Below are 141,054 nucleotides of genomic sequence, written 5' to 3' on the forward strand. Positions count from 1 at the left end.
TGAGAGCCCTGTGGGACCAGCTAAGCTGCCTTCTTAGCCCCCAGCCCATGACCTCAGGGAGGCTGCTGGCCTTCTCTGTGCCAGAGAAAACTTGGGTTTCTAGTCTGTGAAATGAGGAAGGAGGTACCTCAGACAAACCATGAGGTCTCTCCTCATGTCCCACTGCATGGCTCTATGACAGCTGGTTTCTTTGAGTGACAGACTTTAGGGACTGTAACCTATCCAGTCAGGTCCTGACCAGACCACCCACTTCAAAGGCCACCTAAACTTCTTCCAGCCTAGTATTTCTCAGCGCTGTCACATACGTTCTGGAAGCCTCTTCTGTCTGCTCCTGTCAGTGTCTTGACCCCTCAGAACTGGTTTTTACTGGGTCTTGGATCCTGCATGCCTATCATGGGGCCAGGCAAATGGTATCAGCTCAGGTTCCCTGTGTGAGAAGACTGAACCCCAGAAAGCATCACCCTGTCACCTCACTTCCTTCCCCCACATTCTGACCAGATAGTGACACCCCAATCTGGGGGTACTAAACCTCTGAGCTCCTTTCCCTGGGAAGAGTTGAGGATTTGATTTCTTGACGGAAGTGCTGCATCCTTCCAGTTCCTATGTGCTCCTGAAGCTGGCAGCCTAAGGCGCAGGTCAGATCCTTCATTTCAGGGCAGGAGTGAAGACTTGTCTGTCTCTGGCCTTGAGGTGTTTGTTTAAGTCACTGGGCCACTCTGCCCAAAACATGATCCTGCCCACACCCTTGGCACAGGCTCTGTACAACGCACTCATGCAAGAAGCCACAATGCCAGAGGCCCAAGGATGGACAGTCAGTTCGGAGAGATCTAGTGTCTGACTTACAGGTTCAACCTCAGCTTACTCATCTGAAAAATAGTTGTTCCTTAGCAGGAACAGCCCAAAGATGAGGTTTGGCAAGAGGGTACCTGATGAACACTATGGCTTTCTCTGCATAACTCAGAAACTCCCAGACCTGTTTAATGTGAGTATGGCATGTGGGCAAGCCGTGTGAGCGTGTGTGTGTGTGTGTGTGTGTGTGTGTGTGTGGTATGTGCAATGAAAACCAAGGACAGGCTTAATACAGAGGCCCTCGGATTGATTCAGACATCATAGAGGACTAGAAAGAATCTGGAAAAGCCCTCTAGGGGAACATCACACATCCAGCCTCCTGGAAGGGACCTCCTAGGGATTACGGTTCAGCTTTCTTCTCAATAGACTGGATATTTTTATGACAGGAATTCTGTCCTAATTATCTGTCCTAATTATTGGTATTCAAAAGACAAGTTCCTAGCTCTAGAGAAGCAGTATTGAAGGGAGGGAGGGAGGGAAGGAGGGAGGGAGGGAGGGGAGGGAAGGAGGGAAGGAGGGAAGGAGGAAAGGAGAGAGGCACCAATACAACTTCCAGCCCTAAGATGAGCGTAAAACAGAGACTTCCAAAGAAGAATCTGCCCTGCTCCTGAGGGAGATGAGGGGCTGCCGTTGGCGTCATGAAAACAGACGGTGAGCTAATGAAACCCAAGGATGAGATGCTACGGGTGTGAATGTTTTCACTGCTTTCTATTTCAGAGAATTTGTCTCTGTTTCTTTGTCTCTGTGCTTTTAGCTCAGCTCCATGGCTGCTTCTCTATATTTTCATGTCTCTACTCAACGCTAAACTGTTCCATAATTTATTCTGTCCACTGTGCTCCCAAGATGCCTTTCAGTCTTCAGGGCCGCATGCCCGCTGGTACCACCTCTGACTCTTCAGTTTTGGTTCAGGTTCCTCCATCTTAGCCTCCCACCTATGATTTAGCTTCAAAGGAGACTATGAGCTCACTTGTCCTGTCCAGTTAGGTAAAGCCTCCCTGTCTGGAATTTTTCTGAAACTGTGAAGAAGTTGGAGAGAAGAGGCCAAGAGCGTTCAAGCTGTTCTGAAGGCCCCAGCTATCTGCATCCAGATCCCCTTTGGGGCTTGTTCAAAAGCCTGGCTGAGAGTATCAAAAAGGTGGGTGTGGCTTAGCAACCCACCCTTGCTTCTACAGGTTCAAAGGCAAAGAGATATAACAAGCATACACTTAACCAAATTCACTCCCCATCTCTTCCATGAAGATCTTTGTGATCTTGGGGCAGCTTATTTCCCTTTTGTTTACCCGTTCAAACACGCGAGTAGCATGTAGATACCACATAGTTGGTTCTAGAATTAAATCAGATAGCCTGTGTGGAAGTTGAAAGGTACTACAGCAAGCCAGACAGGGCTCAGAGGGAACAGCTAAGGAAGCTCACACTAGACTGGTTGGTAACCCAGCATATCTATGGCTCATTTAGGAGAGGAGGGATATCTGCAGATAACCCTGGTTATCCAGTCAACTGGGCAGTTACCCTCCCTGCCCAAGAGTATAGCCCAAAATTCTCTGATAGACATGGTGCCTCAGCAGAGAGACCCACAGTTTGATCCTGATGTCCACTGTCACTTGGCTACAGCAGGAGTCTGATGACTCATCGGCTTTCTAGGAATTTCCTGGCCAAAATGCAGAACAGGCCAGACTGCCCACTGCACTGGACAGTGCTGGATGCCAACCGGAAGAGTTTTGTTTTCAGGTTTTGCTTTGTTCAAAGGCTCCGACATATTCGCCCAATTCACAGACTCATAGTGAAGTCTCACTTGGGTTAGGCGATCAAAACGACAAAGTAAACAAGCTCGGAGCTGCCCACCGACATCTTCACAGGGTAAGTGTATCTGAAAGACTAACAACTGGGCACATCACGCCCAGCGTGGCAATGCTCCATATTATGACACCATGGCAAGAAATGCTGCAGGAATAAGAAACGCTGTCTATGCAGGAGCATGGGGAAGGGCTCGTAGACACAGTGCCCACCCACATGTCCTCCCCTCCCCCAAGGGGCGCCCACATGCGTGGGTCCTTTGCATTCTGGATTTCTTCAGCGAGTTGTCTGGCTACACCTTGACAACTCTGAGTGGCCTTGGGAGTTTCCCCAGTCCCCACAAGCAATGCATCTACAAACTATCCCTTGGGTTGGGCTTGCAGACAATTCAGACGTTCATTCATTCAACAAATATTTGTCGAGTCCCTATTATATACTGAAGCAAATTCGTTTCGCCTTCCCCGGGACACTTCCAGCCACGCGCATCGCAGAAGCCCCCCTCTATCGACTCCATTACACTTCCGAGCTTCTGTTTTATCTTAGAGGAATGGAAGGACAACTCAGGGCTAGGACAGTCTAGTACAAGATGTCTTGGAAAAAAGCCACCTGGCATCAGGCAGGAGTCCCACATGGTGGATTTCCACACCTCTTTCAGAGGTCTCTGGCTGCATCTTTGGCCATGGAACCAGCAACTCTTCCCGCAAAGGCCGCTGGGATCCTAAGCGTTGCCATTGGCTCTGTTACATCCGCTCCTGGAAGGGGTGGAGCCTGTGGAGCTTCCAGAACACTTGCCTAAATTTGCTCTAGTTCCGCTTTCTCTCCTTTACCGTGGTGATCCTGAGTCTCGTGCCCCCGACGGTTCAGAGCACACTGCATCCACTGCACGGAGACAAATTTTACAATGATTTAAGGTCAGGGACAAAACTGGAAACCAAATCTCCACCCCAGCTCCAAGTATTCCAAGGTCCTCAGGGCCTCCAGACACCGTTCGTGCCCTATCCCAGGATGCTCAGAGGTCCACCGTCCCCAACCTCCAGCTCCCCAACCTTCAAAGCAAGAGTCTCAGAGTCCCACCCCTCAGGTGCCTTCAATAGTGCCCATTGTCCAAGAGGCTGTGTGGCTTGACCCCCCAGCCCCATAAGTAGCAGGACAGCAGGCTCAAAGAGGAATCTGCCTGGTGCCCCTCCTCTGCTGACTGCCTTGGGGGAGTCTTGTGGGGTAGTGGCCCCGGTGAATGTGACCTATTGTCTTCAGGGTGGATTTAGGAAGTGCCAAGCTCCCATCAAACGGCCCTGCTCCCTGGGTAAAACAAAAAAAGGGCTGTTCATTTGGGACCTTTTCCCCCTTATCTCCTTTTCCTATCTCCTTAGGCTTAGCTCTGGTGTAGTGTTCAAAACCACTTCCCCTCCGAGCCAATCAGAAGCCGGGGCTCACCTGTGGCCCTGAGGTGAAGTTATTTATAAACGCCTCCCTGGATTATTTGAGCAGAGCCCTTTCACACACCTCAGGAACACCTCTCTGCTGCCTGCTGCCCGCTGCCCGGACACACCTGCAGCCCTGCCCAGCCAGCTCTGCTCACTCAGAGGTAAGCCCCACCCAACCCAACCCACCCTAAGGGCTGGGGGTTATCCAGAAAAGAGGACTGGCCCCAGGGGTACCTCCAAAAGAGAGATGAAGATGACAGGGTGAGGGGTTTGCCAATTTGAGCACAAGTTAGAAGGACGCTGTGGACCAGAGTCTCTGAGCAGCCCTCCAGCCCTGCCCTGTGTGGAGCCCACCGTAAAGACCTCGGCTACTAGGCTGCGTTTAGCTGGAGGAGAAAACAGAATAGACCCTGCATTGGAGGAAGGAGGTCAGTGACACTCAACTAGAGCGGAGCAAAACAAGGCTCTCCAGGAAAAGGAATGGAGCCTGGGCCCTCCCGGGCCTCCTGGGTCTCTTAAGCAGCTACCTGCGCTCTCTACTTCTTTCCAAGTCCTGGGAGCAGAGAGCTCTCCGTACGTCTGTACGTCTGTCCGTGTGGCTCTGTTCCTGTCCTTTCCGCCTCTAGACACCCTCCCTCCCTCACTTATTTTCTTACGAGCTCAGGGTGCTTAGCTGTATGGGCTTCTATTTAGTTGTTGTTTCTTCTATGGAGCCGAAAGAGGTAGACATGGAGGAACCTAAGCAGTAGAAGGCAAGCAAGGGGCAGGCTCCATCAGGCGGGTGGAGCACCAGAGGGGCAACACGGAAGGGTCTGGGTCAGTGTAGAGTGAGGTGAAGAGCTAGGCCCACAAGCATCTAGCTCTGAACCTCCTGCCTTATAGTTCTTAGGGGTCCCAAGGCGTCTTTGCACAGTGTCTCTCACCAAACTAAGCTAAGCCAGTCTTTTCTCACCACAGCGCTGACTACTCAGTTGAACTTGGGGAAGACCAGATTTAACGATGTGTCCCTTGGACTGTCAAAACCTTTCCCACCCTGAAGTAGGGCAGACTGAGAGAGAAATTTCTCCCTATGGGTTTTTACTGGAAGATGATCCTCTCCCAGAGCCCCTGCAGCAACCCCCCCCCCCCCGCCCCCGACACACACACAAGCTCTCAGAACCTGGCCAGAGCCTGCTTGGGCAGTGTGAAGACCAGCACATACCAGAACCAGATCCACCACTATGTCAGCCTTCCCGGCACATCCCGGGGTCTGTCCTGACCTGGGGCTCGCTGTACAGAATCCTGAAGTAAAGTTGACAGCTTTATCTCTTAGTACTCAGAGGCTTCCAGCAGAGTGACATAAAATCTATACTTAGTGAGAGTGTGTCAACCTATACGAAATAGCCCGAGGAGGCTTGTTAAAGGGATGGGGACCAGCCGGACATGAGCCAAATGGAGGGCGATGTGGTCAGGCCTTGCAAGATAAAAATCCTCCAGTCTTTTACCAATGCCACCTGGAATTTTGACCCGGATTCTTGGATTCGCTGGTCTCTTTAGGGATTTCTAAGATTCTAACCCCACGTATGCTTACAGGGATCTTGTGGCCTGGTGCAAATCTTGTTATTCAGCATCCCACTTAGTCCCTCTGCTGGGACCTGGTCCCAGTTCCTCCCTTCTCAACCGGGCAAGCAGGTGCCGAGTGGACTTAGAGATAAGGAATGGGGACCTGAGTGCCACAGCAATGAGTCCCCTCACAGGCTGCAGACCCAGAACAGCTGAGTCAACATTCTTAGGTCCATCCTCTCTTCCATCACAAAGGAGGACCTGGGGCTAGAAGGGGACTTCAAATTGTGCAAGAAACAGGGCAGCGACAATAGAAAAAGTATTTCAAAATGCCTTAGGGGTGACAGGCTTCTAGGGCCCCTCCTCTGGTCAGGGACACAGTCTCCAGTCAGGACCCCAACCTTCTGTCCTGTCAACCAGCTTACCTCCCTATTTTGGCCAAGCGAGAGACTACCCTTTCTTGGGATACCTGCCCTAGATGAGGAAGGCAAGGGGTAATTGAAGCTAAAGGGACTTCAAGGTGACCTTTCCACTCCCCAGAATGCAGCCAGCAGACAGGTAAAGAGCTGTGATAAGGATACCTGTGATCTGCCAGGCCAGGCTGCTCCAGTGTCTGGCACAGGTCTTTCTGGGCTACAGGGACAGGGTCACCTCCAGACATTCCAGAAATCCATGCGCCAGCCCTCACCTTTCTGCTTCCCAATGTCCCCCCTCCTCAGAAAAGACTCTGTCTCCCTCCACTAGTCCAGAAAACATGGGGAGTGTGAGGGAGGGCCTGTGACGAAAGGGTAGGATCAGGTAGGAAAAGGAAGGCCAAGTGGCAGAGCTAGACAGGGAATCTTCCAAAGTGACAGCAATAATAATAACGTCCAGAAATGACTATGATTCCCAGGGCCAGTCTCCCCGGTGTTCATTTCCCTGGGCACCACCCCCCTAAACAAGCATCCTAAGGGATCCACAGACCCAGTCGAACACAAGCTAGGGAGGAGGTCCAGTGGGCTTTCTTTTGTGTGAGCTCATTGGTGGAGTCCTCACAGGGTCCGTCTACCTGCCGCTCTCTCCTGGGCTGTAAAAGAGCCCAAGATTCCTCCAACCTCAGGATGACCCTACTCCTTCCCTGGCCCAGATTTAGGGATTGCTTACCCCCCCCCTCTCTCTCTCTCTCTCCTGCTCTGAGTCCTAAAGAGCCCACCTCTAGCTCTTCAGAATGCCCTCCTTGCTCTCTCCACTGTTCCACTGTAAGGGTCACCTTTCTGTTCCTCAACACTGTCACATGGCACCTGCAATCTATTGACATGGAGAGTTACACACTGTGTGCGGGGTGGGGCTCATTGACACAGCCATGGCCACGTAACATTTGGCCCACCAAGACTATGTTTAACTAGGGGTCAAATCATCTCATTCCTGATATCTCTCTGTGTATGTCTTATTTCTTTTTATTGTTGCTCTTTTAGAGGTTTAAATTTTATGTATATGAGTGCTCTGCCTGTATGTATGTATGTAGTATGCATGTATGTGTGTAACCACGTGTGTGCCTGGTGCCTGCAGGGGCAGAAGAGGCTGTCAGATTCCCTGGAATTGGAGTTAGGGGTTGTAAGCCACCACATGGATGCTGAGAACTAAACCCCAGGCCTCTGCAAGAGCAACAAGTGCTCTTAACCCCCGAAGCCATCTCTTCAGCCTCTTGTTCTCTTTTGCCTTCCCACCCAACCCAACGCATAAGGCTCTCTTAGCTGAGAACCCCAAAGGCCCATCTACAAGAGGCACTGCAGTAGCTCACCCCTTCTCCCTCCTCACACTCCCCTTTACCCCACAGCACCAAGGTCTGAAGGACTCAGAGGGGATGAAGGGACGGTCTCCGCTATGCCCACCCCACCTATCCCAGCCTTCCCTTCCTGGAAACAGGAAGTGCAAGGAAGGCGCCTAGTCTTCAGCAGTCAGGGCTACCCCTGAGCAAACTCTTGCAACTCCGTCATCGTGCTAGACAAACTGAGGCCATCAGAGCCCGCACGTCAGTGTTGTCCCCTGGAGTCCTGGAGCCCCTTCCACAGGAGCATTTGAGTTGCTGTCAAGGCCTAGTTCACACACATCTGCTGTTCTCCGTGACTCAGTTTCCTCACGCACAAAATAAGAGAATTGGGCCAGCACAGCCCTCAAATCCCCTTCTAGACACACCTTCCTGACTTCCACCCACTGCTGGCTTCCGCTTTTTATAAACAGGTTTGTGGAAAACCTGGTCCCCTGCGACACTCTCGTCAGGAAGTAAGGAAAGGGGCAAACTGGGGTTACCGAAAGCAAAGGGACTTTTTTTTCTGCTAGCCTGTGTCACCGGGGACTCCCGGAGCTCAGGTTGCAGGCAAGCCTCGCCCAGAGGGGCAGAGACGGCCTGAGTCACATCCATTTCTCCCCAAAGGATTCCCACCCCTGCCCCCTTTCTTCCTCTCGTTCCTGGACAGGCAGCCAGGAATGGCCAGAGCCCACCAGACCAGCCAGAAGGAGAACTGAGGGGAAAGAGCAGTCTCTCTAGGCCAGGGTGGTGGAAAAGGCTTCCGGATGGGGGTGGGGAGAGGAATTCAAGTAGGTCTTGAGGACAGGCGGGTCTTGAAAGGCAGCGATGAGTCAGAGCACCTAGGCTAAGGAGGAACTTTGGAGACCCAAGCCTGTTTGGGGTGAACAACCTGCCTGCATGGGACAGAGGTACCAGTCACCCGGATCATCTAAGATGAGGCCTAAAAGAGGAGCCTGGGCTTGGTCCTCCTGGAAATGACACCTGGCTTTTCCCAGCAGGACATCTGTGCCCAGTGGAAGAGCTGGTGGCCAAACATTCAGTTAAGAAAGGTGTTTGAGTGAAGTCGGATGGGAGGATGGGGGCGGGGTGAAGGCCATACACAGGAGAAAAGGGGAGAAAAAAAGAAGCAATAGGATTAACTGGGGGTGCGGGGACAAGTGTCAGTAACAAAGTGACTGGGTGGCAGGGAGAAAGAAACCACTGAGGAAATGGAAGAGCTGAAGGCAGACTCTGGGATGATAGCCTGGGATATCCCACCCCACAAACAATACTAGCCGAAAACAGAGTCTTTAAAAATAACCTGGGGTGATCCTTCAGCCCACCCTCCACCCCGACCCTACCGGCTAGCACGGAAGCCAGATTCCTTCCCTAAGTGGCTCTGCTTTCGTCAGTCAGCTCACCTTTCAATATTTGGCCAGTTCTTTTGGTCAGTTCAGTAGCCCAGGACAACCGCCCCCCCCCCCCAAACAGCAAGCAATTCTGAAGCCTGGCACTATGGGTTTCTCTAAGGAGTCTTTCTGGTCACTCACTGCTCCCAGAGAGCCTGCCAAGCAAACCAGCTAGAAAGCCAGACCCTAGCAGACTCCAGGGATGTTGGGAGGAAGAATGAAGCCACACCGCTCCATGGAGCATGAAGACTGGCTGCTGGAGAATCATCTCCCATAAGGAAGCATCCTCCCATCTTAATAATAATAATCAGTGTCGTTAGCATTCGCTGGGAACCTAGAAAACTGGCACCTCACGCAAAGCTCACTTAATCCCCACCGCAGCTGCCTGGGACTGTTATTATCCCCACTTCCAGATGAAGAAACTGCATCTTTGAACCCAGGTCATTCTGCCTCGAAAACTCGGGCTGTTCTCTTGAGGCCTCTTTGGTTTCTCCCACTCATGTCTCACATACCATGGCCCTTACTCACTTCTGCCCATGTCTCCTCCAAAACCCCACGGGTTGGTTCACTCAACAGGCACTTGCTAGGGACTAAGTAGCAGGTGAGTAGCTGGGCAGGGGCTCTGCGGGTAGGCTCGTCCTCCTACTTTTACCCTCTGGTGGGCATCATCGTGGGATTTCACTAACAGGCCAACCCTTAGCTGCCATTCTGGAAGGCTGTCTCAGCCCCCAGGCCAAAGGAATGGATACACCAATCAACTCAAGCACAACTTCGTTAGCCAAGACCCTCACGTCACCGTCCTTTCCACTGTACTTAATTCCTTCTGGGCCATCACGCACACATCCCCGTGAAGTAAGCAGCCTAACCCACATTGCTGGTGAGGGCTTGGAGGTTCAGGGAGGTGGTATCATCCTTCCCTTCTCTCCCAAGAAGCCAGAACAGTCTCTGGTCTCTGGATTCCCAGTTCTTTCCTGTGTTCTATTCCAAAAGCGCATATGCTAACCCACTCCCTGAGGCCTTCACCTGGGAAGTCTGGTGGGGTGGGTCCCTCTGTGATTGCACATCTTCAACCCTATCGCAAACTTATTTTGGTAACAGCCACCCCAGATTCCCCAGGACCTCTCAAATGTAAGTCTTCTCTCCGGCCACCCTCTCTCTCTCCTCGCCTGGGGGCCTCTACATAGCTCTTGCCAGCTGGGCTTAAGGAACAGGAGAGGGGTTCAGAGTTAGAGGAGGGTAAAGGAAGGATTCTCACAGGGAACTCCTCTGGGCCCCAAGGGCCCTGGCACCAAGCTCTGCCCAGCTCAGCTCCTGGAATATCAGGTTGCACAAAGCGTGAGGCGGAGAGAGAGAGACACCAGTACACAAGGGTGGAGGATAGGCTAGGCACAGGAAGCTGTGGGAGAGAACCAAAGCCGGCCATCCAGACTTCCCCGAGCACACTATTGTCCTTCCTGGGGAAACCTGTTGGTGAAGTCGTGGGCAGGAGGAGTCTTATCCAACAAAGGTCCTCCTGAGGTCACGCTGGCTAGCCCCCTGCCTCTAGGCGAGCTGTTTTCCCGATCGTTCCAAGCTAACCAGCTGACTGGCGTGAGCCTTTCTGCCAGGGAAACAGAGGCCTAGGGCAGGAAACAGTCTGCGGAGCCACCCCAGCCTTGGGGGAGTAGGATTCCTGTGTGGAAACCAGCTGTGACTTTTGTCCTTATGCTCCCACCTCCTCTTTGCCTGGTGTTCAGCAGGAGTGACAGTGATGTCACAGGTGTGGAGTGCCAGCCACGTGCTGGGTGCCAAGCAAAACAGCCAGGGCGAGTGTGTGTATCATCAGTGCCTGAGAAGGAAGGCCACCAAAAGCAGTGAGTCTGGTGGAAAGGCCTGACTGAGGAAGGGAGGCACCTTGCTGGATGGGGGCGGGAAGACTGGGATAAATCTCTGCTGCAGAGAGGACCAGAGAGAGAAGGGCCTAGCTGGCACTGAGAAGGGATGCCCCTCACTTGCCCATACTCTGCTTCTCCTAAAGCTTGTCAATGCCCCAGACATGAGCCAGCCCAGGCCCCGCTACGTGGTAGACAGAGCTGCGTACTCCCTCACCCTCTTCGATGATGAGTTTGAGAAAAAGGACCGCACCTACCCGGTGGGAGAGAAACTTCGCAACACCTTCAGGTAATGTGGCCCAGAGCCCAGACTCCTCTTTCCTCTGTTCCTCGCCAAAATCCATCCTGCTCCAGTCAGGGCTCCTGGACCAGTAACCAAGGGGTTAGGGAAGCCCTAGGGGAGGGCAGGTTCTGAAATCCGAATACAAGAGCCTGCAAGCTCATATACCCCGAGATCCTTGGGAAGGATGGAGAAGAGGAATGAGGACCACACAGCCATTCAGAAGGTTGTAGGGTGGTGTTTCCATCCCCTACGTAGCATCTCCTGAAATCTCAGTCCTCTTAGTCATCTCTCGGGTCTTCAAGGACCGCTGGATGGATGTGCTACACCATGGAGCGGTGGGGAGCACCTGAGCCCCTCCTCCATGCCCCATCCTTGGGTATCAAAAGGCACCGTCTCTCCATGCCTCATCCTCATGGGTAGTCCTTCTTCCATCCAGTTCAAAGGATTCCTAGAGGAGGAATTCTAAGTTCCTAGGTTGTACTAAGAGACCCTACCAGCCTTGGGGTTCCTCCTACTCTCGGGTCCCTGAACTGTGGTAGTGGTCTGTGCAATCTTGCCTCGAAGGAAAGTGCCCCACACCTATACCCCAGAAGCCTGAAGCCATAGGCTCCCTGCCCCCTTCCCAGACTTCTGGCAGACCTCACCCTCCCTTGCGCTCCTGCGGAAACAGCTGATTCAGTTACCTGGATTGAGGTCACTGGCAGTAGCTAAAGCGGAGCCGCAGGTGGAACTGGTTGAAGCCAGGGAATCACCCACTAGAGTCTTTACTAAAGCCCTAGACCAACCCTGCTTCTCCTGGGAGGTTCCATCTCTGCTCAGCAACACTCAGTGTCTGGGCCCTGGCCTTGCTGCTGCGCTCCTCAGGCAGAGGGGCAGGTGCAGTCAGTCTTTGTGTTCAAGTGAGTTTACGTTTAGGTTGTTTGTGTGCCGGCAGGATGGAGGATCTGATGTTTCGTGGAGGTTAGGGCTGATGAGAACTGTACAGAGAAGGAGCAAATTCACAGTTCCCATGACGTTGGCACAAGAGCCTTGAACAGTGCCTCGCACACATGCGGTGCTCCAAAGAACGTTGGTTGAATGAATGAATGAGTGAATGAATGAGTGTCTACAGAGCTAATCCCTCCCCCAATCCCGTCCTGGACTCTGAGGCTTCTACATAAGTTGTCTGGCATCTCTTTCCAGCGCTTCTTTCAGACTTCAGGTTGCTTTCCCTGACATATGGCAGAGGTGCAAGAAGGCTGGGTGTGTGAGCCGTGTTCCTCCCCTCCCCTCCCCTCCCCCCCACCAGCTCTCTACCGGCGAGTCCAGTTTTCTCTGCCATAAGCAAACCTGTCAGAGCTCCTGCAGAGCTGTTGCCTCCTAGCACAAGGCTTTTAGGTATGCATGAAGCCGTTCACCATTTCCCGGGTGCAAGAAGCACCCCAGGTCCCAGAAGAGGCTGGACTGACAGGCTGGTGGAGATGCCGTTCTGCAGAGTATTTAATTGGGACCAAAAGAAAAAAGAAAAAATCTGCCTGGACTTTCCAGGATACAAAGCATTGTCTGTGTTGGTTTCAGTCTTGGGTGACATCCAGAGGCCCCAGTGTCAGGGAAACTATTGTTGAGCAACAGCAAAGAGTAAAGATTGGTGCGGGGCAAGAAAGGAAGCCTAATCAGTCTAGGCCCGTGAGTCACCAGAGGAACCCAGGGCATTTGACTTCAACCCCCACCCCAAGTCATCAATTCACTGGCTGTCACCCTCAGGTTTGTAAGCCCTTGTTCCTGCTACCCGAGTCTCCATGAAAGGATCTTGGGGTGTTCCACAAACAGTAACAATCAATACTCCTCACACTGTTGGCCAAGGAATGGCTCTCCCATCTTCCTTTTCGCTCTGATGCTTTGCCAGTGGTGAACACCCACACTAGACTCACCGAATGTCGGGGACAGCAAGTTGGCAGAGTGCGCCTCACAGGGACAACAGAGATTGCCTTTTTGTGATGGTCTAAAAGAAAGGGACTTGACACCCTAAGAAGGCTGAGCTACCATTAAATCAACACCTTGAAGCCCAGCCTTGTGGATTCCCAAGTGGAGGGTCAGCGACGCCGCCCAGGGTGTGTTGCTGGGCTCTGCCATTTAAAGCACAGCTTTCCCTCCGCAACATCCCGCGGCACAGGCTGTGCCCTGAGATTGAGTGAGCCAAAGGATGGCAGTGCCAGCGTCTCCCTGCAACCTGCCCTCTTTCACAGGTGCTCCTCAACCAAGTTCAAAGCCATTGTGTTGGGGCTGCTGCCTGTGCTCTCCTGGCTCCCCAAGTACAAGATCAAAGACTACATCATCCCAGACATGCTGGGTGGACTCAGTGGGGGTTGTATACAGGTGCCACAAGGTGAGAGTAGCCCCAGCCAGGCCTAGCTGGCCAACCCCTCCTGTTCTTTCCCCACCTCTACCCTATGACCTCTGTGAACCAGATGCTTTCCTGAGCGAAGACTCCCTCTGTCTCCTGCAGGCATGGCATTTGCATTGCTGGCGAACCTTCCTGCAGTCAATGGTCTCTACTCCTCCTTCTTTCCCCTCCTGACCTACTTCTTCCTAGGGGGTATACACCAGATGGTCCCAGGTAAGGGCTCTTCCCTCACCCTTCCTCTACTCCCTCATCCCCACCCCTCCCCCACTAAACATGATGCCTTAGACTCCAAAGACACAGGGCATGATGAAGGAGGTTCCGTTTCCACCTTTATTCTCCTGGAGTTGATGTTGATCCAACCTGAAAGGGTGGTCGCTGCATCAGTCCTAGGTCCTTGATGACCTTGGAGAAATCCTTCCACCTCTGTGAGCTCAGTCAGCACAGCCTATTGCATCTTTTTCCTGGGAAGGAGAACAAAGTGTGACAGAGCATAATATACCATATGTTATGCAGACCAAACAGATTGAGACACGACAGCTCTCAGCGGGCCACTGCAGGGAGATTTGGAGTTGCCTAGCACCAGTGAGGCGGAGGAAGAGAACCTAGACACAGTTTCTGGGCCAGGCTGTGCTGGCACTTCTGAGCTGATGTCCAAGGAGCCAAGGAGATGATGTTAACAAGGATGTACCTGATCTGGGGAAGTGTCCTTGGCAGCTTAGATGTGGCAGCTGATGATGTGTCATTGGCAGAGACCAGCGTAGGGAACCATTCCTCGGGGGCTGGTGCACGTTCCAGGGCTGGACCCCTTGGTCATTTCCAAGGGCACGCTGCAAACTTCTGACTCTTGCTGGCTGGGTGGGGCACCGCAGGTACCTTTGCCGTTATCAGCATCCTGGTGGGTAACATCTGTCTGCAGCTGGCCCCAGAGTCAAAATTCCAGATCTTCAACAATGCCACCAACGAGAGCTACGTGGACACAGCAGCCATGGAGGCAGAAAGACTGCATGTGTCGGCGACTCTTGCCTGTCTGACCGCCGTCATCCAGGTGAGGGGTCATCTCCCACCCTTACCAGCGATTCCGCACAGAAGGTGGCAGACCACCTTAGCGCTACCTCCGAACCCCCAGTACGGTCAAAGCTACCCTTTCCATCCTAGGGACCAGAAGGGTTTTAAAATAGTTTAGACTCTCCACTTCCTGTGTGTGGCAGTGCCGCCAATGGAACTCTCTTGAACATAAAGTCTGCCCAGAGACTTTCAGATGCCCCTTGGAGAAACCCTGATCTCTGCCAGTATCCCTGCTGCCCCTCCAGCCTCCTCTGTCCCAGCTCTGGCCCTAGCCACAGTACACTGCATAAGCCGACCGTCTAACCAGGGGTGCAAAGATTTCTTTCCTCCAGTGTTGATGAAAGAGGCACAGCGCGGCAGATTGCAAGGGCACCGGCCACTTTAGAGAGTACCTATCATTCAGTCATCACTCACCTAATGTTTTCTGATTGCTTTGCTCTGCCAGGAATTAAGCTAGGCCTGAGGATACAAAGATAAGTGAAAGAAAGAGGCCCGATTCACAAGTTGCTCCAAGCAGGACAGAGGAAGTGGCCTTGTCAACAGATAAATTTGTGTGCCACAGTGAGATAAGAGGCACAGTAGAACCCTGAACGGGTGACTGTAGGAACCCAGGAAAGTCCTCAGAGAGGAGGGGACATTTGACCTGAGAAGGCAAAGTCAAATGGAAGCTCACTGAGACTGAGTAAACCCGGGTGCCGACTGCTGCGGGCAGAGGAAACTGCACCCGAGAGCACAGAGGCCTAAGCGAAGTCTGCCTAGGGAGGGTTTTAGTGTGCCTCAAGGGCAGAGGGTCAGAGGAAGCCAGGAAGGTAGGTAGGAGCCCAATCCTAAAGTCTGCAGTCTGTCCTCTTGGCAGCAGTTTGGGTCCTATTTGCTCAGAAAGATGGTTGGCAGGTGGAACCGAGGCAGGGATTGTGCAGAGGCCCAGGCAGGAGGGACAGAACGGTGGCCGTGGCGAAGGAGATGCGGGTGGGAGGAAGAAACATTTTGCCAAGAGCATTACCAGCTCTTCGTGGTTAGCAGCCTGTAGGAGGAAAGGCGGTGTGACTCTCGGGATTTCAGTCGAGCAACAGGTGGCACCGGGGGAGGACCACGTTTATATTAAGATAAAGGAACTGAAGCTAGTGTAGTGAAGTGGCAGAGAGGCTGTGTGCTGAGGGAACCAAGGTTTGGTGGCAGGCGCCCAGGTCACAGAGAATGTTGGGGAAAGGTTGCAGGGATCTCTTCACCCTGAGTCCCTGCTGTCACGGAGTTACATGAGGCTTCCGGCCAGGCTGTGTGTCCGGCAGTCGGTGCAGACGACCCATTGTGGACTCTCCGGCAGTCTTGGGGTCCCGCAGTTGGAGCAGACGCCCCACTGCGGACTCTCAGCCAGGCTATGTGTCGGGCAGTCGGAGCAGAGGACCCAACTGCAGACTCTCGGTCAGGCTATGTGCCTGGCAACTGGAGCAGACAACCCACTGCGGACTCTTCACCTTCTTCCTTCTAGATGGGCTTGGGCTTCATGCAGTTTGGCTTTGTTGCCATTTACCTCTCTGAATCCTTCATCCGGGGCTTCATGACAGCCGCTGGCCTGCAGATCCTGATCTCCGTGCTCAAGTACATCTTTGGTCTGACCATCCCCTCCTACGCTGGCCCAGGCTCCATCGTTTTTGTGAGTCCAGAAACACCCTTCGGGGAGGGGCAGGATAGGAACTGTTCCCACCCTTAGGAGGTGGTGAACTAATTTGTTCTGATAGCTGGCTGGGCTATTGGGCAGAGGGTTTCCCAATGTGTTCTCCTTGTGGGAAAGAGGTCTAACACAGACCCTCATGCACTCACCCGGGCTCTCTGTGGTCAATCCCAGCACAACAGGAGACCCCATTCCTCAAAGGCCTGCACTCCTTTATCCAGGAGCCCCTTCTCTTTTAAGTTTAAACTCTCAACAAGAGAAAGAAAATATATCATCTTGAAGTCCCCAGCCCCCACATCAGGTGGATCACAAGCCCCTGTAACTGTAGCTCTAGAGGATCTGACCCTCTCTCTCGCCTCCACAGGCACCTGCACACATGTGGCGCACACTGACACATGCGCACACACACACACACAAGAATAATATGAGAAAGTGTAACTCCTTCGCCTTCACTCCTGACACCCCGCTTTGGGAGAGGGTAGTTGGAGAGAGGATGGTATCCACACCCAGGGCTGTGTTCTGCCTTTGTGTGTCTCCCGCGGCATGTCTCCCCTGGGCCGGGCACCCAAGGGCAGGGCAGTATGGGAAGAAAGGATGGGAGCCTGTGATGCTCTCTCCCTTAGACCTTCATTGACATTTGCAAAAACCTCCCCCACACCAACATCGCGTCGCTCGTCTTCGCCCTGGTCAGCGCTGTCTTCCTGGTGCTGGTGAAGGAACTCAACGCTCGGTACATGCACAAGATCCACTTCCCCATCCCTACGGAGATGATCGTGGTGAGGATCCTTCCTGCCTGGAGATGGGGTTCTGAAGGTCAGGATGGGGGCAGTGAGTAGAGGCGTCCCCGTCCATCCCTCTACCCACTCCGCAGGCAGCCAGCGGGACAGGAAGTCACATGTGAATACGTTGCATGGCCCTCCGTGTGAATCCCCAGGCTGCCTCATGCACATACTGCCTTAAGGTGGCAAGACTAGGATCTGGGAGTCCCAGAGAAAGGATTTAGAAAAGACCCCCGATTTAGCCCCAACTAAGAGTCCATATCCATTCTCCACTTTGGGGTTTGCAGGTGGTAGTGGCGACAGCTATCTCTGGGAGCTACAAGATGCCAAAAAAATATCACATGCAGATTGTGGGAGAGATCCAACATGGGTGAGTCCAGATGGCTCAGAGGCCAACCCCGGCCCGTTCTCCACCAGAGCCGTGGCCCTCATGGAGATGAGAGGCCCAAGTGAAACCGAATTGAAAACTGACTCAGAAAAGCCACATAACCAGCCCTTGGTGGCCACTTCATGGAAAAGGAGTCCCAAATGCTACCCTCCCAGCCCCTAAGTTTCATGCACTGAACGCAGTCAAACCTCTCTCAGGCCCACTCATAGCTGGCTTTCTGTTGCGGGATTAGGTGATAGGCTGGAGGAGTGGGAGGACCTCCCGCAACAGCTTTCAGCTTTGCTCTTGTGCATAATCTTTTACCCACGCAGAAAGGGAGCCACTAAGGTCCATCAGATTCTTTAAGCATCTGTTCTATGTCAGGCACCATACTGGATCCAGGACGGCTGGGACAAGGCTTGCCCTACGGGCTAGAAACAGGGGAGGGGGAACAAGCCCTCACAGAACCACAGGCCTGTGGGTCTAAAAACTAGTGGACAAAGAATCAGGATCTGGACACCAACAAATGAAGCCCTCCAGTTGACTGACTTGTTGACCTGTACAAGTTAATTCCTCCTTTCAGAGATAGGACCTGCCTTTGGACTAGAGTGTGTGAGATCACGTGGGACAAGCCATCCAAATAAGACCCTGGCATACATGGTGGGGGTTCAGCTCCCCTCCTCTCACACCCCTGGGCCCTGCCTCTCTTTGGGTCCTTTGCAGGTTTCCCACTCCAGTGGTCCCAGTGGTTTCGCAGTGGAAGGACATGGTGGGTACAGCCTTCTCCCTGGCAATCGTGGGCTACGTCATCAATCTGGCTATGGGCCGGACCCTTGCCAGCAAGCATGGTTATGACGTGGATTCTAATCAGGTATCTCCAACTGCCCCTGGCAGGGCTCAGGGGTACTGGGCCCACAGAAGCCTACCAGCAACAGCTTAGAGGGGTTGGTGATGTAACTCCGTGGTAGCACACAAGAGGCCCTGGGTTACACCCAGCTCCTCAAATAGGGGAGATAAAGATGTCAGCTCTGTGCTGAGTTGAGACAGTAAGGTTTGGGAGGGGCTAGACCTAAGGGTTGGTGGACTAAACCTATGGTTTTAGCTTTCTTTTTTCTTTTCTTTCTTTCTGTGAGGAGTCTTGGGGGGAGCAAGTTTACATGTTTGTGTGTGTGCACATGTATATGCAAGTTCATACACATGTATGTGTGTGCTACATATGGAGGCCAGAGGTTAACATCTGATGTCTCTCACTGGAACTACAGCTCATTGCCTGGTTATGTTGCCTAGACAGTAAGCTCTGAGGAATCCTCCTGCCTCTGGCTCCTCAGCGCTGGGATTATGTGTTCATATTTTTTACAGGGGTGCTAGGGATCTGAACCCAGGCCCTCACGCCCATGCAGTAGTGTTTACTGGCTGAACCCCGAGGCTGACCTTTTGAGCGGTAGTGTGTGTGGTCAGGTAGCATCACGGTCTACACCAGGCCTCAGAATCCCCCTCACACAGATGACTGCCCACATCAGAGCCCTACTCCCCACCAACCCTGCCCTCTCTCCACAGGAGATGATTGCCCTGGGCTGTAGCAACTTCTTTGGCTCCTTTTTCAAGATTCATGTCATCTGCTGTGCGCTCTCTGTCACCCTGGCTGTGGACGGGGCTGGAGGAAAATCCCAGGTGAGCCTTGCCTCAGGGGACCAGGGTAGGAGTGGAAACGGAGCAATGCCAGAGAATTCCAGATGCCATATGCGTGCCATCCTCACCCAGCTAGTTTTCACTCCCTGGGAAACGGTCGAGTCACGAGACGTCCGTAGCCACTCACTCCCAGCTCTTTCTCTGACTAGGTGGCAAGCTTGTGTGTGTCTCTGGTGGTGATGATCACCATGCTGGTCCTGGGGTCCTATCTGTACCCTCTCCCCAAGGTAAGAGCCCAACCCAGAGCAGGGGATGATGACAGCCTCCAGGAAGAATAACCCCTACAAGTGGAAGGAGCACATGATGGATGGGGAAGTGGGAGGAGCACGTGATGGATTGGAAAGTGGGAGGAGCACGTGATGGATTGGGAAGTGGGAGGAGCACGTGATGGATTGGGAAGTGGGAGGAGTACTTGATGGGTTGGGAAGTGGGAGGAGCACATGATGGGTTGGGAAGAGGGAGGGGCACGTGATGGATGGGGAAGTGGGAGGAGCACTTGATGGATGGGGAAGTGGGAGGAGCACGTGATGGATGGGGAAGTGGGAGGAGCTAGTGATGGATTGGGAAATGGGAGGAGCACGTCATGGATTGTACACTACCACTGTCACCCTCGCTGCTAGTTGCCCTATGAAGTAAACAACAGAGCGTTTTTCCTCCCTTGTACTGGTGGGGGAGACTGAGGTTGACAGCCTGACTTGTCTGGTGAGGCAGCTCACCATGTAGGATTGGTTTCTGGGATCTGGATCCCTAGGCTGGAGGATAAAGGGCAAGGTGTCTGGGAGTGCAGTGTACCCGCACCCGCACCGCCTCTTACGAGGATGTAAGGTGTGAGCTGCTCAGGGATGCAGGAGAGGGAAATACAAAGGCAGCCCCCAGAATAAGCGGTGTGGCTTAACAGGCTTCACTTCGCAATCCTAGGACTGAGGGGGCGCTTAGGAAAGGAGCCCCGGAACTCTAGCTTTGTCTTGTGGGGCTCCAGGGTCAGCCGTGTGTGGGAAGGACAAGATGAAGGGGACGCCTCAAATGACACAATGTTCTCCTCCTCTTCTTCTGCTTCTCCAGGCTGTGCTAGGAGCCCTGATAGCTGTCAACCTCAAGAACTCCCTCAAGCAACTCAGCGACCCCTACTACCTGTGGAAGAAGAGCAAGCTGGACTGTGTAAGTGTGGGGTGGTCTCCGGTTACCCACAAATGCCCCTGCCCTCCTCTCAGCCTGCAGCTCTGGCCTGATGCAGATGCTCTGGTGTTCCCTAGTCCCCAGGGGCTGAGAAGCAGGCTTTGGAGAGAGCCTAACTCGGCCACTCCCTGGCTCTGTCGCCAATAGCAAATTCCTTTACCTCTCCAAGCCTCAGCTTCCGTGCCTGTGAAGTGGGCACATTCGACTTCGGGATGGCTTTTGAAGAAGATGGGATTAGGGAACTGTGTGCGGTCTGAGTTGCCTGTGTAATCATCGAAATGTAGTAGCTACTCTTTTTATAATTTACTACCCACATCTCCTTGTTCAGTAAGAAAACTTAGAATATAAAGCCAGAAGTTCAGGATCCTGAGAAAGTTTATAGTCTTCTCCTGGGTTCTACTTCCTCATCTGTCTGTGGGATGGAGCTGTGTACTGCGGCATGCGCTGGCCCTGAAGACGAGATAAATCCCCATGGGAAAGTGCCATGCTACACAGGCCTCCTGCGGCTTCGGCTTCATGCTTCAGCTGTACCAATGAGGGCTCCAGTGTGTTGACAGGGCTCCTCAGGTCCACGTGAGCCCACCCACAGGTGCCCAGAGATGAGACTGACTAAACACTGCGGAGGACCACAAAAATCAGAGGCAATGCAGGAAGCAAGAGTCTGGCTGGAAACTCCCTGTTGGGCTCCAGGCTTCTGGACTGTCCTGCCACTCACAGGCTTTTCCATACCACGTATGGAAGGAAATCTTTTATGTCAGGAACTGTGTGGTCTTCTGAGGACTCCCAGTGAGCGGTGGAGACAGGAAGAAATGAAATGCTCCCCCCCCCCAGCACATGTTCTGATTTTACCACATGGTGCCCACCTCCCGGCTATGGCCGCAGACCCTCGTAGCCAGATGGTGCCCTGTGACTTGATCTTCACTGTGTCTCTATAGAAATCCCAACAGAGGCTGATTCCTCCAGACCCATTTAGAGGCTCCTGAGGACCCTTGGGGGACAACCAGCACCCCTGGCCCAAATTTTCTCTGTTCAGGGGTTGAGTCCCCATCCAAGCACACACAATCCACTGCTAGACAGGAAGAGGGCTCCATTCACTCGGGAGCACCCTGCAAGGCTAGGACCCATGACTCTCTGACCTTTCAGTCTTCTTGCAGAATGGACCTCATCACCCCTCTGCCCGCATAAACTAAGAAACTGGCTCACCCAGCCACACAGTCCAGAACCCAGCTTTGAGCCTGGGTGCCTCTTACCCAAGGGCATGCTCTTCTTTCTCGGCTCACGCCGTCTCTCAGTACATGCTTCCATCATCTCTTAAAATAGAAGGCTAGAATTCTATTTTTAAAACTAGGCTGAAGACTGGGGTGGGGGTGGAGCTCGATGGTAGAGAGCTTGTCTGGAACGTGAAACCCTGCATTCAATCCCCAGATCTGGGAGAGGGGGGGAATTCAAAAGCTGCACTCAATGTAAGAGAAATGGGCAAGGAAACCAAAGTCCCGGCATGTGACTCGCTGCAAACATGAAGTAAGAAGGGAAGGAGAGATCTGAGTTAGGCAGGCCGACTAGGGTCTTGGCTAATCCCAGGAGACTTCCTGCAAAGGGTGGTTTTACTCCCTCCAGATTGCCTTTTGACATCTCTCTCTCTCTCTCTCTCTCTCTCTCTCTCTCTCTTCACAGTGCGTCTGGGTGGTCAGCTTCCTCTCCTCCTTCTTCCTGAGTCTCCCCTATGGTGTAGCAGTGGGTGTGGCTTTCTCCATCCTGGTTGTGATCTTCCAGACCCAATTGTAAGTGACAACCTCATCCCTCCCTGGCCCAGCATGGGTTTACTGGACCAGTCTGCAAAGATCTCCCATAGTGCACTGTAGCTTCTGCCTTCCGGACCCAGAGAAGGGACATGCTGCCAGACCACAGCAGTACTTAACCTAGCCAGGACAGTGGGCATAGACTAAGATATCTGACTTTGGCACCCTAAAACCCCAGAGCAAACCAACATGGGTTCAGAGGGCTGGGGATGAGGAGGAGCACACAAGGAAGCTCTGTGAGAACCTCAACTCAAATGGGACCCTCCTCCGGAGAACACTAGGTCAGAGCACGGACTCTGTGCCCTTCCTCCAAAGGATGCCATTAGCGCAGGCTGAGGGTGCCTCAGAGGAGATCAGGGTGCGACAAGGACAATGCTGGGTGTAAGAGAAATCAGGAAATCCCGGCCTTGTCACCTCTGTGCCCTTCTCCCTCCTCTCCCCCAACCCCCAGTCTGGGGGCTACACCAGCACATGCCTGGTTATAGACCAGTCACAAACCACCAAGCCCACGACCCCAGGGCAGAAAGACTAACAAACAAGCCTGCATAAGAACAGGAGTCCTGGCTGGTTTTTCTCATCCCCCACCCCAGCATCACTCCAAGCTACTAGCATCCTTACTCTCCATCCTCCTTTTCTTCATCTAGTCGAAATGGTTCCACACTAGCCCAGATCATGGACACGGACATCTATGTGAACCCCAAGACCTACAACAGGGTACGTGATCCAAGCTTAGGACCTCCCTGCTCCACCCTGTCCCCTCTCCAAGACCTATCTGCGACCTGAGCTCAGTCTCCCTGTCACAGGTCCAGGAAATTGAGGGGGTTAAGATTGTCACTTACTGCTCCCCTCTCTACTTTGCCAACTCAGAGATCTTCAGGCAAAAAGTCATTGCCAAGGTAAGGCTCCATCCTTGCTGACCAGAGGGCTGAAGAGAGAGTAGCCAGAAGATGGAAGCAGGAAGGGGCTAGGCTCCCAGGGCAGGCCACCCCACAAAGGTAGAGGTCAAGGTTGCTATTGGCCCTCTTCCCACAGACAGGTATGGACCCCCAGAAGATATTACTCGCCAAGCAGAAATATCTCCGGAAGCAGGAGAAGAGGACGGCGAAGCCCACACAACAGAGGAAGTCCCTCTTCATGAAAACCAAGGTGAACTGAGGCTGGAACCACCTCCATGCCCATTCTGGCCTTGCCCCTGGCTCCCAGCCTGCAACAGCACATTGAAAGACAGGCAGGAAGACTCCGAGAGCACTGCTGGACACTCTCCTAGGGAAAGGCTGCCAGCTCCCAGAGGACCCACTGGCCCCCATCTCCAGTGGGAATTTCCTAGGTGCTCAGGCTGTGTGAGGGTGAGAAGGTGGGAGAAGCAGGCTTAGGCAAATGCACAGGGAGTTCTACTGTCCCTAGAGGGCCTTCCTCTCAAGCCGAGCCGGGGAGGCTACCCCCCCCGCCCCCCCACCCGCCTCCATGCCACTTGGATTGGGAGAGAGAAGCTAGCAGGCCTCCTATGGGAAGGGGCTTTAGGGGAAGCCTGCTTGGGGTTCATTGTCACAGTCCCTGACTGTCCCCTTCCCACCCGCAGACGGTCTCTCTGCAGGAACTCCAACAAGACTTCGAAAGCGCTCCCTCAACTGACCCCAACAACAACCAAGCTCCTGCAGGTGACGCCAACATATCCTACATCACCTTCAGCCCAGAATCCTCCACGGCTGCCTCGGCTGCCTCGTGTGAGCCGCCCACCTCCGCTCAGTCTCCCAGGGAGCCTAGTGATGCTCTAGCCAGTGTCCCGCCCTTTGTCACCTTCCACACCCTCATTCTCGACTTGAGCGGAGTCAGCTTTGTGGACTTGATGGGCATCAAAGCCCTAGCCAAGGTGAGGCATCATGGGGCAGGAAGGAGGGCATGCACCCTACCCCCGTTCACGTCCCTCGTTTGAACTAGTTGAGGGAGCGTCCAGACCCTAGGGACCCCTTGCCCCAGATGTGAGCAGTTCAGGACAATGAGGTGCTGGAGCAAGCTCCCTGAGCCTCAGCCCACCAAGGCCATTCTGGGTTCTTTCTCAAGCCATCAGTCTCCAGAACCCACTTTGGGCCCTCTGAGTGACTCCAGCTTGGCCCTTGGCTCTGCTGCCCCTTCCTACACTCACCAGAGAAGAAGATGCAACATTGCTTTGTCTCAGACTTAAGCCAAACAGAAGGACCCATCTGATCACTTTTCGGTGACCCTGTAACAGTCAGTTTGACAGCGTTTCTCAAAAAGACTCAGACAGAGGCAACCTAGGAGATCAGGGAGCAGAGACTATGTCAGGCCATTCTCGGGTGTTGAGCTCAGCTGGCTTCTCTAGGCTGGACCTGAATTCCCAGACTTCACTGACCTGCCTAACTGAGCCTTGGTCCTGAGCATTGAAAAAAGGCCATGTGACTTTAAGTGCCCGCCACACTGTCAAAGCCCCATTTCCGCCCCACTTTTCAGAGAGGCCTTGGGCCAGCACTCCAGGGGGTGCTCTCTGCCACTCATGCCTGTGGCTGCCAGAGCCCTCGGGGTTGCTTGTTTGTTTTCCCTCGCCTCTGAAGTGTGTGTGTCGTGAGTCACTTTTAAGATCCACTCAGAGCATTCCTTTCCTTTCTTTCCTCCCCGTTTCCTTCCGCTCCCCTCCTCTCCTCAACCCCTCTAGCTAAGCTCCACCTATGAGAAGATTGGAGTCCAGATCTTTCTGGTGAACATCCATGGTAAGAAGAGTGGGGGTTGGGTGGGCTGGAGAGGGGATGCAGTGGGGACCGGTTGGTGAGCATCCTGGGGTGGGGGATGCTCACGTGGCTGAGAGCAGACAGGATTCTAATCTGCTCACCACTAATTTGTGTGCGCCCTGACTCTAGTTAGCCGAGTCTCTGGACTGCCTGGGGTTCGTCTCCAGCCGTGTAAATTGGAGGGTTGGCTGGTTGAACCTGAAATCCTTTCCATGGAAAGCCCAGAGACCCCAATTCCCAGGGACTTGTCTCCAAAGGGAGCTTTAAGCAGCCCTGAGGACACTCGCTGAATTCGCTATGCCAAGCACAGACTGCACACAAGGGCACAAAAGAAACACCGAGGGGGTGCACACGTATCCAGACCCACCCAGCAGGACTCTTCCAGAGCCCCGTGATGAGTGTGCTCATTCCTCTTACCCTCGGTGAACACTCCCAGAAAACCACCTCCAGAATGTGCTGTATTATTAACCTTTCCTTGACAAGCAACAACTTCTCAAATCCGAAAGCTTCCTTCAGCGCTAGGTTGAGGGCTCAGCATTTTCAAGATCATACTGCCCTCTGCTGTCCAGAACCGATATTGCAGGGTCAGTTGTCATCTTCGCCAGCACCTCCCTCCAGCTAACCTCACCTGCCTCCTTCCAGCCCAGGTGTACAATGACATCAGCCATGGAGGTGTCTTTGAAGATGGGTGTGTCCAGCGCAATCATGTTTTCCCCAGCGTTCATGATGCAGTCCTCTTTGCCCAGGCAAACACTAGAGAAGACCCAGCACGCAGCTTCCAAGGGGTAAGGTCTCCACACCTGAAGAACCCTAGGCTCCAGCTCCTACAAACAGGAGGAACAATGCATGTTAGGAAGAACGAGAGATGGCTTAAGTTCCATCACCAATTCTGCCACCTCACGCTCTTGAACCTCAGTTTCCCTATCTGTAGAATGGGCACCATCAACCATTGCCCTTGACTGTTTTGTAGTAGTGGTGGGTGCCCCAGCTTGGAGACTTCAGGCTAAGATGGATGGAGGGGCTGCAGCTGAGTTTTGTCTCTGCATCTTGGCATTTAATTTACTAGCTCAGTGGATGGTATGAGAAAAAGATATAAACAACTGTCTAAAACGTCAGAAGCCAGACCCAGCCTCCCCTCACTTGCAGGTCCTGGGAGACTAGCAGAACGCTCTGACTCATGAGCCTTGCCCACACGGACTCTCGGACAATCCTTGTTCTTTGTCATTACACCAATAATACCCAGTTATGTGGGTCCTGGGGATTAAACTTGGATTCTTTAGCTTGGTGACACATGCCTCTACCCACTGAGCCATCTCTTCCAGCCTAGTTTTAATATTTATAAATAATTTAAATTACACAAACAATGCATGCACACTCCTTAGCAGTGCAGCAAGAAAGCCAGGAAAAAGAGTCTGAGGATCCTGCCTTTGCAGAATCCCGGGGAAAGGAAAGGAATTCCAAGTTCAGGCAGCCTGTGCCTCCCGGCCTGTAACACCCACAAGAGACGCCAGGCCCTATGGGCATCTGCCTGTTGCTATGCTGTCTCATGAGGCCGGCAGAGGAGGACCAGGGAAAGGGGTGAGGGAAACAGTCTTCCCACCACCATGCACCCACCTCTGACACCTGGACTCACCCTGCACCCACTTCCTTCCCTTCAGGCTCCAGGAGACACTGAGTTCTTCCTGTATGATTCTGAAGAGGACAGTCCCAGCTATTGGGACTTAGAGCAGGTGAGTAGAGGGGCAAAAGGTGGGGAGGAGAGGGAAGAGGACCTGTTTCTACAGAAGGTGCTTGTTGGCTGTCTCTCCCAGTTCAGAGCAGTAACCTTGAGGGTGGCAAGGTTTCACCTTTCTTTTAATAATAGATCTTGATTCTTCTCGGCATCAGCACCCCACCTTCCCCCACCCCATGCATATACAAACACTCATACACACATGCACACATACATACACACACACACACACACACACACACACACACACACACACACAAACAGCCCGTGGAATGAGAGAGCCTCAGGACCAAGTCCTAGAGAATTGCTACCTATTCTTAACTCTCCAGTGTGCCAACCCTGTGATCGTGGCTAAGCCGTGTGACATCACTGGGTCTGTCGATATTATCAGTAAAGTAAGAGACATTTAGTTAATCTGTCCCCCTGCCCCCAGGACTGGCATCTTTAATCAACTCATGAGGTGTTTGTGGAACACCTACCGCCTGCCTGACACTGTTGCAGGTGGGCAAACAGCCGTGAACAAAGGCCCCTGTTCTTTGGAAGCTGCATTCTGGGAGAACTGATGTTTGGGGGCATAAATGAATTATTACAGCAACTGGTTAAACATTTAGAACTGACAGCTATGCGATACAAGCTGTTACTGCCTTCTTGGGGCCTGTGAAATTTATCACCATTCCAGTCCCTTGAGTTAAAAGAAAGCAAGTGACTAAGTTTAGAGAAATCTGGATCTGGGTCTGTTAAAAATAGCATCTGTCTTCCCATTCTTTTCTGGTTTGAGTACCATGATCCTCCGAGTGTGTCACTCAGAGTGTTGATGACAAGTGAGGGATACCTGAGAGCTACCAGGCTGATTTCTGAGCTCCATTGGAATCTCCAGCACAAATAATACAGCTTCTGTAATCTTGACCTTGGTGTTGCCTCACAAAAAAAAAAAAAAAAATGGAGGCGACACTCAGAAAGGAAAGTGTAAAAAAGAAAAGCCACGTAGCACAGGCCAATGGGACACAATTCACAGTTAGATTCTACCAACACTGTCTCCATTGCTCAGTACCAGTTCACACCTATACTAGCCTGCCCCTCCTCTGCTCCATCACCCAGTACCAGTTCACACCTATGCTAGCCTGCCCCTCCTCTGCTCCATCACCTGGTACCAGTTCACACCTATGTTAGGCTGCCCCTCCTCTGCTTAGCTGCATACACTGTCTCGCTCGCTATGCTTTATTCTGGCCTGCGGTACATAGTCCCCCCTCGGTTGCAGCCTCTCTGACTCCAGCAGGTCTATCACTCCCTCGCTCTCACCCTTCCTCCCTGTGGTCTCTGCAGGAGATGTTTGGGAGCATGTTTCACACAGAGACTCTGACTGCACTGTGAGGGCCCGTTTGGTTCCCATACTGCCTCCTGAGCACGTGGCACCTGGGATTTCCACGGACAATAAGCCCAGGACCACAGGGAGGGGCAGAAAGAAGAGTATGTCCATCGGCCAAGGCTCTCGATACTCTCTCAACTCCAGTCCTCTCTCCTGACTTTTCCTCCCTCCCCATCTCCCTGGGAGAGAGCCGTCTCAGCCTCTGCAGCCAGAAGAGCCCGTCCTGACAAGAACTGGCAGGGACGAGAGTCTGATGAACCCACCCATCACCTCCCCTTCTCATTCAAGCCCAGCCCGGCAGTAAGCTTATTCTGCCCATCTACCCGTGCCCTGCCATGGCAGCTGGTGGACACCTTGCCTTCCAGTCTTAAGAGCGAGCCAAGCAGAGAAAGATAGGGGCAGCTGTGCTGAGCTGGAGCACAGTCCAAACGGGGCTGTGGCCTGGGTGGTTTGGCCTTGGAGGGTTTCAGGCTGTCGTGGGACTCAGGGATGCACTGGGTTAGAATGTGGAAGCTTGTCCCTCCAGTTGCCTTATAGTTGTCAGCTTTGTGCTTCAAAGACACGGTACTGTCCCCAATCCAGGCGTCTCTGTCTCTGTGCCCACTTCTCTCATTGTCCTAAGACTGCTGAGGCCTTCATTGCTGTCCAGCACTTCAGCCCCAGTGTGGGCAGTGGGCAGGACCCGCAAGACTGTCAGCACTACCTCTCCGGGGACAACCCACCGAGGGGCAGACTTGGCCTCTTGGATCATACCCGCCTGGATGCTGCTCCATTCTGGGGAACAGGTGACCAGCAGAATCCTCCAGCGATATGGCAACAGCCGTTCTGCACAAAATCTTTCAGAATCCCTCTTTGTACTAGAGACACGGAGAGGGGAACAGGCTGCTACTGCAGACTCAGCACAAACTGGTGGTCCCTGGACCTGACAGTCCACCTGACCTCGGAGCCCGCGTTGCCCCTCCTTGGGAAATCTGCCATGGTGGCCATGTTCATTTGGAAAGAGCCAGGCATTTGAACTCTCCCTCATCAGCCTGTAGCCCGGAGTGATGCGGGGAGGTCCCAACATGGATGAGGGAGTCCTGAGGTACTACTAGCTGCAGCACCCAACTGGGTACAGAAGTAAAGGACCAGTTCAGATTGGATCTCCCTCTACAGGGAGCTCTCAACTATCTCAGGACCTTTTTAACCCCAGGAAAGAAGTTAAATTCTCAGGAAAACAGGGAGGTAACTAGAGACATCCCACCAGTGACTTGAAAAGAAATAGGTTCTCGTTCTCTCTCTCTCTCTCTCTCTCTTTCTCTCTCTCTCTCTCTCTCTCTCTCTCACACACACACACACACACACACACACACACACACACACGGTCTTGTAAAACTACCATTTTTACAAGTACACCGAAAATCTGGCCTCTCCTCATTGTTCTCCAAGTTCCTTCAGTAGTGACCCCTGTGCCAACAGGCTGGGTTCAGGCTGGGCCGGCCCAACCTGGGAAAGCATCCCACTTACTAACTTGAGCCTGACCTTTGTTATGTGCCCATGTGTTAAGTAAGCTAGTGAGCAAGCGAGTCTCCTCCGTAGTTAAAGCACAGGGCCCTGGCGAACAGCCAGCACATTCTTGGCCGCAGCTGTTGCTTCTCAGTGGATCCATTATGCCATCTGGCTGCCAATGGAGCCCAGAACTTGGAAGGCTGAAAGACAACGTTATCTGGGATTCACTGTACCCAGCACTCGAAGTGCCAAATTCCAGGAGGAAGAGAACCCCAGCCAATGACAGTTTACCCTCCCCTACTCCGCCTCCTCCAAAGTCCAAGAAGTATTGGAAGGTCACAGAGCCGCAGGACATTTTATAAGTCCCCTTTGGACCAAGTGTCTTGATCCCATTAACCTGCAGGTCAGGTCTGGGACTGAGAGGGATTACTGATTCACGATGGCCTGGTTGGGGCTTGTTTGGGAGGGGAGCAAGGATCTGCCACATGCTATATTCTCTCACAGACCACAAGGCGAAGGTGTAATTAGAAACACAGGGGGCAGGGGGACCAAAAAGGTGCTGAAGAGAACTCCACAGCTACCGCTCTTGGGGAAGGTTGTGAGCGTCACACAGACTGCGGCTCTGGACACGACTGAGGCAGGAAGGGAGGGGGCGAGGGAACAGAAGAACCCAGATTTCCAACAGCTGTGGATGTTCTTACAGACACTGACCTGTGACATAGGCTCCCAGGAGGGCTGCAAACCTTACCTCTTGAGATATTTGTATAACTTATTTAAATGCCAGTCTCCTTTGTGTGTTTTGGTAATAAACTGGTCTTGAAACGTGGCTGTGCATACGTAGTGACATGGGTTTTAAAGGGTGGCGAAAAGAGCCCTCCAAACGGCCGATTTTGCTCCGTGCCAGTCTGAGAAGAGGTTGAAGGATTCTGAGGTGTCTCCTAGACAGCCTCCAGGCCTGCTTGCCCACTCCTCGCCATGAATGCATTCGCATGAGCCAGTCAGAAAGCAGACTGGAGGGAGGAGACAGAGCAGAGGGGCCACTTATTCGGGCGGGCGTCAGCCCTGCCAACCAGCTCTGTGCTTCTGGAACCACAAAAGGAGGCTGAGCAGTTTAGTGTAATCCACACACCTGTAATCCCAGTATTTGGGAGGAAGAGGCAAGGGGAGCGAGAGTTCTAGGCCATCCTTGGCTACACAATGAACTTGAGGCCAGCCTTGGCTACATGACACACACAGCCAAACTCTCCTCATACCTTCTGCCGACCCTCCCTTCATCAACGCTTCTCCATTGTGAATGACTACCAGAGATCAGCACCACCACCACCTAGCAAAGCCTCATGAGGGACACGATCTAACCCTGATTTCCCTCCCAAATGTGAAATACAACACAGAAAACAGGGCTTGGGTCTAACAAGCTAGACCAGTTCCCAACTTTGTTTTCTAACAGTGGGAGAAAGGAGATAAGAGGAACAGAAGGACAGAGTGATGATGGAGAGGAGACAGTGGGAAAAGCCAAAGGGACCAGAGAGATGGCAAAGCAAAGAGAGCACAGACACACGATGCGCAGAGTAGAGAGACGGAGACGAGGGAAGAGCTGGAGAGTGAACGTAAGGAGACAGGTGAGGGAGGGCTCATGTTGCGGAAGCAGGAGGCGGGTGCGTTCTTAACTGATGTCTATAAACTTTACCCTGCCACTCCTGACTGTGGGATTTCAGCGAATTACCAATCAGCATCCTCCCTGCTTGAGTTTTAGATTTTCTTCTAGCCTCGATCTGAGCCTAATTCTCCCACGAAGAAGAAAACCCAAGTACATTTTTCTCTCCTAATTTCCCACCATTCTGCCAGAGGCCAAAGGTGGTGCACAGGCTGTTTCTGTGATCCAGGAAACAGTCGGGAGTGAGACAGCAATGGAGAGAAATACAACTTAAGAAGGAAGAGTCACTGGGGCAGCTGGGGACCGCCGCCTTCCCCACTGCCTTCCAGAGGTTCTGGAGCTACCGCTACAAACTGTCAGGCAGATGGTGTGGCTCCCACAGGAAATGACCCTCATAGGCTCATATTTGAACATGTGGTCTCCAGATAGTGGGGTGTTTATGAAGCCTTTAGGAGGTAGAGTCTCGATAGAAGATGCACATCCCTGGGGGTGACTTTGGGAGGTATAGCGTCACCCCACCTCCTGCTTTCTCGGTTTTCTGTGTGGGGTTGAAACTGCCACCAGCAAGCTTCCTGTTCCTACTGTCGGGCCATGCCTTTCCCACCACGATGGACTCTACTCCTCAGGAACCATAAGCCGAAATAAACTCTTTCTCCTAGAAGCCCCTTCAGTTGTGGTGTTTTCTCACAGCAACAGAAAAGCAAGCAATGCAGTGCCTCGGGGGAATGAACTCTGCAACGACGGCAGGGGACATGGCTTCTGAGGGTGTCCCCTGAAAAGACATCCACCAGGAAGGGGCTGGCAGGTTAGAAAGCACATTCCACAGAGGGAGCATGCAGCGGCCGTAAAACCGAACGTACTCTTTTATCTTTCCATCTTTAAAACCTGTATCTTCTAGGTGTTACAGCTGAACCCTCTAGAAGATGCCCAGCTACTATGCTAAACTGAATGAATCCCTTTGAAGACCATGACTCCCCTCTCAGATACAATCTCTCTAGGCATGCTGCCAGAGGAGGCCAGCTATAGAAACTGGCTCATACGCACTGACAGGAAGATCTCCAGACTCTAAGGTTGAATGGCATAACAAAATCACGATTTCCTCCCACTTCTCAGACTTCCTTGAACAATTTTTAAAGGCAGCTTTGTTTTTAATTTTCTAATAGGAAAAAAAACGAAAAAAGTTGCAAAACCAAAAACAAAACAAGAGACACCACACCCTCTTCATCCTTGTTCAATTGTTAATATTTTGCTCGTTTTATTATTTCATTCTCATTTCTCTCTCACTCTATAGATACCCGTAACATTTTTTATGAAGCATCTTAGGGGAAAGTCCTTGCAACAAGTAATCTTGGTAGAGGCATCCTCAAGTGAAGAATTGCCTCCATCAGACTGGCCTCTGGCCGTTGTCAGGGGGGCATTGTCTTGATTGGTGATTGATGTAGGAGGTCCTGGCCCACATCACAGTGGTGCTGCCCCTGGGCAAGATGAATACTAACCAAACACACAGAATAGCTGTATTCATATATGACAAATTAGCTTTGAAGGAATGGGGCTATTCTTTGAAACTATGGTGGCATGGTGATACACACTTATAATCCCAGCATTCTGGAGACCAACGCAGGAGGATCTTGAATTTGATGCCAATCCTAGGCTACATAGTGATAACTTTTAAAAGGCAGGGGGAGAATTACTAAAAAATAATCACATTATGATAAGAATTTAATTTCCAAGGGAGATGGAGGAGAGGAGTATGGGGAAGGATCAACAAAGCAAAGTGTATATGAGAACAGTATAACAACATGTGTTACTTGCATGATGATTGTATGTAGATGCTGGGAACAGTACCTAGGGTCACATGCTAAACAAGTGCTCTACCACCAAACTATATGCCCAGCTGATGTGTGCTTGCATAAGACTGACTGAGGGTGTGTGTATGCGTGTGTGTGGTGTGAATTGCCAGCATCACTATCCTTGCCTTTTGGGGCCATTATTAAGTAAAGTAAGTTCTCTCTTGTTCTGTAACCGCCCAGCAGGTCAGTTATTCCAGGGTCCCGAAGAGGCGCTATCTGAAAAGACGCAGGCAGGAAAGAGGAAGGAGGCCAAGCAAGATCTGTTGTCAAAGTCTCCGTTTATTAGCGTCACAGTTGTGGCTTATATAGCCCCTGGATGAGGAATTTGGGTTGGGATGGGGGCAGGGGCATGTCCAGGGCAGGAAGGGATCTTGCAGCGAAGGTCACGAGGTCAGGATCGCTCAGCTTAAGAGATCTATAAAACAAAAGCACCTCTACCCTGTAAGCCCCATTTACCCAAGGACAGATAACTCTTGGAATGCTGGGAGCTGTTAACGTAAGATAACAAGTCCTATGTCTTCACTTCTATAACAAGCTTGGTTGCAACAATTGCACCAAGTATATGTGCTTTATCAGAATAGGCAGGAGGCACATCAGGGTGTACACTTGCCCCTGGCTGGACAAAAGCCTTGTGGGTTTTGCCTTTATAAGTTCCTGAGTCCCATACTTTGGTAATCTCAGGTATGAACTTGGCCGGTGTCCACCATCCTGGCCAATATTTGATAAAGCTTGCTTCAAATTTGGCTCAAAAATTGTGGCAGTGGTCTTATTCTTGCCCAGTGGTAGTAGCATTTTCTGGAGGCCCCCAGCAAGATCAGACGACCCACCCAAATTCTAAAGCTAGATCTTCACTCCAGGACTCTGAGCTCAAGGGCCACCTCAGGAGGTGCGCACCTTGAGACATACCAAGGCTCCAGGCCGTGTTTTTGGTTTCTCAGACTATCAGAGTGAACTGCCAAGCTGAGAAAAGCAGCAGGTGCCTATGGAGGCCTCCCCTGGTCATCATAGTAACTTTCTTCTTCTGCTGAGATCCAGATCTGGGATGAGGAGGGCTCTAACGAGACCTAACACTCTCCCATCCAGAGCAAAATACTGAGACATCGCACCGCCAGCCTGGCTCTGGTTGCTTGAATATGAGGAGATGAGTTGGAAATCGGTCAGGCCCAGTTCAATGTATGAGTTTTGTCTCTGGCTGGCCTCCTTAGGGTGCATGAGCTTTCTGTGTTCTGTGTTTATTGGTATTTGTTTTGCTACCTTTGCCACCTCTGAAGCCACTTGCCATGGCTGCTTCAGTGGTCCTGACCATTCAGAATGTCTTATCTCTGGGCTTTTCTGGTCACTGGACTCAGTCTGGCAGAAGGTCAAATATCTCTTGGGTGTGGAGAATATTAAAGTTATTTTATGCTGTTGTACTTTATTGGAAAGCTGGCTCTGGAGGTGGGTTACGGCTCTCTCTTCTCTAGACCCAAGCATGCATATCTAAAGTTTCCTCTCTGTCCTATGTCAGGAGGATCACCTGATCTTGTGACAGAGAAAAGAGAGCAAAGCAGAACAGCCCAAAACTTCAGATTATTGGTTCCATTGAACTGCCTAAAGATAGAAAACTCCTCCTAATTCCCCCATCTCCTCTCCCCCAGCTCCGCTCCTCCTCCATTTCCCTTCAGGAAAGAGCAGGCCTCTGAGGGATATCAACTGAACACGGCATAACAAAAGACTAGGCACAAACCCTAATATGAAGACTGGACAAGTCAACCCAGCAGGAGGAAGAGGGTCCTGAGAGCAGGCAACAGAGTCAGAGGCACACCCCCTCCCACTGTTAGGAGTTCCACAGGAATGCCAGACTACACTGTACAACATATTTGCAGAGAACCTAGCTGTCAATCAGTCTCATGAGTCTCTATGAGACCTGCTTAGTTGATCCTTTTGGGCCCTGTTCTCATGCTGTCCTTGATCCCTCTGGTTCCTACAATCCTTCCTCCCCCTCTTCTGCTTGGTTCCCTGAGCTCTGTCTAGTGTTGGCTGTGGGTCTCTGTTTCTGCTCCCATGGGTTCCTGAATAAAGCCTCTCAGATGACGATGATGCTAGGCTCCAATCTATGAGTATAACAGAATATTATTAAGAATCATTTTATTGACTTTTTTTTTACTAGTCATGTTTGGTTCTATTCTAGGTTTCTAGCTATCCAGCCTCTGATTCCTGACTCTCCAGGCAGTGTCAGGCATGGGCTCCCACTCATGATGTAGGCCAAGTTACACCAGTCATTGGCTGAACACTCCCACCAGATCTGCACTACCATTATCCCAGCACATCTTGCAGGCAGGACAAATTATACATCAAAGTTTTTGTGGCTGGGTTGATGTCCAGGCCCACCATGGAAGCCTTGCCTGGTGACAGAAGATGGCCAGTTTGGGCTCCGCATCTCCCATTCCTTGGAGTCTTTGCTAGGGTCACCCTTATAGATTCCAAGGAGTTTCTACTGCTGTGAGTTTCCATACCACCCCTTTCCCCCAAAAGATCTAGGCATGGTGGCACACATCTTTAAACCCCAGCACTCAGGAGATAGAGGTCGGTAGATGTCTGTGAGTTCAAGGCCAGTCAGGGATATGAAGAGACACCCTGTCCCCAAACAAAAACAAAAAATCCCACAAAAATGAAAATCGAAAGAAGCAAACAAAAAAAACATTCAAACAAAGAAATGCCCCCCCAAATAAACACCACATACACACACAGAGAAGCATCAAGTTTACTTTATGTTGGCTAACTTTCTGGGCCTGGGGCCTATCCTGGATCACTCCACAGGAAAAAAACAAAACAAAACAAAAAAAACCTAGCTTTCCCTTTGCCAGCAGGGATCAGTTGCAAAGAGCTTCTAGATTAGGGATGGGACCCTGTGTCTGCTTCCCCCCCTCAGGCTGGGACCCTCCAGGCTTGATAATAAACAAACAATTAGAAATAAACTCCTCCATCACCTAGCTATAGCATCCTGAGTACTGTCACCTGGAAGACAGCAAATCAACAGAGGACATGGACACCTGCTCAGCGGTGCCCATCGCAGCCACATTCACAAGTGACGGACCCTAGATCTCCTACAGCATAGGAATGGGTGAAAAGTGTGACGTATACACACAATGGGAAAATGGATGCACCTGGTGTGAGAGCCAAAGCTACATTTTAAGTTTGAGTTGCTATCTATGCCTTAGAGATCCGCGAAACTTGCCTCTGCTCTGCAAGCCCCTTGCCCAAGGAAGGGCAGTACCTGAAAGGCTGGAGGCTATTGTTTATGGGAGATAACAAGCCACAAGGTTTTCACTCCCTCAAAAACAAATTTGTTCGAATCCTCTGTGTCAAATGTGCTTGATCATGTGCGAGCAGGAGGTTCACAGGCAGGAAGTACGTCAGGATATACGTTTGCCCCTGATTGGATGTAGGCTAGATGTCCATCAGGATGTGTGCTTGCCTCTGATTGGACGTAGACTAGATGTCCATTGGATGTTTGCTTGCCCCTGATTGGATATAGGCTAGATGTCCACCAGGATGTATGTTTGCCCTTGATTGGGCCTGAGGGGAAATGCAATGAATATAGGTTTTCCTTTTTAAACCCTTGCCATACTTGATTCTGGGCCATTTCCTGGCAACTTTGGTATGGACTTGACCAGAGTGCATCTGCCTGGCCAGGATTTAATTAAAACTTGCTTCAAATTTGGCTTTGAATTGTGGTGGTAGTGAGATTAACACCGGAGGTAACTATATTGAGCAAATTAAGCCAAGCTCAGAAATATAAATATATTTCTCATTTGTGGTTCCTACATTTCATATGGTCTCATAAAATCATGTATGTATAGACTAAATGAAAGAACTGAGAACTAAGGAAATTATGGGGATCAATGGAACAGAGAAACAAGAAAATAGAGGGTAGAGAGTAACGGAGAGAAGATATTTATGTTCAAAATACAATACGCACCTGTAAGAATTGTGTTTATGGAGATGAACATAAGAGCTGGGGGAAGGGAGGTGTGCTATGGAATGTTGTCTTCCCGGCAACACACGGCCTTTGCACTCTGGACCAGACTGCCTGCACAGAACTGGGTGACACGCATTCTGTCATGGAGGGGGAAGGGATTCATGCAGGATCCCCACTTCTTGGGAAGTTATAAGCTGTCAATATTGCTAGGAAAGGAACAGAAATTTTATTTAGGTGGTATTCACTGGTAATTTGCCCGTGCTCCTTGAGTAGCTTTAATTAAACTCATTGGATCACACACACACACACACACACACACACACCAGACGCAAACTAGTTGGGACAACAAGGTGATCAGTGGGGGCTGAGAGGGAGACAGAGGTCGGGAATACATTTGATCAGGATCCATTATACACATGTATAAAGTGTCATGATGACGCCTATATGCTGCTATCTAGGGGCACAGGATGGGGTTTCATTTTTTTCTGTCAATTAAGAATTATTTTTTGGTTTTGGTTTTTGTTTTTCGAGACAGGGTTTCTCTGTAGCTTTGGAGCCTGCCCTGGAACTTGTAGACCAGGGTGGCCTCGAACTCAGAGATCCTCCTGTCTCTGCCTCTGGAGTGCTGGGATTAAAGGCATGCACCACCACCACCACCCGGTTTCAATTAAGAATTAAAAAGAAGGAAAGAGTTGTTACCAAAAAAATTTCAGAGTGCCAGCAGAGACATCAAACCCGGGAAATTCGGATCTCCTCTGGGGTTCTTGGTGTCACTAAAAAGAGAATTTAAGAACCATCACACATACACAGGAGCTGGAGAGGTTTAAAGGAAGACCCCAGGGCAGGAAAGCTTAAATTCAAAGCTGTGGGGAAGGGGCTTGTTGCGGGGATTAACCCTTGAGGAGTGTAGGACCCAGCCACCACAAGCTCAAAAGTGTCTCAGTAGTTTGCCCTGAGGCAACACCTGGTTCCGATAAAAACCACAAACTGAGACTACCCAGGCACCACCCAGGAACAGACCATCCAAAGGAAATTCCTAATGATCTAACCTTTGTAGATAAGATCACCTGCCAGCACACACCTTCCCTTTTCACCAGGACACCCCTAGACAAACGTCAGCCAATTAGGGGTCCTGAACCTTAGCAATCCCTCACCCCCACCTTTGCTACTATAAAAGCCCAACTCTGAGCTCAGGGATCTCACTCCTATCACGTTGGGCGCACGGAGAGACCGAGTTTGCAAACTTGTGCATGAATAAAGGCTCTTTGCTTTTACTTACAGGGCTCGGTCTCCTAGTTGGGGCGGGGGGGGGGGGGGTGCTCCGTGATCTGGGCAGAACAGGGAGAAACAAGGTCACATCTCCAACTACAGGTAGGTTCCATTGTTAGCACATTATTGTATTCAGCTATGCTAAGAAAACGGTTCAAAACAGTTCCAGCAAGGTTCCTAAACAGGAGCAAACTGTCCCAAACAGGTATGTCAAAACACTATCCGTTAATAGCCATCCTGGGGCAGTTTTTGATGAAATTAAAGCCGGAAACCACCAAGTTCCTCCACAGAACCTAGGAACTAGGAGTCAAAATCTAAATCTAAACATACTCCAGAAAGAGAGACTGAGGTCTAATAAACCTGGTTTACACACTCACTGAACTGGTTTGCTCTCACACACAGAAGATTCACAGTATCTCCAAGCTAGATCAAGCACAGATCAAGAGCCGTGAAGACCTAACCTTTGCCTAGAGCGCAGTATTGCTTCAGTTTGCTTCCTGACTCTACTCCCGCCTTCCGTGGGAAATCACACACCCCTAAAGGCCTTGCGGAGCAGGGGCGGAGCCCTTCTATTGATTGGTTGGCTGCCGTCAAGACCAAGCGGTGATTGGTCAGCGGCGAGTCAGGTTGGACTTTTAGGTCCAAACTCTGGCCAGACAGGCGAGGCCTCGGGAGAAACATGGCTGGGCAGTGTGTGGGCGTGCGGGCCCTGGTTGCCGCACTCCTGATTTTTCTCGCCACCGTCTCTGGATCCACCGGCCCTAGCAGCAGGGAAATTTGGGGAGCCTCGCGGATCCCTTCCCAGTTCAGCGAGGAGGAGCGCGTCGCTATAAAAGAGGCGCTGAAAGGTGAACCTCCGCCCCCTTGGGCTCAGACGTGGGTCCCTCAGTTCCCAGTCATCCCGGGACTGTCTCCCTTGGCAGAGGGACCGACCGCTGCTTAGGCTAGAGTTCCACTCGCCACACCGCGGACTGGCCCGGTCAGCGTTCCCGCACACGTCCAGGCACACGCTGCACGGGTCTGGCACGCCCCTCGCGTCAGTGTCCCCTTACCTAGCCTGGAGGCTCCAGCTTCACTCCCCTGGGCATAGCCCGCACCCACCTCAGACCTGCCTCACCCTGCCTGCCTCTGACAAGTGGTTTGTAGCACTTTCGACCTCTGAAAGGTATCATGTTTGTTAAATCTCCGAGGTATTTTAAAAGTAATTTGCTTTGTTAAATGATCTTCCCCAGGGCTCCTGCAAGGACTGGGCTCTCGGTAGCAATATTTAAGAATCCGTGGGACTCGCTGACTCTGAGGGGAATGCATTGTTCCCGGCGTGTAATATGTATCTAGTTTGGCCCCTAATATGAGGAACCTAACAAGGCAACCAACTCATTGGCCTGTGCCTTTCAGGAGGAAAGAGGAGCATTTATGTGGGCTCACGTAATGCTTTGTGACTACTGGGCTCAACTCCTCTTTTCCTTTCATTAAATACTGGTTTAATAAAAACTGCACACGCAAACATGTGCAGGCCGACACAGAGACCAAATGCTAGCCCCCACGTGGCAGATGAATTGTGCTTATCCTGGAGTGACCTGGAGTGGCCTGGGAAGAGCTTTCCCATCGTGCCAATAGCCCTTTGCAAACTGGTGGACTGTGACAGAGTCCCTGTGCACAGAAGAAAACAAAAGCTTACCAAGACCTCATAGCATCATGGCATAGAACTCCTCAACAAGATGCAAAGCATCGAAGTTCAGATGTTGGATCTGCTCTCAGTGGGGCAATTTAATCTTTTTGGACTTAAGCTTCCCCATCTGGGTAGTAAGCTGTGGTGTGATAGAGTTCTTCCTTAGTTAGAGGTGACTGTGTCTTTCAGACAAAACTTAAGTGACTTAAAATTCAAAATTTTCCTTTTATATATACTTTTTTAAAAAATTTATTTATTATGTATGTAGTGTTCTGGGCACCAGATCTCATTATAGATGGGTGTGAGCCATCATGTGGTTGCTGGGGATAGAACTCAGGACCTCTGGAACAGTAGTCAGTTCTCTTAACCTCTGAGCCATCTCTCCAGCCCCCTTATATATACTTTTTTATTGATATTTATTGAGCTCTACATTTTTCTCTGCTCCCCTCCTTGCTTCTCCCCTCCCCTTTCAATCCTCCCCCAAGGTCCCCATGCTCCCAATTTACTCAGGAGATCTTGTCTTTTTCTACTTTCTACTTCCGATGTATATTACATCTATGTAAGTCTCTCTTAGTGTCTGCACTGTTGTCTAAGTTCTCTGGGATTGTGGTTTGTAGGCTGGCTTTCTTTACTTTATGTTTAAAAACCACCTATGAGTGAGTACATGTGATAATTGTCTTTCTGTGTCTGGGTTACCTCACTCAAAATAGTGTTTTCTAGCTCCATCCATTTTCCTGCAAAATTCAAGCTGTCATTATTTTTTCTGCTATGTAGTACTCCATTATGTAAATGTACCACATTTTCCTTATCTATTCTTCGATCAAGGGGCATTTAGGTTGTTTCCAGGTTCTGGCTATGACAAACAAAGCTGCTATGAACATAGTTGAGCACATGTCCTTGTGGCACGATTGAGCATCCTTTGGAAATATACCCAAAAGTGGTATTGCTGGGTCTTGAGGAAGGTTGTTTCCTAATTTTCTAAGAAATAGCCACACTGACATCCAAAGGAGTTGTACCAGCTTGCATTCCTACCAGCAATGCAGGAGTGTTTCCTTTTCCCCACAACCTCTCCAGCATAAGTTGTCATCAGTGTTTTTGATCTTGGCCATTCTTACAGGTGTAAGATGGAATCTCAGAGTGGTTTTGATTTGCATTTCTCTGATGACTAAGGATGTTGAGCATTTCCTTGAGTGTCTTTCAGCCATTTTAGATTCCTCTTTTGAGAGTTCTCTGTTTAGGTCTGTACTCCATTTTTTTTATTTGATTATGTGATCTTTTAGTGTCCAATTTCTTGAGTTCTTTGTATATTTTGGAGATCAGACCTCTGTCTGATGTGGGGTTAGTGAAGATCTTTTCCCATTCTGTAGGCTGTCATTTTGTCTTGTTAACCATGTCCTTTGCTTTACGGAAGCTTTTCAGTTTCAGGAGGTCCCATTTATTAATTGTTTCTCTCAGTGTCTGTGCTACTGGGGTTCTATTTAGGAAGTGGTTCCCTATGCCAATTCATTCAAGTGTACTTCCCACTTTCTCTTCTATAAGGTTCAGTGTGGTTGGCTTTATATTAAGTAAGGTCTTTGATCCATTTGGACTTGAGTTTTGTGCATGGTGATAGATATGGATCTGTTTTCATTCTTCTACATGTTTATATTCAGTTATGCCAACACCACTTGTTAAATATGCTTTCTTTTTTCCATTTGATATTTTTTAAAGATTTGTTTATTTTGTTTACAGTGTTCTGTCTGCATGTGTGCCTACAAGCCAGAAGAGGGCACCAGATTTCTTTACAGATGGTTGTGAGCCACTATGTGGTTGCTGGGAATTGAACTCAGAACCTCTGGAAGAACAATCAGTGTTCTTACCCTCGGAGCCATCTCTCCAGCCCTCCATTTGCTATTTTTTTGCTTCTTTATCGAAAATCAGGTGTTTGAAGATGTGTGGATTGATATCCTGGTCTTCTATTCGGTTCCATTGGTCCTTCTATCTGTTCTTATGCCAATACCAGGCTGTTTTCAGTACTGTAGCTCTGTAGTAGAGTTTGAAGTCAGGGATTGTGATGCCTCCGGCAGTTCTTTTATTGTACAGGACAGTTTTGGCTATCCTGGATTTTTTCTTTTTTCATATGAAGTTGAATACCGTTCTTTCAAGGTCTTTGAAGAATTTTGCTGGAATTTTGATGGGCATTGTGTTGAATCTGTCAAAATTTTCTTGATGGCATGTTGACCCTCAAAATTTTGAATTTCGTGTGTGTGTGTGTGTGTGTGTGTGTGTGTGTGTGTAATCTATAGAGACATGTTCTGCTGTCCCAGCCTACTGGGATTACAGGTGTGCACCACTACATTCGGCTATGGTTTCAGGTTTTGTTTGTTTTCAAGACAGAGTTTCCACATGTAGTCCTGGCTACCCTAGAACTAGTTCTGTAGACCAGGCTGGCCTTGAATTTAGAGATCACCTGCCTCTGCCTCCCAAGTGCTGGCTTTAAAGGCGTGTGCTACCACACCTGGTGATTTCAGATTTTTACTAGAAACATCCAACCTCTATCAACTTGAATCCTCCATCTCTGTTGACAGGTGCCATCCAGATTCCCACGGTGTCTTTCAGCCATGAGGAATCCAACACCACAGCCCTCGCTGAGTTTGGAGAATACATGCGCAAAGGTCAGTTGCAAACTGAGGGAAAGAGTGACAGAGACGCACTAGAGACTGTGTCCTTGACAACGTGATAGGAAAATACATTTTGTCACTAATAGAAGACAGTCACATTGGGGGGGGGGTGCTTTTTACTTTGTACATAGAATGTATAAAAGGGAGACTGAAAGTTACACAGTGGAGGATGAAGTGAGGGCTGTAGATTCGCCTTTGAAGAACTGAGAACTAGCTGTAGTTCTCTAAATAGTATCTGTCTGATCTAGACGTTAGTAGGTAAAACAAGGGATTCCTTCTCATGTGCAGATGTCTAGAGCTCTGTCCCAGCACCTCCCACTCCTACTCCCACGTACCCATTCACCCAGCTTTCAAGACACTCCACTTAGTGGGCTCATTTACACTGATTACTAACACACTCTTAAGACTCTGGGCAGCCAACATCCTTGACCTATCCTAGCACCTCCCCCTTCCTTCATCCCTATGACCACGGAGCCCAGAGCTGGGAAGAATGGATTGGGAGGATGTTAGAATCTTAAAGTGAAAAAATAAAAAAATCTAATGGAAAATAGGGAAGCCCCCCCCCTTTCAAGATGTCAGAGGTGGGAAAAGCCAGCTTAGGAGCATCAAGTAGTTCCCTCTCTAACATGCTGGGACAAATGGATCTGGGACTAAAACATTGTCACCAAACCAGAGATCAGGCAAGAAGTCATTATCAAAGAAGGGAGGGGATGAGAGGGAGAATAAGCTAGGGGCCTGGTGATGGAGCTCCATGGTAGAGTGTTTGCCTAGGATTTTCAAGACCCTGGATGCGATCCCAAGTCTGTCTCTCTCTTTGTGTCTCTCTATATGTCTCTCTCTCTCTCTCTCTCCCCCCCCCCCCCAAATTAAAACAATTTAGAGAACTAAACATATACAGTGAAAGTAAACTAAATAATCTGGTGACAGACTGAAACACACTCTTCTTCAGGTTTTTTTTTTGCTGTGGGGTGTGTGTGTGTGTGTGTGTGTGTGTGTGTGTGTGTGTGTGTGTTTAGATTGCACAAAGAAGTGCATTCTTCCCAGACAGTCCAGGGGGGATTAGCTAGACCACCTGTGTTGAGGTCTGCCAGTAATGAGAGTAATTCGTCCTGAGAACATCCACTCCCACATACAGAAGTATGGCAGGACACAGAGACTTATCTCCACAAAATACAAATAGTGAAAACACTGTTTTCTTTATTCATGGCAGCATTATGTATTTATATATATTTTATAAATATATAATAGCCTCGAATGGAAAATCCCAAATATTCATCACTTCACGAATGGTCAATTAAAACAAAGTACAGGAGCTGGAAAGATGTCTCAGTAATTCGAGAATACTTGCTGAGTTCAATTCCCGGCATCCACATGGTGACTCGCAACCATCTGTACTTCCAGTTTCAGAGGATCCAACACCCTCTTCCTCTCTCCATGAGCTCCAGGCTCAGGTTTACACATGTGGCAGGCACACCAACATACAATCAGCCAAAACACACATATACTTTAAAAAGTAAACATAATATATTAAACACAGCTGTCTGTGTCCATGGATTTCATGCGTGGGTTCAACCAACCTTTGGCTGAAAATATATAGACATGGTGACTCACACCTATAATCCCAGAATTTGGAATACTGAGGCAGGAGGATCATGGGTTCCTAGACTATGTGGTGAAAGCATGCCTCAAAAAAAGAAAAGGAAAGAAAATCTTACATCCCGAATAGTTTAATGTTAGTTTGACCCAAGCTAACATATGTGAGAGGAGAGAAACTCAATTGAGAAAATGATTGTAGGTGGTGAAGGCAGCGCATGCCTTTAATCCCAGTACCTGGGAGGCAGAGGCAGGCGGATCTCAGTGAGTTTGAGGCCAGCCTGGTTTACAGAGCTAGTTCCCAGACAGTCAGAGCTGTTATACAGAGAAATCCTGTCTTGAAAAACTTAAAAGAAAAAAAAAGGTATGGCTAAAGGGTTTATTGCATGGCTCACTGTGTCGCACTGCAGCCTTCATGACGAGAGGGGGAGGGAGATGGTGGGGTTTGGAAGCATGACATGAAAGACACGAAGAATGAAGACTAAAAATAGAGTAAAAAGGAAAGAAAGCAGGCTGAGCAAGCCAGCAAGCAGCTCCCCCCACGGCCTCTGCATCTGCCTCTGCCTCCGGGTTCCCGCCCTGCTAGAGTTAGTATCCTGACTTCCTTCAGTGATGGACAGTGAAAGTCAAATTTCAAATTCCACAGATGTGAGACTGGAAGTCAGGTTAACCCTTTCCTCCTCCAGTTGCTTTGCTCTTGGCGTTTCATCACAGCGACAGTAGCTCTAACTAGATACTTGCGTGTATCCGTCTCTGTGTGGCCTAATAGCTTCCAAGTCAGGTCCTCCTTCCTCAGCCTCCTGCGGGTACATGCCCATGGTGTTTTCTTCAAAGGAAAAGACCCTAGAACTTTTCAAATAATAGTGATTATGTTTTCCTCTGAATAATTTGGATATTAGCAACTATTACATTCATATTTTAACAGAACCCTCATCTATAAAGGTGTCAATATGTTTGGCTAGAATGAGCCAGATCTTGAGCTATTACCCATTGTGTGTGTGTGTGTGTGTGTGTGTGTGTGTGTGTGTGTGTGTGTAAGAGAGAGAAAGAGAGCGAGAGAGGGTGTGGTGGTTTCTCCTGCTTGTTTGTCTATGCACTAAGTAGACAGTTCCCTCAGAGGCCAGGAGAGGGCATCAGATTTCCTTGGAACGGGGGTTACAGATGATTGTGGGTCACCATATGGGTGCTATAAATTGAATTCGGGTCCTCTGCAAGAGCAATTAATACTGTTAACTTCTGAGCCCTATCTCCAGCTCCAATATTTAATGGTACAATTTTAAATAGCACATTAAAATAGGAGGGCTTTGATCCTGGAGGGAATGATAATGTGTACACACACACACACACACACACACACGGTAGAGGAATTTCAGAAACTAAATAGATAGATCAGGATTTATATCTGTAAGGAGAATTCATATTCAAAAAATAAAGAAAGAAAAGGATTTGGGAGCAAGAAATTGGGAGGGAAACGGAAGGAGACTATGGCCCTGGCAATCTCACCGCTTCTCATCCCTTTCCTTTGCCTCAAGTGTTCCCGACAGTGTTCCACAGCAGCCTGATCCAACATGAAGTCGTGGGAACGTACAGCCACCTGCTTACTGTGCAAGGCTCGGACCCCAGTCTGCAGCCCTACATGCTGATGGCTCACTTTGATGTGGTTCCAGCCCCTCAAGAAGGATGGGAGGTGCCCCCATTCTCAGGCCTGGAGCGTGATGGCTTCATCCATGGCCGGGGCACACTGGACAACAAGAACTCTGTGATGGTCTGAAGTGCTATGCTTAATAACTTCCTTAGAGCCCAAAAGTTGCTCCAGGGTGGGAGAATTTGGATGACTCTGGGAGAGGGAGGAGGTTATGGTTAAAAGAATTGGCTGGAGCTGGGCAGTGGTGGCCCATGCCTTTCATCTCAGAAGGAAGAGACAGGCAGATCTCTGAGTTCAAGGCCAACCTGTCTTATAGAGCAAGTTCCAGGGCAGCCAGGACTACATAGAGAAACCCTGTCTCAGAGAGAGAGAGAGAGAGAGAGAGAGAGAGAGAGAGAATAAATTGGCTGTAGAAGGCCTAAATGGTAGCTATCAGTTTTTCCACTTCATTTCTTCATTTTCTGGGCCTTGATTTCTCAACCACGGAGGAACTGGGGGTAGATAACCCGCTGCTGCCCAGGGACCTTTCAGGTGGCGCAGATAAATGTGTGCTTTTCTCAGGGAGTTAGGGTTTTCTACCGAGCTCTGGACCACCTGAAGTTGTTCTCTCTCAATCCAGTCTATCAGATCTTAGTTCCACCGTTACTGATGAATGACTCTAACTTCACCCTACTCCAATAGTGAGCCCTTCTCCTCTTCTGAATCCCAGGCAATCCTGCAGGCCTTGGAGCTCCTATTGATCAGAAACTATAGCCCTAGAAGATCTTTCTTCATTGCTTTGGGCCACGATGAGGAGGTAAGCAGTGTGCCGAGAACCTGTCTCAGGGTCTCTTGGAGGTGGGGTGCGATCCAGTATGTCCATCAGATTCAGGGGCACCATGAGATCCTATGGCTGTTGCCAGTTTCTCTGTGTCTGTGTGCCAGCATTAAACTCCCTGGTAATATCTAGACCAAAAGATAGTCTGGCAATTCTACCACAGGGACCCTAAGTACAACAGAAAGAGAACTGAGTGTTTCATTCACAGTGATGCCGCCTGCCTGAAACCTTGCCCAGCCCTTCACTGTTCCCAGTTCCTTCTTTTGCGAAATTAGCGGGACCCAGAGGGACTCCGAAATTGGACAATTCTGCAAGACAGAATTATCTCAGGCCCTGCCCCATTAAAAAAAGACTAGGAAGGAAGGTGGCAGGCTGAGTGAGTCCACAGTCGCTGTCTATCTGTCTGTTCCTGGCTGAGTGAGCCTGCAGTCGCTGTCTGTCTGTCTGTTCCTGGCCGAGTGAGGCTACAGTCGCTGTCTGTCCGTTCCTGGCTGAGTGAGTCCACAGTCGCTGTCTGTCTGTCTGTTCCTGGCCGAGTGAGGCTACAGTCGCTGTCTGTCCGTTCCTGGCTGAGTGAGTCCACAGTCGCTGTCTGTCTGTCTGTTCCTGGCCGAGTGAGGCTACAGTCGCTGTCTGTCTGTCTGTTCCTGGCCGAGTGAGCCTACAGTCGCTGTCTGTCTGTCCGTTCCTGGCTGAGAAGGACTGTACTTTGGTCTTTCTGTCTACAGGTGTCTGGGATAAAGGGCGCTCAGAAGATTTCAGCACTCCTACAGGCTAGGGGCGTTCGGCTGGCCTTCCTTGTGGATGAAGGGAGCTTTATCATGGAAGATTTTCTTCCGAACCTCAAGAAGCCCTTTGCCATGTAAGTGAAGCACCGCACCTTCCACCCTGAAAGGGTTATCACTGCGTCTGAAATTACCCAGCCTGCCCCCCCCCCCCGTATTCTGTTGTGTTAACCACCATGTCCTGGGCTTCCCCCCATAGCCTTCTTCTAGTGTTGAATTTTTCCAAGCAGCATGAAGCTAACCTCCCAGACCACCAGGCCATCATGTAAATGAGCCTGTGAGTCTACGGAATAGTTTATGGGGAAGCAGTCTGAAGACTCATCTCTGATCCTCTCCCACAGGATTTCCGTCGCAGAGAAGGGTGCCCTTGATCTCATGCTGCAAGTGAACATGACTCCAGGACACTCTTCAGCTCCCCCAAAGGAGACGAGCATTGGTATCCTTTCCGCCGCTGTCAGCCGGTAAGCAGCTCCTGGCTCCTCTTCCGGGACTGCATGGGATGGAGGACCTGGCACTCGGCCACTCTGAGACTGAGGAGCCAGCCTGCCTGCCTATGCTTCCTGCCATCGAGCTGGCCCAAGGAGCAGAGGTACAGGCTGCAGGAGGGACAAAGCCACCAATACTCAGAACAGGCCTGGGACCGAAGGATCTGTCAGTACAACTAGAGAATGTGCAGGAGCCAGGAGACAAAAACCAAGTCAGAGAGCTGGATAGTCCGGAGCTCGGCCAAGCAGTTAGAATTACAAGTTGGCAGGGACTGGTAACACTGTCTAAATTCGCCTGCTGATCTGGCAGGGGTACAAAGATAAATAATGGGCCCTGACTGTGGATAGAGACCAAGGTTTGCAAGAACAACACTTACCTGTGTCTAGGTTCTCTTAGCAAAGTAAAGAGAAAGGGTGCTGGCTAGTTTTGTCAACTCGACACAAGCTAGAGTCATTGGAGAGGAGGAAGCCTCAGTTGAGAAAATACCTCCAGAAGATGGGGCTGTAGGCAAGCCTGTGGGCCATTTTCTTAATTAGTAGTTGGTGTGAGAGGGCCCAGCCCATGGTGGGTGTGCTATTCTTGGGCTGGTGGTCCTGGGTTCAGTAAGAAAGCAGGCTGAGCAAGGCTTGGGGAACAAACCAGTGAGCAGTGCCCCTCCATGGTCTCCGCATCAGCTCCTGCCTCCAGGTTCCTGCCCTGCTTGAGTTCCTGTCCTGACTTCCTTCAAGGATGGACAGCAATGTGGAAGTGTAAGCTGAATTAACCCTTTCCTCCCCCAGTTGCTTTGGATCATGGTGTTTGATCATAGCAATAGTAACCCTAGGACAGAGAGCTGCTTTGTGTCAGGGAATACAGTAACGCTTGAGATGGCCCCTTGCCCTAAGGAAGCAGAGTGAGAGAGGAGCGAGGCCCTGACTCACACCTGCGGCCCCAGCTCCTGCTGATGCTCTGGATCTTCACCTCGGGTTGCTGGAGGTGGTGGGCAGGTGGACGACTGGGCAGGCTCGTTGAAGCTTGCACCCATCTCCCTCAGCTCCAGGATGCTGATCTTGGTCCTGGGGGAGTCCTGGTCTTGAGAACTCTTTCTCTTCCAGACTGGAGCAGACACCCATGCCGAACATGTTTGGGAGTGGACCGCTGAAGCAGGCCCTGAAGCGGCTGTCAAAAGAGGTGTGGGAGGGGCGTTCCGTGCTCCCGGCCAGCTGTAGATGAGGAGCAGAAAGTGGGTGGGAAGGAGCTGTGGAGAGGGCCACCGTGTCAATCAGGTCTCTGCCCATTATCACCTAGTCCCAGCAGCGGCTGAGCCAGAAGGAGCGTGTTGTCTGAAGCTGATAGGATTTATCCAAGGTCCTAGCATGCCCAGGTTCCCTCGAAAGCTGTTTCCCATGCAGCCTGTGACTGCTGAGCAATTGTTCTGGATAGTCATATTTGCCTGCCCAGGTGGAACCACCTCACTCCAGCAGAGATTGGGGGGGGAGGGGGGGAGTTGAGCACTGTGCCCTGGAGTAGACCTGAAGTAGAGACTCAGACTTCAACAACAGTGGCCCTGTTGTGCCAACCCCTTCCTTCCTGCTGACCTTGTTCCTTCCCTTTCAGCTTTCCTTCCCTGCCAATATAGTCTTGGGGAACCTGTGGCTGTTTCGGCCCATTGTAAGCAGGTAGTGTATTTTGTTTCCTCTAAATCTCCCTCCCCAGATACCCTCCCTCCACCCCCTCCTCATTTCTTGGCTTACCTGGCCTGACTAGTCATCTTTCAATCATAGATATTTTGTGTTATTAACGTATAGGCTGATGTCTCTCTCAGCCTTAAAGGTCTCCAGGGTTTAGGACAGAGAGTGACATTCTACGACTTCTTCCTGATGTCTAACCATAGCCTTTTTGCTTTAGGCTAATGGAGAGGAATCACATAACCAACGCCCTGGTCAGAACCACCACCGCCCTCACCATATTCAATGCAGGAGTCAAGGTAACATCCTCCGGCTCCTCCGGCTGCCCTTGCACCTCGGTTCCTTGGGTTTGTTGTGGGCTTTCCTGTCCTGCTGTGGCTCTAGTAATGGAAGGGACAGTGTCGTCATGCCACTGTTCTGGCATCAGTAGGGTAAGCCTCCAGAGCAAAGGCTCCAGCCAAGGTCTACACCCCACTGAGAGTGTGGGCGCATCCATCTAGGCATGTATAGAAAGGGCTTGGGGGGGCCTGGGTCTCCTAACCCATGCCCTGAATGTAATTCTGCATGTTTTATATTTTCCTAGCATTTTGGTCATATAGACGAAAACCTTCAAACCCTTTTACCATCAAAGGTCTCTATTTTTGGTTATTTGCTTGCTTTTTTGTAATGCTATAAATCAAGCCTATAGCCTTCTACCTGGCAGGTGCTCTACCACTGAGCAACAGCACTGGCCAAGTAGAATCTTTTTTTTTTTTTTTTTTTTTGAGACAGGGTAGCCTTGGAGCCTGTCTTGGAACTAGCTCTTGTAGACCAGGCTGGCGGCAAACTCACAGAGATCCGCCTGCCTCTGTCGCCCGAGTGCTGGGATTAAAAGCATGCGCCACCACCACCCAACCATAGAATCTTTTTAAAAAGTCTTTCTTTTCAAAGCTCTACCCACTGAACTAATTCAATGGGTGATTGATGTACGTTCCCCTGGTGTAAATTCAAAGACACGCTCGTTTACCACTTGTAAAATCTTTGATATCCTTGCCCAAAATCTGCCTCAGTGACTATCATTTCTATGAGTCTTATTCTTCTAGAAATAAGAATCAATAATGTGATAAGCTTTTATCCTATAAAGAAAGCATTGAGTTTTTGGTAAATTGGCCCACTTGCAGTTGCCCTGTCTACTAAGGGGTGTCTCTTGTTAAAGGACCAAGCCTGGCCCACGAAGCATAGGGCTTTGAAAGAAGTTAGACACACCCGTAACCATCAGTGCCACCAGCACAACTTCAGGCATCACCATTTTCCTCAAGTGCAATATGGTCTTAATCTGGAAAAGAAGATTGGTTTGGGTTTGCCATTGTGTTTGTGTAGCCCTTGATAACCTAGAACTCATGATGTAGACCAGGTTGGCCAAAAACCCACATATATCTGCCTGTCTCTCCTGAGTGCTGGGATTAAAGGCGTGTGCCACCTCATGTGGTCCCAAATTCTGATAGAAGTAGATGATGCCTCCAAATTTATGTTTATTTTCTGCCATAACAAACCGGAACCAACCCAGATAATCTTCCCCAGCTGCTGTTCAACATAGTCATATATGTCCAGCTATCGCATTAGCACCAGCATATTATGCTCCTGCATTTGACCTGTGGGGTTTTTTTTGTCCACCAGGGCTGAGGGATACTCCTTTTGATTCTTCTAGAACTGTGCAGTAGCATCGCTAGAACCATGCAGTATAGAACTGTGCAGTAGCATCACTAGAACTGCAGTGGCATCACTAGAACTGTGCAGTAGCATCACTAGAACTGCAGTAGCATCGCTAGGACTGTGCAGTAGCATCACTAGGACTGTGCAGTAGCATCACTAGGACTGTGCAGTAGCATCGCTAGGACTGCAGTAGCATCGCTAGGACTGTGCAGTAGCATCACTAGAACTGCAGTAGCATCACTAGGACTGTGCAGTAGCATCACTAGGACTGTGCAGTAGCATCACTAGAACTGCAGTAGCATCTCTAGGACTGTGCAGTAGCATCACTAGGACTGTGCAGTAGCATCACTAGGACTGCAGTAGCATCGCTAGGACTGTGCAGTAGCATCACTAGAACTGCAGTAGCATCACTAGGACTGTGCAGTAGCATCACTAGGACTGTGCAGTAGCATCACTAGGACTGCAGTAGTATCTCTGGGACTGTGCAGTAGCATCACTAGGACTGTGCAGTAGCATCTCTAGGACTGTGCAGTAGCATCACTAGGACTGTGCAGTAGCATCACTAGGACTGTGCAGTAGCATCACTAGAACTGCAGTAGCATCACTAGGACTGTGCAGTAGCATCACTAGGACTGTGCAGTAGCATCTCTAGGACTGTGCAGTAGCATCACTAGGACTGTGCAGTAGCATCTCTAGGACTGCAGTAGCATCACTAGGACTGCAGTAGCATCTCTAGGACTGTGCAGTAGCATCGCTAGGACTGCAGTAGCATCGCTAGGACTGTGCAGTAGCATCACTAGGACTGCAGTAGCATCGCTAGGACTGTGCAGTAGCATCTCTAGGACTGCAGTATCATCGCTAGGACTCTGCAGTAGCATCACTAGGACTGCAGTAGCATCTCTAGGATTGCAGTAGCATCACTCGGACTGTGCAGTAGCATCACTAGGACTGTGCAGTAGCATCACTAGAACTGTGCAGTAGCATCACTAGGACTGTGCAGTAGCATCACTAGGACTGTGCAGTAGCATCACTAGGACTGTGCAGTAGCATCTCTAGGACTGTGCAGTAGCATCACTAGAATTGTACAGTAGCATCACTAGGACTGTGCATTAGCATCACTAGGACTGTGCAGTAGCATCGCTAGGACTGTGCAGTAGCATCTCCAGGACTGTGCAGTAGCATCTCTAGGACTGTGCAGTAGCATCTCTAGGACTGTGCAGTAGCATCACTAGGACTGCAGTAGCATCGCTAGGACTGTGCAGTAGCATCTCTAGGACTGTGCAGTAGCATCTCTAGGACTGTGCAGTAGCATCTCTAGGACTGCAGTAGCATCTCTAGGACTGTGCAGTAGCATCTCTAGGACTGTGCAGTAGCATCTCTAGGACTGCAGTAGCATCTCTAGGACTGTGCAGTAGCATCTCTAGGACTGTGCAGTAGCATCTCTAGGACTGCAGTAGCATCTCTAGGACTGTGCAGTAGCATCACTAGGACTGTGCAGTGGCATCGCTAGGACTGTGCAGTGGCATCGCTAGGACTGTGCAGTAGCATCACTAGGACTGTGCAGTAGCATCACTAGGACTGTGCAGTAGCATCTCTAGGACTGTGCAGTAGCATCACTAGGACTGTGCAGTAGCATCACTAGAACTGCAGTAGCATCACTAGGACTGTGCAGTAGCATCACTAGAACTGCAGTAGCATCTCTAGGACTGCAGTAGCATCTCTAGGACTGTGCAGTATCATCGCTAGGACTGTGCAGTAGCATCACTAGGACTGTGCAGTAGCATCGCTAGGACTGTGAAGTAACATCACTAGGACTGTGCAGTAGCATCGCTAGGACTGTGCAGTAGGACATCGCTAGGACTGTGCAGTAGCATCACTAGGACTGTGCAGTGGCATCGCTAGGACTGTGCAGTGGCATCGCTAGGACTGTGCAGTGGCATCGCTAGGACTGTGCAGTAGCATCACTAGGACTGCAGTAGCATCGCTAGGACTGTGCAGTAGCATCTCTAGGACTGCAGTAGCATCTCTAGGACTGTGCAGTAGCATCACTAGGACTGTGCAGTGGCATCGCTAGGACTGTGCAGTGGCATCGCTAGGACTGTGCAGTAGGACATCGCTAGGACTGTGCAGTGGCATCACTAGGACTGTGCAGTGGCATCGCTAGGACTGTGCAGTAGCATCACTAGGACTGTGCAGTGGCATCACTAGGACTGTGCAGTGGCATCGCTAGGACTGTGCAGTAGCATCACTAGGACTGTGCAGTAGCATCGCTAGGACTGTGCAGTAGGACATCGCTAGGACAACTATGAGATAGCGTCGCTCCAGCTACCAGCTGGTGAAGGAGAGTTGCAGTGAGGTAGTAGCTACTCAGAAATCGCACTGCCAGTTTGCAAGAGCCCAGCACATTATTATACCTGGAGCTTTTGGGCATCTTTCCAGTTCAAAGAAAGATAAAGGAAATCTCTCAAGACATCAAGGAAGTATCCCACTGTAGCCTGTCTTCTCCAACTAATCATAAGTTCAGACAAAAACTAGGTAGATTTTATACCCAGATATGCAAAACAACCACTACCATCCCTTCAGGGATTGAACACAGTGTGCTATGGAGACCTTTGAGACCCTGGCTGTTCCACCACAAATAAACCCCAATATTAACAGAACTGCCCGAGGTGTCCTAGGAACATGCACACAGAGGTCTCTGATGGCACAGCAGAGAATCATCTGGGCAGTCACAGGCAGAACAGTCCTGTTCTGAACTGCTCTGTGACCCCTCCAGGACCAAGAAGCACAAAGATCTCACCTAAAGCAGAGACCCTAAAAGTCAATGTGCCAGCAGGTGGAGGGCGGGGGGAAGACAAGGGCAGACTCTGGATTGAGCCCTGATTCCTTAAACCAGAGCAGTTGCTTCTCGTCCTCCTGGTTGGTGTTTCCTGGGCAGGGCCCAGCTGTGAAGACATGAGGAGGGCTCAGGCCAGGTTTCTGGTTCTCTGTCTAGGTGAATGTCATCCCCCCACTGGCTCAGGCTACAATCAACTTCCGGATTCATCCTTCACAGACAGTACGTGAGGTATGTACCTATGTTCCAAAGATCAGATCCAGCATCAAGAAGTAGGACCCTCAACATCTGAGGTTTGTTTTGTTTTGTTTTGTTTCCCAAAATCCCCTGTGCATCAGCCACATGGGATAGGACATGTCTGGTTGGGGAAAACTTGGAATCTAAGGCTGAAACACAAATACAAATAAATGGTAGTAAATATTTATAGTGGGCTTGCTGTGTGCTTGGCTCCGTCCTTGGGTGTGCTGATGCACGCTCTCATTCATTAGCACTTACGCCGCCCAGTACGGTAGGATCTCCACTGTCCTCACTCGGCTAAAGGAAGCTGGGCTGCAGAGCCACAGAGCAGGTAGGCAGTGTACCTGTGAGTACACATCCAACAATCTGGCTCCAGGGCTGCTGCCGTCTGCAGCCCTTTCCTGCTATCGTAATAATCAGGGGTAGAGAGTCTCCCCGAGGAACCCTGCAAAGCTACCTCCAGGGCCAAAATGGCCTTACCTTACAGTAGAAATTTGAACTGGGTGTTAAAGAACCCTTAGGATGTTGCTAAGACTAAAGAGTTGGATCAATGGGAAAGTAGGGGAAGTCTGAGACTAGCTGCGGCTAGAGACCTTGCCTCAAAAGCAGCAGCAGCACAGATGGGCAATTCTAAATGAACTCAGCTGGTTGTATATGTGTGTGGTGGGTGGGTGAGTATGTAAGACAATAGTAGTTAAGGAATAAGACAGCGTGGATTTGAGAACGAGTGGAGGATGTGGGAGGAGTCGGGGGGATGATAAAAATATAGGACTCATGAAATTCTCAGTAAAAACCAAGTAGATCAATGAAAAGCAGAACAGGAGGCGGGGAAATGGCTCAGTGGGTGAGTATGTGCCGTGCAAGCCTGCAGATCCGTTTGGAGTCCTAGTTCCCACAGAAAAACCGGGTAAACAGTGCACCCCTTAACGCAGCACTCGAGGAACAGAGTTAGGATCCTTGGAGCCGGCTAACTACCCAGTCTAGCTCAACTGGTGAGCTCTAAATTCAGACCCTGTCCTAAAAACATAAGATGGACCAGGGTGTGATGGTGCGTGCATTTAACCCCAGTGCTTGGGAAACAGGCAGGTGAATCTGAATTCAAGGCCAGCCTGGTCCATACAAGTCCCAAGCCAGATGTCTTTCTTAGTCCTGTAAGTTCTATTGCAACTCCTATAAAACAAAGCATTTCATTGGGACTTGCTTACAGTTTCAGAGACTTGGTCCATTCTCATCATGGCAGAAAGCGTGGCAGCACACAGGCAGACATGGTGCTGGAGAGGTAGCTGAGAGTTCTACCTCTGGATCCACAGGCAGCAGGAAGAGAGAGACACTGGACCTGACTCAAAACCCACCCCTGGTGGCACACCTCCTCCAATAAGGCCACACCTCCTAATCCTTCCAAGTAGTACTGCTACTGATGACTAAGCATTCAGACATATGAACCTATGGGGACCGTTCATATTCAAACCACCACACCAGACTGATCTGTATCTCACACATGCACACGCAAGGAACATATATGCACATGCACACACACACATACACACACATTCAAAATAACAATAACAACAGCAAGAAAGAAAACCCCAAGAGGGTAACCCAGCAACTGGGAGGTGGATAATACATTCTAGAACACAGTAGGGACTCTGGCCCATCTCCTCAAGAGTCAGACATACCTAGATTTCTACTTGTTAGTTTTTGAAAGTTCTTCCTGTTACTGAAAAGGGGGTGGGGACACTAGTCAAAGAATCCCAAGCTAACTCCATAAGATTCCAGTTATAATTCTTTTTTATAAGGGGCAAACTCACAGAACAGGAACAAGAAGTCTAACCTTAGGTGTGTAACGTGGGAACCAGAGAGAGAGAGAGCGAGCCCTGGGCAGACTGGTGGTTTTCTCTGGGTACCCAAAGGTCATGCTCTAACCTGGTCCAGCCTCTTAAAGGTCATCACCTCCCCCTTTTTTCTAAATAAGAGAGTTCCAAACCCAATACAAAACTATATACACTAGGAACAAATATCAAGTATAAAATTAGGATTACAACCAGCATAAACAATATTAAGCAAGGAACATATGCTAAATGTTTTATCCTAAGGAGTCTAAGTTTTGCATTGGAAATAACTTGGCTAAATCATAAGAGGAAGGTAACTACATTTATCTAATCTTTAACCCCATAGAAGGCCTGAGAAGGGAGATAATATTACTTGAGTAGGCAGGAAGTGCAATCAAGCAGCTTCCAAAATATGCAGTAGATGACAGAGACAGCTGGTTACTTGGGCAATCACCCAAAGTCTCATTTGCAATGTTGAAGCAACCAACTTTGGCTAAGGCCTGGAGTAACTGATAGACCATTTATAGAGGTAAGGTTTGGCAGCCTTTGTGTGTGTGTTTGTCCTCCTTATTTAGTCTGAACACCATGCATTTTGCATTTTGTCAGTGGTTGAGGTATGGGCAGTTTCTTGCCCAAAGACCAGTTGTGACAAGAAGAAAAGAAACTCCAAGTGGAGTGTCTTTGGTGCTCAACATTCTCTCAGGAATAGATTGGTGCTGTCAGGAGCAATCGTGTCTCATGTCAACAGAATCCTAAATTATTTAAATGTCATGTTTTACAGATCTTTGAAGTGGTTGCAGATTACTTATCTATGCAGAATACAATCTCTACGTATTTAAAGAGCCTAATTAATCTGACTATATGTATAACAAGCATGAGTGACTATTGACTTATAATACTTAATATCTGTATAACATAAAGACTAAGACTTCATAGCCGGGCGGTGGTGGCGCACGCCTTTAATCCCAGCACTTGGGAGGCAGAGGCAGGCGGATCTCTGTGAGTTTGAGACCAGCCTGGTCTAGTTCCAGGACAGGCTCCAAAACCACAGAGAAACCCTGTCTCGAAAACCAAAAAAAAAAAAAAAGACTAAGACTTCATATCAGAATATTAAATAATCTGTAACCAACTGTGCAGTAAAAGAGGACAATAACCTTAAAATGTAAATAATGTATAAGTATCTTGATCAGAGTAGAAATATATAATGTAATATGATAAATTTATCCTAAAAATTGTATCAGTATATAAAATGTCTTAAACAGAGGTAGAAACATGCATGTATACAATCTGACAAAATAACTTTGCATAGGTGTATAAATATTGTAAACAAAAATAACAAATATAATTTGAACTTGTATCAGTATACAAGAATCTATACCAATTATATCGGCCCGGCAATCTCATGGACTCAGTGGGTCAACAGCCAGCCTAGCCTCGGGGAAGGGTCTGAGCTCAGTGTGAATCCTGGCTCCGGCTGCTGTTCAGCAGGTGCCAACCCTGTGCTCTCCCTGGAGGCTCATAGCTCCAGGAAATCACTGGATTTAATCAGCTGAGCTTTCCACCCGCTTTTTCCCAGCCCATTCAAACTCCATCCTTTTCCAAAGGCTGTTTTCCACCCATTAGGGCTTTCATCCCCCTGGTCCTGGCACACTCTGTCCTCCTAGCCAAAAGGTCTTCCCTGCTGGTCTATCTGATGACATTCCTGGAATCTCCTGAACTCATCCTGACCACCTGCCCCAGTGAGGCTGGAAAACCTCCATTCTTTTTTTTTTTTGGGGGGGGGGGCTTTTCACTCATCATCTCTATGAGGTTTTTTTTAATTGATATTTATTGAGCTCTACATTTTTCTCTGCTCCCCTCCCTGCCTCTCCCCTCCCCTTTTCAATCCTCCCCCAAGGTCCCCATGCTCCCAATTTACTCAGGAGATCTTGTCTTTTTCTACAGCAATGAGGACACTAAGAGAGACTCACATAGATATAATATACATGGGAAGTAGAAAGTAGAAAGCAGGGTCTGTGCTGCTGGGCTTCTATTTAGGAAGTGGTTCCCTGTGCCAGTGCGTTCAAGTGCACTTCCCACTTTCTCTTCTATGAAGTCCAGTGTGGCTGGCTTTATGTTGAGGTCTTTGATCCAATTGGACTTGAGTTTTGTGCATGGTGATAGATATGGGTCGATTTTCATTTTTCTATATGTTGATATCCAGTTATGCCAGCACCACTTATTAAATATGCTTTCTTTTTTCCATTTGATATTTTTTGCTTCTTTATCAAAGATCAGGTGTTTGAAGATGTTTGAAGATGTGTGGATTGATATCCAGGTCTTCTATTTGGTTCCATTGGTTCTCCTGTCTGTTCTTATGCCAATACCAGGCTGTTTTCAGTACTGTAGCTCTGTAATAGAGTTTGAAGTCAGGGATTGTGACTTCTTTTATTGCCCAGGATTGTTTTGGCTATCCTGGAAAACCTCCATTCTTTAGGAAGCTCAAAGGGCCCATTTGTCCTGGTCACTCTTGTCCAGGGGCCAAAGCTCAGAGCGTCATGCTGAGTCCAGTGGGAACACGCGTGGGCGCCACAGTTCTCGTCTTCATTCTGCATCTATTCTTCCTCACAACATAGAGGTAGGCGGCTGGGGCCACACACACACAGGCAAGACTCCTCCCCAGTTTTTCCGACTTTGTTATTTTGAAACAGGGCCTGGCTAAGTTGCCCAAGCTGGCCTTGAACTTGTCACCCTCCAAAGAAGCTATAATTCAGACTTCCCTCCTTGACCCAGCTAGACATTCTTCCAAACACTTGGGATAGTGGTGATTCAGAAAGACAAGATTCCCACTCTAATTGGACTTGCGGTCCAGTGAGAAGGGGCAGTAGCAAGCAATCAAACGAATGAACAGAGTAACATAAGTAGTAAGTAGTATAAAGGTAATGGGCTTCTGGGTCACAAGTGATTGTGGAGCAGCAGTGGGAACATGAGCAGAGTTAATACAGGGGCAGTGAAGTATTAGCAGGACATATTGGCAGGCCATCTTTTTAAGACAAGGTCTCATTTGTAGCCCCCACTGGTCTGGAAGTCACCTGTAGATCAGACTGGCCTTGAACCCACAGATCCTCCTGCCTCTGCTGGAATTAAAGCTATGCTCAACCACATCCAGCCAGAACAGACCTTTATCCCTGTCCTCAAGAGGTCTGATACAAGATAGTAAGTCAGAGGCCACTCTAGACTATAATAATTGTTAGTGTCTGTTTGTGATCAAGGAACACGATCCCTCCAGCAATAATGGACTAGAAGAAGGGACTACCAGTGGAGAGAGCGGCCTCCAAGGGTGCTATAGAGCCTGACCTTTCAATTCTCCATCTACAGTCCTGGCACATTGCCAGTCTATGGTGTCTCTTTTATGTGTCGATTACTTGTGTGTTCTCTTTGTTGACGGTAAGAACACTGGCTGTTTAAAATTTAACCAGGTCTTTCTGGTGTGACTCCAGCTTCCATCCAGCTGTATAGGTTGCTTCTGGAAGAAGACCCACGACAAGCTGCCACTCGACAGAGACCGTCCCCCTTTTAGCATCCTGATATGAATATCTTCCTTGTGATGAATTTGGGGCGTGGCTTCCTGTACACCTAACCCCATTCCTTCCTTCCACACTGTGCACACTGCACTGAGCAGGACATAATGCTAGACACGTCTTAAACACTGAGAAGAATCTCAGCTCCTGGTAACAGAGGAGCAAACAAGTACAGAGAGGTCTGGGGGCCTGGCCCAAAGTCACTCCACTGTGCGGTATTATCCAGAGCACAACATTTTTGTCATGCCTCATTTTTTTAACTCATCCTTCTCCACCTTAGGAATCTCTTGCCTTTTCCCTACTAGTACTATATCCCCTCCTCAGACTCGAAATTCCTAACACCAAACTACACACCTAAGAAAAATGCTTTTCTAATCCTCACTTCCGGTTGTACGCAGGCCTCTGCAGAGCACCTTCCTTAGGTAATCAGGTAGACACTCAGCCCCGTACTCCTAACTGTATAGGATGGACAAGGTACTTAGGGGAACAACGCCTCTTATCATTTTTGTTGGTTCTTGTCTTTTATAGCTCAAGTAGCCGACATTATTGCTTTTTACTTGCTCAATACTGTAGACAAGGGAGAAAGGCTGACATGGTCCTTGCCTCGGGATCAGGCTCCGGCCTCTCATTAAAAAGACCCAGTCATCATACCTTCTTCAGTTTCCAGATGCTGAAACCTCTGGAGTGGCTGAAGCAAGAAACAGCAGGCACAACCCCTCTCTACTGCACAGGGGATAACTTAGGAGCCTTGCTCTGGGTAAAACAATGTGTGAGGACTAGATATACTTTTTTTTTTTAAGGTACTGAGGCTTGAACCTGGGGCCTTGTGCATGCTAGGCAAGCACTCTACCATTGAGCCATACCCATGGTGAATTCACTAGTGATGGGATGAAACTGATCTCTGGTTGAAAATGAGTTCTTATGACCCTCACCCCTCCCTGAAGGGCATTTGCTTTGATTCCAATGGAGTTTCTGAGCTAGAAGTGGGAGCCTTCGCTGCAGATGTACCCTCCAGATGTAGCTTCTGCCACACTTCTAGGGGCCATTGGCCTAAAATGACTTCTCTAGTTAGTGCCCCCATTCGGGTGATCTTCACCCTTCGTAGGACAGGAGCAGCTTCAAACTAACCACTGCTCAAATGAGGTTTGCCTTCTGCAGCTGACTGGGCTGGGGGACCACTGGAAGCCTCCTGGTGCATTCTCCATCTTTCCTGGGACCAGAGATTTCTGTTGGACACCCCCTAGGCACCTCAGGCTCGATTCTTATGGGAATTTCCTCATGGTCCTTCTCAATAAAAAGAGGCAAAGGGGAAACCTTCAGCCACAGCACCACACTCCTGATTCTGTGTGCATGTGAGCTCATCTTTCTGCTCAGTGTATTTGGTTACAAACAGGCATCAGCTCAAGAGAGGAAAAGGAAACCTGTATGGTGTAGCCCTTTGCAGCCTGTGTCACCACCCCAAGGCTATCAGGTTGGAGCAGCTCATCCTCTCGAGATGGCTGAGATTTTTCTCGTCCTACTATCTCGTATGCTTTACCTAAGCCCACGGCTCACACAACCCTAGGGGGAAAAGACAATTTCCGGATTATTCCCCGTCTGACTCAGAGCTGTAAGACAATCCTCCTAAACACTTAAGCTGAATTCTGCCATGCTTTCTAGGAAGTGCCAGCTCTTACATCACTCACAGCCTGGCAGCAAAAGCTGGGGTCCCGCTGCAAAAACCAAGTCTTTGCTCTCACCTCTAGAGTGCTACCTTGCTGAAATGAAAGATCTGAACTTGGTGCTTACGTAGCAGATCAGCGAGAATTGTAACCCTCTTTATTTCTACCCTGAAGGTCCTTGAACTTGTCAAGAACATTGTGGCTGATGACCGAGTCCAGTTACATGTGCTGAGGTCTTTTGAGCCCCTGCCCTTCAGCCCCTCCGATGCCAAGGCCATAGGCTACCAGCTGCTTCAACAGACCATACAGTCTGTCTTCCCGGAAGTCGATATTGTTGTCCCCGGTAATGACTTCATCAGATGTGGCTGGTGGGTGGTGGTGGCTGGGACTGCTTCCTATCTGATATTCCTTTCCCTGCCCCCAACCCAACCATTCATCCTGGAAACAGCTGGCTGCTTCTGTCCCTGGGACTGTACTTTTCCCCGGGGGTGGAAGTGAGAAGGGAAACAGGAAAGGGACAGAAACAATAAATTAGGTCAGCCGAGGATGGGTCCTTGCTTAACCTAGGGCAGTAGCGTTCTGTGTCCCTCTGACATAGAAGAGGCATTGGCTTAGGATATGCCTCTCCTGGAGGAGTTATCTTGTCACCAACCTAGAATAACAGCTGAGTAGCAGGACTTAGAATGACTGCCCAGAACAGCCTCTGAGCCCATGACATCCATACCAGTGCTCCTCCTGGGTCTAACGCCTGCAGGCCCCTCGGCATTTCCCCCACCTGTGCTAATGCCATCTAAATCTGGCAGTGATCCTCCCAGGGAACTTCACAAAATGTAGAACACCTGGACCCACCCTCATATTCCAGCAGAAATCTGCCTTTTTGAAAGATGTTACCAGAGGATTTTGGCGTAGTGATGACTGAGCAGTTCCCAGGTCTCTGGTCTCCATGTGTGGACAAATGTCCAGTTCCCTCTATGTGGGTTAACTTGTGGCTTTCTGTGAACATTTAGGAACCCTGGTTCTCACAGTCTATATCTTCCTCTTTCAGCCTCGAAGGCTCTCCCTACCTCATTCTTGCCCCTGGCCATCATCCCAGCAGTAGGGTCAGACTGTCATGGGGGTAGAGAAAGTTAACAGGAAGAAATTCACAATGCATGGGATTAGACCCAGGTACCCATTGGAAATGAGAAGAGGAAAATAGAACAAAACACAAAATACCATCCTGCACTGTCTTGCCGCCCTTGCACTGAGGCTAGGAATGGCTTTCCCCAAAGGTCCTGCCTATCCAAGGCGAATCCAAGCCCAGCTTGGGGGAGGGTCCTATCCGAGGGGGGCTTCCTGGGACTTTCCCACCTGAGCTTTGCCTCCCTCAGAAGATGAGACCAGCAGAACACAGCTCCATTTTACCTCAGTAAAATGCCCCCGCGGTTGTTGGCTTCTGCCCTAAGTGATTCAGAACAAATGATCTCTCTGAACTCACGAGTCCTCACACAGCATATGGCCTTGGCTGGGAGGACAAAGTGGAAAGTCTGTCTGGCCATCATGGAACGAGAACAGCTTAGCTTTGGGCCACTCGGGGATCTCTCACCCACGCTTCCAGGAGGTTCCATGTTCCTGGTTACAGTTACAGTTTTTGTAAGTATTTGAAAAGAGACAATTTAGACAATAAAAAATGTCCTAGGTGCTGGGTGGTGCATGCCTTTAGGCCCAGCACTTGGGAGGCAGAGGCAGGCGGATCTCTGAGTTCCAGGCCAGCGTGGTCTACAAGAGCTAGTTCCAGGACAGCCAGGGTTACGCAGAGAAACCCTGTCTGGGAGGTAAGGGGGAGAGACCTAGGCAGATGCTCTTAGGACATCCCAGTTATCACTCTACAGTGACCCCAGGTCCTAACTGGCTCCCAGTCAGTCACCCGGCTTCCCCTGCATCACTGGACAGGTGGCTCGCATGAAACCCATTTTCTCTCTCTTCCCCTTCTAGGTATTTGCATTGCCAACACAGACAGCCGGCACTACGCCAACCTCACCAACGGCATCTATCTGTTCAACCCCGTTTTCTTGCAGCCTCAGGGCTTCAGTAGGTAAGTGGAATAGGGTTAAGCAGCAAGGCTTAACAGATGTATTTGAGCTGTCCCTTCCCATTTGGGTGACTTACAGAATAGAGAAAAGCCAGGTTTTAACAAATTAGAGAGATTCTAGAACCCAAGTTGGCATCGTGGCTCCAGGAATCGTGAGGGTAGTCCCCATTCACAGTCCTCTTTCAACAAGTGGAGAGAGTCAAGTGACTGGTGAGAGCTTGTTGGGAAGATCCTTGGGAAAAGCTGGATGTAGCAGCCTATAAGCCTGGCACTTAAGAGACTGAGGCAGGAGGATGGCCACTTTTTTAAAAAAATTATTTATTCTTATTTTATGCATGAATGTTTTGTTTGCTTGTATAGCTGTATAACATTCGCATTCATTGCCTTTAAGTGTTGGAAGGGGGCACCCCAGAACAGATGGTTATAAGCTATGTGGGACTCAAACCCAGGTCCTGGAAGAATACCCAGTGCTCTTCACTGCTGAGCCATCTCTCCAGCCTAATGCATTGCCAAACTTAAATCCAGCCTGAGCTCTGTGACAAAACCATGTCTAGGAAAGAAGGGGATCCTCAGGTAGCCTTTCTCACTTTGAGAGAATGCTCATCCCTGGACCTCACTTCCTCCACCTGTAAAATAAGGAGACCCTCCAACATTCTTTGATAAGCAAACACACACGAGTTTAAAGGTGTGCATGTTAGTTGGCCTTCTCAGAAGAAATACTGTGGAAATCCAAAATGTGAGTACCAATTTTAACTGTCAAGTATGACCGTTATTGTGATTCTTCAGGCAATTTTAACTCTCGAAGTTTGGGAAGATAATTTCCATTTAGCCTTCTGCAATCTATTACCTCAGACCTGATTTCTTTGCCACACCACAAGTCACTTGAAACAGAATGAAAATGTTTGAATGTGATTTTCAGAATAGCACTCCTACTGGGCAGTGGCGGCACATGCCTTTAATCCCAACACTTGGGAGGTAAAGGCAGGTGGAGCTCTATGCATTCAAGGCCAGCCTGGTCTATGGTCTACAGAGTGAGTTCCAGGATAGCCGGGGCTACACAGAAAAACACTGTCTTGAAAATCAAGAAGAAAAAAAAAAGGCCCTCACTGAGCAAGGCATGGTAGTCCATGGCAAGGGAGGCAGAGGCAGGAGGATCTGTCTGACTTTGAGGCCAGCCTCGTCTAATGGCCAAACAGTCAGGACTATATAGAAAGACCCTGTCTCAAAAAAAGCAAGCAAAAAGCATAGTATTTATGTTTGGGGAGTTGTTAAAATGAGTGTAAATGTCCCTCTGTTTCCTGTCATCTTTGCACTTTGAGGGTAAACATGAGATCTGATAGCAAGGTTCCTGGGTAGAGGCTGGAGAGGCGCCCTGGGCTGTTGCCTTCCTGCCTTCCCTTATCCCTGGTGAGCAAAACCGTAGGAAAAACTCTAGCAGGACATAAGAATTAGGAAGATAATTCTGCCAGAGGAGAACCGATCTCAGAAAAGAAGACTAGGCTAAACAACTCCCAGGGAGTTATTCAATGTTTCCCCCACTGTTCTTAGGCAGGAGCACGGGTCCTTGAGAAATAACGGGTGTGGCACACATGAGCTGACAAATGACTTTTGTCACCTTGGCCCCCAGGAGAACCAAAGATTAGCCATATGGGAGGGGGGGACCAGGAAGGGTGTTCTGTGCCAGCTCTTGTGCCACAGCATTTGACTCTTATCTCCTCCCCCCAAAATGCTTCTTCCCTCAGTATCCATGGAATCAACGAGAAAATCTCCGTGCGGAACTATGAGAACCAGGTGAAGTTCATCTTTGAGTTGATCCAGAATGCAGACACCTACAAGGAGCCAGTTCCTCATGTGCATGAACTCTGAGGCCAGGATACAGCTGGGTGAGGGGTGCCTGACCCTGGGCAGGACTAACCTACAGGGAGAGACAGAGGCGGTGTTGACGAAAGGTTTGGTGGAACCACCTTGCACTGCAGAGTTCATCTGCCTGACTCCCTCCTTCACTCGCCATAGACCAAGCACCAAGGAGGAGGAGATGAGAAGAATCCAGCCTGTCATTTCGAAGTCTGCCCTCTTCTCCTGAGTGGCCTCAGCTGCCGCTGTCCTGCCATAGAAGGTGTTGGCCTGTCTCACTAGTCCTCTTTCCCAGCCTGTCTTAACAAATGCAGATTTTGGAAAAATCTCAGGAAGGTTTTATCTAGATAGAATGTTAATTTAGGGTACTTGAGCTGGATTGCCTTCTAGGATTTCCATTCTCCTGCCATCCACTCTCTTTTTGGATGTGGGAGCTGCCTCTCCTGCCTCTGCTACCTTTCTCCCCTCTCCAGTCTATTCCACGCCTGAGTAACTCGGTCAGACGGAGACGCTCCCACAAGCACTGTCAGTTTGTGTAGGGTCAGCTGCTCTCTAACCAGTTCCTCTCACAGTCTCCACCTCACAACTCCTGGGTCCAGACACTGGGGCCTGGAAAAGCAAGCTGCCTTCCTTGGGTTCCTGGAACTTTGTTCCCTTCCCTGCCTTGTTCCTGCCACCTGCTCTGGTGACCCCACCCCAGGAGGCACTAATCTGTGGAAATATTTCCCTGGCACCGCCTCTCACTGGAGCCCAGAACCAGCAGAGCCTTGGCCCTGGCACCATATCCGGTTTCAGAATGACCAAGGGGAAGTGGAGGGCAAGGTGGTGGTGGGGTGCTTGAGGGGCTGCTCTTCCCTGGGTAAGAGAGGCAAGGGGAGGCAGCCTTCACTGGAGGACAGCAGAACTCCTGCCTTCTCTCTGGACTCCAACCCTAGGCGGTTTGATTCTGCCCAGTAGCTGCCAGGTGGGGGGCTTTGGAAAGCAGCATTTCTTGACTCAGGGCCAGGATCTATGCTTTGTGGCTCACAAGGGAGTCGAGGTCACAAGGGGAGACACAAAAGTGGGACTTGAAAGACTCCCTCTTTTTCCCTCTCTGAGCGAGACTTTTTCATGTCTCCTACAGGCTTGATAGCACTGGGTTTCCTTGCTCCCTCAGAAGCCCCGTTCTCCCTCCCTCTGGAGTTCTTACCTTCCTCCCGTGGATGTGAAGATGTGAACTGCTCCTTGCAGCTCTGGCTTAATTGTCAGTGTTAGAAACAGTGTGCGAATTATTCAGACTTTTTTTTCTTTTTTCTAAGATTCACATTCCTTCCCTCACTCTCTCTTTTTGGCCAATTCCGTACTTATTCAGCTTTTGTTGGAGGGCAAGCTTAAGAACAAAAATAACCCTTCACTTTTGTGCAGAGCCCTACAGAGCAGTTCCTTACCCCTTATCTCAGCCCTGTGACTATGCTGTTGTTACTCCTTCCTGCAGAGATGAACTTGATTCTGAGTGGGTTCCACATTTAGCAGGAAACAGTGGCTTGAAGCCATGTCACCTGGCTCCCATACTCCCCATTATCCTCTGACCCTGTGTCACCTCCTCCCCACTGATGTCTTATTTAATTCCCGTAACAACCGCTGAGGCTTGAGTGTGTCCCCCACATTTGTCAACTGGTTGTGAACTTAATCCTATGAGAAAAGTATTCCGAGGGAGGAAACCTAACCGATTAGGGTCTGTCGTTGTGGGGTTGTTAGGATTAGACAAGGCCATCAGGGCTGAGCCTCATCCTTGACTTACTGATGACTTTTTAAGAAGAGAGTTTGAGGTGATAGACACATTTAAGCTGGTTTGGACATCGTCCCATGAATACATGTGTCAAAATATCACACAGTACCCCATTAAAAGACAGAGGGGGGGACCAGAAGACAGACAAGTCCTGAAACTTGCTGTCTACACCAGGATGGCCTAAAACTCACAGAGATCTGCCTGCCTCTGCCTTCTGAATGCTGGGATTAAAGGCCTGCACCACCACCTCTGATTTAGTATTCTTTTCTTCCAATAAGAGCTGAACATTTCACCAAATGTTTTTGGAACTATAAATATTTTAATTGAAATGAAACAACTTGAAATTCTTGTGTTTGATGTCCGGCACACTGTCAAGAATGAAATTGCGCCTTTGCATATGTTACTTTTAGATCTAAGAATATAAAAATTTCAGAATTGAATAAAATGTTTAATACTAAGAAATGTTCTTTGGCCATTCTGCATTATTGGAAAAACTACACTAACTTATGAGTAGCCCAAGCCAGGGATTAGAACTCAAAGCCCTTCAAGAAAATGGATGTTCAGGACTACTAGCAGGTAACACGTCTCACAAGGACCATTGCCCTCCTTCTACCCAAAGGGAGGGTATGACAGGCTTTCCCTTGTCTTTTTGTCCTAAACATTTTGACAACTCAGTTCTACCTTGTACTCCAAATTCATGCCTGCCTTTAGTTCACAGCAACCCACAGCCTTTAAGACAACCAGGTATCAACTTTTGCTGAAGATAGAGGGCATGCTTGCTTTGGCAAGCACATACACCAAACTCGGACACCAACAAAGATCAGTGTGCCTCCCTCCACCCTGCAAGGATTGCATGGAGTTTATAAGATGGTCTTTATTTTTAAAATTAACTTTCCTTTATTTTATGTCCATAGGCATTTAGTGTGTATGAATGCTTGCCCACATGTGTGCAGTACCTGCAAAGGCCAGATGATGGCACCAGATCCCCTGGAACTGGAGCTATAGATGGTTATAAGCCACTAGTTAGGTGCTGGGAATCAAACTCTAGTCCTCTGGAAGAGCGCAACCATTGAGTCATCTCTCCAGCCCCTCTTATTTTTAATGTATACCTATTTCAAAACATTACAAGATAGACCAAAATATATCCTATTTTATCAATTTAAATAAAGACTTAGGGCAAGATAAAGAAATGTTTTCCTGGAGCCTGGTCTCTCAGGAATGTACAGCAGTTACTAACCGCTCTATCAACACCAAAAATTAAGTGCCAAGGGACAGAGTGTTAGACACATCAGGGTATGACACATGGCTCATTCTAAAGCGAGAAGCCCAGGTGAGGTGTTTCTGTTCCAAGTGTAAGAGATAAAACCTTCCTTTTTTTTTTTTCTTTTTCCCACAACAGGGTTTCTCTGTAGCTTTGGAGCCTGTCCTGGAACTAGCTCTTGTAGATCAGGGTGGCCTCGAACTCACAGAGATCCGCCTGCCTCTGCCTCCCGAGTGCTGGGATTAAAGGCGTGCGCCACCACCACCCGGCAGCAAAGTCCTGTTCTTTATGTGTTACGGTGCCTCCACGGTGAAGAGCTCACTATTGCAGCTGAGACCTCAGAGCTGAATGAGAACCAGGCAAAGAACCGTGAGCACAGGCGAAGATGCTGAAGCAGATGCGCATGTGAGGTCTTCAGGAAAATGAATGATGTCAGTGTGGGCCTTTTAAGTCGGGGGAGGGTGAGTACAGCAAAGACCCTTTCCTAGGTCCTGTCTAGTTCAGGTCCTTCTTTCTAACCCTTGTACAGAATTTACCATAACTAGGTGATACATGAAGGCAATCGGTGCTGATACAATTAACCTGTGAAGTAAGCTGCTACAGTATAACAAGTGGGAAACAGAGGCAGTGGAATGGACAGAGATCTGTAAATGTAAACGTTGCTAGTCGCTGGGGAGATGTAAACTTATGTTCACCAGGTTGGCTGCAATCAAAAAAGTGGAAAATAACAATTGTTGGCAAGGATGTAGAGAAGCTGGAAACCTCATGCGTTCGCTGGTGGGAATGTGACATGGTAGAGCAGCTGTGGAAACGGTTGGTGTTCCCTCTAAAGTTAACCAGAGAATTACCATATTACCCCACCATTCCCCTTCAGAGTACGTGGTCAAGAGACATGAAAACAACAGGTGTTCAAACATCTTTTTGTTGACTCAAAAAATGACATCACGGAAAATCTTAATTATAAAAATTTTAATGTACACAATATAAAATATATACACGTCTGTGCTCAAAGACTTTGTAATGTAGATTGGGAAGCAAAATGAATGTAATAAAACAAGACTTTCATGGACCAGCAAGATGGTTTAGTGGGCAAAAGGAGCTTCCTGCCACGCTTTGCCACCAGAGTTCTGTCCCCAGGACCTACATGATGGAATGAGAGAAGTAAATCCCACAGTAATCCTCTGGCCTTCATATACACAGTGTGGCACATTGTGCCCAGCCTCCTACACACAAACACACACACACACACACACACACACACACACACACACACACACATGCTTGCCTGGCATGCATGGAGCCCTGGGTTTAATCCCCAGCAACTGAGAGAAGAGGTGGGGAGGGAGTGGGAGAAGGAAGGAATGAAGAAGAAACATCTATGAGAGAAATCTTGATCTGGTAAGGGGCCATCTTGCATCTGTCCTCTTCCTCCCAGCCACATACTCAATGCTGCCCCCTGCATCTGCCACGTTCTCCCTTGCCTGCCTGCCTGCCTGTGTGTCATAAGTCTTTTTCTTTTAACCAGAATGATCCCCCACACACCCCGCTTTCAATTCTTCTCGGCAGGCACTTAGGAGTGAAAATGCTTGGTCACATGGAAATTCTGTGCTTAACTTTGAGAAAACACCACGTGTTCACTATAGAAGCCAACACCATATCACCTGCCCAGCAGACTGCACTGGCAAGTGTGATTTTCTGGGGTTTGTTCCCCCACCACGACCTAGATGACCAGTGTACCTTGTGGTTTGGATTTGCATTTCCGTAATGACTAACTTCAATTACTTTTGAAAGCTCCCTATCTTGTTTTCAAACCGCTGACTTCATTTTCTACGCCTTATACTGCAGCAAGCATTTTCATAGTGTGATCACTGAGATCAACGGTTTGCACATGAACCACCGCTGTTAGATTTGGTCAGAGAGCCACTTTGTCACCGGAAACTCTCTGAGCCTGGCTGAGTACTCCCAAGCACAGGCAAGGGTTTCTTGCTAAAAGATGTTTCTCTGAAAGTTCCCTGGGGAATCTAATATGAAGAGTCAGGACTGAGAGCCACCAATCAAGGGCTAACTAGATCCAAATAGTTGAATCATGAGTGAGTGTTATCTGTGGTACCTTTTTCTGGTCTGTCTCCCCGAAGTTTTATAAACAAAATTTTTAGGAAGTCAGAAATTTATGTTTAAAACAGATGCCTATTTTGTGATTCTTACGATCAGGCCAGTTTAGTAAACTAAAACTAGGTAAGCAAAAAGGATAAATACAGAGGATAGTTTGAAACTAGATAATTTGATTTGCAGGATATGTTCTTACAAGATGATGTCTCCAATTTCTGGCTGAAGGAATGCAGCCCCTTTAGCTACTTATCAGCATCCATACTCTCAGACCATCCATCCTTAATTCTTCGCACTCTGCAAAGTTTAGAATTCAACATGAAGCTCAGAGAGTGTGCGCTGACCCTTCCTGATGTCTCATGTTTGTGTTTGGCTCTTTCTTTCTAGTGATATCAGAACAACCCTCCTGTGAGAGGGAATTTTCCAAATGCAGTTACTACCGATCCAGAATCTCTGAGAAAGGCAGTCAATCTCCCCATTGGAGATGTGGCCCAGAAATATGAAGGGGCTCACTCAAGGCCGCATACCTAACGTGTGGCTAGACATGATTCAACCCGTGTAATTTCAGAGCTGTGGCGCATTCCGCCCCGCTACACTGTTTTAGTGACAACATGGCCTCCGGCCTCCTGATACAGTTCACTGAACAATTTTTTCCTGCTGTGCTCAATAAAATGCTGTAAAATACCTCGAGCTCTTCTGCTTGAAGAAACCCCAGTGTGGCTATCAAGGAGGGGTTGGGAACCTAGAGTTCATTTACAAAGAAGCCAAGGTAAACCTGACAGCACCCAGCTCTGAGGACAGATGGCCATACTTCCCCATACGCCCGCACCCCTACATCCTTTTAGAGCTGAATGGAGCCGGAAGGGGATATCACCTCAGTTCCAGGCGGCAGGAAAGAAGTTGACCTCTGGGAGGGTGGCAGCAGGGGGACAAATGGGAGGGGCACACATGCTCTGAAAAACAACAGTCAGGAAACTTTCCAGCCATGCCGGGCTAGTCCTGTGACCATGGCACACTGGCGAGGGACTCCGGAATGCTATGACGCTTCAAGATGACTCTGCAAGTTGGTCTCGAAGGAGCCCTCAGTGATCAGCACCTGGACCCTGGGAAAACCGTGGCGTTGGGAGAACCGCAGAACAGAAGACTAAATGCACTGCGTATCAGGACAAGTGCCAAGACTGAAGAAGGCTACTCCAAGGAGTCTTCCCCTTGTGGGCTCCTCACAGGACCTTAACTGTGACCAACAATTGTTTCCCCCATAAACCTTCCCCATGCCCCCAAAAGAAAACTCTGTGCTTTCCACACCAATGCCGTGGCGCCTCTCTTCGACTTAGCTGCTGTCCCAAATTCATTCTGTTTAAAATTTCTGGAGCTACTATTAGCCTCTGGATCAATGCCAGCCACTCTGCTTCTCGAGAACCTCAGCAGAGGACACCGAGAGTTTATTCCAGCATTTTGGTAGGACAGTTTCTCTACCCCACAGTGACGGGGACTACTCAGAGACTCCAAAGCAGGAGGAAGAGATGCAGGAAGGAAAGGCACCAAGGAGAAGTGCTCCATCCACAGTACAACAGGCCTGCAGAAAGACTGTAGGAAGTAATGGGCTTCTGTGCTCAGAATGAACATGATAGGCCATGCAGCAGCTAAAGACAGATCTAAACAGGAAAAAAGGGAGGTCTCCAATGAGAGGTCATGTTGAGATTGTCACCAAAGTGTCAGGGAATCTGTTCTTGCAGAGAACCTGGTTTTGGTACCCATCACCCACATCAGCTGGCAGTTGTCAGTAACTCCAGCCCCCAGGGGATCTCATGTCTTCTTCTGGACCCCATGTGAACCTACACTTACATAGGCTCAGCCCTACACACAGCCACACACACACAAACACATAATTTTGAATAAAAATAACACTTTAATTTTTAAAAACAGACTTTTAAACTTATTTATTTATTATTAGGATGTGGGTAGAGGTCAGAGGACAGCTTTGTAAAGTCAGTCCTTTTCCTTCTGCCTGTACAAGGGTTCTAGGGATTGAACTCAGTCACCAGCTTGGGCAGCAGGTGCTTTACTCCCTGAGCCATTTCGCTGGCCCAAGAGTGGACACATCCACAAGGCCAGATGAAGACCACAGGAGCATCTTGTGCACATGGAGGTTCCTGTCTCACAAAGGGCTGCAAAAATGCTTGGAGACCTACCTTCCCATCTTCCTGCCACTCATGACTGGGTCTTGCCTGAAATCTCTGGCTGACTTGCTACCTGCTGCTAATTCCTGTCCTTAACCTCTGTGACCTTTGCCCCCCACATCTGTGTTTCTCACTTCATAGACTGTAGCTATTTCTGCTCTTTCAGTAGAGACGGCTGAGATGCCTTCCTCTCCCAAGGTTCCAGCTGGCTGGACTGGAAGGAAATGGGCTTCCCCCAGGCCCTCTTGCTGTTTACCCCTAGAAGTCGGTGTGACAGGCCACGCTAGCTAGGCAAATCTCCTTTGTCTCATTCAACAGTCATTCATCAGATTTCCTGGGTTCTTACTGTGTGCCAGGTGCCAGAGATACATAAGTGATCAAAACATGGAGGTCAGAACCTTGTCCCAGCGGTCCTGACACTTCAGGATACCCCGAAGTAAGGTCTTCTGTACTCGAAGTCTTAAAAAGATGTGTCTAATACCCAAAGCTAATGAAGAACTCATATGCAAATATATGAGCTCCTGAAAAGTGATAAGACAAAAAGCCCAGTGGAAAATTGACATAATACTTAACAGCTATTCAAATGGCAAAGAAATATGTGGGAAAAGTTCTCAACCTCATTGGCTATCAGGGCAACACAAATGTAAGCCACAGTGAACCACCACTACCCATCCACCAGAATGGCTACAATTGTTTTTGTTGCTGTTTGTTTGTTTGTTTTTAGACAGAGTTTCAGCAGCAGCCGTGGCAGACCTGGAACTCACTCTGTAGACCAGGCTGGCCTTGAACTCATGGAGGTCAGCTTGTCCTGGCCTTTGGGATTGAATAGCTACAATTTCAATCTTTTCAGCTTAATAGTACCAGTATTAATAAGGTTATGAAGCAATAAGACATCACTAGCAAGAATATAAATTAGTAAAAGCACATTAGAGAATCACTTAGTAGCATTTACGAAAGATGAACACTTGCCTGCCCTCTGCTCCATCCTGTTCCCATGTGCAAGTGTAGACTGGGTGTGGGGACACATGTGCTTTTCATCCCAACACGTAAGAGGCAGAGGCACAGGGACACGGACCTCTGGAAGTTCAAGGCAGCCTGACCTAGGTTAGCCAGGGCCACACAGAGAGACCCTGCCACAAAAACAGACAAACAGGAATGTGAGTGCACCCAGTGGCATCCAAATGCCATATAATAATCACATAATAAACTCATGTAATAATCACACCTGGAAACAACTTAAATGTCCATCAACAGATGCAGATCGCATATGCTTGCCTAGTGACATTACACGGCAATAAAGGTGAATTAACTGATGCTATCGCGTGTCTACAGGAGTAAGAGGAACCAGGCACGGACACCACTCATCTCTCCTGAGCGGTTCCATTACATCAAGTCCAAAGGCTGGAGGACAAAGCTAACGGTGTGAGACAGAGGCTCTTAGGGAAGACAGGTGAGGCTGTGACCAGGGGGTTTCTAGGGAGGCAGTGATGATTGAATTCTTCCTCTCAGTGGTGGCTACATGGGCCTGCTCACTGTGTCTCAGCTTGTTCTAAACAACAGGTTTTGTGTGCTTGCCCATATGTTTGGTTTATTCCAACTGAAAGGAGAGACTTTTCAAGCAGATAAAAAGTGAGGGGATTTAGAGAGAGAGAGAGAGAGAGAGAGAGAGAGAGAGAGAGAGATTTTGTATGTAAGTTGTCATTGAGTAAAAGGTTTTAGTCTTTTGGTTTTTTTGAGACAGGGTTTCTCTGTAGCTTTGAAACCTGTCCTAGAACAAGCTCTTGCAGACCACACTGGCCTCAAACTCACAGAGATCCACCTGCCTCTGTCTCCTGAGTGCTGGGGTTAAAGGCATGCTCCACCCACTGCCTGACTAAGTTTTTAGTCTTCTTGAGACAGAATCTCAATTACATAGCCCTGACTATCCTGGCACTCTCTTTGTAGACTACAATGCCCACTCCCAGCCCCGCCTTTTTTGTAGAGATTCTCCTGCCTCTGCCTCCCAAGGGCTAAGATTACCAACCCTCACCACCAGGCTGGGCAGGCACATCAACCAGTCTTAATGTCCCTCCCAATCTATACTCACTACTCACAAGGCTGATCCTTCGGGAGGAGACCTAGTATTGCCCAGTTAAGGACTAACTTCTGTATCCAAACACAGGCTTGGCTTTTAAGAAAAAATTGGGGTTCGACTACAGTGACATTTGCTTTGCTGGATTCTTAAGAAAATGTAGGCCTTTGATGTCCCAGCAGCTGAGCTGAACGCAGGGATGCGGATTGGCAGGTGGGGACAGGATTTATGGACACATATGTCACCATTATCTAAAGGAATGCCTGCTTAGGTTGCTGTAGAGCATGTGCGCCAAAAGCTTGGTTGCCAGCAAGATAATCTCTGCTCCCATCCTCACTCAAAGGTATGCTCAATAACCCCCAAGCTCCTTTCTAGAGGGGAGGGGGGCAGGAAGGAACCACTGGTCACAGGTTCCACCGACAAGAGGGGAAAGCCTGTCAGTGGGAGTTCCTTTATGGCGAGGTCACATCCCCTGCACAAAACATCCCAAAGAGAACTAGTACTGATTTGGGGTTGATGAGGTGGAGACACCCCAGGGAGGAAGTGGCAAAAAAAGGCGAGGGTGAAAACACTCTCCTTCCTCTTTGATCCCACAAGGTGCGTCAGGGAAAATTGGACTTCATTTCGCCCGGGATGGAGCCATCTCTCCCATGGGGCCACGAGTTGGTCAAAGCAAACCTGCTCCTCTCCACCCTTACCTCAGGTGGTGTGTGTGGCCCTAGCTGTGAGTCTAACAAATTTTCCCTCCAGCCTGCCCATCCCCACCCCTTTGAAGGCTGAAACTTTATTAAGGCAGATTCCTTTGGTCAGACGCCCAGAGAGGAACGCGGAACCTGGAGAGAGAGATGACGAGCCCGAGGAAAAGAAACTGTGCCCAAGAAGAAGGTAGGGACTGGGCGCAGGGAAGGAACACGCGATGGCTGCCGGGCACGGGCGATCGCCAGCTGGCCAGCCCACGGGGGTGGTTTCGGGTCTTCCGGAGGCTAGAGGCTCACGACAGAGAGTCAAGATGCAGGGGACATGTGTACAGGCTCGCTCGCCTCGCGAGGCCACGAGAACTCAGGCGCGCACCACCGGCCCGCGCGCCAGAGCACCGCGAGCCCACGCCACCCTCCGACTCCGAGTTCCCGTAGCTCTGCTGCGTTTCTCCCCCCCCCCCCCCCCCCCCCCCCCCGCTCACGGAGCGCGGGAAATAGGCGGGGCCTGGGCGGGGCCCGCCCCTCTTCCTGCCCTGATTGGCTGATGCAGTTGTCCATCCAGAATCTATTTTTTGATGGAGGAGGGGGGTGCCACCCGCTCTGCCCCAGATCACGTTTGCCACCCACAGCCAACCACTCTTGTCCAAGTCCGTGGGCAAGAGGCGATTGGGGGTGAGCGAGCTCGGCACCCCAGGCCCCGTCCGGTCCTCGCCGGCCCGAGGCGGAATATCCTGCACTCCAGGCCACTTCCCCATCGTGGAATCGGAGCAGCGGCCTCGCAGGAAGGCAGAAGCGAAATGTAGCGAGCCGGGTGTCGCGGTTGGACGCTCGCCTTGGCTGGGAGTGTAGCGGGGCACACGCTGGGGCTCGAGGAGGACGGCTGAGGGGGAGGAGTGATGAAAAGAGGGGGTACCCTGCACACCCCGATACCACGGGCCCCTGCTGCCACTCTCCAGGCGCCCTTCATCCCCATCGAGGCGCAGGTCAGTGTTGTTGGGTCTGGGGTTAGGTGGGGGGGAAAGCGGGGACTCTAGCACGCAGCGCCTTTGCAGAGTCTGAGTTGCAGGGAGGCGGCGGAAGCCGGCCAGTTACTCTTCCTTCCCACCCCTGTAGTTGGGGATGCCCAAACAGGTCATTTTGTCCATCCCCTCCAGGGAAGGAAATGGGGCGTCCTAGGGCCCCAGGCCCATCGGTAGTGGCCTTACTGGTGATGTAGTTGAGGGACTGGCCTGCCCCCTTCCTAGCCCCCTTCCAGGTCAAAGTGGCCTGCCAGCGAGATGGGAGGGGTAGTGGTGTCAGGTTTTAACGAACGAACTCAGAAACTTTTCTGGCATGGGCGCTGTGGACTCACAGTGAGGATCTTTGAAAACAACGGTGCTGTGTTTAAGGTGGCTTGGCTGGCGACCGAGTAGATGGAGGACTCATAACTTGGACTCTAGAGTTTGAGTCTGCCTTAACCAAACCGGAGTTGACTAATCGTGAGTGTTGGGAATACTAACAGCCTGTTCATCACACCTGCAAAACCCTCTGGAATTTTTTTTTCTTTTGAGAGCCATGCTGGTGAGATGCAACAAGTTGGAATCAAGGCCGGGGGGGATTCCTTTAAGAAAAGTGGAGCGGGGAAGACAGACACATGATTTGGGAGTGAATGCCTATTAGCTTGTGACTCTTATATTTGCCTTCCTTGGTTTTTCTTTCCTCCTTTTCCACCTTTTACTGATACTTTTGTTTGTTTTTAAGAATTGTGCTCTGTCCAGCTGTTAGGAACTCTCGGGAACTGGGGGAGCCTAGGTAACCGAAATATGTAGGTAGTTTTATTACCCTCTGTCTCTTCAACCTAGTTAACTGCCATGCCCTAGCTGAAGCTCACTCAGCCAAGCATAGAGGAGAGAGAAAAATACAGACAAGAGCCCAGACCAGGGCCAGCCGCTGAGGTCTCTGTAATGCTATTGACTCTCAAGGGCAGAAGTAGGTAGTAAGTAGGCCTCTGGCTCTTGGCCTTGGTCTGGCAGGCTTGCCCTGCCCCGCTGCCTGGTGAGTCCTGCTGGCATTTTCCCTCTTAGGGGGCCAGGGCAATTAGAGGTTTGGGGATGCTTCTCTGGACAGTCAGTCTCCCTGTTTGTCTGCTCTGCCTTTCCACGGCTGTCTTGTGAAAAGTCATTCCCAGAATAGTGACTGGGTAGGGGATTTGTGACTTACCACTAAAGTAAGTAAGATAACTACACTTAACACTGAGTTCTGATCAAGATTTGAGAAGACAACCCCTGAGAACATTTCTGCCCACCCCAGGCGGCTCAGAAGGCAATGCCAAAGTCTCCTACACAGCATCTTCCTGTGGAGTCATGGTTTGCTGTCTGGTGGGGGATTGTTGGGACAAGAACCTATTGGGCCTCCACATGAAGTGGGCAGGACAGCGTAAATTTAGTGGGGGGGGGGGGGGAATAGCAAATAGCCACCTCTGTAACAGACTACATCATGTGCTGGAGATTGTCCTTGTAAGAACTGGTTTTTGCTATGTACTGACATGCTCCTCTCTCTCTCTTTCTCTCTCTCTCTCTCTCTCTCTCTCTCTCTCCCTCTCTCCCTCCCTCTCTCCCTCTCTCCCTCTCTCCCTCTCTCCTTCTCTCCTTCTCTCCCTTCCTCCCACCTAAGGTGTTCCACACAAATTCTTGTGACTTTAAGGACCAGGCAACTGAGAAAGTACAAGATCTTCTCAAGAAGGGAGGAGACCTCTGGGAGAGAGGAGAAAGACAGCAGACATTGTGCTGGGACCAGCTGAGCCCAAGGTGCTGCCAGAAGCTGAAGGCACCCAGCAGGAGTGGGAAGAAGCCCCAGCCCCAGATTGAGGCTGTGTTCTGAACAATCGGAACTCATTTCAGCGTTCACAAGAGAGGGTTGCAATATCAGGCACTCCAGACTCAGGTTGAGCCCTTCTCTTCTGCATGCCCCTGCTCTGAGGAGCTGGCCATTGAGAACCAAAGATTTACCCCCCTACATAGTGCAGAGCTGGGGGTAGGCACCCGCACCCCTAGTGGCAGCTGCTGCGTCTGGAGTGAAGAGTTTGTTTCCTTCCAGCCCCGGGCTGCATTGCTTGATGGGGCTGCCTTTTGGTAGATCAGTTTTTACAGTGCCAGGCAGGAGTGGAGAGCCGTGGGAAGAGGTCCTGCGGCACTCAAGCCTGGGTTCAACCCAAGACTAAGCTCTTTCCCAAGTTAGAGTCGGAGCGAGAAAGAAAAATAAATAATTCTCCCCTCCTCTCCTCCCTGCCTGTCATGTCCTCTAAGCCAGAGCCAAAGGACATCCACCAGCCGAATGGTACTGGCCCTACTCCCTCACCCTGCTCTTCGGATGGCCCTGGGCGAGAGCCCTTGGCTGGGACCTCAGAGTTCCTGGGGCCTGATGGGGCTGGGGTGGAGGTGGTGGTGATTGAGTCTCGAGCTAACGCCAAGGGAGTTCGGGAGGAGGACGCGCTGCTGGAGAATGGGAGCCAGAGCAACGAAAGTGACGACGTCAGCACCGACCGGGGGCCTGCGCCACCCTCGCCGCTCAAGGAGACCTCCTTCTCCATTGGCCTGCAAGTGCTGTTCCCCTTCCTCCTGGCGGGGTTTGGGACTGTGGCAGCTGGCATGGTGCTGGACATTGTTCAGGTAAGACCTGAGGAGGATAGATTCTGCTCGCGAGCCCTCGCTTCCTCGGCCTTCTGGGAAACTTCCTCTTCATCTTGGCGTCAGAAGCAGCCGCTGCTTCCTAGAATACTATTTCCCTTTGGATCACAGCCTTGGCTTCATCCTTGTCTCTGTTACTTTCTACAGAAGCCTCCGAGAAGCCAAGTAGCCCCAGGGAGGTGGTCGGGGCAGTATTGCCTAACAGTAACAGATTAAACTCCAGTTCTCAGGCTGAAAGGAGGAGAGAGGGGCAGGGCTGTTGCTTGCCATGATGCCACAGTGCTGTTGAGATGGCTCTCCCTTCATGTCTGCCTTCTCTTCCCTTCCCCTTATTGGCGGTTTCAAGGATACCCATCATAGAAAGCGCCTTTTCAAGCCTTCTCTTCCCTTCCCCTGCTGGGCAGGAATTTACTCAGCTGTCTTGAGAGTCTCTGATCCAGTGAGAAAGCTCTTAAGGCATTTTGTATTGCTTGTCTTCGTGCATCCTTGGCACGGTCTCTTTGGTGAGTGAGGATGGTTTGGGAATGTGGCGTAAGATCTGAAAAGGCTATAAGTGCTGGGGATGGGAACAAAACATAACCAGACCTGGGTAGAACCGTCTCTCCTCGTCTGTCACGAACCTGCTGTGGGCCCCGGCAACGGGATACAGGGTAGAAGGAACAGTAAGAGTTGGTAGGACCTGGAGCCTGCTGTATTGAGTGTGTTGTGAGTCAGGGCTTACCAAGAGCCTCCAGGTTGGAGAGAGAAAGTCTTGTTTCTAAGTAAAAGTTTTTGAAGCTCAGGGAGGCATACTGTGCTTTCTACCAGTGCTAAGTGCGTCTGTTAATCAGGATATGGCTAGTGGCTGCTAGATACTGGCTCCATCCAAGTACAGAGGCAGGTGTTTTGGCCTGTGTCCATGGAGACCACTCCTCCCCCATCCAGGCTTCCCTCACTATGCTGTCACCCTAAAGGGTATGAAGCTCAGTATCACCTCCCCGTGCTGTAGGGGTCCCCGGGCCCGTCTCGGGGGGGGGGGGGGGTTGGTTGTAGATGCTGTCTAAAATGTGCATGTAGACCCTGAGTCTTCGAAGAGAAGCTTCCAACTTTGGAAGCTAATGAGAAGGATATTTGTAGCTGGCGAGAGTGCCCGGCGCTGGCCGCCTCCCCTCTCCTCAGACCTGTTATTGTTCCTACACGGAGGTTAGGAGGCCAGTCCAGAGCTTGGGACTCCTCCCCTGCTGGTCGCTTTTCTTCCTAGGGCCAAGAGCAGGAGGAGGAGGAAGGAGGAAAGACAGAGTCTGCCTTGCCTCTCCTTTCTGAGGCCCTCATTCTCATTACCACTCTGTGAATTCTAGATTAGTCCCATAAAGAGCTTCAGGGCTGACAATGCAGTTCAGTGGTCCAGTGCTTGCCCAGCGTGCACAAAGCCCCCCCCCCCCCCCGTTTCCATCCCCAGCACCGCAAGGCGAAAACCAGGGGGCTACAGAACCATCATCCTGGGGTGAACTAGGAGACACTTAGTTTCTGAATAATGATGGTGATAATGAGAAGGGGTATTGGGGGGCTTTTCTGTAAGCCTAAAAAGGAAAAAGGCATCGATCTCAATTCTGTAGATGGGAAACCGAGCCATAGATAGCTGCTTGCTCATCTCTCCCAGAGCCTATGTCAGTAACCTTTGTTATGGCTGGAATTTGCAACCTGGCTTAAGACCGTGAGGAGCCTGCTGTTTTTGTCTTGTCTTGAAGAACAGGGCAGACTGGGAACCAGGACAATTGGTGTTGGCTTTTAAAGCGAACCAGAGCCAAAGGGCCAGGAGGATCAGTCCCTGCCCTCCCATGTGTCAGGGTTCCAGGAAAGGAACAGTCCTCTGATGTCTCGCTTTATGCCCATGGACCTGAGACATTGAGAGATTTAGGTAATGGGTACCTGGAACCCCCCCCCACCCCCAGCATGCCCACAGAGGGCTGGCATCTCCCTGGGTGTGGCATCTTGACTCATAGCAGAGCTAGGGTTCAGTTGTTGTAGATGGCACTGACTGACTTGTTCCTGGGCCCCTCCCCCTCTAGTCCCACCACAGCTGGGCTAAAGCAGGGCCCACGGATGACCACAGCAAGATGACTGGAGCTGGTGAATGGGAGGACAGGACAGGGAGCCACTCTACATCCAGGGTAGCGATGGGGGGCAACAGATGCTCTTGGATACAGGAGTCACACCTGTGCTCCCCTCACAGGATAAAATAACCTGCACGAGACAGTCTAGAAGGGCCCAAGATGGGGCCCTCTGGTGGTTGTTCAAGGTCCCTGTTGTTGGGAGCACCTCAGTACAGATACCTCCCTGGCCCAAGGTTCCACAGCAACCAAGACTGGGCTTTTCCTAGAAGACCCGCTCCTGTCTCTTGTCTGACCTCTCGCTTCACTCTGAGTAGCCCCCACAGTAAAATAGAGAGCCTAGGTTTTTCTCCAGAGTATGAAAGGAGAAGGAGACTGTAGTCTGTTGTGACTTGCCCACTGCAGCCGGTATTTGCAAGGGAAGTAGGACCAAGCCCAGTGTTGCCTTCAGAAAAAGACTGCACGGAAGCCTCTAGCTGCCTGTGCTTTGTGACCCTCCCCCAGCTCTGTCCTGGGCTTCTGCAGGGCGTCACGTCTAGTGTCTTTCAGCCTTGGTGAGGAATGGGTGGCAGGAGGCGGTGCGTGATCTCCGTTAGACCTCTCAACTAGATTTGAAGAGGGGGACTCCCTCTCATTTTAACACACTCTTACTTGCTGAGTACCCACAGAAAGTAGGCCCCTTCTCTGGTATCTTCAGAGATGGAAGTGCGCGCTCAGCAGCTTGGCCTTGGGGAAGAGGTGTGGGAGGCGGCTGGAGCCCCTGGGCAGGACGCTCAGATCCTGTTTCCCTTGATCACCTCTGCCCTGCCCATCTCTGCCTCCTGTGTTTGTCACGCTGTGTGCCGTGCACAGCTCTGTCCCTTCAGGCAGTGCCCTGAGGCCCTCTGCTTGAATACCTGCAGGATGCCCGGGACAAGGCTCTAGCAGATGAACGCGGTGGTCCAGCCTGACCCGAGATGGTGCCTAACCCTAGAGTTTGGGCCCGTTGAGTGCCTTCATTCCATCTCTTCCTGCCCTCGCTGCTTGCTGGTGTGTTTCCGGAGCAGGAGGCTCTGCCGAATGAGGTTGCAGGTGGAGGAGCAGGTTGGATGGCCTAGGAAGGAGTCACACGCAGCAAGGCCTCTGAGCTGTGAGGCTTGGCCACTGCCCTGAGTCAGGGTGAGCTTTGAGTGTGGAGGCTGCTATCTCATCGCATATCAGGGGTCAAAGAGAGAGAACAAAGAGAAGAGGGGCCCGGATTCTGAGGAGCAATTAAAAATCCATAAGTGTTCCTCTCTAACCCTCAAGCCAAGCAGCTTGCTGGACCCTGTTCCATCCCCATTGATACAGGGAGGTGTGGGTGGTAGCTTGACTAACAGCTTAGCTGACTGGTTTGGCTTCAGGGGCAGGCGCTCCAAGTCAGGGTGAACAGGATGAGCCTGAATTAGGCCGCCACCTTAACTACATCACTCTGTCCTCAGCCCCTAACCTCAGGACGGCCATGCTTTCTGGCTGGCTCTGCTTCTCAGGCATCCATACAGGCCGTAGACCCCCAGCCTGACAGACATTTTCAAGAGGGTTTTGTGGGTAGGAAAAATAAATGTAGGGATTGGCTCTTCTGTTCCAAGTGCCATCTTAGGGCTTTGCTGGGTCATAGGGTCAGGTCTTGCGAGTTCCAGGCTGTACTCTGTGAGTTGGGAAGACTTCTACTGGTCCTGGTCCTTTTCCTTGCCCGTCTGTCCCATCTCATCCCTTCCAAAACCCCACAACTTCTAGATCCCCCTGTAGTTAAAAGCAGAGAGCACACATGCATTGGAAGGAGAAGAATAGGGGTGCTCGTGGTGGCAGCTGGGGGTGGGTTAACTGAACTTTATACCTTCTTTTTTTCAGGATCGTGTTGCTGTGTAGCCCAGGCTAGACTCAAACTCACAACCTTCCTCATCATCCTGAATGGTAGGCTTACAAGCAGGCATATGCCACCACCAGGCCCAGCTGCACCTATGTATATATAAAATAAAGACATGCTATACTCCTTACAGACAGTTCAGAAAATGTCCCTTGCTTATATTTGGAGTGTTCCTTTCTGCGACTTTTCTCTTTTACTGGCGTATGCCCCATTGCCCTCGCCATCTGGAGAGCTAGCAGCTTGGGCGCAGGTAGGCAAGCATTTGGGTGAGGATAAGGCGTGGGGCTGTGTTCTGAGAGCGCTCCAGAAGCCCACAGTCAGCACACTTGTCAAGGGAGGGGAAGACTTCTTCCTTCTCTGAAGCTGCCTATCCAGTTTGAGAGGGGCAAGGCTGTTTGGGCCTCAGCAAAGGAAGCTGAATCGTAGTGGTAACACTCCCAAAACTCATGAGGCACCTCCCAGGGGCTGCCTGGGAGGGGAGATGATACTCACCTTCCCTAGCATTAACTGAAGGGTGGGAACTGCTGTAGAGGGGGCGTGAGGGGGAGTGCTCTTCCCCCGCAGGAGTCTTCAAAGAGCCTAAGTCCCTTAGGAGACGCTCAAAAGGATCCTAGGCCCAGGAGCTCAGGCAGGGGGATGTTGTAGCTCTGAAGAAATGAGTTGTTGTACTCATGGTACACACACCCCATGACACTAACAAAAAGTCAAGGTCTTTGCCTTATAGGGCCACCCAGTGTTTCAGCCTCTGCTCCCTGTCCCCGGTCCATTCTGATGGCCTCATGCATCTTGGGTTTTGGTATTGGTTTGTGTTTTCTCTAGACAGGGTTTCTCTGTGTAACAGCCCGGGCTGTCCTGGAACTCACTTTGTAGACCAGGCTGGCCCTGAAGCTACCCGCCTGCCTCTGCGGTGCTGGGATCAAAGGCTTGCGTCCCGCTGCCCGGCTTTGTTTGTATTTTCAGCTATCTTCAGACTGAATCCTCCTGCCTGAGCCTCTGACTGCTAGAATTACAGACATGCTATCTAGATTATTTGTTTGTTTTTAAGATCTTTATTTATTATGTGTATAATGTTCTATCTGTCTGTGTGCCAGAAGAGGGCACCAGATCTCATTACAGATGGTTGTGAGCCACCTTGTGGTTGCTGGGAACTGAGCTCAGGACCTCTGGAAGAGCACTCAGTGCTCTTAACCTCTGAGCCATCTCTCCAGCCCCTGTTTGTTTGTTTTTAATGTTGCAGGAAGTCACGCAATGTGAAACTATACTGTGACCTTGAAGTGTGCCCTCAGTTCCCTTTTTTCTAACTTACACTCTACGTCCACACAATGCTAATTCCCTTCTCCAGGCCCTCAGTCCTTAGCACCCACAATTCTCTTTTTATTTCTATGAATTCGATGACTACTCCAGCGTGGACTAAGTGGAATCATACAATATTCACCCTGTTGTGACTGGTTTGGTTGGTAGCACGGGACAGGATTTCCTTTTCAAGGCTGACTCATTCAGTATTGTTGTGCCGTATCTCACTGGCCCACTCAGCCACTGATGGACAGTTAGATTGCTTCCACCTCTGGACTGTCGTGAGCAGGAGTACATTCCTTCAAGATCCTGCTTTCAGTTATTCTGGATAAACACTTAGAACTTGAGGGTAAGTAGTCAGGGGAAGTACTAGGGTTGCTAGATCATAATCAGTCATTCATTTACCGTGTGTGTATGTATTATATGGGTTGGGTACATGTTATATGGGTATGTGTACGTACGTGGAAACCAGTGGTCAGCACGGGACGTTTTCTCTGCTGCTCTCCACCCGTTTGTTGTTGCTTTTTTTTTTTATTTTATTTTTGGTTTTGGGTTTTTTTGGTAGTATGGAGGGGGCGGTTTACCTACATTATGTCTGCATCACGTGTATGCCTTGTGCCTGGAAAGGCCAGAAAAGGGTGTCAAATTTGGGGGATTATAGACGGTTGTGAGCCACCATATGGCTATTGGGACTAGAACCTGAGGAACCTGAGTCTTCTGCAATTACAGTTAGTGGTCTCAGTCACATCTCTCCAGACTGCCTCCACTTTTTTTTTAGATAGAGTTTCTCATTGAACCTGGAGTTCACTGGTTGGCTAAGCTGGCAGCTTAGTGATCCTCAGGGCCCCGCAGGTCTTAGTACTAAGGTTACGACATGCACAACTATGCCTGGCTTTTTATAGGAGTTCTAGGGATGCACACTCAGGTACTTGGGCTTGTGTGACAGGCACCTGACTGACAGAGCCATCTCCCCAGCTTGTTTGGTTGGTTTGGTTTGGTTTGGTTTGGTTTGGAGACAGGATTTCTCTCTGTGTAGCCCTGGCCGTCCTAAAACTCGCTCTGTAGATCAGGCTGCCCTCAAACTCAGAGATCCGCCTGCCTCTGTCTCCCAACTGCTGGCATTAAAGGCACGCACCATGCTTGTTTATTTTTTAAGACAGGGTCTTGCTATGTAGATAGCTGGCCATGAGCTTTCAGCAAAGCCTTTACCTCCCCAGTGCTGGGGATACAAGCATATCCACCACATACAATTCATTTCCCATGTGAGGAACCGCCATACTGTTTTCATAGAAGCTGAATACTCCCACCAGTAATGCAGACGTGTTCTGATCTCCATGTCCGTACAGTCCGTGGTGTTTTCTGTCTGTCCTCTTAGCCATCCTGACAGGTGGTTTTGATTTGCAGCCTTGCTCTTGAGCATAGAGTAGAGGGACTGGAGTTTCCTGGTGGGCTCCAGTATGGCCCCTGAACTGAACGCTTGAGCAGGAACTTGATGTCTTCAGAACCTGTCTGAGGGCCCAGCTGGCCACTGTGAGGAAGCATGCTGAGAAGACAGCATGAGACCCCTCCCTGTATCTATCTGTGCGCCTGTGTCTATGCGCCTGCCCATCACAGCACCCCGTCTCTAGACACCCAAACCAACCTTCATATTCATCTGCCTGCTGTTCACCCTCCTCCTTTTACGAACCTGCAAACTTTCCATTCTTAAAGCCCCATGGCCCTTTAGGGCCAGGAAGGGAGGCATAACCTGGACTTCTTTAGGAAAGCCTTAGTTTTGGTCACAACTAAGGGGGCTTTCAGTCGCCAGCCTGGATTCCTACAGTACCTGGGGTAGAACTTTCTTTTCTTTTTTTCTTTTTGGTTTTTTGTTTGTTTGGTTGGTTTGTTTGGTTTGGTTTTTGGTTTTTTGAGACAGGGTTTCTCTGTGTAGCCCTGGCTATCCTGGAACTTGCTCTGTAGACCAGGCTGGCCTCAAACTCATAGAAATCCACCTGCCTCTTAGTACTTTTCTGAACCTCCGGTTTTCTCATGTGCAAAATGGGAATAAAAATAGCTCTTCATTGGCTTGTTGAGGTGACTGGATAAGAAAATACATTAACATATGTCAGCCAAAGAAGTCGATGGGAGAGCCAGGACCGACTGACCTAGGACTAGAGCCCGCGTCTCCCGAGGCCCAGTCTCTCCCAACAGGGGTATATGTGCTTCTGTTAGCTAAGATGATGGGAGCATAGAGAGGAGTCGAAAATCTCTTGCCAACTACCATAGGAGAAGCACCCTCTAAATGCAGAGCTTGCTAAGGAAAGTACTTACTGTGGCTGAGTCCCAAAGCCCTTGGAAACAGAAACCAAACAAACGCTCTAATCACCCCAGCCCCAGTCCTGTGGAGCCCGGCTCTCCACAGCTGAGACAACACCTCCCAAGGCTGAGGCCACAGAGAAACTGGATGAAGGCAAGGGGGCTGCAGAGTGCTGTTTGAAAGAACATTACCAAGGGGTTCTGAGGCAAAGCCAACTTGGGGTGATTCCTCTGTGTGTCCCCACGAAAGCATACAGAAGGGACAATCAGACTAGGAGTTTCTCCTGTTCTGGAAGGGGGTTGGGCTGTGCTTTCTGGAATTCTTGGGCTTATTGTACTCCCAGGCTTCTCGCAGGGAGGTTGGGTGCCTTGTGTGCTAGCCCCTGCTGGTCCTGTTCTCCCTCCTGTCCCCTGACCCCACATTCTGTTCAGCTTCAGTGCCGCTCCTTTGAGGTACTGAGGTTCTTGGGCTCTGTGTTTATCTTACAGCACTGGGAGGTCTTCCAGAAGGTGACAGAGGTCTTCATCCTGGTGCCTGCACTGCTGGGGCTCAAAGGGAACTTGGAGATGACCCTGGCATCAAGGCTGTCCACTGCAGTGAGTGTCCTAGCTGTGGGGAGCAGGGGAGAGGGGCAGGGAGAAGATAATGGGAGAAGATAGAGACAAGTAGGTGTCCACACGACTGCCTGGGCATGTGAAGGGAAGGGAAGCCGTGGAGGGAGATCCCAGACTGGGTGTCCTGTCCCCAGGCAGGGGCTCCCTGCCCAGAATGGTTCCCAGACTTGGACTCTGGATGTCCCAGCCTTCCCTGGATGCCTGCCCCACCTCCTGCTTTGCAACCTGCCTCGTGACTGTTTGTGCAGCTTCGACAGGCAGGCATCACGCTGGTCCCTCCAGCCACACAGGTGGGGGCCTCCTCTGATCTCCAGCCCTACTCTGCAGCTGGGCAGGAGCAGAGCCAGGCCCTCCCCACAGCCCTCCCAACCATCCCCCTTCCCCATCACAGCTTCTTCGAGAGAGAATAGGCATTTCCATCTCCCACAGTCCTTTCTGTCTGCCACAGCCATTCGTGGACTAAGCCCAATAGACAGCCATGGCTGGGAGGCATGACGTGTTAGAACTCAGGAGACCAGGCATGACCCTCTGTGACCAGTTCTGGAGAAGACAGTGTAGAGGGCAGCCAGCCTAACGCTCCCCTTGCTCTTCCTTTCTTCTGGCTGGTGCCACCCACTCCTTTCCAAATACTGGCAACCTCAGGCCTGGACCAACAACTGACCTTGCCTTCCCTGAGAGAACAAGCTGCCTCAGCATCATGCAGATCCCTGAAGGATCGTGCTGGCTGGATAAACAAGACAGGGTGGAATCTATCTCAGCTCCCCTCACATCCTGGAACTCATCTGCCTTGGATGCTTTCATAGCCGAGTCCCAGAATCTTAAGCTATCGGCATTGCTTTTTGATCCAGTCTAACAGATAGAACCCCAGGCCCCGTGCAGCAAGCTCCAACCTTTCACCCCCCCCCCCTTCCAGGCCAATATTGGACAAATGGACACACCTAAGGAACTCTGGCGGATGATCACGGGGAATATGGCCCTCATCCAGGTAAGAAAACATGGACCAGAGACAATAAGCTAAGCATCCCCTTAGTCAGGAATCCCTGAAAGGCTTAGGTCAGCCCAGCGGGCTCCTAAGAGGCTCTCCAGCATCCTGTAAAGTAGGCTAGGAGGTGACTAGTTACTCAGGAAAATGGCCAGGATAGGGAGGACCTCAGCAGCTTCCGTGTCACATGTCAGGCTCTAGATGGATCAGAGGCTTTTGAGCCTGCACCAGTCTTTGCGGTAGAATCAGACTCGTGAGTGTTGGAGTGTCCTCTGCCAGTGTTGTCCCATCTCCCCAGAGGCCACACAGATCGAATGTCTTCCCCCTTAGGTCCAAGGTCTTGGCTCTGACTGATCTCACCTCATCTCCAGTCAGCCAGTAGCAAGCATGTCCTGGGCTTTTGCACAGTGCACTACCCTGTACTAGGGTCAGGACTAAGACAAAAGAAAGGCTTCCTTCTAGCCTGCAAGGGCTGTAGAGTCCAGTCCTGCCTGCTTGCTAAGAGTTAGGAAGAGTCCATTGGGTAACTTCAACTAGGGAACTCTGCTCCAGGCTCTCCGCATGACCACGTCTCTCCGCAGGTGCAGGCCACGGTGGTGGGCTTTCTGGCATCCATCGCTGCCGTCGTCTTTGGCTGGATCCCTGATGGCCACTTTAGTATCCCACATGCCTTCCTGTTGTGCGCCAGCAGCGTGGCCACAGCCTTCATTGCCTCCTTGGTGCTGGGTAAGAGAGGGAAGAAGGCACAGGGGTGAGGATGCTGCTCCCGGGGTGTTGACCCTGCCCGGCATCTTTTGTTGATTGGGGCTCCTCTTTTCCTCCTCACCCCATGTGGCCTGCCTCTCACTAGGTATGATCATGATTGGAGTTATCATTGGGTCTCGAAAAATCGGGATCAACCCAGACAACGTGGCCACGCCCATCGCTGCTAGCCTGGGCGACCTCATCACCTTGGCACTCCTCTCGGGCATCAGCTGGGGACTCTACCTGGAACTGAGTAAGGCTGAGGCCACTGAGAATGGCGTGGATGGACTCTGGGAGAGATGGGGACGTGAAGATTTTCGCTGTATTGTTAATTGTATGAACGGTTTGCCACACCTCCCGGTCCTGGGGAGGCTGGACAGGCTCTCATCTCCGTTCACAGGCAGGCAGCAGAAGGGAGAGGTTCAGAACTCATCCCTGCTTCATCCTAGGGGTTTTGTTTCTCTTGGAGGGATGAGATGTGGAAAGGGGAAAGAAAAGAGTGGAAGACTAGAATCTTCTTGTAAACTGAAGAAGGGGGAGGGGAGGGATTTCTGGGATCAGACCAAGACACACACAGTCTGGCGTCTGCCTCTGTTAACTTTACTGCCTGAGCTGGTCGTGATGGTGCACGCCTATGATCCCAGCCACTCGGGAGGCGAAAACCAGAAGAGAGTGAGGCTAAGGCCAACTTGGGCTACATAGCAAGGCCTTGTCTCAAATCGAAAATGAGAACTCTCTGCCTTTGTTTCCTCCTCTGGCCTCGCTGCCTCCTGGGTGCACAGTGGTGATGAGGTGGGGTGATGCTCTTCCAGGCATCCGGGGTAGACTTAGGTTGAAGGGCTGGTCTCAGGACATCTGCAGGCTGAGCTGGAGGAGCTGGGGGCTGGGGCCCTGGTGCTTATCTCCCTCTGCTCTCTGCCCTCTCAGAGCACTGGCGATATATCTACCCCCTGGTGTGTGCCTTCTTCGTGGCCCTGCTGCCTATCTGGGTCATGCTGGCCCGAAGGAGCCCAGCCACACGGGAGGTGTTGTATTCAGGCTGGGAGCCCGTCATCATTGCCATGGCCATCAGCAGGTAGGCTGGAGCCCCGAGTGTACACCCCTGTGCCCCTCCCACCTCACTGTAGACCCCATCTGAAGTCCCAGAGCAGGAAAAATGGAGTACATACTGGAAATGCATCCATAGTGTCAGGCATGTGTCCTGCTATTGCAAGTGACAGGAACCAAAGCAGGACGTATTGACCTTGGGAACTACAAAAAGCAGCTGTATCCAGGAACACACGCAGTACTATTGAGACCCTGGGAGTCTACCACTCTGCCTTCCCTGTGGTGATCAGCAGTCCAGCTTTCCACCCTTCTGGCTCCTCCCAGCTCCAGCAAGAGGAGAGAGGCTTTCCCCCAACAGTTGCACAAAGGCCCAGTATAGAATGTCATTGCTTCCTGTTCAGTTGGCCACAGTTCTGTCCTTGAATCAGTCATTCAGTCTTGGGAATGCAGCTGTCTGGTTGGATGGGGAGATTAGCCACAATTGCAGCAGCGATACCTGGATCACAGTGACTGAGTCTGAAAGAGCTGGAGCCAGTGCCATTACCATAGCAGAAATGAGTGCTGAGCAGGCATGCGACCATGGCCCTCACGGGAGGTGGCTCCACTCACACCTTGTCCCAGCGTCACTATGCCAAGTCAGGAGATGATGAGCAGCAACTGCTACATGCGAGAAAACCCAAGGCTGAAAGGAGAGACTCCTGGAAGCCACTTGACTGCCCTGTCCCCAGCGTTAGGCCTATGGGAAGGAGAAAAAGACAAGGTCTCCTGAGTAAATTGGGAGCATGAGGGTCACGGGAGAGGGTAGAAGGGGAGGGGGAGGAAAAGAGGGGAGCGGAAAAAATGTTTAGGTAAAAAAAATAGGCCTATGGCTCTCATCCGTTTGTCTTTGTGTCTCTTTAGTGTGGGCGGCCTCATCTTGGACAAGACTGTCTCAGACCCCAACTTTGCAGGAATGGCCGTCTTCACACCTGTGATTAATGGTGAGACCTTAGCATCAGCTGCTGGCAGACAGCTGGACACAGCTTCTGTGTCATTCGGGGTTCCAGCAGGCTAGAGAGGAAAAGACTTAACGACAGAGGTGGGGTAAAATACCAACAGGGGACCATGAGGCCCCCAGAAATTATCAACATGAACGTCTCTAGCCCTGAAGGGCCAAGGGGACCCAGACATCATCCTGTGGGGGTCCAGTTAGAATTCCAGGCTACCCCCTGCAAGAGTGAGCTCTTGCCCAAAAACAGAATAGGGTCTAGAAAAGAAAAAAAAAAAAAACCCACTAGACCCCTCTTGCTGCTCAGCTGGTGCCCCCCGCTGCACAAGTGAAGTAAAGACATCCAGCGTGGGATTTGGTGTGAGGCCTGCAGCCGTCCACCGCTCAGGGCTCAGGGCAAAGCTGAGAAGTGCAGAGACTGGGGTGGGGTGTGACGTTAGAGGCAAACAATGTAACTGGCAATTTACTGGGACAGTACCAGATTCGAAGTCACACTTCCCACTGGAAATTGGTTATTGAGTCTGTGGGTTATGGGTGCCTGCCTGGGTCTGCTCCGGAGCAAGCAGGTGTCTGTGCTACACAGTCAGGCTATATCCCTGCCAACACACTCAGAGCCACTTCAGGGGCACGTGGAACCATCACGCCTGCACGTAAGGAAAACTGAGAGCCTAGAGGATTCCTAAGAAGCGGCGAAATATTTGTCTTCTTCCGTCACGTTCTGTTCTCCTGGCACAAGGGCAAGGGCTATGTCTGCATCGACTCTAATAAGAGCAGAAGGCAGGGCCTCTGCAGATAAAAGACAGAGAATACGGTGGCTTCCTCCCAGCCCTTCCTACTCCAAGTCTGAGTCCTGTGTGTCTCTCTGCAGGTGTCGGGGGCAACCTGGTGGCTGTGCAGGCCAGCCGCATCTCCACTTTCCTCCACATGAACGGCATGCCTGGGGAGAACTCTGAGCCAACTCCTCGCCGCTGCCCCAGTCCATGCACCACCTTCTTCAGCCCTGGTAAGCACAGCATCTCAGCCTCCCGGGTCCATCCCTGCCTCGAGGAAGGGGGTCTACAGACAGGACCTTCACTAGAGAGTCACCTGGGGCCCTTGGTTAAAGGTTCTCCTCTGCTGGGCTGTGCCTGCTATTCTGAAGAGTCGGGCCTGGAGGAGACATTGTCTTCTCCTGAAACACTCTGGAGACACAACTGTGTGCTGGCCTAGAACATGGCACTGACCATCCTGTGACCTTCCTGTCTTCCTCTTTCCTCTTCCAGACGTGAATTCACGCTCAGCCCGGGTCCTCTTCCTCCTCGTGGTCCCAGGGCACCTGGTGTTCCTCTACACCATCAGCTGTATGCAGGGTGGACACACCACTCTCACGCTCATCTTCATCATCTTCTACATGACAGCTGCACTGCTCCAGGTATGGCCTCGTGGAAGCGGGAGAGCCCAGGCGCCCACAAGGAATCAGAACCCCAAGTCTGGGCCTGGTCTCTGTACCTGGACAGCCGCTAGCCAGGACTCAGGGAGGGTAGGTGGTGACTCTAGAAGAGTTACTGCCGTGCTGTGTGACTTCAGCCTAGTCGAGTCCCTTCTCAGCCTCAGTCATACATTTCCAAAGAGAGAGCAATGGACCAGCGGCAGGGTTACAGACAGGTGGATACAGGGTGCCTGACAGGGAGACTTGCACCTCCTGCACCTTGCTGGGCCTCGCCCCAAAGCTCCACTTGACTGGTGTGCATTCTGGGCTTCGTTTAAATAAAGGACTCACAGCTACACAGCTAGAACAAGCGTCAAACCACTTTAGAGACAAATCCAGCTTCAGGACTCACCAGCCTTGCTGTTCTGTAGTGCTGTGCTACTTCTCCCTGTGTTGTTGCTGGATTTGATTAAGCCATTCTCCTGTTGGTAAACAGTTATCCCGCCAAACCCCCAACTCAGTCCTTAGGAAAGCTGTGTGTTAGGAATCTCGGAAAGAGCCATACGCTGTTTCCCAGCAGAAGTTACCCAAATCACCGTGCACCCTTGCAAATGCCATCAGGTGCACCAGTGACGGGAAAGGAGCGTAGGTATGCCAAGGGGCTGCTGTGGCTGTCTCAGCTCATCCCTTCACCTAGGTGCAAGGCCAAACCTTCATCCCGTCTCCTATCTGGGAAGACCCTAAGGTCAGTTTTAGCTGTGCCTCCTCCTCTAAATCTGTGGAGAAGCAGACTTCTGCCAGGTCGCTGTGCACCTGTCCTGGCATGTGTCCTTGCGCGACTCAGGAGGCTAGATGTGAAGACAGCTGCTGCCATTTCCATCCTAGTGCATCTAGTCACACTCTTAATGTGGTACTCTGCTGCAGCTGTCAAAAGGGCTGTGACATTCCAGGGAGGCTGGACTGCAGAGCCAGGGCCAGGGCCAGGGCCAGGGCCAGGGCCAGAGCCAGGGGAATCCAAGGTGGCTGTGCACCGCGCGGGGGCGGATGTGGAAGGCCCTAGAATAGTAATCTCTGGTTTCTGCACCTGAGTCCCTTAAGGCAGAACTTTCATACCACAGTCTTTACAAAGTACAAGAATAAATGCTCCCAGTTGACCATGGCAGAGCCTAACCATTAGAAAGTGTCTTGTTCTCTAGAGATGGAGATGGCTCAGCGGTTAAGAGCACTGAATGCTCTTCCAGAGGGCCTAGGTTCAGTTCCCAGCGCCCACATAGCAGTTCACAGCTGTCTGTATTGTTTAGTTCTGGGGGACCTGGCACCCTCATACAGACATGTATACATACAGGCAAAACACTAATGCATATACAAATAAACAATTTAAAAAGAAAGAAAGGATCTCATTCTCATACAGACACGGTCATGTGGAGACCCCTCAACCCCTCAGCCAGGCACTAGCGCTCTAGATGATGCGCAGCCCCAGTGGCAGAGTGCATGTAAATCCAATGAAGATGTGAACTCCTGTTGGGAAGGCCCGGGGTTCGGCCTGGGATTGTGCATTTGTGACACACTCCCCACTGCAGTTGATACTCCTGGTCCTGGACCCAGTACCTAGATTCTGATCTTGCTATTCTCAACCATCTGTAATTACAGAAAGTACAAAAACCCAGAGTAGTAGCTAATCCAGAACGAGTTTTGAACGGCTGTGCATCATTACTGACTTTATATTTAGCTGACTTGTTCATAAACCTTTTTCACAGATGATGTTAGAATAAACTTAGATTGTTTGAGACCGCAACGGGTTAGAAAGGGTGAAGAGAAAGCAGGTTGGATAGTCAGCTGTTATCCAGGTGACGAAGGAGGAAGATGCTTGTGCGAGAAACTGGCTCTAACTGCCAGCCCCTACCAGGCTCCTGGAGAGGCCAGCATGGCAGGAATTGCAGTAACTCAAGAATGGTCTGATCCAGAATTAGAGGCAAGGACAGAGTTCCTGTAAGGGCAGGATTTAGCTTAGAAGCCCCCGGCTTAGTGTGAGCTGTCCTGGCAAAAAGGTTGTGACCCGCCAAGCCTTGGGATCCACTGAACAGGTCAGTCATGTGGCCTCTGGCTCCCCCTGCAGGTGGAGGGTGGTTACAGGCAGAACCTTTCTGTCTCTCCAGGTGCTGATTCTCCTGTACATTGCAGACTGGATGGTGCACTGGATGTGGGGTCGGGGCCTGGACCCGGACAACTTCTCCATCCCATACTTGACAGCTTTGGGGGACCTGCTTGGCACTGGGCTCCTAGCACTCAGCTTCCATGTCCTCTGGCTCATTGGGGACAGAGACACCGATGTTGGGGACTAGCTTAGCCGTTCAGCCCATTCTCTACCCCTCTGCACTTTCTATTCTATTTGGATCTTTTCCCTTTCATCTCCCCACCCCACCCTACACTACACTCCCACGTCTTTCTGGGATTTCATTTTGATACCAAATTCTCATTATTTTCAATGGGAATTTTTATACATTGAGCCAAGTTTGGATAGCAAGAATTCAGGAAGGACAGGTGGACTGAAATAAGCAGGAAACGTAGACATTTGAGACAATCACCAAGTGCAATTCCATGGTGGGTGCCTCCTGGTGAGGTAGATTGGGACCTTGGCATTCTGTCTGGCATCTGGGGACCTTTGGATTAGCCTTAGCGACCTCAGCCCTGGCCCTAATGAGAAACTCTTTGTGTAAGTGGGCTCTGGGTTGTTTTCGGTTTGTTTGAACAGAGGGATGAGGGCTAATTAACACTCCCACACATATATGTACTTCTATAGAAGCGGACCAACTTCAAAGCCCTGGGCAGGAGAAAGCGGCTTCAGCTCCTAGTAATCACAGCCCTGTTGTTCTGGGCCAGCCTGCACGCAGTCAGGTGATCCGACGGTTCCATCTGTGTACGTGTGCCTTGCCCAACTGCCCGATTGCTGTCCAGCTGAACGAGCGGTGGCCTGGGCTCTCCATGGATCACTGCCATGCACAGGTCTCCAGAGGCCCCCCTGAGTCTAGAGACCCTCGTGTCTGTTCAGGCCGCTTCTCTGATTGTCCCCAAGCACTCCCTTTCCCCACAGCTTACTGGATGATAGGCTTCCAAGACTGGGGACAAGACAAGGAAACGTGACAAATGAGACCAGTGAGAGTTGCGGGTGTCTCACTGCTGTTTAACCACATGGTTTGTCTTGGCCTCTGTCGCTTCCTGAACAGAGGTCAGTCGGCCTTTCTCTGGGCTCCTGTCCACTGACATTCCTTACCCATTCACTCATTCAGCAAATCTCAGCCTCCCTCCACGAGCCTCTCCACCGAGCAACAGCCACGGGGTGCCTACCGCGTTAGGTCCGGTGCCAGGCATTGACCAGCCAGTGCTGAGGGGGTCACAGCCCTAACCTCACCTCATTCCCCAGGTTACAGAGGCCATGTGCCCCTTTCGGTCTGGCAGTAAACGTTCCCTCGCTGTAGGTATCTGTGCCTACTTCCAGGCAAGGTCTGCCTCATTCCCTCTTCCAGACCTCCAGACCCAGACTCCGCAGTGATTACCGGCCCCATTGCGCTGGCAGTTTCACACCACCCCCCATACATCTCACCACATACTCAGAGGAAAGTTTAGAACGAGCAAGCTGGATATTAGTTGGCTGCTTTGGTATTTGCCTGTACATGATCAGAAGGAAACTGGATCTCTTCCCCAAACAGCTCAGCAACTGGGCTGCTCCCTAGCCTGTTTGTAGGAGCCCATAGACTCTTCCCCTGTGTAGCCTAAGGATCGCCGTGCAAGAAAAGGGTTAAGCTGTACCTGGACCTACGGAAACGTCACACCCTTGTTCCTCCCACATTACCTGAAATCATAGAACCTTAGAATTGGAAGGAGTCGTAGAGGTTCTTCTAGTTGAAGTTCTGTCGAGCAGAATAATACCAATCTGGGCTTGTTTCTGCTTTTCCCTCTGGCCTAACTCCACCCCCAAACACAGGCTTGTATAGGCATCAAAGCCCGAGACTGTGACCCCAGGCTCCCCAGCCGCTTACCCTATCCTGATTTCTGGTGTTGCATCAGGTTGTCTAGAGACTGGATCATCCCTCTTTGCCCAGAAAACAGAAAGGTAGGCACACCCACCCAGCAGTTGTGAGCAGAGGAGGACTGGCGTGAGAGGGAAGTTGACTTCAGTCGAAGATTCATCTCTTCCCCCCGGTTGCACCTATTGCATGTACTTTTGGCCTGACTGGAAGAAACAAAATTAGTTTACTTTCATATCCTTCAAAAATTACAGGACTGTGTCTTAAGAGAATTATTTATAGTTGCTATAACTGAATTGACAAATGTCGACTTAACTGATAAATTATATTTGGTAAAATAAAGTGGAAGTTTATTTCAATGGCTGGTGTTCCTGTGCGTCTCATCAGAACAGCAGCCTCGGGCTGGAGAGACGGCTCAGAGGTTAAGAGCACTGGCTGCTCTTCCAGAGGTCCTGAGTTCAGTTTCCAGCACCCACATAGTGGCTCACAACCATCTATGAGATCTGGTGCCCTCTTCTGGCCTGCAGGCATAGATGCAGGCAGAACATTGTATACATAATAAATAAAAATAAACAATCTGCCAGGCGGTGGTGGTGCACGCCTTTAATCCCAGCACTCGGGAGGCAGAGGCAGGCGGATGTCTGCAAGTTCGAGGCCAGCCTGGTCTATAAGAGCTAGTTCCAGGACAGGCTGCCAAAGCTACAGAGAAACCCTGTCTCGAAAAACTAAAAAGAAAAAGGCAGCCTCAATCATTTTTTTGGACCCCATTCTGTGGTCCCAGTCCCTCCTCAGAAGTGGGAAGGGGCCAATGCGTGACAAGCAAGAACCCACCTGAGGGTAGTAGGCACATCTGTTGAGAAATGAGCAGTGGTGGTGTGGGTCGGATTTCAGAGGCGGAGAGCGGAGCCCTTAGGTTCAGAGATATTAGACTCTGGTTTCCCACCCCCATTAACGCGGTCTCTTTTTGTGCCGGCGGTAATGGTATCTATAAATTAGAATCCCTGCCTTGCAGAGGTTTATAGTCGAGTCGAATCAAAGTAGAAATGCTTTTTACCTGGAGTATTTACCATGTCCCTTCACTGTGTTCAACCCTATAAACCTTGAGAAACTTACAAAACTGGTTCCAAAGGAATTGTGCTTCTACTTGGATTTATATGACCTTCCACAAACACTGACCCCTCTCAGCTTGTTTCCTAACCTGAATTTTCATAGGATACAGGATATATGTTGTTCAGAAGGTAGTTGTGAGGTACACAAAGTTCTGTTCCAGGTACTTGCTAAGCCACGAAGTACTACAAAATATTTTAAATGGATATGTTATTCAACATTCCTTTGCTGTAACAAAATACCTGAGATAACCAACTTATAAAAAGGGAAGGGAGCCGGAGAGAGGACTCAGAGGTTAAGAGCTTGCTGCCCTTGTAGAGGACCACAGTTTGGTTCCCAGCATTCAACTCAGGCAGCTCACAGCCTGATGCCCTCTTCCAGCCTCCATGGCCACCTGCACAGACGCTGTGGAGAGACGAGCTCGTGTACGTGTGCGCCCATGTGCACGCGCACACATCTGGTTTTGTTTTGTTTGGCTTGGTTTGGTTTGGTTTTTCAAGACAGTGTTTCTCTGTAGCTTTGGAGCCTGTCCTAGAACTAGCTCTTGTAGACCAGGCTGACCTCAAACTGACAGATGCGCCTGCCTCTGCCTCCCGAGTGCTGGGATTAAACGCATGCGCCTCCGCCACCCAGCCTTGCTTGCTTGTTTCTAAGGGAAGATTTCAGTACAAAGTTAATAAGCCTCCTTTCTGGGCTGTGGTGTAGATGCTGGCAAGGAATTCATGGTAGGGCGGGCTGCAGCTCTTGGCCACCAGCAAAAAGCAAACAACAACAAAAACAAACACGGGAGGACTGGTGTTCCACTACAAAGCATACCCTCAATGATGTAAAATGACCCCTTAATCCCCACCCATTAAGTGTCTGGTACTTGCCAGTAGTGCTCAGCTGAGGACCACGTCTCTAATACATAGACCTTTAAGAAACATTCCCTGCTAAACTATAGCAACGGGACCAGTGGAGACCAGTGATGAGCAGTGTCCAGCCCCCACAGGGTTAGCTGAGAAAGACCTCGTCAAGCATGGGGTTCAGGGAGGAGAGGAGAAGGGAAGCCATTCTACAGAGGGATCAGAAGTAAAAAGTCAATCTGTTATTTTTGAGAACAGAAAACAGTTCAAAAGGCCTAGAAGCTGACCTCACAGCCAGTGAGACACATTGTGGGGTCAGGGAAGAAGGCAGGGATAGTTTTTGTTTTGTGTTTTGAGACTTGCCATGGATCAAGAATGACCTTGAAGGGTGGACAGATGGCTCAGTGGTTAAAAAACACTGGCTGCTCTCCCAGAATATCTCACAACTGTCTGTAACTCCAGTTCTGGGGGATCCAACACCTTCACACAGATATACGTGTAGGCGAAACACCAATGCACATAACATAAAAACAAATAGATCATTTAAAAAGAATGAGCCAGGCAGTGGTGGCACATACCTTTAATCCCCACACTTGGGAGACAGAAGCAAATGGATCTCTGTGAGTTCAAGACCAACCTGGTCTACACAGAAGAAACCCTGTCGAGAGAGAGAGAGAGAGAGAGAGAGAGATTGAGATTGAATCTGAATTGTCTGAATGTCTGATTTCCTGCCTCTGGGATCACAGGCATGTGCCACCGTTTCCAGTTTATACAGTGCTGTAGATCAAACCCGTGAATGCTAGACAAGCAACAGCTGAGTTACATCCCCAGCTAAACATGTGTTTGTGAGGAGGTAGATGCAGTAAGGCAAATTCAGAAAATAACTTCCCCTTGGTCTCTCTGATGCCTAGGCCTTCTGTGAGAACCACCACTCATACAGGACAAGGTCCCCGCAAGGTACCATACAGCAGTATAAAGCACCAGTTTTGTGCTGAATGCCTGATGATCTCAGGAATCAGCCTCTAATTCCCCTGGGCTCTAGGACTAACTCTTCAAAGTTAGCAAAGCTGTTAAGGGAAAATGAGATGATAATTGCTTGTCAATGATTTATGCAGTGTTTTACCATACAGCATGCTATATTGTTACACAGTATACATGTCATTACATTATACCTTTAAATTAGTAATCTTGTTTACAATGTTAATGTCTCTAGTGCCTCTGAGTAGATAGTATCACTATTTTATAAGAATCAGAGAGGTTAAATGTCTTGCCCATTCTTTTTCAAGCCAATTCCCTCTCAGTCCAGTGCTTTACTATGCCTGGAGACAGATAAAGTGGCTAACCAGAGCACCCCTTTAAAAGGAGCATAAAACCTTTCTGAAATTGTGTGTGTGTGTGTGTGTGTGTGTGTGTGTGTGATACCAGCTAGCTCAGTTGTGCACAGATAACAGATAACTGCAGAATATTAGTTGTAATTTATTAATAACAAATGACCTTCTTAAGGTCATTTAAATCTTAACCGTAACTTCTTTAAGGAGTAATGCCACACTCTTGTAATCCCAGCCCTCACAAAGCAGAGGCAAGAGGATTCCACAGGTTCAAAGCCAGCCTGGTCTACATCATGAGTTCCAGACCAGCCATGGCCACGTAGTGAGGCACCATCTTCAAAACCAACCAAACATAGACAGACAGACAGACAGACAGAGAACACACAACGTACAGCTGTTTTGAACAGTCATCCCTGGTACCGGACTGTAAGAGGCTGATTCTGAGGCTGGCCCACACTCAGCAACAACTCTTATCATATAACAATACTGTGTGCTGTGGGCTCAGGCCTGCTGAAGTTAGTTGTTCCCAGCAAATTTTTGAAATAGACAGTATTTTCCAATGGATACTTTTTAAAATGTGAGTTCAAGGCTAGTCTGGTCTACAGGACTGTTTCATAGAGAAACCCTGTCTTGAAAAAAAACAATAAACAAACAAATAAATAAAATAACACATCTGCCAGGCACAGCCTATCTCTGTTGATAATTACATAATTACAGGCAGCACTTCCAACTCTGTGAGCGGTCAGGTGATGGATGATCTTCTAAAGTTAGTCCTGAAACTGGTCATCTCCTTCGGCTAAAACACAGCATTTTCGGAGCACTGCCCTGCATTTTATATTATCTACACACACCACGTTTCAATTTCACTCCTGGGCAAATGTTTGACTCAGAAGATAAAAGAAAAAAGTACTGTAAAAAATAACCGAAATTGCAGAAAAGGAATGACAGTTTGACCAACAAGAAAATAGCTTTAAACATAATTTAAAGACTTTGTGGTTATGTTCACATGTAGTTACCTATATATGACTATCACAGTCTAGCCATTGGTATCTTTCTTAAAAAGTTAAAAGTCCAAGGCTGGGGATGTAGCTCAGCTAGAGCGCTTATCTATCATGCACAAAACCCTGGGTTTGATTCCTAACACCACATAAAACAGCATGGTTGTGAATACCCGTGATCCCAGGACTTGGGAGTTAGAGGCTGGAGGATCTGACATTCAAAGTCCTCCTCAGCAAGTCTGAAGCCAGCTGGGGTTACATAAGACTGTCTCAACAAACAAATCCAACTAGGTATAATAGCACATGCCTATAATCCTAGAATTTGAAAGACAGAGGCAAAACAACTTCAGGAAAATGGAAGGTATCGCCATTGCCCTACAGACTCGTGGACTATCGAGGTGAAAGATGGCAGCCAGGAGTCTCTGGATGAATCAGGCTTACCAAAAGTTCTGCTCCAAACTAGACACTGCCTTCCCCACATCAGACCATGTTGGTGGTGGTGGTGGTTGGTTTGTTATTTTGTTTTTTTGAAACAGAGTTTCTCTGTGTAACAACCCTGGCAGCATTGGAACTAGCTCTTGTAGACCAGGCTGGCCTTGAACTCACAGAGATCTGCCTGTCTCTACCTCCCAGGTGCTGGGATTAAAGGCATGCGCCACCACTTCGGTAAGTGAAGGGTCCTCTTGCCCACTTTCAGAATAAGAAAACTCTTAGTGAGAACACATGGAAGATCATTTCCCCTGGAAAATCCCCCTAACCCACACACACAATTTAATGTCTTGAGATACTAATGATCAGATGTAGAGAGACAAAGACTTGGATCCCAGATTTTGATCATAATTAGTTTATAAGCTCCTAAATTGGACAGTGATGTCTCTTCATGGGGCTGTTGGGCAGACAGAAAATTCTATAAACAGAAGCGTTTACTATTGTGACAATATAAAGTGAGTTAGATGGGTTGAAGTTTTAGAAGCAAAGTGAAAAGAAAATTATCCAGAATGGAGAGTGGGGACAATATTAAGAACTAGACAAAACTGGGTGGTGGCGGTGCACGCCTGTAATCCCAGCACTTGGGAGGCAGAGGCAGGCAGATCTCTGTGAGTTCGAGGCCAGCCTGGTCTACAGAGTGAGTTCTAGGACAGGCTCCAAAGCTACTGAGAAACCCTGTCTTGAAAACTTAAAAAAAAGAAAGGAAGGAAGGAAGGAAGGAAGAAAGAAAGAAAGAAAGAAAGAAGACAAGAGAACAGCAGACACGGAGCTCAATGTCCCATAGTGAAGAGGGTCAGCCAGCTGCACAGAGGCTCTCATTGGTTAAATGCATCATCATGACCTTGAGCCCAGCCCACCCACAAATCATTTCATACAGTGGTCAATGAGCAGGACAGATGTTTGCCTGATATTCACAATCATTCTCTAGCAACAAGTTTCATGGGTAAGCAGCTAACCAGGAGGTACCCGGGAATCCTAACAGAGAAGTTGGTTTTAGTACTTCAGCAGGCTGTGTTGGTTAGCTACAGAAGTCTTCAATAGAGACACCTAAGAGAGGGCCAGATATTCCTGGAAGACTGGTCCCTCTGCCAGAGGGAGCCCTAAGATGTGTGGCCAGGATTCTTGCAGAGGCTCCCCTCTTGGTATCCATGCTGAGCAAATGTCCCCTTAGATCCCTTAGGTATGTTTATAGCTCATAGAGTCCTTGGTATTTCCGAGCTCCTGGGAAGGGCGATTTCAGTGGACAATCGTGGATGGCCCACATGAATCTCTGCTCCCTCACCTCTGAGCAAATGGGTTCAGAAAGAAAGGACACACACCAGAAACTAGAACAGCACCCTCCCCTCCGCCCTTCAACAGATGCTGCTTTCCTAGAGCCATGCTGGCAGCTGGGAACACACACTTGGGTTTTAAACCTCAATGGCTCTCTACCGTCTGCTCCCTTCTCTCTCTCTCTCTCTCTCTCTCTCTCTCTCAATCTCTCTCTCTTTCTCTCTCTCTAGTCCTTTTTTATAAGAAGGGGGAGGATATTTAATGAATGAGGCCATCTAGCAACAAATGTGGTTGTATAAAACACACACGCACACATACACACACACCTTTTCAATGATTCCTTTAGCTAAACCCAGGCTCAAAATCCGTCTAGATATAGGCACAAGCTGGTAGAGCCGTGGTCAACAGAGGAGCCTTTGAACTTCCTGGCCTCTCTCTCAGGGATATACTTAGGTACCTTTGTTGTGGACCCTCGGGTTGATGTCTTAGCTGGACCACAGGCATTTCTTCAACCTGTTTTCTCTCCTAGAAACAATCACGGGGGGGGGGGGGGGGATGGGAGATGACAACCTGAGGGAACGGGATGGTCGAGGGCGGGGAGGGAGAGCAATGATAGAGAGAGCCCACTATAGGGTTAGGGAGAGAAGCCTGGTACTAGGGAAAGTCCCAAGAATCCACAACAATGATACCAGTTAAGACTCTTAGCCACAATGGATAGGGAGCCCAAACAGGCCTTCCCCTGTAATCAGATTGGTGAATACCCCAACTATCATCACAGAACCTTCATCCAGCAACTGACAGAACCAGGTGCAGAGATCCACAACCAAACACCAGGACGAGTTCCAGGAATCCAATAGAAGAGAGGGAGGAGGGAATATATGAGCAAGGGAGGTCAAGATCATGATGGGGAAATCTACAGAGACAGCTGAACCAAGCTCATGGAAACTCAGGAACTCTAGACCGACAGCTGTGGAGCCTCCATGGGACTAAACTAGGTCCTCTGTATGTGGGAGTTAGTGGTGAAGCTTGGACTATCTGAGGGGCCCCTGGCAGCAGGACCAGGATCTATCTCTCCCTGGTGTATGAGCTAGTTTGTTGGAAGCCATTGCCTATGATGGGATGCCATGCTCAGCCTTATGCAGGGGGGAGGGGCTTGATCCTTCCCAACTTAATGTTCTAGACTTTGTTGACTTCCCATGGGAGGTTTTACCAGTAGGGAGGAGTGAAATGGAAAGTGGGCTGAACGGGAAGTGGGGGAGTGGGGCAGCAGGAGGTGGGGTGGAGAACTGTGGATGGAATGTAAAATGAAATTTAAAAAATAAATTAAAATTTAAAAAAAAGACTTTTTTTTTTCAAAATTCATGAAAACACTGGAACTGGGGGTGTAGTTCGGTTGTTACAGTGCTTGACTTCCAGGTAGGAAACCCTGCACGGGTTTGATCTTCAACACTACAGATAACAACAGAAACATGATCAGGAGAGCCCCAGGCTGTCTATAGAACTGCAGAAGACACACACCTGTCTCTGGGTCTGCTGGGCCTTTAGTTGGGTCACCTCACATGTTCCAACACAGTTTTCCACCCTATTTCTAGGACAGTGGTAGATCTCCAAGGTCTGGATATTTGAAATCAAACTTCTAAGCTCTTAGGCAATTGCCTGGCACAAGGTCACTTCTTTGGCAAGTGTTGGTTGAGTGCATACTGTAGGCGTCGCCAATAGTTGCCTGGCAGTAACAACATACTAAAATGCATGCCACATCCTCTGAGGAAGACACTTGCCAAAAATGTTTTTCCGGTTTTATTAATCTTGAGGAAACAATCAGACAATCCAGAATGTGAGACTTTCTACCAAGCAATGAACAGGACTAGACTGGTTTGTTTTGAGACACAGAATTTGGCTTTGTAACCCAGGCTGCTGGCTTTCTCTTTGGAAAGAAAGGCAGTGCTATTTGAGTATGAGAGAGAGAGAGAGAGAGAGAGAGAGCAAGAAAGAAAGAAACTGGGCATGGTGGCACATGCCTTTAAATCCAGCAGAAGGCAGAGGCAAGTGGATCTCTGTAAATTCGAGGCCAGCCTACGTGGTGAGTTCCAGGCCAGCCAAAGCTACATAGTGAGACCTTGTCTGAAAAAAATGGGGCGGGGAGGGGGGAGGCTTACAATTTCTCTAATGACGGAGACAATGTATGTCTCTGATAGTCAGGTTTGTGTGCTGTGATAAAAAAAAAAAAATACCTGACGTAAGAATTTCAAAGAGGAGAGACTTTATTTGACTCACAGTTTCAGTAATGGTGAAGGCAGGGGCATGGAGATGCAGAGCATCTGACGTCATGAAGGCCAGGAAACAAAGAAAACATGCATGTGCTCCAGACCTCCCATTCTCCCCTCTTTGTTCTACCCTGGCCTCCACCTGGGGGATAATGCCTGCCCTCCCCCCCCCATACATCATGTTTCTCTCCCCTTAGTCCTCTCTGGGATGCTCTCACAGACACACCACGGTTTGATCTTCAACACTACAGATAACAACAAAACCATGATCAGGAGAGCCCCCGACTGTCTATATACCTGCAGGAGACACACAGCTCCCTCTGGGTCTGCTGGGCCATTTGTTGGGTCACCTTATGTGTTCCAACACAGTTTTCCACTCTGGAGATCCAGTGGTAGATCTCCATGGTCTGGGTGTTTGAACTCAGACTCCTAAATCTTAGGCAATTGCCTGGTACAAGGTCATTTCTTTGGTACATGTTGGTTTGGCAAGGTGTGTGCTTTACTGATTGTCTGGGCACATCTCAGGCCAATCAAATTCCAATACCAGAGCTTAGGCAGTAGACGTAGAAGAACCAATTTATTTTATTTTGTATTATAATTTATTTATTTTCCGTGAAAGTGGGTTTAATCCCTAGCACTGCAAATAAATAAAGCAAAACATGATCAGAAGAGCGTTATGCCTATAGAAGACCACAGCCTCCCCCTTCTCTGGGCATGTACTTTTCCTCTGGGTTGCTGGGTCATTCACGGGATCACTGCATCACCTTATATGCTATATAGGTGTTTATATATACGCATATATGTGTGTATGTATGTTTCTTTATTTTACATTAGCAGTTCAGGTCACCTGGGCTGCTATATGAGACCTTGTCTCAAGAAACAAACACAAAAACACAAGCCGGGCGATGGTGGTGCACGTCTTTAATCCCAGCACTCGGGAGGCAGAGGCAGGCGGATCTCTGTGAGTTCAAGACCAGCCTGGTCTACAAGAGCTAGTTTCAAAAAAAAAGGAAAGAAAGAAAGAAAGAAAGAAAGAAAACATGCCGGCTACTTGTATGTTAAATAATTATCATCACACAATTAAATGACCAAAAGTCAAACAGAATGGCAAGGACCGAGGTAGACATTAACTGGGTTAGTGAGATGGCTCAGTGAGTAAAGATGTTTTCAACTCCAGCCTAATGACCTGAATCTGATTTCTGGCACTCGGACGGTGGAAGGAAACACTGACTCCCCAGAGTTGGTTGATCTCTGGCCGCCATACACCATGACATACACTCAGCTACATATACATGCATGTACAAATACACAAAAAAATAAAATATGAACTAACCTTCAAAATACCTGTGTTGTCCCACATAGTAGCTACTAGCCAAAGATATTTAAGAGGTAGGTTGGGGGGCCAGGCAGTGGTGGCACACGCCTTTAATCCCTGCCATGGAGAAGCAGAGGCAGGTGGATCTCTGTGAGTTCAATGCCAGCCTGGTCTACAGCAGAAGTTCCAGGACAGGCTCCAAAGCTACACAGAAAAACCCTGTCTCACGGGGCGGTGGTGGCAGAGGCCTTTAATCTCAGCACTCCGGAGGCACAGGCAGGCTTATCTCTGTGAGTTCGAGGCCAGCCTGCTCTATAAGAGCTAGCTCCAGGACAGGCTCCAAAGCCACAGACTCCAAAACTACAGAGAAACCCTGTCTCAACACTCTCCCCCCAAAAAAAAAGAAAGAAAGAAAGAAAGAAAGACCCTGTCTCCAAAATCAAAAAAAAAAAAACAATCAAAAAAGATAGATTTGAGGCTGGAGAGGTAGCTCAGTGGTTAAGAGCACTGGCTTTTTTTCAGTGAACCCAAGTTCAATTCCCAATAGCCACAAAGCGGATCACACTTGGCTGTGACCCAGTTCTAGGGGAACCATCTGTCGTCTGGTCTTTGTAGGCACTGCATGCATGTAGCACACAGACTTTCAAGCAAACACTAATACAAATAAAATAAAAATAAATTTTGAAAAAAGTGGCTAGGTAATTGATGAAGTGGTTTTTAAATTTATTATATTTTAATTAATTTAAGTAAGTAGCAAAACATGGCTACCGAGTCCTATAATGAGCTCAGCATAGTTTTAGATTATAAGAAACTTAGGAGAGCAAAGATGTAGTTTCCAGAGTGCTTGCCTAATGTGCATGAGGTTCTGAGTTTCATGTCATCCCTGCAAAAAGGAGAAACAGAGACAGAGACACAGGGAGACAAACCCTGACTACAGATAATAACCAAATGCCATACATGAGCTACGCTGAATTATGGATCAGAGGTGGGGAGAAATGAGAAAAGGGATTTGGAGGCCTATAAAGAAGGAGAAAGTCATACTGTTAGATGGCACTATTACATTGAAATTAATTTTCATTAAAGTGTAATTTACTTGGTTCTCTAGGAAGTTCCAGGGTACGTCTATCCTAACAGAGAGGTTATAGAGGTGGGAACTGGTACCATTGTGCCCACAGTCAGGAAGCAGAGAACAAGGAAGGGGGGTGCTCAGCTTGCTGTCTGCTTTGTACTTAGTCTGGGACCCCAGTCCGTAGCATGGTGGTGTGGGAGGTCCTTCTGTCTGTGTGTTGCTTTTCTTGGCTAATGAATAAAGAAACTGCCTTGGCCTATTGATAGGGCAGAACTTAGGTAGGCGGGGAAGATGGAACTGAATGCTGGTAGAAATATGGGCAGAGGCCGGGCGCTGGTGACGCACGCCTTTAATCCCAGCACTCGGGAGGCAGAGGCAGGCGGATCTCTGTGAGTTCGAGACCAGCCTGGTCTACAAGAGCTAGTTCCAGGACAGGCTCCGAAACCACAGAGAAACCCTGTCTCGAAAAACCAAAAAAAAAAAAAAAGAAATATGGGCAGAGTCAGAGAGAGAAGTTAGGGAGCAGCCAGAATCAGACATGACAAATCTTTGCCAGTTAGCCACTGCCACGTGGCAATACACAGATTAATAGAAATAGGTTAAATTAAGACATAAGAGTTAGCCAATAAGAAGCTAGAGCTAATGGGCCAAGCAGTGTTTTAATTAGTAGAGTTTCTGTGTGATCGTTTTGATTCTGGGCAGCTGGGATGAACAATCGGGCCCTCATCCAACAGGATGGTGTCAGCTACAGGTAATGAGGGTCTTCCTTCCTAACTTAATCTAATGTGGAAACTCCCTCAAGATATGTCTACAAGTCTGTTCCTGGTGGGGCAGGGGAGGGGGTCCCTGCAAGTTCACAGTAGGTGGTAGGTGGGGAACCGCACCTAGAGAGGCAAGAAGGGGAAGTGTTCAGCCCAACTTAATTGGTGCTGGGTCAAACTTCTAGAGAGTCTAGCAACAGGCAACTGCCTGTTGCCAGCATATTTAAACACAGAACACTTTGGAAAAGTTTCCAGAGAACAATCATTACAATTCCAGGTGCATAATAAAGCTTAAGGTTTGACTATGTAGAAACTCCTTTACAAAGTGTATGTGACCATGAAGATGGGTTCTATAGCTTAGGATCTGGTGAGGTCTCTAAAAAAGATAACAGAGGTCAGCAGGCCATAAGTGTATGTGACATCTCCTCTAAGGATGGGCTCTATTAACTAAAGATAAAAGCCTAGGAGTGGAGGTCTGGGATAAACATTCTGGGGGACTTGGTGAGGTCTGGCTCTACAGATAGCAAAGGTCACTAGGTCAGTGACAATATCTACCCCATTTTCTGGGTTGAAGACGGGTATTTATTTCCTCCATTACAGAGACACCCCTGCATTGGTAACGTTCCTGGTCTCTTCGGTGTTTATCTGCTAGCAGGAGGGCCTCATGCCCTATGCATGTTCCCATGGTGAGTCTACATTCTATAAAGTTGACAGTCAAGACTAGCCATCATAATCGATAAGCCCACTGAAAGAGAAAGTGGTGTGAATGTTTTCTTCTGCAAGCTCAAAATTTTTCAGAGTAAAAGATGAGAAGCAAAAGTGAAAAATGAGGAAGGCAGACATCCATCAAAGAGTAGCAGTGACCGTGAAAAGTGACCACTGTTCCTGGCTTCTAAACTCTGTTCCCAAATTGTGTGAGTAATTCAGATTTCCAGATTGTTTTTTTTTTGTTGTTGTTGTTGTTGTTGTTTTTTTTTTTGGTGGGGGGTTGTTTGTTTGTTTGAGGCTTTTCTTTTTTTTTTCTTTTTTTTTTTTTTGTTTGTTTTTTGAGACAGGGTTTCTCTGTGTAACAGCCCTGGTTGTCCTGGAACTCACTTTATAGACCAGGCTGGTCTTGAACTCATAGAGATCTGTCCACCTGCCTCTGCCTCCCAAATGCTGGAACTAAAGGTGTGCACTACCACCATCCGGCTCAGATTTCCAGACTCTAAATGCATTTTCCTGCCTCCTGTTTATACCGCTTTCCCTGAGAAACTGCAATCAGAATGACAATTTAGTAAGTTGGGAAGACACCTATCTCCATGCAAGGAGTAAGATTACTTCTTTTCCCATTTCGTTATTGGTTTTGGTTTCTTGGGACAAGATGTCTGAGGGTGGCCTCAAACTCATTATCTAGATAAAGTTTACTTTGAACTTCTGACCTTTTTAAAGTTTGTTTTTCTTATGCCTATAAGTGTTTTGCCTGCATATATGTATGTGAGCCGTGTGTGTGTGTGTGTGTGTGTGTGTGTGTGTGTGTGTGTGTGGTGCCAATAGAGGCCAGAAGAGGGCGTCAGTGTCTATAGCCATACCACCGTGAAAATATCTGATCTCATCAGAAGAGGCCATTGGATCCTTAGAACCACAGTGAGTTTGTGAGCTGCTATTCAGGTGCTAGGAATGGAACTTGGGTCCTCTGTGAGCATAGGAGGTGCTGTGATTGTAACTACTAAGCCATCTCTACAGCCTCGAATTTTTGACTTCTGATTCTCCTGCCTTTGTCTCCTAAATGGTGAGATTATAGGCAAAGCCTGGCCTTTGATCACTCAGGCAGAAATTCTGTGACTTGGGGGAGCAGCAGACTTGTACATCTCCCCTCTTAAATCTTAACTCCCCACCTTTCTGATTTAAGAATCGTTGTGTTAAGTTCCTCGTCCAGATGCCCTGAGTCAAATGCAAACCTTTGAAATTCTCATTTACTTTGCAACATGCTGTAAGTCAAATAATTATAAACTGTCCTGCCAGAGTCTTACTCTGAGGGGGTTCAGGTCCAGAAGAGGAGGTATGGAGTCTGAGTATGTGGGGGGAGACACATATGACATGATCCGAGGGTTAATCAGGATGACTGCCTGATTATTGAAAAAGGAATACCATGAGTTTGAGGCCAGCCTGGTCTACAGAGTGAGTTCCAAGACAGCCAAGGCGGTTACACTGAGAATCTGTCTCAAAAAACAAACAAAAAGAAAAAGGAATGAAAGAAAAAAATACACTTTTTATACTCTATAGTTGCACATGAGATTAAGGGGAAGAAAGGGGTAGATAAATTGTATAGTTTGAGGTGAGGGATTGAGGAAGTTAGCCCTGACCTTGACAAGTTAATAGGCACCAGTCACATGTTAAAGGAAGGGCCACAAATTCCTCTCGCCAGGGTTAAGAATGACTCCTTTTTTAGCCAGCAGGAGCTTTCTTCAAGTCCCTGAGAGAATGGGGACTTTTGTCTAAATGCCTGACCTTGGGAAAAGGACTTTCTTGGGGGGCCAGACTCTCCATTATAGAATATTGCAGTTTTTTATATGGCTTAGTTTATCCAAATAGCTAAAGCTTAAAGTGAGCAAGACGAAACTAGACAAATATTACTGCAAACCTGAGTAGACCTTAGGAATTTATAAATCTTGATTATCAAATATACCTTATTTATCAAACAAATCTTATTTATCAAATATGCTTTACTTATCAAGCGCATGGTACTTATCTGAATTTTTGAACAGTTCAGGGTTACCTTGTGTGGAAGCAGGCAGTTATCGCGATTTATGGTTTCACGTGATGGGCATTTTTTTCCAAAGGATTATTTTGTTTAGAGAAGCAGCCATTTTATCCATTTTCATCCTTTAAAGCCCAAACAAAACTTTCCAAAGGGAAAGGCATAAGGGAATTCTCATAACGCATCATGAGAAGCATTAAAAATGAAAGCAAAGGGTGCTGGAGAACTGGGATCTGCAAAGCAGAAATGCAGAAATGTTGTCAGTCAGCAGTGGTAGCCATGTGATCCACACCCCTGTCATATGATTTATATATAAAACCATATATATATGGTTTTTCAAGACAGGGTTTCTCTGTAGCTTTGGAGCCTGTCCTGGCACTCACTCTGTAGACCAGGCTGGCCTCGAACTCACATAGATCCATCTGCCTCTGCCTCCTGAGTGCTGGGATTAAAGGCGTGCACCACCACTGCCCAGCCTTAGAAATATATATTCTTGAATACCTTATTATTTTTATGTGTATGTGTGTTTTGCCTGCCTGTATGTGCACCACCTGCATACAGTGCCTGCAAGACCATTGTGGAGTTACAGATGGTTGTGAGGCACAAATGGTTTTGAGTCACCAATGCTAGGTGCTGGGACTTAAACCTGGGTCCTCTGGAAGAGCAGCCATGTGCTCTTAACTGCTGAGTCATTTCTGCACCACCACTTCCAATTTGTTACATAATTAAGTAACCAAACACCAAACAGAATGGCAATGACATAAGTACAAGATAGGGGCTGCCCTAGAAGGGACAAGTTCATGATGAGATGACTCTTCAATCGGCTTTCAAGCCCCGTTCCTCAGAATCTGGTATGGAAATCATGTAGGTTATTACAGAATAAGAGGCCTTCTTACTGAAGAACCTAGGTGATTCTTAAGCATGCTAAGGTTTAAAACTTCCTTTTTTGGGGGAGTGGGAGTGTTCAAGACAGTTTCTCTGTGTAGCCCTGGCTGTCCTGGAACTCTTTCTGTAGACCAGGCTCTGCAAACACAGCGATCTGCCTGCCCCTGCCTCCCCCAAATGCTGGGATTAAAATTGTGCACCACCACTACCTGGGTAAATTCAAGGCTTTCAGAGTGTAGGAAGATTTAGCTGTTTAGAGAAAAACATGAACATTTTATTTGGTGAAACTTCCTAGGTATACATACAAAATCAAAATCGGACCTGGGTTGTTAGAGGCCAAGACTGTGGCTTCATGGTAGAGTGCTTGCTTATTGTACGGAAGGCTCCAGGTTCAATCCAACAGACTGACCTGAAAGGTGAAACCCTGAAGGGGGTGTGGGATGAGCTGTCTGGCCTTCTGTGGTACTTTAGGTTTGTAATCCCAGCGTTTGGAGACTGGAGCATAGGATTGCTGTGATTCCTGATTCGTCCAAGGCTTCATAACAGGGCACCATAAAAAACGAAGGAGAAGGAGAAGAAGAAGACATAAAAGACAAAAAATTGGGAGGAGGGCAATTCCCACTTAAGACCATACTGGATAAAGTTGGTAAGTTGGTTAAGAGGGTGGACCATGTGCATAGAAGATGTTGAATATTTATGGGATGATTGGTCAGTTTGGGAAAGATAGTCAGTAGACAATGAAGAAACAATGATGTTTTGGAAAAGCTTTATGGGATGAATTAAAGAGCAAACAAACAAATTACTGCACAGCAAGTCCTCAGATCCTGGAGACCAGTGAACAGGTCAGTGGAGCACACCCACTCTACAGGCCTTAGCTCTGTGTGAATTCCGCTAACCAGCTGTACCACTGGAGTTTCCAATAATAGCTCTGGCCCTATCTGGGAGCCCGCTTTGTATAAAGGCTAGTTAACAAAAAGTAAAGCATAGAAATGCTAAGACATTTACATGAACAAGAGCGTGAAAGCCAAAGAAATGATAAAACCGTGATGCTGTATTCATTTTAGACCAAGGGCAGTACACATTTGGGAAGGGATGATGGGCTGAGTGGATATCTAGGCAGAGGTGTTGTATTCTAGTGGGGTCTTATGAAGGAATGGATAGAAGCTGGGAGAAAGGAAGTTATTGCAAAATTTGTGTACTGAGGCTCACTGTCATCCTAGTGGCCAGACTCCAGAGATCAAGGCTATCTTCCAGCCTTGACTTGTGAAGGACAGCCCTCCAGAAAGAATCCAAAACAGACCAACGCAAATCAAATTAGGAAAAACCCAGGTTTAATGCGTAAAACGTTCCCAGATGATTTTCCAGCCCCAAAGAGAGAAGATAGGGAAGAGAGACGGAAAAACAACATGTCTTTTTTTTCTGGGATGCAGTTTAAATACCCTGTGGGAGTGGTCTTGATCATCTCTGAGGGAGGAGCCACGTTTGGCAGCCTTTCTAAGATGAGGCAGGGTTTGGGGAGAGAGAGATGGGGGAGGGGGAGCTTTACCAGAACAGTGCCCCCAGTGGGTTGAATTGGGGTTGCTTATAGAGCATGAGTGAACTTAGTTACAGGAGCACCAGCAATTTACCAGTGGCTACACCACTAAAGAAAGAAAAAAGCCTTTTGCTAGGCATGGTGGCGCATGCCTGGCTTTAATCCCAGCACTCAGGAGAGGGAGGCAGATCTCCCTTAGTGCAAGGTTAGTCTGGTCTACACAGAGCATTCCAGGACAGCCAGAGCTACATAACGAGAGGTCCAGTCGCAAACAAACAAATTGCCTCTCCCCTGACACCATTAATTGCCAATTCCTCAGGGAATGGAGGGCTTCCTGAGTCCCTCCCTGCTCCGTGGAGGACTGATGAAGAGCCCAGTCTCTGAAGGTCTTATGCAGAGGCTCACAGCTGCTGTTCATGTGTTCATGGATGCAACAGCCAGAAGACAGAATTACACAACACCCCACCTACCTCTTCCTTTGGTTTTACATTCTTCCTAGCGTTTCTTCCACAATGTTCCCCGAGCCTTGGGTGGGGTAAGATGGGCATTCCCATATTAGGGCTGAGTCACTTCTTCTCAGCACTTTGACCAGTTAGGGGATCTCTGCAGTGAATCTTTAACGACTACCAGAAGAAGCTTCTCATGCCAATACTGACAGCACTCATCTACGGGAATAAACATAAACACTTAGAAGGCTGTTTGACAGGCACAACTCACCCATTTAACAAAAACAGTAGTAGCTTCCCCTCTAGGTCTCCCCAGCCACAGGCTTTAGACAAGGTTTACAGAAGGGGACGTGAATACTCTATTAGGAGGCTGGCCTCAAATCCAATTAAAAAATATTTTAGGAGGTGGGGTTGAGAGATGGAGAGATGACTCAGTATTTAAGAATACTTGTTGCCCTTCCAGGTTCGATTCCCAGCACACACCTGAAGGCTCATAACCATCTATAACCATAGTCCTAAGGGATCCTGTGCCTTCTTCCGGCTTCCGTGGGCACCAGCACACATGTGATACACAGACATACATACAGGCAAAACACTCATATACGTAACATTAAACACACGTTTAAAAATGAAAGTGATTGGCTGTCCCCTCCATAGTTACCCCGTTAGTGCGCCACTGGACACATCTTGCTGGCAAGTTGAGTGTAGCACACATACAGAGTTCACCATCAATGACCACCCGCCTCCAGCAGCCTGTGTAGCCCCGCTTAGCAGAGAAGCTTCCGGTTCAGTTCCAGCTTGATTTCTCTGTGCACTGCAATCAAAGCATGTGGTGTCTTCACAAATGGGGTCCTACCGTCTAGTTCTGCTAATCAATCAACAACCTGTATTGGTTTGGATTCCCAGAGGCATCCCTGAGAAACATTTTTAAGAATCAGGATGTGGTAATTGATTTTTGAAAAGGAGGGATTGAGGTAAATGAACGTAGATAAAAAGAATTAATAATGCTCAAAATATGAAGTCTACATGGAGGAGAGAAATGATGAGGCTGAGAAAGGAGCTATTTTTGCAGTGATGTCTAAGAGGAAGGCTGTGATGGATTTGCCCAAGTAGAGATACCTTTCTTTCTCAATACTGAACAGAACTGTTTGGAGATAAACAACAAATAAAGTTGTTAAGTTTCAAACCAGGGACCAACAACGTGCTATTTAACATATCAAAGCAGACCTGACTGCCAGGTTATTTCTCCCAGCCTCCCTTAGTCCCTACCAGTTACAGGGTATAGCTGGCTTAACCCACCCTCTTACCCTGAACTCTCCAGCCCAGAGACTTGGCTGTCCTTCCCCCAGAAGCTCTTTCCAATATAATCCAGACATTTTGGTTACCCTCCCCTAATGGACCTTTGACCTCCTGGCTGCTGCACCTGGTTCCTCTCTCTCCCCTCTCCCTTCTCGTCCTCCTCTCCCCACATGGCCCAGCTCAGTCTGATCATGTCCACTTTGGGCTTTCCCAGATGTCCCTACCTCTGGCTATGCTCTCCCACATATCCATAATAAGCTTACTGCTCCCCCATGCCTATCTTTCTCTTTTATTTCTTCTTTTCATTCAGAAGTGAAGACAGATATATTTGAAGCCAAGAGAAATATGCTTTTCTCTTAATATAGAATAATCAACCCAGAGACCAAGAGTTAATTAATCCTTAGGAAATACTTAAAGGGGATAGGATAGAAAGATCTGTTGGAGGAGGGCCGCTTGTTGGTTCCCAGCTAATACTGCTTGGCCCATTAGCTCTACATATATATATATATATATATATATATATATATATATATATATATCTCCCATCTCCATTAATCTGTGTATCACCACGTGGCAATGGCTTACTCAGTAAAGTTCTGGTGTCTGGTGTCTATCACCAGCGGGGCTACACAGCTTCTCCTTGCTCTGCCCTTCTTTCTCCCAGCATTCAGCTTAGTTTTCTCTGCCTAGCTAAGTTCTGCCCTGCTATAGGTCCAAAGCAGTGTCTTTATTCATTAATGGTAATCACAGCTTACAGAGGGAAATCCCACATTAGAGATCCATGCAAAGAATTTTAAAAAGTGACATGGGAGTGGAAAAAAAGAGGGAACAGCATCACAAAAGCCACATGGCAATAAATGTCAAAGGGTGTTGAACTATGTCAAAGCCATGGGAACTGAGAACATGCAATCCTTTAAATGTGAGTGGAGGAGAGAAGACTGGCAAAGCCAGTGATTCGAACAGGAAAACATCGATGTATGTGTGTGTGTGGGGGGGGGGGGGAATGTTGCCATGAAAGGTATTAATTTGTATAGTAACTCCAAGTTTTTATTTTTTGCAAAGGGGGGAAGGGAGGGAGTGGTGGAAGAGACTTGCCTCCCCTACCCCACATTGGGCACGGTGTGTACTCCTGGGGAAGGGGAAGAAGCAGAGACAGAAGCAAGGGGATCAGGAGCTCAAAGTCAGGCTTGACTACAGAGATTCTGTCAAAAGAAAAAAGAAGAAGAGGGTTGGGGATATGCCTGGGTTTAATCCCCAAAACTATAAAACTGGCTACAGAAGAATCACAAATTTAAGGTCATATGTAGATAGTTGAGGCCAATTTCTACCAGTCACAAATCCTATCTAAAAGTGAGGCAGGACAGAAAAGTTACAGGGAGGAAAGTTAAAAATATTTACCAATCATTTTATGATTATTCAGAAACAATAGTAGCAACAAAAGGAAATGACCTTGTGTTCAAATAATATTCGTGGCTGCTGTAAGAAATGTGGAAGTCTGAATGAGGAACTGTCTCCTGCTTATTCTGTATTGCTATTGCTATAGCATCAAATGCCCATGAATTTGCTTGTTATTGGTCATAAAGAAAATACATTTCCAAGGTTCGAGATTTGACTGTGTCGTTGAGATAACAGGAAATGAACTCCACTTGGGACATGAGGGATGATGTTTAGTCTTTTATTAATGGTGTGGTTTATTTTAGTGTAATAAAACGTTAAAAATGTGATTAAAAAAAACATCTGGAAACCTTTAAAATATTATTTTAAAACATTAGGGGAAAGATTTAGACAGGCGAGATCATGGCCTGTGTAGTTCAGGCTTCCCCCCTCTCACACACACATCCACACCCACACACACCAAGCTGTTTCAAAAAAACGCCTTGCCTCCTGTCTCCGGGAGAGGAAGGGGTGGGGGAATCCTGGCAGATGATGACCTTGGGTTTTTTTTTTTGATCCTCTATTTCCATCTCCCCAAGGCAAAGATTACAAGCCTGCGCCACCACGCCGAATTTTAGAATTGTTTTAAAATAGATTTCTGAATGTTTTAAAGTTTGAAAACTTTATGTATGGTTGCGCAAGGTAGCTATGAAACTACATTTCCCAAGAGTCCACTCGGCAACTCTCCACACTCTCCCGGCCTCTTCACCAAAAGGTACACTGGGAAATGTAGTGCTCCCAGCAGCTGGGCAAACAAGGCTGGCGAAAGAAGACGGGAAGTGCGCCGCCAGTGGCAGAACAGGGACCGGACAAGGACTCTGCACACCCCCAGTTTGGTGTGTGCGGTCAGAGAAGGGCCCAGGTCCTCTGTACCTAGCGGGTGGAGCAAGGTGCCAGTAGGGTTCACGCGCGGGCGAGCTGCTTGGAGGTCCCTGACGGGAAGGTGCCAACCGCAGGGGGTCGAGCTTGTACTCGCCCCACCCTGGCTGCGGCAGCGCGGGGAGGAAGCGCGCAGAGGCCGAGTGCAGAAGTTTCCTTTTCTGAACAGCTTCAGCTAGACAGGGTGGGGATGCATGACTTCAGTCGGAAGAAAACTCGGGGGGAGCCCAAGGGCTCAAAATAAGCGACTTCCCGAAAAATCAACATAAAAAAAAAATTCCTCTCCCCACCGCTAGCCATGGGCAGCCGAGATCACTTGTTTAAAGTGCTAGTGGTGGGGGACGCCGCCGTGGGCAAGACGTCACTGGTCCAGCGCTACTCCCAGGACAGCTTCAGCAAGCACTACAAGTCCACCGTGGGAGGTGAGAGGCCGCGAGCTGCCGGGAGCAGGCGTCGGGGCTTGCAGCGGGTAGTCGCTGGGTACTGGGGTCGTCTCTAGGGGGGTTCCCAACCTGTGCTGTCTGCCTGCAACGAACAGGCCAAAGCGTACAGGTGAGAGATGGAGAAGGTGGAGGGGTCTGAGTAGGGCGGTTCACGGCAGCCGGCTGTACTCTCCTGCAGCCGTGAGCTTCCCCGAGCAATTAATTAACTTCTCCAATCAGCGGAGGCAGCTGAGCCCGGGTTCAAGTGCGGGCTGGGGAGGGTTGCTCTGTTTCTCACCGGCATGGGCTGTGTTGAGGAGCAGAGCCCAGGAGTTAGGCAGTCAGGTGGGGAAGATTGGGGAACAGATTCTGGTTAGGACTAATGAGCCCAGTGGGTTGCTCTAATAAAGATAATTCGTGGACTTCGTGGGAAATGTGAGGAATTCAAGAAAGAATGTGAACTACACCCCGAGTGACCTCTCTTCCCACCCTTCTTCTCTAACGCTGGGGAAGGGAGGGGAAGACAGAAAGAAACACCAAAAGTTAATTAATTTCTTTCCTTAGTGTGGCCTTTGAACTTAATTGAAGGGAACCACCCCACCCCCACCCCCACCCCCACCCCCGCACCACTACAAGTAGAAGGTAGTTAATGAGGTGCTGATGTGAAAAAGTAATCTAAAATAAAAACTAAAATTTTTATTTAAAGCTTGTACCAATATAGATTTTGAAAGTGTGCACCAGTGTTCATATGAAAGTTGTTTTTAATTAGCTATTTACTTTGAAATGAAAACTTCAAAGGGTATTTGGCAAAGGATGGGAGAGATGACTCAGTGGGTAACAGTGCTTTATGCCAAGCTTGACTGCCTGAGCTGAGTCCCCAACCCCACAAGAGGGACAGAGAAAGAGACCCCCAAAGTTGTCCTCTGACCTCCATGGAAGCACTGTGGCATGAGCAGGCACACAGACAGACAGACACATATATATAAAACATTTTAATTTTTCAAAAGTATCTGGCAAAATTAAGGGCTTACTTAACATTTCAAAGACTGTGTTTTTCCTACAGTATGAATATAATTGACTCTGGAAAATTTGGGTTTGCTGGTTTGTCTCCCAGTGTTTATTATTATAAATTCTCCCTGGTTTTTACTTCTGTCGCAGATGTAGAATATGTTTCCAAACTGAAGTTACTCTGTTCCTCTCCTTGACAACTTTTCAAGCCCAGCATGGCTTTCTGTACCTTTAATTCCACGCTCAGGAAGATAAGTGGGTGCTAGCCTGCGCTTCACAACTCGGGAGGTTCGACTGACCCGCTGGCAGATTCCCGCATAGCTCTTACACTTCGTTCTCTGGAACCTTTTCAGTAATCCAATTCCTGCCTGACGTAATTACCAAAGTCTTACGGACGACATAGAGTCTTTTGTTGTGTTTTCCCCTTATACTGTTTGCTTAGATACCAACAGTGAAGCTGAATATAGAAGATACAAAAACAAAAATTGTTTAACTTAACTCATTTCCTTTGTCACCCTTACCTTTTCCCTGAGAAAAACCCCTGAAAACTTCCAGAAACCATCTAACCTAAGAAGAGGAATTATTCCCATAACATTTCCTATTCCTAGCCATGGGGTAATTAGTATCAAATAACCTGATCTGATAGAGGCGAAAACCCTGAATATCCTTTGAGTATGAATTGTGTCCCACGCTTACCTGCCGTGCAGACTCCTCTCCCCCAACTGAAGGCTTAAGCCTAAATGGAGTTTTAAGATTCAGGGGTTGTCTTTGTGTATTTATTCTGATCTTGTCCCTGGATTAAAAAATACTTTGTGGCCGGGCGGTGGTGGCGCACGCCTTTAATCCCAGCACTCGGGAGGCAGAGGCAGGCGGATCTGTGTGAGTTCGAGGCCAGCCTGGTCTACAGAGCTAGTTCCAGGACAGGAACCAAAAGCTACGGAGAAACCCTGTCTCGAAAAATCAAAAAAAAAAAATTTTGTGCGTGTGTGATTGCATGAACATGTGTATCATGACATACATGTAGAAGTCAGAGGATGGTTTGTAAGGTTTAGGTTATGGGCACTGAACTTGGGTTGAGAGGCTTGGCAAAAATCCCTTTAGCTTACCCACAGAACTATCTCACTGGCCCACCCCTGGATTTGTTTAAAGGCAGACTTAATTAAAGTAAAATATGTGTATTTTCAGTGGATTTTGCGCTGAAGGTTCTCCAGTGGTCTGACTCAGAGATGGTGAGACTTCAACTTTGGGATATTGCAGGTAAAATGGGAAGACCAGATGGGAACAAGGGAAGAAATTATTTAGCCAGTAAACTGCCTGGGGTCGGGTGGAGGTAGTGTGGAAATGGGATGGCAAAACTGACATCTTTTTTCTTCCTTCCTGAAGCTACAAGTTTGAGCTTCTCTGAGCTTTTGAGATGCTTCTGGCAGCATATTGCCCCAAAGACAAAAATGTCCACCACCTCTGTGTGGGTGGAGATGCTGTTAAGGTGGCAGATTGTCCCATGGTGGATACTCCCCTGGTAGGAGGGTGGGCTCTAGATCTTCAGCTGACTTTAGTGAGAAGCAAGATCTCCAGAAAATAAGACAGTGATAATGGTGGATCCTTATTCTATGCTGTTCTTCAGAGTATTTCTGATTTACTGGTTCACTGACCCTGTTGTGAAAGCGTTTATCTTACTCGGCACCTGACAGATCTGAAGCGCTCAGCCTGTTCTTCTTAAAATTGCACAGATAGTAAGTGGCAGACAGGGATGTGGGCGCTTCAGTTTGGAGACAGAATCTGCAGTGGAAGTGACCACATTTAATAATCCCTTAATGGGCTAGGCAGGGTCAGAAGGGAAGGGAAGGGGCCCTTTCTACCGCGTACAAAAACACCCTGTCCTCCAGTGAAGGGAGAGTAGAGGATATCAGAGAGGGTGCTCACTTTCAGAATCGCCCCTTTTTTCCTTTTTGCTTTTGTTTCTGTTTTTCGAGATAGAGTTTCTCTGTAGCTTTGGAGCCTGTCCTAGAACTCACTCTGTAGATCAGGCTGGCCTTGAACTCGCCGAGATCCACCTGTCTCTGCCTCTCAAGTGCTGGGATTAAAGGGCTTGTGCCACCACTGCCAGGCCCAGAAACACCTTTTGAGAGCTTTCTCTTCCTTCCCTCCAGGGCAGGAGCGGTTCACCTCAATGACGCGACTATACTATCGAGATGCTTCTGCCTGTGTTATTATGTTTGATGTCACCAATGCCACTACTTTCAGCAACAGCCAAAGATGGAAACAGGATCTGGACAGCAAGCTTACATTGCCCAGTGGAGAGCCGGTACCCTGCCTGCTCTTGGCCAACAAGGTGTGTGGCCAGTTTAAGTAAATGGCCCCTGGCATCTCTCAGTCACTAGAGTAAAGGTATTTAAAAGGCCCTGTGTTTCTGAGCATGTACATCCTGTTTTGTTTTAAGCTAGAGTCTGTGTAGCCAAGGCTAACCTAAAACTGACAGTCCTGCTTCTGTTGCTCAAATGCTATAATTAGTGCCCCAGTGCCTGGCCGTCAGCATGCCAGCATGCCTGGTTTGTCCCTTTCAAGCTGGCATTCACCTCTGCTTTCTTTTGAAGCGATATTGAGAAAGTGACTTTCTGTTTGTTTGTCTCTTTCTTTCTGTCTGTCTGTCTGTCTGTCTGTCTTTCTTTCTTTCTTTCTTCCTATTTTGTGTGGGGTGTGTTTTACTTGCATGTATGTCTGTATGCCATGTGTGTGCCTGGTGCCCAAGGAGGCCAGAAGACAGTGTCAGGTTCCGTGGGTCTGGAGTTACAGAGCATTGTCAGCTAGTATATCGGTGCTGGGAATTGAACCTGGGTCTCTGGGAGAGCAGTCAGTGCTCTTAACTGCTAAGCCAACTCAACTTTCCTGAGAGTGACTCTTGTTTTAAAGGAAAAACCTTGGCTGCAGATTTTAGGTGTTGGTGGTCTCAGCCATTGGTTGGAAATTGTTCTATATGCCCAGGTTCCCATGAAGGTTACGGTGTTGCCATTTATGTATTTTCTTTGTCAGAGTGATCTGTCTCCTTGGGCAGTGAGCCGGGACCAGATTGACCGGTTCAGTAAAGAGAACGGTTTCACGGGTTGGACAGAAACGTCAGTCAAGGAGAACAGAAATATTAATGAAGCCATGAGGTGAGTAGCTCTTAGTGTTCTGGGGACAGGCGCACAGATTTACTGTCCACCGTGGCTCCATGGGTCCTCTTTTCTGATTTCTGATCAAACAAGTACAGATCAAGCCCCTGGAATGTCAGTCTCCCTAAGATACTTGAGGATTCAGGGTGCTTAAGCCTGGTGTCTTCATGGAGGGCTGCCTGGTGATGAGATAGTGCCTGCCGCATCACCTTCTTTTTTTTTTTTTCTTTTTTTTTTTTAATGTTTTTATATTTTTTTACGCATCACCTTCTTCTCCAGTTACCTTCTCAGGCTTATTTCTCTCTCTCTTTTTTTTTCTTTTTTTAAAAGAGTCCTCGTTGAAAAGATGATGAACAATTCCAGAGAAGATGTAATGTCTTTGTCCACTCAGGGGAACTACATCAATCTCCAAACCAAGCCCTCCTCTGGCTGGACCTGCTGCTAGTTCTTTTAGGCTCCTTTTCTATCCTGGTCGCCGAGTCCACCTCTTCCTGTTGGTTGCCTACCCGGCATAAAATTCTGTTAAGAACATTTGAACTGTCTCTTGCCAACTGCTGCCCAGAAAGGAGGCCTGCCCCCTGGGGCTTGGGAAAGGCTGCCTGGGACCCATGTGCATTTTGGTTGCTCTTAGATCTTGTCTCTGAATTACTGTTGGCTCATGTAGTCCAACTAGAGTGTCCTGTGTGACCGTGGTCATCTCATCCCTCAACTGTGACATGAGTTTATGGGAAGGATTAAAAATTAGCACCGTGTGCTTGTTTGTGTTTGTGGTGCCCAGGATGAGACTCAGGGCCTTGCACATGCAAGCCTTAGCATCTGAGTTTGAAAATAATTCTCAGTGTCAGCAAGATGGCTCGGTGCATAAATGCATTTGTCACCAAGCCAGAAAACCTGAGTTCAGTCCCTGGGGACCACATGTTGGGAGAATTGACTCACACAAGTTTGTCCTGTGACTTAGACACACTCACCATGACACACTCTTGCTCTCACACATACAGAGTAAATAAGTAAATATCAAAAGTATGAATAAAATAATTCTCAAAGACAACTTGTGGTGCATATGCCTACAATCCTAGTACCTGGGTGGCTGAGGCAGGAGGATTAAATATACAGGCGCAGCTTGGGCTACATAGTGTAAGATCCCATCTTTAAAAATAATAATAGCAATATTTCTCTCCAATTTTTTTTGATATTTTTTTTCTTTTTGATGTAGAAAGACACCATGAGTTCAGACTGAGAAGAAATAAGATCAGATGGCCTTTTAGCCAAATTCCATTTTCTTTCAGATTCTTCCTGTATTGGATTTAACATTTCAACATCAGATTCTGGGGTGCAGAAGGAAGACATTGGACTGGTTTGGGGCTACTGGTGGGAAAACAGGATCATTATTAAAACTTTTAGTCACAATTAGCTTTACCTTGTCTTGGCTTCAAGAATAGTCAAGTTTTGGGCTGGAGAGGTGATTCAGCAGTAAAGAGCTTTCTGCTTCTAGAGAGAAGCTGAGCCTGACACCTAGCACCCACACTGGGAAGCTGACCACCTCCTGTAACCCCAGCTGCAGAGGAATTCATCGTCTTTGGTCTCAAAAAACACCTTATTCACATGCATATACAGACATACAATACATACATGGCATACACCTATCTATACATAATAAAAATAAATCTAAAAACAGAAGGTAAAGATCATCTTCAGCCACATTTAAAAAAAAAAAAGTCAAGCTTTTGGCTGGGAGTAGTGGTACTTGCCTATAATCCTGGCACTTGGAAGGCTAAGGCAGGAGAATTTAAGACCATTCTTAAATTTAAGAGACTATCAAAACAAAAAGAGTCTGGGGAGATAGCTCAGCTGCTCTTCAATTCCCAGCACCCACATGGTGACTCACATGGACTGTGACTCCAGTTTATGATGCTCCCTCCCTTCTGGCGTCCTCAGGCACTGCATGTAGTGAGCAGACATACATGCAGGTAAAACACTCATATGCTATGTTCCCATTCCTCCTTTTTAGAATGGTAATCCATATTCTGTGCCATTCTATGTTGGAAGTATGTAATTTTCTTACTTTTTTGATTTTTCAAGGGGTTACAATTAAGAGACCATTTTGAGCCTCAGAAGCAGAAATTTTGGGCTTTTGAACAGTGCCAAGACTATTAAAGACTATGGATGTTTGAAGTTGGACTAAATGAATTCTGTATCATGACACACCATAAGCCTATGGAAACCAAAGGTAGAATGAGAAATGTCCTCCATAAGCTTATATGTTTGAACACTGCCCCACCCAGCCACATCCAGTCTTTCTAGACCCCGGGCTCAAGCTAGAGCTTCATTCTTGTTAGACAAGACTCTCCCACTGAGCTACATCCTCAGCCCACTACCCTGTTTTTAAAGAACTACTTTAAAGGAATACTCCACTAATTTATTAATACTGATTTCTTAGGTACAATTGCCTGTAATGGTTCAATTCTTTTTTCGTTTGTTTCGTTTTGTTTTTTGAGACAGGGTTTCCCTATGTAGCCTTGACTGGCCTAGAACTCTGTAGCTCAGGCTGGCTTCAAACTCAGATCTGCCTGCCTCTGCCTCCCGAGTGCTGGGATTAAAGGTGTGCATCACCACTGCCCATCTAGTGATTCAATTCTTAATTTAAAAAAAGAAAGAAACAAAAATATCCCTAGTAATTCTTGAAGATTAACCATTTTATTTTGTTGTTGTTTTTTTTTTTTCCTTGAGACAGGGTCTCACATAGTTCAGGTTTGCCTAAAACTTCTGATCTCCTGCTGGGGTTGCAAGCGTGCACTAGGCCTGGTTGCAACCATTTTAAAGGCGGAATATTCTGTCTTTCCCTTTTGTTGACTTTTTGAGCATTGCTAGAAGCTGCTTTGATAACTCGTCTAGATTTTCTCTCATAATCGGTAGACATTATAATCCTAACAGTCATTAAAGAAGGAACTGAGGCCTATAAGATGCCTCAGTGGTGAAGACACCACCACACAGTTCTACCAACCTGAATTTGCTCCCAGTGCCAACATAAAAAGCTCAGCACCTACCTTTGATTTCAGCATTCCTGATGGCAAGATGATGGGTAGAAACAGCGAGCCTACTAACTAGTAGACCAGAAACTCTGGAGCACATAGTGCAACGGCCAGAAACCCTGTCTCAAAATCAACGTAGAAGGAAAGAACCGGCTCCTAGAACAGTGTTCTCTGACCTCCCACGCACACTGTGGAGTGCACATACCTGCACACACATACAGTGACTCAACAGTTTTTAAAAGAAGGAATTGAATTATAACGAATGCTTTTTCTACCCTGCCTATGTATAAGAAAATAATTAAAATGAGTAAGAAGAAATATTGCCATCTATGAGAAATGTGATTGTAATAAAAATAATTAGGACCACTTTATTTGGGCACTGCTTGGTGATGATGTCCTATTTCTCTTTCTATTGTTGTGATAAGAACCATGACTAGCAGCGGTGGAGGTCACACCTGTAATCCCAGCACTCGGGCAGCAGAGGCAGGTGGATCTCTGAGTTCCAGGATAGCTGGGACTATAGAGAGAGATCCTGTCTCAAAAACAAAACAAAAACCACCATGAATAAGAACAACTTGGGAAGGCGAGGATTGATTTCATCCTACCTCTGAAGGGAAGTCAGGATGGAACTCAAGCAGGAACCTGGAGGCAGGAACTGAAGCAGAGGTCCTGCAGGAGCCTCCAGGCAGGACCACCTACCCTGAGGTGGTATTGGTCACAGTGGGCTGCAGTCAACCACATCAATCATCATCAAGAAAATGATCACAGGCTTACCTTCAGGCCAACCTTATAGAGCATTTTCTAAATTGAAGATCCCTCTTTCCAGATGACCCTAGTTTGTGTCAAGTGGACAAAAACAAACTAAACAAAACAAAACCTTTTGGTACCCAAAGCCACGCCTCACCTGGTCTGGCCATTGCCTGAAGGACGTTCACCATCAACTGACTTCAATTGAAGTAACGGACTTCGAATATGAACATTGCACTGGGGAGATGGCTCAGTCACTACAGTGCTTCCATTGCAAACGTGAGGACATGAGCACTCACGTGGGAGGCTGAGCAGGCAGCCAGTCCAGCTACTCAGTGAGCTCCAGGTCAGTGAGAGGTCCTGTCTCAAAAAATAGGGTGGAAAGCAAGGAAGACAGCTAACATCAGTCTCCTGCCTGTGTGTGCGCACGTGTGCGTGTGCGTGTGCGTGTGCGTGTGCGTGTGTGTGTGTGTGTGTGTGATGTGCGCTCTCATCACCGCAGTCTCTCTCTGAGGATGAGTTTCCCCTTCAGACAACACATATTCTCTCCCTGACTCAAATAGGAGACAGAACTGTGAACAGAAGTGTGTTAGGACCCCCCTAAAGCACTGAGGCTGCCACTCTTGCCACACATACAATACCCTGCGGAACCTGCTAGAGCCTGAGAGAAATGAGCACTTCACCTTTCAACTCAGCATAGCTGGGCCAGCAATTCATTCCATAAGTATTGATTTTCCCTCTTGGTCTCTATCACTTAACTTCTACTCTTGCATGTGTGTCTCATGATGGCCTTGCTTTTGCTTGTGCATTGCTCCATTAGGTCTTAGGACTGTTGTGTATGTTTCCCCACCAGTCATGTAAGGCTTTCTCCGCTACCCCCCAGTCACACCTCATACAGCCCTTACTGCTACATACTTTCTTCTTTCTCTCATCCTATAGCCTGCTCTTTTTACGGCTTAATTATAATCTTCCACTGCCTTTAACAATCTCTGAAATCTGTGGACCCCAACAGGATCCCAACTTTTCCTTTCTAGCTATGTTTTTTGTTTGTCTGTTTTTGTTTTTCAAGACAGGGGTCCTTTGTGTAATAGCCTTAGCTATCCTGGAACTCGCTCTGTAGGCTAGGCTAGTCTCAAACTCATAAAGATCCACCTGCCTCTGCCTCCCAAGTGTTGGGGTTAAAGGCGTGTGCTGCCACTGCCCAGCTTCTAGCTTTGTTTTACCAATCTCAATTTTCCTTTTTTCCCCCCAAAGTTAATCTAATACTTTCTCCTCCTTACTCATTCTAGTTCCATTCCACTTCTAATCTTACCAACAGAAATCCAAGTCTATTTCATGTTATCCTAGGTCGTTTATCTCCAACAGTTACTGAAGATAAAGGGGCCACTCTTACTGACTGGCTAGTGCATGGTGGTAATATCAAAATGATACAGTTATTCTCCTAGTCAATACCTTACTCAGACTATAGCGTTACACAGGCACCCAGAGCTCCTGGACTGATGGATTATTTTCTGAATTACACACTCAACACTACCACATCCAAGTCCCACTTGAACACTGTAAATATGGCAACTGAACGAATAAGGCTGATAAAAAATAATAATAAACCAACCAAAAAAATTGTCAGATAGGTAAATCTAAAGAAAAACCAATGTGAAGTGCTATAAATAAAAATCACAGTAAGTCAAATAAAAAAAACTGTGAAAATTCTCAGAAATAGAGTGAATGAGGGATGGGATAGCATATCTGCACTTGAAGACAAGATGGGGGAACTGGAACAGTCCTACGAGGGCAAAGGGAAAATGAGAAGGGACCAGTGACCATCCCAAAAGACATGAGATGCCCTGAAAAGACCAAAATCATGGGGGATAAGCATAGAGAAGCATCTCATCCTAAAGTCATGAAAAACATCTTCAAAAGAGTCAAAATAGAAAACTTCCCAGAGAAAGAAACATCAACTCACATTGAAAAGCAGGCCCATCAGAATAACATGAAATTATTCTTCTGAAACTTTAAAAGCAAGAAGGGCTCAGAGTGATGTATTTCAAGTTCTGAAAGGTAACAGCTCCAAACCCAGAATGCTATGCTATCTGTCAGAATTAAATGTAGAAGTTAACTCGATCCAGGCTAGCTAAAAGATAAACAATTATATTTTTATTTGTTATAAGGGGAAAACTCACAAAACCATAATGAGAAGTACAAGCTCAGCTGTGCGGCAAGGGAACGAGAGAGAGAGAGAGAGAGAGAGAGAGAGAGAGAGAGAGAGAGAGAGAGAGAGCGCACCTGGGCCATGCTCCCTTTTCCCCTCCCGATCCCAGAAAACCACACCCTAACTTGGTCCCACCTCTTAAAAATAATTGGTTAACAAAGCTTCCCCATCATCACCCCCTTTTGTCTAAACAAGAGCAATCCAAACCCAATACCAAATTATAAACAATAGGAACAGATATCAAGTATAAAATTACAAACAACATAAACAATATTAAGCAAGGAACACATGACAAATGTTTTAATAAACATTCTATTCCAAAGAGTCTAAGTCTTGCATCGGAAATAAACTTGGCTAAATCTTAAGAGGAAGGTAACTATGACTATCTAATTTTCAACCCCATCGAAGGCCTGAGAAGGGAGATAATATTACTTCAGTAGGCAGGAAGTGCAATCAAGCAGCTTCCAAAGTGAGCCGTATGTGATGGAAACAATTGGCTACCTGAGTAGCCAAAGTCTCATTTGCAACATTGATGCAACCAACTTTGGCTAAGACCTCGGGTAACCGACAGACCATTTTCAGAGGCAGGGAATTTTTCAGAACCGTATTACCCTGTCTTGGCAAGGTTTGACAGTCCTTTTACTTGTGTCCTGCTTATCCAGTTCAGATACCATGTACTTAGTCAGTGGTCGAGCACGGGCAGTTCCTTGCCCAAAGGCAAACTGTGCCAAGAAGAAAACAAACTCCTAGTGGAGTGTCTTCAGTGCTAAACATTCTCTCAGGAATGGATTGGTGTTGTCAGGAGCAATCATGTCTCATATCAACAGAACCCTAAGTTATTTAAATGCCATATTCTACAGACCTTGAAGTGGTTGAAGATTACCTATCTATGCAGAATACAATCTCTATGTATCTAAAGGACCTAATTAATCTGACTATATGTATAACAAACATGAACAACTATTGACCTATAATATTTAATGCTTGTATAACTTTAAGACATCATGTCAGAATATTAAATAATCTGTAAATAATTGTGCAGTAAATGAGGACAATGACTTCAAAATGTAAACAATGTATAAATATCTTGATCAGAGGTAAGAATAATATATAATGCAATACAAAAATATATTCTAAAAGTTGTATCAATATACAAAATATTCTAAACATAGGTAGAAACATGCATGCATACAATCTACAGAATAAATTGTATAGGTGTAAACAGAAATAACAAATATAATTTGAACTTGTATCAATATACAAAAACTCTAACAATGTAAATAAATAATAGCTCACAAGTATTCACTCTATTACCCACTATTATAATCCCCCTCTTTTTGAACCTACAGAGTTTCCACATCAACCCTCTACCTCATACAAGTAATAATCAACAACCCCTGAACGATGTTCCCAACCTTAAGGACAAACTTTTTTGGGAGAGGGGACATCATCCTCTAGAATTGCTTCCTGCTGTCATGGGGGCAATGTTCTCTTTATAGGATCCTGCAAAAGTAAAGTGATGGTTAAGATTCAAGATTACTGTCTAGCATAGTTGCAAACAATTTCCGAGCAGTCAACAGGGTTTTTTTCCAAAGTTCTTATTTGGAGTTCTGGCCAGAACGCCATGAGAAAGTGCACCATTTCAGCAGCTGGTACCCAAAAACCAGTCTTTTTAGCAGCACTATCAGCATCATGATGTCATCTCCACCAGGTGGAGTTGTTGCTGTGGGGACCCATCTTCTTCTTGGAAACTTCAAAGATAACTGCAGGAAAAGGATCTATAGAAAGCTTTATTGTTCATCGTGGAAAACTTAAACATTATTCATATAGACATACATTCAATAAAGAATATGATATAGACAAAATAGACATGGGGAAAGTAAAATTTTTTCTAAAGTCTTCCTTCTGTTTCATACCAGATGGCTCTTGACATGAGACAGAAACTCTGGATGTTCCTTTTAACAACATGCTTGGATTTAGAGAAGTACAGAGCCATTGTCCCACTCCAAATCCATATATATATATATATATATATATATATATATATATATATATATAACCTGTCCTCATAAGTCATATTCCTTTTTCTTGATGATCCTTATTAGATAGTTATTTTTCTTTCTGTCAGCATCCAAATATCCAGGGTCTCTTGAATTTTTGAAGATATGTATTTTCCTGTAAAGACAAGAGCAGAACCCTGCCCCAACCCTATATGGTTTCCTTACCACCTATATGGTTGTCACAGTTATGGATGAGCTGTTATTTCTCGTTCTCAAGAGGTTTCTCTTTTTCAAAGCAAATCTTTATTAATTTTGATGGTATCCATAGTTTTTCTTCTCCTGTGGAAACAAGAGTGAAACCCCTTCCCCAACGTAGCACATCTCCTGGTTTCCATTGTGAAGTCAACACATCCTTGAAATACACTGGTTGATTCAATTCAGAAGTGTTTTCATTATCCAATGTCTCTCTGCTGGCATCATTCCTTTTCATTAGCATTAAGAAAATTCAAGGTTAATAAAGCAATATGCACTCTATTTCTGGGGCTATTTTCCATTCCTTTCTGTTTGTTCAGCATATCCTTTATAGTACGATTTGATCTTTCTATAACTGCCTAATCTGTAGGATTATTTGGTATACCTGAAAGCAAAAAAACGTTTTATTTTCTTAGTGACATATGCTGGACCAGTGTCTGTCTTTATTTGTGCAGGAATACCCATGATGGCCATAACTTTTAATAAATGTGTGATTACTTAGTTAGCCTTTTCCAAGCTCAAGGCAGTTGCCCATTGAAAACCTGAATACATGTCTAGAATGTGGTACACATATTTTAATTTTCCAAATTACATAAAGTGGAACACATCCATCTGCCAGATCTCATTCCTTTGAGTACCCTTTGGATTACTCCCTGGAGGCAAAAGTGTTTGGTTATAGAAAGAGCAAGTAGAACATCTATTTATAATGTCCTTAGCTTGTTGCCATGTAATAGGAAACTCTTTCTTTAAACCTTTGCTATTGACATAGAGTTTTTTATGAAATTCAGAGGCCTGCAATACACTTCCAATCAATAATTGATCAATTTCTGCATTACCTTGTGCTAGAGGACTTGTTAGACCTGTATGGGATTGGATGTGATATATATATATATATATGAGACAAAGCCTATTCCTGATTATGTCTTGCACCTGAATAAATAATGAAGTTAATTCTGTATCATCTGGTATAAATTCAGCAGTTTCAACATGCAAGACAACTCTTTTTGCATATTGTAAATCAGTAACTATATTGAGAGGATTCTTAAAATCCCTTAGTACCATAAGAATAGCATATAATTCTGCCTTCTGTGTATGACACTTCTGGACAGAATTATAAGTATGTTCTTGTACAGCCCAAATGGCTGGGGACCTTTGTCTATAATACCTTCTGATAGCTTCCTCAGAAACATAAAGTTTTGGGGCTACAGGAATGCTAATCTGGGTATTCCATTGCTTCAATAGGTCATGACCCCACAAATTCATTGCAATATTAGCTACATATAGCCTCAGCCTCCCTCTTTGTCCTTCTGGCCCTATCTATGCATTCAACCCATCACATGCTTTGTTTCACTTGAGATAGGGTTCCAATTCCTAGGAACTGAACATCTACCTCTTGAAGAGGCCAATTCGGATGCCAAGATTCTGGAGTAATGATATTTACATCCACGCCCATGTCTAGTAAGCCTTCAATAAAAATGCCATTTATACACACTCTTAGATTTGGTCTTTGGTCATTCATAGAAGTCTGCCAGAATATATGCTTCCTATGTCCTATTGGAGTGTTTGATCCATCCTCCACATCTTTTCCATCAACCAGACCAGTATGGATTTTTTAATTCTGGTGAGACACATTCTCCACAGTAACTGGGAATGATTAGACCACATTTGTCATGAGGGTATGCGAGAATTCCCCCAAGGAGTTTCTTGATAGTGTTGGGTTACCTTGTCTGTATTTTGATTGTCCTACTAATTCTTGCCATTCCCACAGGAGACATTATTCCTAGGAATTCCTTGTCTACAATCCCTTCTCAGATTTCCTATTCTACCACAATTAAACTTAGTATTTTGATGTCTCCTCATACCATTGGAAATTGCTTCTCCTACCCAAACTTCAGTATATAGTCAAGTGTCTCAACATTCAGTATGCAAGATCCATTCATCCATTGGTGCTGATCTGACCTTTAAAGGCCCAAGTATCTTTTTGCATTCTAAAAACGGCATTCTCAAAAGCCAAAGATTCAATTAGTACATGTCTAGTTTCCTGGTCTGTTACCCCTATTTATACAGCCTTAGTCACTAAAGGGTTCTCTCTGACCCTGTTTAACCCTAATATATGATTCAATTCTCTTTCCTAGTTCCTGAATCCTGTCTCAAGCATTTAAACCTGCTGTGCTACATAGGGACAAGGTGCATTCATCATAAAGAGCCTGATCCTGAGGATCAGAGTAAAGTCCCTCACCCAGAATTTGATCTTGGGAAATCTCAAGTCCTTTTGCTTTTCTCTGTCACTCTAAAATTTTTACTTCTTCTCTACAATAGCATCTCCAAAGCAACTGTGTTTCATTTTCTAGGACAACTGAGATTAACTGAATCCAATCTTGTGGTGTTGCTTTGTTGTTTGAATCCCACATTTTGACCATTTCCCTAACAAAGGACTAATATATTCCATAAGCTACAATTGCTTGTTTAATTTCCTTTAGATCAGTCATACGTGTGGGCTCCCATGTATATTTTTTGACTACCTTAGGGTATTTGGTAGGTGCCCGATGCTCTTTCTGATGATATCACTGGAAAGGCAGGTAGAACTCTGGGTAAGCTATCCCGGAGTTTGGTACGTACTGATGAGGCTACATTTTGTCTTTGTACCTTTTGTTCCTGGTCATCAAATTCAATAAATACCTCAGTCTTTTCAAATCTATTCACTACTTCCTTTTGTAAAGTCTGCATCTCCTGTCCAGTGTTCTGTTCTAATGCCCTCATTGAGGATTCCAAGGTGAAGTCTGTCCAGTAATGATAAGGTCTCATCCTTGGACATAACTTTTATAGCATGCATATTACCTTCCTGAAGAGACATTCTGTTAGTCCATCTATCATAACCCTTCAACAGAGTCCAATTAATACATTTCAATAGTATGAATTCTCTCAGACAATGTCTCAGCACCCTCTGTCATTGACTGGGTTTTGTCTGTCAAATGGCTGTATCCTTCTCCAGAGTGCTGAATTTCCCTATTAGTTGATCATTATCAGCCTGTAAAGACTGTCATTTCTAAAAGTGCCTCATTTGACTGTGTTTTGTTTGCCAAATTGGCTGTATCCTTCTCCAGAGTGCTGAATTTCCCTTTCAATTGGGCATACTGTAAAGACTGTATCATTTCTAAAAGTGCCTCATTCTTGGCCCTATTATCAAATCACGTTTTTAAGCAGAAAATATGAAAGACAATGCTAATCTCCAGAATCAAATAGAGGATGTAGGAGGGAAATCATATAAACCTTGCATAACATCATACATGATATAAGTAAAAAGACTATTGAACTCCTGGATGGTTAAATTATCCATCATTTTGTCCTTTTAAATTATAAATTTATATTTTAAATTATAAATCTTATCTGTGGTTGAGTTTGAGCTGGAGTAGGTGCAATAACGGTAACCAGCCAGTAGGTGTTTTGGCGCATGTATAGCCGTGTGGCTGGTTTGAATCTGAATTTTAGCGTTAGATACTCAAAGATGTGGTCAAATTAAAAGCAGTTATTTAGTGTAAATCACAGACTGTATGTTCTGCAGAGGTCCCTGATTGGTCAGTGGCTGCAGGAGCAAAAATGCAGAACAGAGACAATCAGGAAAGCCCACGTCCCACCTGAGCATCTGCAAGTGCTGTAAAACTGGACCCAGAAGCCAGCTGAGACGTTTAATGAGAAAATATGAAGAACCACATCTAGCGGCTACTCAGGGACACTGCATGGGAGTTCTATACCCAAATGAATGGTGTGGAGCCTGACAGTGGCTGGCTAGAGCCACTAGAGACTCTAGCTCCACGAATCAGGGGCTAACGGTAGAAATTAACTCGATTCGGGATATAACCAAGCTAGCTAAAAGATAAACAATTATATTTTTATTTGTTATAAGTGAAAACTCACAAAACTGGAACAAGAAGTCCATGCTCAGTTGTGTGGCAAGGGAACCAGAGAGAGAGCGAGAGAGAGCACCTGGGCCATGTGCCCGTTTTTCTCCAGGTCCCAGAAAGCCACACCCTAACTTGGTCCCACCTCTTAAAGATAATTCATCAACAAGGCTTCCCTATCAATTAAAGGACAATAAATCTTCCAGTTATAAAAATACGCTAAAGGAATTTGTGATGACTAAACTAGCTCTGTAGATGGTAATTGAAGAAATCTTTCAAGAGGAAACAATAAATCCATCCATGATGAGACCACAGGAAAGAATAAATCATACTAGAATAATAATAAGCAACAGAGGAAAAGGAAGAGACAAACACTAAAAAAAATCAACAATATGGCAGGAATCAGCACATAACCTTTGGTAATCATTGTGAATATTAATGCTCTCAATTCCTCAAAAGACATAGACTAGTAGATTGGATCAAAAAACAGAAGCCTCCAAGAAACATGCTCACCATGAAAGAAAGATATTACCTCAGGGTGAATGGGTGAAAAAAGGTCCCAGGAAACAAGCCAATGTTGCTATTGTAATATTTAATAAAGTAGCAGCTATACAGAAAAGTGAATTTTGCAGGAGAATATGTTGAACTGTAAAACAGTGTATTAAATGAGACAACCCAGACCCAGAATGTCATACGACGCATGTTCATTTCATGCAGATACTAGCTTTGAATTTTTAGATTTGTGTGCTTAATTTGTAGAGCTCAGGAAGCTATAAAGGGCCCATGAGAGGTTGGCTGGTAGAACATGTATGGTATGAATATAGAAGGGAGGAATCCTGGGGAATAAAGGTTTAAACAGGATGGCAGTTCAGAGGCAGGAGAGAAAGGGGTAAGAGTAGCAAAGCTAACAGTATATGGAAAGCCACCTCTCTGGGAGCCAATTAAAAATATATTTTTAGGTTTTTTTTTAATGTCTGTGAGTGTTTTTGATTGCTTGTATGTATGTGTGTGCATCACATGCACGTCTGGTACTCGTTTATTTGTTTGTTTGTTTGCTTGCTTGCTTGCTTTTGAGACAGGGTTTCTCTGTAACTTTGGAGCCTGTCCTGGTATTAAAGGAATGTGCCACCACCACCCAGTGTCTGGTACTCTTGAGTTCAGAAGTGGGCATCAGTCCTCTGAACCTAAACTGAAGTTAAAGATGCTTGTAAGCAGCCAGGCATTGATGGCACACGACTTTAATCCCAGCACTCAGGAGGCAGAGGCAGGCAGATTTCTGTGACTTTGAGGCCAACCTGATCTACAAGAGCTAGTTCCAGGACAGGCACTGAAGCTATAGAGAAACCTTGTCTCAAAGAAAAAAAAATGCTTGTAAGCTATCATATGGGTACTGGGAACTCAAGTGGGTCCTTTGCAACAGCAACAAGTGCTCTTAACCACTGAGCATAGGGGCTGAAGAAGTAGCTCAATGGTTAAGAGCATTCCTTGCTCTTGCAAAGAACCCAGGTTTGGTCCCCAGAATCCACTTGATGGCTCACAAACATCTGTAACTCCAGTCCAAGGAGATCTGATGCCCTCTCTTGGTCTCTGCAGGTACTGCATAAGTGTGATGCACAGGCATACATGAAGGCAAAACACCCTACACATGAAAAATGAAAAAATATATTTAAAAGAGTTTTAATACAGGTATTCTGCATGGGTGGACTGTGATAAAAACCCACAATACATGAGTGATTAAATGAAAATCTCAATGCTGAATGTGGGACTATCTCCCTATAAACTATTTGTCAGGGCAGCTCCGGAAGCCCCCAAAACAATACAGGTTATTGCCACTGCTCTTGACTGTCCACCAGAACTAGGTGATAAGACACATACTTCAGTTGCAGGACATAGAGAAATCAAGCAGAAATTGACATGGTAGCTTTCATAGTGCCAGAAGATGCTATGCAGGCAGATGAGAGAGAGAAGCCATTAACAGTATTGCTCACCAGCAAACCGTTCATGCTACACTTCTGGGCTGCCAATTAAGATTTGCCCACTGATGCAATAGTGGCATAAAGGTTATGAAAGTAACCAACTACTTTTGGATTGGATTTGAGGCCTGTTCCACAAGAGGAAATTCATGCTTGGTGCTGCAAACTTAGTCAAAAGTCCGTGGCTAGGAAGGCCATAGTCCCCAGTGGGGAACTTACCACAGTTTTCTCGCTAAATAAACATGCTGCCAACCTGCCTTCTAAATATTTATGTTCATATGCATAGATTAATGCTGCCCTCCACATTGGCCAGAGAAGCTTGTCTCTGCAGTGGTTAACAGTTAATGCAGAACTATAACTATCAAATTGCTGAGATTAAGTGATTTCTGAGGGCTCAGCCCCAGACAGGACATATGTATCAACCACCACTGCCACCTGCCCTGTTGAAAGGCTCGGCAAACATCAAAGAAGAGGGATCAGAAAGGACATCAGAGCTGAAGAATTGAGAAGAGTGCTGTGAAATGCCAGCTTCTGGACAAGACAAGGTCATTGCACTCGTGAACTTACTGAAGTTATGATTCCCTTCCCAAGACCCGCACAGGATCAAGGTAACAGCATCAGTCAGCTTCCCAGCAGGCAGCAGTAATTGAACTCACTGAGTTTCCAAAGGAAAGAGAGAGAGAAAGAGGACATAAGAAGGGGAATATGCTGGAGGTCCACAGGAGGAGTAGGAGTGGGTGGGAATGACTTAAACAAGATACATTGTTTAAAATAAAGACTTCCTATTTATAGAGATACATTATTTAGAATAAAGCCCCTCCAACCACTAAGCTAAGGTTTGGCCAATAAGAAAAGGCAAGAATACCCTACAGTGTATTCTGAAAAACCCAGTGAATGGCTGAGAACAAGGCTGCCTTATCTTTGTTCTTTGAATAGAAGAACAGGTGACTAAATAAGCATGGGAAAACTAGTCATAGGGCAACCACTAGGGGTCGTCAGCATTGGAGGGAAGTTTTTTGTTTGTTTGTTTTTGTTTTTTATCTTTCCTAACTAGCCAGGATTGCTCCACAAGGCTTTCATAAGTGACTGGTAAGCTGTAATTGTATTTCTCACTCTTAACTCCCCCCTCCTTGTTGTTGTTTTGAGTCAGAATCTCAGTCCATAGCACAAACTCACTATCCAGTCCAAATTGACCTCAGGCTCCAAGCAATTATTTTGCCTCAGCTTCCTGAACGCTGAAATTACAGGTGTGTGCATTATCTCTAAATAACTTTATTCTTCCCATGGTCTGCTTTGCACTGTCCCATCCTATCTGAGGGTTGTTTTTGTTGCCAGAGGTTTCTGTCCCACCCAGTCCTGCAGTCGTTTATTCCCAAAGAAACACACAGAGGTCTATGTAAATCATAAACTGGTTGGCCTATTAATTAGCTCAGGCTTCTTATTAACTAATTCTTACATCTTAAATTAGTCCATTATTCTTGTCTATGCTAGTCACGTGGCTTGGTACCTTTGATCAGTGAGGTGTTCTCATCTTGCTTCCTCTGTGTTGACTGCATACTGACTCTTTCCTCTTCCCAGAAGTCTTCTGTTCTCATTGCCCCACCTCTACTTCCTGCCTGGCTACTGGCCAATCAGCGTTTTATTAAAACAATATAAGTGCCGGGGTACAAGACCATTGTCCCACGACATGTCTTTTCTTTTTTCTTTGTAGCTCTAGCTGGTCTGGAAATCAGGTTGGACTCAAACTCTAAGAGATCTTACTGCCCCTGCCTTTGCCTCGTGAGTACTAAAATTCAAGGCAAGTGCCACTATGCCCAGCCTGTGAGGCTTTTCTTACCTGTCATCCTTTTGTATACAATGGCCTACATTTGACTTGATTAGGGGATGAAATTCTGTAAAATCCAGTGACCCAGTTGCCCAAGGAAACAGACCTCAATGCCTTTTCCCACCCCCCCTACAAGTATTAGTAGGTACCAGAAGTTTCCATGATTATGTAAATTAGTCACCACTAACTAGAGCCAAGCATGATGTCACAAATATATAACAGCACTCAGGAAACGGAGGTAGGATTGCAAGTTCCAGGCCAGCCTGGGTTACAAGACAAGGCCCTGACTCAATAGCAATAGTAATCATTATCGTCGTTGTCTTCATCATCATCATCATCATCATAATATCACCACAAAATAATTCCTAAGGCTGCAGCTGGGAATAGGAAATAAGTCACAAGGAAACCATGCATTAGACCCCTCATGTATTTGCAAGTCAGACCTAAATACCAGAAAATGCAGCTTATGTCTAGATACTACCTGTTAGGAAAATTCTGCTGTAGTTTCGAGAGCAATCTAGAGAGTTTCTGTATAATAACGGTATGTGTACCTATTATAAGGAACACGATTGTGATTGCTAGCAAGTCCAAACGTCCCAGTGTGGGTTCTGAAGGCCAGGAAACTAGGAGAACCGTTGTTCCTGTCTCACTGAAGCCAGTCAGGCTGAGCTCTCTCATACTTGAGAGAAAGCAGCCTTTTGTTCTCCTGGGGCCTTCAGCTGATTGGCTGAGGCCTCCTCACGTTAGGGAGGGCTGTTGGGTCTATACAGTCTACCAATTTAAATGGTGATCTCATCAAAACACAAAAAAGCCAGAAGAGCATTGGGCCAACTACCTGGACTCTCACCCAGCCAAGTGAACATGAAATTAATTATCCACACATTCTTTATAATTCCTAGCAAGCCATGGGTAGTATTTTGATACCTTCACACAAATTCACTTTGATTCACATTCAAATTAAGAACTAATTATGTCAAGAGGAGGTAAAAAGGAAGATGATTGGAAAGACAAAGGTTAAGATTTCATGATTTATCATGATGTGAACCGGAAGACCTGCATAGCTAATTCTGTCGCTCAGATCTGCAAGGTGTGTTTGCCTTTTCAATTGTGTTAGAAATAAGAAAAGCAACAGTTCTTTCTATTTTATGTCTGAGGAACAAATGTCTGGAAATTTGACTGACTACAAGGCAGCTGGTTGCATTTGTAATTGAGCCAAGACATAACTGCATGTCTTCTCATTCCCCAGCTCTACTCTGTCACTTGTGTTTCTGGGAAACATTTGGCCTAAAAAAAACCCCTTTTGGAAATTAAGCCCAGACATTTAGAGAAACAGAACTGAGTCCTTCGGGGTTTAAAGCTCTTGGTTTGCGTTAGGTATATCACTTTTAAGAACACACGGTGTGCGGGATAGAGACACGTTATTAAATCTGGGGTAAACAAGCTGTAACTTGAATAGCAAGCAGTACAGGCATTTTGCACAATGTTTTGGTGGCCAATTGTACTGAGATATACTATCAAGTGTGTTGAATATCTTGGTTTTATTTATTTGTTTGCAAATCTAGGGATTGTAACAGTTATTCTAGTTTTCAACAGTTGCTAGCGGGAACTAATGTTAACCTGAGTGTTGCTGCAAACCACACATATTCCTAAGAGACCCACACAGACCATTTTTATTTCCACAGTGACAGTAAGAAAGAAATACATGAGGAGAATGAAGCTCATTGATCCTTTCTGTGGTACTAAAGGTCAAACCCAGCATCCCAGGCATAAACGCTCTGGACTGAGCTGCACTCCAGTCCTTTTTAATTTAAGTATCAGATTCTTTCCCTACAACTGGTGATTATTCCAACAGTATTCATCAAATCCTCTATTACTTCCTTTCTAGTTTGAAAGCTCCAATGAAACTAAGCTTTAAATTAAGGGTGTTTCTGGAATGTCTTCTATTATACTGGTTCTCATACGCTGTCAATAACATGCTGCCTGCCTACCATCATCTTAAACTATATGTTGGCATCGCCAGGCAAAGTATTTCTAGTTGTTCTTCATACATTTTTTTAACTCTTGGCGTTTATTCTTTGGAATAAACTTGAGAATATTAATAAATTTATAATAAATTCTACGTAGAGTTGAGAGAATCATTGATTCGTGTGTGATGATCCAAGTTCAATCCCTGGAATATACCAAATATCGCATGTGTGCCTGCAGTCCTAGCACTTGTACGGTGAGATGTAGGTGGAGACCAAAGGATGTGGGAAGTTCTGGGTGTCTGAGCTGAGTAGATGCCGCGCAGCAGAAGCCAGAGACTCAACAAGCCCTGTCTCTACAAGGTGGGAATAGAGAACTCCTAACAGTTGTCCTCGGACCTCCATGTGTGTGCCATAGCACACAACTCACAGACACTATACACAAATAAATAAAGACACAGTAAGACTACACACATATATACAGACAGATATGTGTATACAAACGAACCTTTTATGTGATTGTCAGTTTAGTTCTCTGGCTGTAATTGACTCACTTTTTTTTTTTGAGACAGGACTTCTCTACGAAAGAGTCCTGGCTGTCCTAGAACTCACTCTGTAGACCAGGATGGCCTTGAACTCACAGAAATCCACCTGCCTCTGCTTTCTGAGTGCTGGGATTAAATTCATGTGCCACCACTGCCCAATGACTGACTTCTTTTGGGAAAAAAATCATACCTATATCATATATATATATATATATATATATATATATATATATATATAAACAACTTTTTCCTATTTAAAAATTATTTATCATTGTATGTGTGGTTATGTGAGAACCTAAGGGTATTTGTTCTCCTTTTCTAAAATGATACATTGTGTGTCTATGAGTGGCCCTATGAGTACGTGGAAGTCAGAGGACAACTTGCAGGAGCCTGATCTCTCCTTTTAACATATGGGTCCCAAAAGATTGAGTCCTTTAAAGAAACCCTGTCTCAAAAAACCAAACACACACACACACACACACACACACACACACACACAGAGCTGGGTTAGGACTTCAGGTTGGGAGGAAAGGTTGTATTAGAACTCTTACACAAAAGTTTATGTGTAAGACAGTGTTAATTAGTTTAATTAGGTTAAAAAGATGACTGCTACATTATTTAGGTCATTCTTTCTCTCTCTCTTGGTTTTTTGAGACAGGGTTTCACAGTAGCTATGGCGCCAGTCCTGGAACTTGCTCTGTAGACCAGGCTGGCCAACCTTTAGGTCATTCTCTTAACCAATAGTAGTATATCTACCAGGTGCCAGGTACTTGTGACTTTGTAACTCGTGTGCATGTGTGTGTGTGTGCGTGTGTGTGTGTGTGTGTGTGTTGGTTGTTGGGGGCCTTGAGTACCAGCCTCAGTACCCCCTCAGGGCTCAGAATAGGATGTCTATGGCAGGCGAGGATTTGAGGGTAAAAAATTAACTCAAGCATGTTACCTCTGCATGTTCTTTATTTTTGGGGTGAGGGAAAAAAGTGAAAAGAAGTTGCATGAAGAAGAAGAAAAAGAAGAGGGGGTTTCTAGTTTTTACAGATGTAGTTGGAAAATTCCAACTATGATAATACGGTTTTGATAATATGCATATCAAAATCACAAAAAGGGCAGGTAGAACCTGACAAAGCAGCACTTCAGAACAGGAACAGGTGACACCATCCAGGAAAGAGCCAGCATTCAAAGGCAAATCCCTGACGTTCCAAACTTGCATTAGGCAAGGTTACTAACTATCCCTGAATCCTGAATTCATC

The 141,054-nt window shown here is 47.9% G+C and overlaps 4 protein-coding genes and 2 long non-coding RNA genes across 11 annotated transcripts; 5 read left to right on the forward strand and 1 right to left on the reverse strand.

The window, feature by feature from the left end:
• Window positions 1-10,821: 10,821 nt before the first annotated feature.
• Slc26a9 (solute carrier family 26 member 9) lies at window positions 10,822-30,007 on the forward strand. The gene is made up of 20 exons (XM_041648503.1): window positions 10,822-10,946; window positions 13,166-13,305; window positions 13,426-13,536; window positions 14,193-14,368; window positions 15,878-16,042; window positions 16,684-16,836; window positions 17,127-17,209; window positions 17,930-18,077; window positions 18,764-18,877; window positions 19,045-19,122; window positions 19,958-20,053; window positions 21,746-21,852; window positions 22,515-22,584; window positions 22,674-22,766; window positions 22,903-23,016; window positions 23,450-23,740; window positions 24,542-24,596; window positions 25,257-25,399; window positions 26,273-26,344; window positions 27,670-30,007. The coding sequence occupies exons 1-20, from the start codon at window positions 10,822-10,824 to the stop codon at window positions 27,715-27,717; spliced, it is 2,382 nt and encodes a 793-aa protein (XP_041504437.1). The 3' UTR covers window positions 27,718-30,007.
• A 2,992-nt stretch (window positions 30,008-32,999) lies between these two features.
• LOC121445013 lies at window positions 33,000-38,436 on the reverse strand. 2 transcript variants are annotated; one of them, XR_005973864.1, is made up of 4 exons: window positions 38,396-38,436; window positions 37,365-37,438; window positions 36,666-36,871; window positions 33,000-33,119 (listed from the first exon to the last, which is right to left on the reverse strand). It is a non-coding gene; the product is annotated as an uncharacterized LOC121445013 (long non-coding RNA). The 2 variants fall into 2 exon arrangements; XR_005973860.1 differs by having other exon boundaries at window positions 38,312-38,402.
• Window positions 38,437-38,611: 175 nt separating this feature from the next.
• Pm20d1 (peptidase M20 domain containing 1) lies at window positions 38,612-67,207 on the forward strand. Its single transcript, XM_041645934.1, has 13 exons — window positions 38,612-38,782; window positions 42,171-42,257; window positions 45,389-45,621; window positions 46,211-46,297; window positions 47,047-47,180; window positions 47,445-47,564; window positions 48,684-48,759; window positions 49,186-49,247; window positions 49,477-49,555; window positions 53,944-54,015; window positions 61,246-61,414; window positions 63,046-63,145; window positions 64,885-67,207. Exons 1-13 carry the CDS (start codon window positions 38,614-38,616, stop codon window positions 65,006-65,008), a joined length of 1,512 nt encoding a protein of 503 aa, XP_041501868.1. The 5' UTR covers window positions 38,612-38,613; the 3' UTR covers window positions 65,009-67,207.
• A 6,433-nt stretch (window positions 67,208-73,640) lies between these two features.
• On the forward strand, window positions 73,641-75,021 carry LOC121445624. The gene is made up of 3 exons (XR_005973972.1): window positions 73,641-73,761; window positions 74,654-74,725; window positions 74,980-75,021. It is a non-coding gene; the product is annotated as an uncharacterized LOC121445624 (long non-coding RNA).
• A 171-nt stretch (window positions 75,022-75,192) lies between these two features.
• On the forward strand, window positions 75,193-96,492 carry Slc41a1 (solute carrier family 41 member 1). Of its 4 annotated transcripts, none has more exons than XM_041648430.1 (11): window positions 75,193-75,267; window positions 77,733-78,727; window positions 86,798-86,905; window positions 87,837-87,908; window positions 88,487-88,631; window positions 88,756-88,902; window positions 89,577-89,724; window positions 90,597-90,676; window positions 91,553-91,687; window positions 91,947-92,095; window positions 94,249-96,492. In XM_041648430.1, exons 2-11 carry the CDS (start codon window positions 78,353-78,355, stop codon window positions 94,432-94,434), a joined length of 1,545 nt encoding a protein of 514 aa, XP_041504364.1. In that variant the 5' UTR covers window positions 75,193-75,267; window positions 77,733-78,352; the 3' UTR covers window positions 94,435-96,492. The 4 variants fall into 4 exon arrangements, with proteins under 4 accessions (XP_041504364.1, XP_041504361.1, XP_041504362.1 ...); XM_041648427.1 differs by lacking the exon at window positions 75,193-75,267 and adding an exon at window positions 75,660-76,063; XM_041648428.1 differs by lacking the exon at window positions 75,193-75,267 and adding an exon at window positions 75,660-76,063 and having other exon boundaries at window positions 77,763-78,727.
• A 20,224-nt stretch (window positions 96,493-116,716) lies between these two features.
• On the forward strand, window positions 116,717-122,412 carry Rab29 (RAB29, member RAS oncogene family). Of its 2 annotated transcripts, XM_041646115.1 has the most exons (5): window positions 116,718-117,204; window positions 119,398-119,469; window positions 120,363-120,544; window positions 121,243-121,364; window positions 121,695-122,412. In XM_041646115.1, the coding sequence occupies exons 1-5, from the start codon at window positions 117,081-117,083 to the stop codon at window positions 121,807-121,809; spliced, it is 615 nt and encodes a 204-aa protein (XP_041502049.1). In that variant the 5' UTR covers window positions 116,718-117,080; the 3' UTR covers window positions 121,810-122,412. The 2 variants fall into 2 exon arrangements, with proteins under 2 accessions (XP_041502058.1, XP_041502049.1); XM_041646124.1 differs by lacking the exon at window positions 119,398-119,469 and having other exon boundaries at window positions 116,717-117,204.
• The last annotated feature ends 18,642 nt before the right edge of the window (window positions 122,413-141,054 follow it).

The sequence above is a fragment of the Microtus oregoni genome, unplaced genomic scaffold (genome assembly GCF_018167655.1).
Source record: "Microtus oregoni isolate MIOR12 unplaced genomic scaffold, Mior012 000003F_ref0000135, whole genome shotgun sequence".
Classification (NCBI taxonomy): Eukaryota; Metazoa; Chordata; class Mammalia; order Rodentia; family Cricetidae; genus Microtus; species Microtus oregoni.

Coding starts and splice junctions, on each gene's coding strand:
- Pm20d1 (XM_041645934.1), top strand. CDS start 38,614: ATGGCTGGGCAGTGTGTGGGCGTGCGGGCCCTGGTTGCCGCACTCCTG. Junction 47,565..48,683: donor CTTTCCGCCGCTGTCAGCCG/GTAAGCAGCTCC, acceptor TTTCTCTTCCAG/ACTGGAGCAGACACCCATGC. Junction 54,016..61,245: donor CTTCACAGACAGTACGTGAG/GTATGTACCTAT, acceptor TCTACCCTGAAG/GTCCTTGAACTTGTCAAGAA.
- Rab29 (XM_041646115.1), top strand. CDS start 117,081: ATGGGCAGCCGAGATCACTTGTTTAAAGTGCTAGTGGTGGGGGACGCC. Junction 120,545..121,242: donor GCCTGCTCTTGGCCAACAAG/GTGTGTGGCCAG, acceptor TTTCTTTGTCAG/AGTGATCTGTCTCCTTGGGC. Junction 121,365..121,694: donor AATATTAATGAAGCCATGAG/GTGAGTAGCTCT, acceptor TTTTTTTAAAAG/AGTCCTCGTTGAAAAGATGA.
- Slc26a9 (XM_041648503.1), top strand. CDS start 10,822: ATGAGCCAGCCCAGGCCCCGCTACGTGGTAGACAGAGCTGCGTACTCC. Junction 10,947..13,165: donor AAACTTCGCAACACCTTCAG/GTAATGTGGCCC, acceptor CCTCTTTCACAG/GTGCTCCTCAACCAAGTTCA. Junction 23,741..24,541: donor GCATCAAAGCCCTAGCCAAG/GTGAGGCATCAT, acceptor CAACCCCTCTAG/CTAAGCTCCACCTATGAGAA.
- Slc41a1 (XM_041648430.1), top strand. CDS start 78,353: ATGTCCTCTAAGCCAGAGCCAAAGGACATCCACCAGCCGAATGGTACT. Junction 78,728..86,797: donor TGGTGCTGGACATTGTTCAG/GTAAGACCTGAG, acceptor TTTATCTTACAG/CACTGGGAGGTCTTCCAGAA. Junction 91,688..91,946: donor CACCACCTTCTTCAGCCCTG/GTAAGCACAGCA, acceptor TTCCTCTTCCAG/ACGTGAATTCACGCTCAGCC.